Genomic DNA, 144179 nt, shown 5'->3' on the forward strand with positions numbered 1-144179 from the left:
TTCGTTCTCATCTATGCGTGTTACCCAGGTGTTACACGTATGGGTGAGAAAAAGATTGCATGGGTTATTAGTTTTTAAGTTTTCCTTTAGCGGCTGTCATTGTGCTAGTGATTGCACGGTGTACAGTGCACCTGTGTGTGCGTGGTAGGTGGTGCATTGTACATCGTTCGTGATTTATATAATACCGCGTATTTTTGAAAAAGTTATTAAAATAAAAATAACTTATAAAGTCACGCGTGCGATACGAATTTTTTTTTTTTTTTTAATAATCGTTTTGCATAGTAGAGTCACCCGCATTTATTTGTAGAAACATACACGTATATAACTAGTATGCACATATACTAGTGTATACTTGTATTTTTGCAGTAGTTTTATTTGCAATAATCACTAGCCTTGGCAGACGATTACAGCAACTGGTACGTAACCTTTTAGAATATAAGTTTAGAAAACGCGGTTGAACTAGGGTGACGGAGGTGCCCCGGGGCATGCTCTCTAGTGTAGGCTTTTGCACCCTGGTGGTATGTGTGAGAACCGTGGAGTGAGTGGGTGGGTATGCGTGTATTCTCTGAGTGAATGTGAAACTTTAATTTTAAATATGTAGGACCCCGGAAAAGCACATGGTACACTTGCACTTTAATAGTGCAAATCCCATCTCCGGGTTTTTTTATATAGAATTGTCACAAAATTTTATCTTTTTATTCTATCATGCTTAACTCGTAAATTTATTTTGTGACAATTCTATCATTTTTAATATGTATCATGATTCAAAGATATTTGCAACCATTTGAAAGATTCATTTTTACTTCGATTCTATCTCGAACGAGATATAATCGAAATTAAATTCGCAAAATCTTTGATGAATTTGATACTTAGTTTTAAGTATAACAGGTTTAACACTTCGCACTATCGCGATTTAGTCTTTGAAATGTTTGATATAATTCAATTTAAATTAAATAAAAATATATTGCAAAAAAATGCATTGCATGTTTAGTATCATTTTTATTTTTATTCGTTTTTATTATAAGATAGTAATAGTGCGAAGTGTCATGGATTAGCTTAATTAACTGCTCGGACATTCGATTAAATGTGCTCGTGTAACATGTGCACAGTCGATGAACTCTAAGTTCATCGATTGTCCACGAGCTAGGATAGCTAACGGTAAACGCGAATTTATTTTGTAATAATTATTGAACAGAGCTATAACGAACATCGGAATTATTTTGCAAAATGGTATGTATGATAGACAAATAAATGAAATTATTTCATAGGTATTGTAATATGAAATGTATTTCATTTATATTAGTTTTATAAGCAGTTGAGAGTAATTGAGTGAAAATGTCTTAAAGTCGTTTCAAAATTGTAGGACAATAATCTGGCATGTTACAACGGTATGGTATTAGAATAGAATCGATAATTTACATGGTTAATAATATTCCTTTCGACGAAGAGATATCTCTCGATCAAAAGGTAATAATTATTTTCGATGTAAAAAAAAGCTCAGGATGTTTTACTAATCACATTTTTATTTTCAGGGTTGTGTTAGGGTTGGTTAGGTCGGGTTTTTTATTCATTTCATAATTTAGAATCAGGGACGATTCTAATTCTATATCATTGATCGTTGTAACATGCTAAATTATGAGAATACTTTTTGGGAACGATTGATGTTTTTGGTCAATGATTCTTTTCATGCTCGCACGTAGGGAATGTCCGACAGTAGGCATCAAGAAAGAAGAGGCAAAATGCCGAAGAGGCCCCCACTTAATTGTGGCTCAAGAGGGCAACTACAGACTCAACGAGTTATTTGCAAATTCAACAACATGGTTGAATTTTTGCGAATAGCTCGTTGGTCATTTGATATTTTGATTGTTTTATTATTTTGCTCGTCAATAATTTATAGTGGTTTTTTAAGAATGGAAGTAATTAATATAGTTTTCTTTCTGTTATAGGTGAACATCGTTGGAATTACCATCATTAACTACCAGAGATTTTTATTGCCAAAAATAAATCGAGTATTTGATAAATTTGATTTTATAGAGTACAATCCCATTTAGAATCCCCCCTCACTTTAATATCATATCATTTTTTCATTTCCAATTACCCCATACCTTTCATTTTTCATTCTTCATTTCATTCCATTCTTAGAAACTAATTATTTTATAGTATTTTTTAATATATCTTTTTTTCTAGGTATTAGAAACATAATTTTCATTTTATTTTATTTCACAATATGATTAATTGTAATGCACTTGTAAGTGCATCGGGTTTTTCATCGGGAACTTGCCCTTTGATACTATTCATTGCATCTTTTTAGACCTCCAAAATAATATTTTGTTTTTCTTTTTCAGGTTCGTTTTGAGTTTCTTTTTTCAGTGGGTAGCGGGTAGATCTTTCTTTGGTTTCTTCACAAAGAAAGGTCTACTTCAGGGATGCGAACCTGCCCTACGCGAGCCATGATTTTCTCCTACTTCCAATAATTGGGAGAAAATTATGTCCTTACCTTGAATTTCACCCCACCAACCATCACTTCTTCCCTACTTCTTTATTTTTCTTTTTTTTTAGGTTTCTTCTTGTTCTAGGTTTCTTATAATATTGGAGTATTCAAGAGGAGACGGATATGGACCAGAAGAGGACTGAGTTATGGAAAACAAGTTGTATTTTAATTTATTTATTACTTATTTTATTCACAGGATGAATTGTAAAGACGATGCAATATTCCATCCAAGAATAATAGGAAGCAGATAAGAAGAGGACTATAATTATAATAAAGGGTAATATAAAATAATTACTTGCAAAAATAATTAAAGTATTTTAATTCTTTTTATTTTATTCTTTCTAGCAACGTATATGTATGATAGTTATTTTTAATGTATCCTCTATTCTTCTACAGGTATCATCTAATATCTTCTTTTCTTTTTTTACAGGTACCTTCTTATATTATATATATTTATTTTTATTAAACTATTTTTCAGGTAGATACAAAATTATTAAATATAGAATATTCATAACTTGTATTTTTCTTATGTACATATATTGAAATTATTCTAGGGTGTGTTAGTTTTAAGTAACATCAATTATTCTATTGAATTTCTTTTCAGATTACACTCCTTGTTTATCATTTTGTATTTTTTAGTATTGAAATTTTTCTCTGGTATTTTCGATAATAATTTTAACGATTTTTCGGATGGTACTCTTTATGGTGGGGCCTAAGAGTTAGATTCATTCCTTTGAATTATATTCGGATGTGAGCATCTTTAGGATGCACATCCCTCGTGGGTCTTCAGAAGCGGTTACCTCCTCGTGGTTAGACCCGGGCAATGGTATTTTACTTTCGGTATAATGTTTAACATATTTTTTTTTATGTGTTAAACATTCCATTGAAAGTAAAATCCAGCCAAAGACCGCTTACAATAAACGTTATAATTGTAATTAGTTTCTATGAAATTTTTCCAATTATTAAATTTTTTTTTTTTTTATTCCTTTCCTTGATTCCTTTTCATGCAAAACATTTCTAGAAACTTATTACTTTATAATGTTTTCTTTTTTTTTTTTTATTAATGATTTCTATCTTTTTACAGGTACTACAAGTATTTTACAAGTACCAAACTCAAATATAAGAATTGTTTTAATTTAATTTTTATTTTTATAATGTTTGCAGAAAAAGGTTGACAATAATTAAGAACAAAATGTATTTAACAAAGTTTTATTGAAAAATGTTTTTGTTAGCCAATGAAATTTTAGAAGAGACGATATTTCTTTAAAACATTAGACGCCACGTCAGTCATCGGTGACTGACACTAGACTATCCGTCTAGGCCCCGTCCGTCACGGATGACTGTCACGTTTAACTATTTTTTAATACAAAGTAACGCCTGTGGCCTGATGGAAATTTCCCTAAGAGTTAACTAGACACGCAAGGTGTTGCTACAAGAAAATGTTTTTGTTAATAAACAATCGTAAATATGGATTACACGATCAAGGCAATATTTACAATTCTCAATATTCAAGTATAATTTTTCTGCTCTTCGTAGATAATAAACATTGAGTTTTGCAAGTTCTTCACTAACAAACATTATAACATCCATCAAATTAGCTGCATTCAATAATTCAAGATTCCTCTTTAATTCTTCATTTCTCAAACCTTTTAGATAAGCTTTTAAACCAATATATTCCAATCTTTCAAATTCATAGTTAAAAAATTTATTTGGTAGAAATTCTTGGTGAGTTATTTCATAAATTACTTGTATTAATGAAATTGTTTTAATCTTAATCCCTAAATACCAAATTGTTATTTTATTTTTTGTTTAAGTTCCAGTATGTGTTCTATCAATTCGTCAATCATTTCCTCGACAATCCTTGGACTGTTGCCCTCTAATAGTATATTTGGATAGGAGGGGATAGGGATATCTTCGATGTTTGAAAATTCTTCGAGAGCAGCATTTGACATCGCCATTGTAAAATGTATAAATATATTATTAAATCCTTTTTTTTATCCTTCTTTTTTTTCTTTTTCTTCTTCTTTCTTTGCTTTCCACAAAACTAAACGAAACAACAATTAATCGTTGCCTTTCGGTATCAAATATTATTTAAACAAATGACATGACTTTGTCTAAGTTAATTTAAAAAGCAAATATCAAATATTTGATTACAAGAAATTGAATAAGAACTTGTAAGAACTAAAACTTGTTCTCCTTTTTTATTACTAACTGGGTAAGAACATTTTAGTTGGAGAGTATGAAGGAGCCCTAAATACCTTCTCCCTTCTCCCCGAAATAGAAAAGTAGAAAAAGAACTGACTATTGTAGAAATCTTAGGATTATTAGACAATGGTTTCGTTGAGAGGTGGTGGTAAAGAATTACGGACTTTGAATACAGTTTTATTGGGATTATACAAGGATTCTTTAGAGAAGAATTTTGAAAGATTATTTTTATATAATTAATAATACTATTACAATTACATATTACTATACAATTAATTTGATATAATTAAATAGTAATTGAATAATAATTGAATAATATTTAAAAAATGAACATATTATGATTGTTACATGATATTATCGTAGTTAAAAAGAAATTAGTGTGAGTTTTATCTTTATTTTTAATGGTGTATATATACGCACAGTTATTAATATAAAATAAAAAATTATTACGCATTCCTATTATTATTATTATTATTATTATTATTATTATTATTATTATTATTATTATTATTATTATTATTATTATTATTATTATTATTATTATTATTATTATTATTATTATTATTATTATAATCTTATATTAAACATAATTAACTAATATAAAAATACATATTATATATATATAATTATTTGAAGTGTTCAACAATGCAAAATTGAAATGGTTTAAGACCTGCTAAGGGACAATCGTAAATATGGATTGCATGACCAGTGCAATAAGATCATTCATCATTAGTATCATTAGTAGGTCTTAATGTTCTTGCTCTCGCTAGATGATACTGATTAAGTCTCTCATATTCTAGTCTAACAAATTCTATAGCTTTTTTTAAAGTTTTCGGATCATTTAGTCTAAGATTCATCTTTAATTCTGTATTGCTCAAACCGTTTATATAAGCTTGTATCATACGAACTTCCATTACTTTAATTGCACCTGTCGCAAGTTCAGATGGAAAAATTACTATAAAAAATGCGAACATTTTAAACATGGTTTTTTTACATTTATCTCCAAACACAACATGATGATCATTTCTTTGTTTTACTTTTATTTTTAGGACCGCTGTAAATATGTTCATAAGCCCTACGACACTCCATGGACCGTTGTCATGTAATCGTTTAGCTGCAAGTTTGTAAAGCTTATCTCTAATTTCGAAAAATACTTCTAAAAATTCTTTCACGTCTAATAATCCTCCAAGAAGATCTTCTCCCACTGTACATCCTTCCAGAATAGTTTCAAGATCCGGAAAAACTTCTAGAGGATTAAGCGAACTCGCCATTGTCAAATTTTGGTATTTGTTATTAATTCCTTTTTTTTTATCCTTCTTCTTTTTTTCTTCTTCTTCCTTTGTTTTCCACAAAATTCAACGAAACAACAATTAATCGTTGCCTTTCGGTATCAAATATTATTTAAACAAATGACATGATTTTGTTTAAATTTATTTAAAGAACAAATATCAAATATTGAATACACAAAATTGACTAAGAACTGGTAAGAACTTAAACTTCTTCTTCATTTATATTACTAACTGGGTAAGAATATTTCAGTTGAAGATGTTTAAAGTTCCATAGTCGAGGAAATAATAAATAGTAACTATACTGTTCCCTTCGAAGACGCCTTAAATACCTTCTCCCTTCTTCTCGAAAAAAAAAAAGTAGGAAATGAACTGACCTGACCAATTGTAGAAATCTTAGGATTATTGGACAATGGTTTTGTTATGAGGTGGTGGGAAAGAATCTCGGATATTGAATGCTGTTTTGTTAGGAATGGTCAAGAATTGATCAAGCATATTTGGTTAGAATTGGATAGGTCAGTGTGACCCTTCTGGGGCTTGACGTAGGTCAGTATGTGTGTGTGTGTGTGTGTTTAGTATATCTGTATATATGTACTCATTTTCTTTTGTGATAACTTTCTAAAACATTTTCATAGAAGGATTCCTAAAAATTGATGGATCAGGTAAACGTTTTTAACAAATTTTATTTGTTGGAACAGATTAGAGTGGGAAAAGGTAAAATATTCTATGAATCAAAGTGTATTCTTTTTGTATTTACTGGTGTATTCTTTTTTCCTCTATATTCTTTTTATTGTTATATAATAATAATAGTAATAATATTAATAATAATTAATTATTATCTGCAATTATAATTTTTTTACAAAAAAAAAATGAGCAGCAGGGTAACCCCATACAGTGCACTAAAATAAATGAAATAGAATAAAATAAAGTAGAATACAATAATATAAAATAACTGAAGTATTATAATTGTTTTTTCAGGTAGCATCTAATATCTTCTTATTTTCTACAGGTAGCATTTAATATCTATTTTTTTCTACAGGTACTGTCTATTATTATATATATTTATTTTTATTATATTTTATTTTAGATAAATGAAAAATTATTAAATATAAAATATTTAAAACTTGTAATTTACATATGTGCATATATTGAAATTCTTCTAAGGTGTGTTAGTTTTCCATGGAATCATCGATGGTATTGGAATTCCATTCAGGGTTGAGTTCTTTGTTTGTCATTTTATATTTTTGGGTATTCAAACTTTCTCTCTGATATGATCTTTTTCTCTGGTTGGGATTTTTTGAATGGTACTCTCAAGGTGGGACCTTAGAGCTAGATTCTTTCCTTTGTATTATTTTCGGATGGTCTGCATTTTTAGGATACACATCCCTCTTGGGTCTTCAGAAGCGGTTACCTCCTCGTGGATAGACCTCGGCAATGGTATTTTACTTTCGGTAAAATTTTTAACATATTTTGAAGTGAAAACTTCTTTAGAATGGGAGTGATCCGAAAAGTAAATAAACGGAAACGGAGCTATGTAACGAGGCTATGAAACGGCTGCCATACTAAATAATGAGAGAAAAAGAGACAAACATAGGATTTAGGCAGCGAGGGAATGAGACGGAATATAGCTATACAGTTTTTCCTATTCTCGGTCTCCTCTTTATGCTATGCTTCGTAGTTATTGCTCTTGGTTGTATATGTGTGTGTTGAGTGCGACTGCATACTACAAAGCGTAAACACACATATTCTTTCGATACTCGAAATGTTTGTAGGTAGGAGCGATAGAAGGGTAAAAGAATAAACAGAGGATAAGCACGTAGGTATGTGACAAAAGTATAAGGTCCCATCGAACCGACGGTCGACATAAGCAAAGAAGGTGCATGGTATGTTTTTTTTTACCAAACGTGTCATTTCTTTTCTATTTAAAAATGTTTCAATTTTATTGAAAAATTAATATTAAATTATTTATTTCGTAAATATTATTCTTATTAATGATTATGAAATATATAGATAAAAATAATTGTATTGTCTGCAAAATTTTACAAAAAAAAAAATTGATTATAAAATACATGAGAGAAAAAGAATTAGACAACATTGTAGAATACTTTTTTTATAAATATCCAAAGACATGTTTTTTAATTATAATGTTTGCGCATTTAGGAAATTTATACTAATTTTTCAATAAAATAGAAAAGTTCGTAAATACAAGAAACTCGATTACGAGGCTTTTTAAAGAGGCTTGTTTACGAGACTCTTCTACGAGGCCTAATTAAGGGGTTACCCCTACTTGCAACTTTTAAAAAATCGATTTTTTTTTTTTTTCATTTTTTTGAAGTAGTAATATCTGAAAATATATCCTGAAAGTTTGAAGTCGATCCGAACAAAATTAACTGAGATGTGAGCCTTGAAAGAGAAGGCTCGGTTTTGTAAACAACCGACTAGTCTCGCATCTGGCGCGCTCGACCCTCTCATCGTTCCAGTCTATTGTTATATGAAAAAGGTTGTACACCTGAGTTCAGAACGTTCATGTAATAGACTAGAATTGGTTTTGAAACGAATTTTCGTTGCCTTTTATGGTGTAAATTCGTCAGTGTAGCTCGAAAGTTCGACTATATCAAACGTATTTATTTCCATCGTTATCAACATTATAAGCGCTGTTTTTATTTTTTTACATTAAAAATGGATCGAAAAAAGGGTTCGCGAGAATTGAGAGGTAGTGAAAATTTACGGAAATCTCGACCAAAAAAAGGAAGAGTGTTTTTAATCCGAAATTGGCCGAAACGGAAAGTACAAGTTTCAGTACGTCTGCAAAGAAACTAAAAGATAATATTGATATGACGGTATCTCAGGATCCTACTATCAAATATCGCATTTTGCACTTTTTTGTTGTGTTTGCTGCTATTTCAAATTTTGTGAAGTGTAAAACGTGTGATGGAAATATTAAATTTGACACTGCTAATTCAAGAGGACTAGGTTTCAAAGTCGTTGTGAAATGTGATTCATGTGCAGATAATTATATACCATCTTCTCCTTTTGTGGCTCATTCGTATCACTACTTTTCGGAAAAAACCTCACTACTTTTCGGAAAAAACCTCACTACTTTTCGGAAAAAACCTCTCGACTTCATTAAATAGCTTCTAATCAATTTATATCTCTTTTTATCCTTTTTACTTATTCTAGACAAGCATAATTTTAATAGATTACTTTTGTATCATTTTTTTTAATTTTCTATTCAGATTATTTGCAATATGTTGTTGTGAATTGTTATTTATGTGTCTCTTGTCTGAATATTAACGCCAGTTTCATGAAAATCTGCAGTGATAAATTATTAGGGAAATTTCAAAGAGTTCGACGTATGGCGTTTGTGCATTTCTTGTATGCAGTGAGCTGTTTAGTTAGCATACATTTTTTAGTTACCAGAAGCAATTTCTTCGAATTGAGAACTTGTCTACTGTTTAATATGTTGTGTATTATATGTTAATATAACGTAAAATATATTTTGAAAGTGGTAACAATATTATAATAATAATATTTAAAAAATTACAACCCAACATTTATCCTACACCTGGTATTCTGCATTTGTCTCATTCTTTCGAAACTTAGCTTTTCGAAGGGTTTACTTCTAACATGTGTGATCTGCCCACATGATATTTTTTTATCCTTCTTCTTTTTCTTTGTCTTCTTCTTTCTGTCCTTTCCACAATATTCAACGAAACAACAATTAATCGTTGCCTTTCAGTATCAAATATTATTTAAACAATTGATATGATTTTGTTTACATTGATTTAAAAAACAAATATATCAAATATTTGGATACACGAAATTGAATAAGAACTTGTAAGAAATAAAAACTTGTTCTCCTTTTTTATTACTAACCGGGTAAGAACATTTTATTTGGAGAGTATGAAGGAGCCCTAAATACCTTCTCCCTTCTCCCCGAAATAGAAAAGTAGAAAAAGAACTGACTATTGTAGAAATCTTAGGATTATTGGACAATGGTTTTGTTATGAGGTGGTGGTAAAGAATTTCGGACTTTGAATACAGTTTTATTGGGATTAGTCAAGGATTCTTTAGAGAAGAATTTTGAAAGATTATTTTTATATAATTAATAATACTATTACAATTACATATTACTATACAATTAATTTGATATAATTAAATAGTAATTGAATAATAATTGAATAATATTTAAAAAATGAACATATTATGATTGTTACATGATATTATCGCAGTTAAAAAGAAATTAGTGAGTGTTTTATCTTTATTTTTAATGGTGTATATATACGCACAGTTATTAATATAAAATAAAAAATTATTACGCATTCCTATTATTATTATTATTATTATTATTATAATCTTATATTAAACACAATTAATTAATATAAAAAACTGTTTATTTTTTTTAATATAATTAGAATATTTTTATTATATTTTTTTGTTTTGTTTTTTTAATTAAACATTACGAAGAATTTTTATAGTATATTATAATATATATATATATAATTATTAGAAGTGTTCAACAGTGCAAAATTGAAATGGTTTACGACCTGCTAAGGGACAATCGTAAATATGGATTGCATGACCAGTGCAATAAAAACATTCATCATTAGTATCATTAGTAGGTCTTCATGTTCTTGCTCTCGCTAGATGATACTGATTAAGTCTCTCATATTCTAGTTTAACAAATCTTATAGCTTTTTTTAAAGTTTTCGGATCTTCTAAACTAAGACTCTTCCTTAATTCTGTATTGCTCAAACCGTTTATATAAGCTTCTATAATACGAACGTTTATTATTTTAATTGCACTTACTACAAATTTAAGTGGAAATTTTCTCAGAAAATATCTGAATGTATTTAACAAGAATTCTTTACATTTATTACCAAATGTAACAGGATCATCATTTCCTTGTCTTAAATTTTTTATGGTTTCTGTAAATGTGGCCATAACACTATCGATACTCAATCGACCGTTATACTCTAATGGTACATGTAAAAGTACATCAAGGTGGTTGTCTGTAGTCATTAAAAGTGCATCAACATAAACTCTAGCGTCTGGAAAACCTTCAAAGATTTCTTCTATCCCAGGATATTCTTCAAGATTATTAGGAAGATCAGCAAAAACTTCGAGATTTGCATTTGACATCGCCATTGTAAAATATGTCATTAAGTCCTTTTTTTTAATCCTTCTTCTTTTTTCTTCTTCTTCCTATGTTTTCTACAAAATTCAACGAAACAACAATTAATCGTTGCCTTTCGGTATCAAATATTATTTAAACAAATCACATGATTTTGATTAAATTTATTTTAAAAAACAAATATCAAATATTGAATACACAAAAATTGACTAAGAACTGGTAAGAACTTAAACTTCTTCTTCATTTATATTACTAACCGGGTACGAATATTTTAGTTGGAGATGTTGAAAGTTCAATAGTCGAGGAAATAATAAAGACTGACTATACTGTTCCCTTCGAAGACGCCTTAAATACTTTCTCCCTTCTTTTTGAAATAAAAAAGTAGAAAGTGAACTGACCTGACCAATTGTAGAAATCTTAGGATTATTGGACAATGGTTTTGTTATGAGGTGGTGGGAAAGAATCTCGGATATTGAATGCTGTTTTGTTAGGATTGGTCAAGAATTGATCAAGCATATTTGGTTAGAATTGGATAGGTCAGTGTGACCCTTCTGGGGCTTGACGTAGGTCAGTGTGTGTGTGTGTGTGTGTGTTTAGTATATCTGTATATATGTACTCATTTTCTTTTGTGATAACTTTCTAAAACATTTTCATAGAAGGATTCCTAAAAATTGATGGATCAGGTAAACGTTTTTAACAAATTTTATTTGTTGGAATAGATTAGAGTGGGGAAAGGTAAAATATTCTATGAATCAAAGTGTATTCTTTTTGTATTTGCTGGTGTATTCTTTTTTCCTCTATATTCTTTTTATTGTCATAATAATAATAATAATAATAATAATAATAATAATAATAATAATAATAATAATAATAATAATAATAATAATAATAATAATAATAATAATAATAATAATAATAATAATAATAATAATAATAATAATAATAATAATAATAAATTATTATCTGCAATTATAATTTTTTTACAAAAAAAAATGAGCAGCAGGGTAACCCCATACAGTGCACTAAAATAAATGAAATAGAATAAAATAAAGTAGAATACAATAATATAAAATAACTGAAGTATTATAATTGTTTTTTCAGGTAGCATCTAATATCTTCTTATTTTCTACAGGTAGCATTTAATATCTTTTTTTTTCTACAGGTACTGTCTATTATTATATATATTTATTTTTATTATATTTTATTTTAGATAAATTAAAAATTATTAAGTATTAAATATTTAAAACTTGTAATTTACGTATGTGCATATATTAAAATTCTTCTAAGGTGTGTTAGTTTTCCATGGAATCATCGATCGTATTGGAATTCCATTCAGGGTTGAATTCTTCGTTTGTCATTTTATATTTTTGGGTATTCAAACTTTTTCTCTGAAATGATCTTTTTTTCTGGTTGGGATTTTTTTGAATGGTACTCTCAAGGTGGGACCTTAGAGCTAGATTCTTTCCTTTGTATTATATTCGAATGGTTTGCATTTTTAGGATGCACATCCCTCTTGGGTCTTCAGAAACGGTTACCTCCTCGTGGATAGACCTCGGCAATGGTATTTTACTTTCGGTAAAATTTTTAACATATTTTGAAGTGAAAACTTCTTTAGAATGGGAGTGATCCGAAAAGTAAATAAACGGAAACGGAGCTATGTAACGAAGCTATGAAACGGCTGCCATACTAAATAATGAGAGAAAAAGAGACAAACATAGGATTTAGGCTGCGAGGGAATGAGACGGAATATAGCTATACACTTTTTCCTATTCTCGGTCTCCTCTTTATGCTATGCTTCGTAGTTATCGCTCCTGGTTGTATATGTGTGTGTTGAGTGCGACTGCATACTACAAAGCGTAAACACACATATTCTTTCGATACTCGAAATGTTTGTAGGTAGGAGCGATAGAAGGGTAAAAGAATAAACAGAGGATAAGCACGTAGGTATGCGACAAAAGTATAAGGTCCAAACGAACCGACGGTCGACATAAGCAAAGAAGGTGCATGGTATGTTTTTTTTACCAAACGTGTCATTTCTTTTCTATTTAAAAATGTTTCAATTTTATTGAAAAATTAATATTAAATTATTTATTTCGTAAATATTATTCTTATTAATGATTATGAAATATATAGATGAAAATAATTGTATTGTCTGCAAAATTTTACAAAAAAAAAATTGATTATAAGATACATGAGAGAAAAAGAATTAGACAACATTGTAGAATACTTTTTTTATAAATATCCAAAGACATGTTTTTTAATTATAATGTTTGCGCATTTAGGAAATTTATACTAATTTTTCAATAAAATAGAAAAGTTCGTAAATACAAGAAACTCGATTACGAGGCTTTTTAAAGAGGCTTGTTTACGAGACTCTTCTACGAGGCCTAATTAAGGGGTTACCCCTACTTGCAACTTTTAAAAAATCGATTTTTTTTTTTTTTTTTCATTTTTTTGAAGTAGTAATATTTGAAAATATATCCTGAAAGTTTGAAGTCGATCCGAACAAAATTAACTGAGATGTGAGCCTTGAAAGAGAAGGCTCCGTTTTGTAAACAACCGGCTAGTCTCGCATCTGGCGCGCTCGACCCTCTCTCCGTTTCAGTCTATTGTTATATGAAAAAGGTTGTATACCTGAGTTCATAGCGTTCATGTAAAAGACTAGAATTGGTTTTGAAACGAATTTTCGTTGCCTTTTATGGTGTAAATTCGTCAGTGTAGCCCGAAAGTTCGACTATATCAAACGTATTTATTTCCATCGTTATCAATATTATAAGCGCTGTTTTTATTTTTTTTACATTAAAAATGGATCGAAAAAAGGGTTTGCGAGAATTGAGAAGTAGTGAAAATTTACGGAAATCTCGACCAACAAAAAGGAAGAGTGTTTTTAATCTGAAATTGGCCGGAATATTGGTGAATTGGAATATTGATATGACGGTATCTCAGGATCCTACTATCGAATATCGCATTTTGCACTTTTTTGTTGTGTTTGCTGCTATTTCAAATTTTGTGAAGTGTAAAACGTGTGATGGAAATATTGAATTTGACACTGCTAATTCAAGAGGACTAGGTTTCAAAGTCGTTGTGAAATGTGATTCATGTGCAGATAATTATATACCATCTTCTCCTTTTGTGGCTCATTCGTATCACTACTTTTCGGAAAAAACCTCACTACTTTTCAGAAAAAACCTCACTACTTTTCGGAAAAAACCTTTCGACTTCATTAAATAGCTTCTAATCAATTTATATCTCTCTTTATCCTTTTTACTTATTCTAACAAGCATAATTCTAATAGATTACTTTTGTATCATTTTTTTAAATTTTCTATTCAAATTATTTGCAATATGTTGTTGTGAATTGTTATTTATGTGTCTCTTATCTGAATATTAACGCCAGTTTCATGAAAATCTGCAGTGATAAATTATTAGGGAAGTTTCAAAGAGTTCGACGTAAGGCGTTTGTGCATTTCTTGTATGCAGAGAGGTGTTTAGTTAGCATACATTTTTTAGTTACCAGAAGCAATTTCTTCCAATTGAGAACTTGTCTACTGTTTAATATGTTGTGTATTATATGTTAATATAACGTAAAATATATTTTGAAAGTGGTAACAATATTATAATAATAATATTTAAAAAATTACAACCCAACATTTATCCTACACCTGGTATTCTGCATTTGTCTCATTCTTTCGAAACTTAGCTTTTCGAAGGGTTTACTTCAAACATGTGTGATCTGCCCACATGATATTTTTTATCCTTCTTTTTTTTCTTTGTCTTCTTCTTTCTGTGCTTTCCACAATATTCAACAAAACAACAATTAATTGTTGCCTTTCAGTATCAAATATTATTTAAACAGTTGATATGATTTTGTTTACATTGATTTAAAAAACAAATATATCAAATATTTGAATACACGAAATTGAATAAGAACTTGTAAGAACTAAAACTTGTTCTTCTTTTTTATTACTAACCGGGTAAGAACATTTTAGTTGGAAAGTATAAAGGAGCCCTAAATACCTTCTCCCTTCTCCCCGAAATAGAAAAGTAGAAAAAGAACTGACTATTGTAGAAATCTTAGGATTATTGGACAATGGTTTTGTTATGAGGTGGTGGGAAAGAATCTCGGATATTGAATACAGTTTTATTGGGATTAGTCAAGGATTCTTTAGAGAAGAATTTTGAAAGATTATTTTTATATAATTAATAATACTATTACAATTACATATTACTATACAATTAATTTGATATAATTAAATAGTAATTGAATAATAATTGAATAATATTTAAAAAATGAACATATTATGACTGTCACATGATATTATCGTAGTTAAAAAGAAATTAGTGAGAGTTTTATCTTTGTTTTTAATGGTGTATACATACGCACAGTTATTAATATAAAATAAAAAATTATTACGTATTCTCATTATTATTATTATTATAATCTTATATTAAACACAATTAATTAATATAAAAAACTGTTTATTTTTTTTAATATAATTAGAATATTTTTATTATATTTTTTTGTTTTGTTTTTTTAATTAAACCTTACGAAGAATTTTTATAGTATATTATAATATATATATATATAATTATTAGAAGTGTTTAACAGTGCAAAATTGAAATGGTTTAAGACCTGCTAAGGGACAATCGTAAATATGGATTGCATGACCAGTGCAATAAGAACATTCATCATTAGTAGGCCTTAATATTCTTCTTCTCGGTAGATAATAGTGATTGAGTCTCTCATATTCTAGTTTAACAAATTCTATAGCTTTTTGTAAAGTTTTCGGATCTTCTAATCTAAGATTCCTCTTTAATTCTCTATTCCTCAAACCTGTTATATAAGCTTTTACAATATGAACGTTTATTATTTTAATTGCACTTACTACAAATTTACGTGGAAAAGTTCTCAGAAAATATCTGAATGTATTGAACAAGAACTCTTTACATTCATTGCCAAATTCTACAGGATGATCATTTCCTTGTCCTATATTTTTTAGGGTTTCTGTATATGTGGCCATAACACTATTGATACTCAATCGACCGTTATCCTCTAATGGTGCATGTGAAAGTACATCAAGGTGGTTGTCTGTAGTGATTAAAAGTGCATAAACATAAACTGTAGCGTCTGGAAAACCTTCAAAGATTTCTTTTATCCCAGGATATTCTTCAAGATAATTAGGAAGATCAGCAAAAACTTCGAGATGTGCATTTGACATCGCCATTGTAAAATATGTTATTAAGTCCTTTTTTTTATCCTTCTTCTTTTTTCTTCTTCTTCCTATGTTTTCTACAAAATTCAACGAAACAACAATTAATCGTTGCCTTTCGGTATCAAATATTATTTAAACAAATCACATGATTTTGATTAAATTTATTTAAAAAACAAATATCAAATATTGAATACACAAAAATTGACTAAGAACTGGTAAGAACTTAAACTTCTTTTTCATTTTTATTACTAACTGGATATGAATATTTTAGTTGAAGATGTTTAAAGTTCCATAGTCGAGGAAATAATAAAGACTGACTATACTGTTCCCTTTAAAGACGCCCTAAATACCTTCTCCCTTCTCCTCGAAGTAGAAAAAAGAAAATGACCTGACCAATTGTAGAAATCTTAGGATTATTGGACAATGGTTTTGTTATGAGGTGGTGGGAAAGAATCTCGGATATTGAATGCTTTTTTGTTAGGATTGGTCAAGCAATAATTTATTATCTGCATTTATAATTTTTTTACAAAAAAATGAGCAGCAGGGTAACCCCATACAGTGCACTAAAATAAATGAAATAGAATAAAATAAAGTAGAATACAATAATATAAAATAACTGAAGTATTATAATTGTTTTTTCAGGTAGCATCTAATATCTTCTTATTTTCTACAGGTAGCATTTAATATCTTTTTTTTTCTACAGGTACTGTCTATTATTATATATATTTATTTTTATTATATTTTATTTTAGATAAATTACAAATTATTAAGTATAAAATATTTAAAACTTGTAATTTACATATGTGCATATATTGAAATTCTTCTAAGGTGTGTTAGTTTTTCATGGAATCATCGATGGTATTGGAATTCCATTCAGGGTTGAATTCTTCGTTTGTCATTTTATATTTTTGGGTATTCAAACTTGTTCTCTGATATGATCTTTTTCTCTGGTGGGGATTTTTTGAATGGTACTCTTAAGGTGGGGCCTTAGAGCTAGATTCTTTCCTTTGTATTATATTCGGATGGTTTGCATTTTTAGGATGCACATCCCTCTTGGGTCTTCAGAAGCGGTTACTTCCTCGTGGTTAGACCTGGTCAATGGTATTCTACTTTCGGTATAATTTTTAATATATATTTTTTGTATGTGTTAAACATTCCATTGAAAGTAAAAACTAGCAAAAGACCGCTTATCATTAATATTATAATAATAATTAGTTTCTTTTATTTTCTTAATTAATATAATATTATTAGGTCGAGTCATAAATTACTTCCATTTTTTATAAAACAAAAGATGGTGTTTCTGCGACTGATAAGTGGAAGAAACCTTTCATGAAGTTTTTTTTGCACTCTTTGCAATTGTTGAACTTATCTATTGGATTTTGCTCCAATATTACTTTTAAAAGGTTCATTAAAGTCAGAAATACGTCCCACACTCGGTTCATGTTATAAGATCGTATTTCCAGAGCGGAATTTTACAAACCAGTTTCTGACTACCCTATCAGTTATCAGTTCTGCACTGTATACGCTGCATAATTTTTCAGTTGCCACCTTAGTGCTATTGCTATATTGCCTTGTTTCAATTCCGAAAGCATTACATGTCGAATATGCACTTTTTACTATTTATTTCAGTGGTTAAGAAAAACGGTTAAATGTAACATTGACTACATAAAAAAGTTGATAGAAGACTAACTGAATCCTCATCTATATAGTGATATCGAAAATCCGTTTTTTTCGGTGACTTATAGTAGGTAAATACGAAAAATATATTCTACATAGCCGCATCGGAACTTACTTATGACTCGACCTAATATTATTTATATAATAATATAATTATATTATGATATTATATTGTTATTGTTGTAATAAAATTATATAATATTATTATAATATTTTATATTACTTTTGTTGTTGTTTTCTAAATATTTGAAATTTGCATTAAAACACTCTCGAAAACTTTTAATTACCATTATTTTATTGATCCAAATAATAAAATAAAATATACAAATTAATTAATTATATTTATCATACTGTGTTTTATTCTTTTTTAAGGTATCCCTTATATAGGAATAAACCTAATATGAAGTGGTCCAGATGGAGACAAAGTTAATTCTCCACTTATCTTAACATCATCGAGTTCGTCAACCGGTTCCAAATGAAAATTATGTATAATATATGCTATTAATACTTTCATTTCATGCATTGCAAATTTTTGACCTATTAAATAACAAAACGATTAATAACGATAAATTCGATAGTTTTTTTCTTTTTTTGTATGTAACATTTACCAATACAGTTTCTCATTCCTGCACTAAACGGAATGTACGAGTATGGATGACGTTCTTTCACATTTTCTGGTAAAAATCTGTCTGGATCAAAAATATCCGGATTTGGCCAATATATTGGGTTTTTGTGTATGTTACATATACTCACTAAACAATTTGTTCCAGCTGGAATTACGTAATTACCTATCAAAATAATTAACAATGTTATTCGTGTTATTTGATATTTAAAAAAAAAAATGTAACACACACACACACACATATGAAGTAATATTACATACTCAGTTGTAAATCCTGATCTAAATAACGTGCTATAGTATGTACACTTGAATATAAACGAAGTGATTCTTTTATACATCTGTCCAAATATGAAAAATCTTTAAGTATCGTAGTCGTCAATTTACAATCATCTTGTTGCATAATCGTATTCACTTCATGTCTTATATTTTCCTATAATTAAATCAATTCACATGATTAATAAATAAATTGATATATATATATTTAAAATACATCTCTCGTTTGATCTATATATTTTTTTTTTGAATTAAACATATGTTTTACCTGAACATTTCTGTGTTTTGCAAAAAGACTCAATGCAAAGCACAATGCCATGGCTGTAGTATCGTGACCCTGTACAAATATTTGTATCATTTATTCATTATCATTATAAATGTGAAATGATAATTCTATTTAAATTTACCGCGAATGTAAAAGTATCAACTTCTTCGCGAATTCCATCATAATCAATTTGTTTATCGTCTAAATAAGAAGCTAAAAGTAGATCTAACAAACAAAGTTTTCCTTTAGATCCTGTTCCTGTAATTCAATTTGTTATTGAATTTTTTTAACATCGATATTAATTTATATAATAAAAATTGAATAATACTTTTATTATTATCATCCTTTAATTCTTCAAGAATTTCTTCATTTTCTTCATTAGTTTGATTTAATTTGAACTTTTGTAAATGTATCCAATTCGTTTGTTCGTGAAAACGTTTTCTTTCTGCAATTATCTAAAATAAATGTAATAATCATTTTTTTTTTGTTCGTTCAAATCTATAGATTTTTGGCAAAAGAAAAAAAAAAGTCAATGACATACAGTTTTGGAAAAACCATGCAACGTTTTCAACAATTTCTTTTCCAATCGACCTGTTTTTGATAAAGCGAATAAAATATCCCAATGGTACCAAGGTCTAGAAAATCTGATAAAAAGATAATTGTTTCATTTAAATAAATTCTTCTGATTATAATATGAGTTAAATTTTAATTATTAATATTACCTATATGCTGTAATTTTTCCATAAGCATGAACAGCATTACGATATTCAAATTCAAGTTGATCCTTTTCTTTTAATGAAATACCCAATATCGTTTCTATCAATAAAATTTGTGTTAATTAATTTTTTTTTTTATTGTTTTTAAAGATATACAAATTTGTAATAATGTAATTTCACTTTACCACATATTATATTTAAAGAATGTTTCGTAATAAGTTCTAACAAATCTTTAACGACAAAACCATCTTTGTTTTGTGCTTGTTCTTTTAATGATCTTACGAGAAATTCAGCTTCCTCGTTAAATGAAACGAGAAAATGTTTCATGATATTTACATGAAAGACAGGCGATAACATTTTTCGTCGTTTTTGCCATTTTTTATCTGTTTAGTAAAAAAATTCATTATTATTCGAATATTTATATAATTTTTCAATCAAATTTGTTACCTCCATTAGTTGTAAGCAATCCAGTAGATAGCCAACTCTGCATATGTTTGTATGGCATATATTTTGTTGTAAGTTCTTTATTTGTCATGAATATCTACAATCGTAACAAAATATTTATCTTTTTTTCATTTAAAAGATTGAACTGTGAACTTTTAATTTAATAATCCTTACCAACCTTAATATCTTCCGGATGAAGTAAAATTACAGATGAGAACAAAAAGGACCATATTTTATATATAGGATAAAATTCATCACCAATTTTCCAATATTGCTTTAATATTTCATCTAAAAAGTAAGAATAAAGAAAAAAAGATTCTACATTAGAACTGGTATAAATTATTAATAAAAATTAAACGAATAAAAATAAATAAAATTTACGAATAAAAATTAATTATAAATAATTTACCATTGGGAACTCGCATATGATGTATATTTCCAATTATGGGATATGCTTTTGGTCCTGGAATTTTATTAAGAAGTCTTCCTTCCCTTCTATATTTTATATAACAGTGTAATATAAATAATAATAAAACAAAACTTGTCAAAATCGTGAGAAACATTTTATCTGTAAAAAAAAAAAAAAATGTAAAAGTGATTTAATAGGTTTATCGTATTATATAATCATATGTATATAGATATCAAACCTTGAATTGCGAGAAACTATCTATTAAGAGTCTATTATACAAGACGAGTGTGGGATGGTATATGAATCACTTAAGTAATCTGAATTGCTTGTATTGCTGAAATTATTTGTATTATAAGATAGAAAGCTCCGGTTATCGTTTTGATACAGTTCAAATGAAGAACTCACGTAGTTTAGAATAGCGTTATTATTCTATTTGTCACTTGGATTATCTTCCTCTGCAAATACACGACTTTCAAATTTCACGACTTGTAAACGAATGGTACTGCTTTCGGCGTAGTAATATATTATCTCACATATATATATATGTATATATATATATATATTGAATCACACAACTACCTATATATATAGATCATTTACTACAGTATAGTACATATATATACTATAGCATTCTTTTTTCCTTTTTAATGAAATTATATATAAAACAGATATAATATAATTAATGTGCATTAGAGATCCTGTAGGAGGGATGCGCCATTCATATTCAGCTCATATGCCATTGGCTGAAAATTTTGGGGGACCGCTTGAATTTATAATAATTTTTTCGTGTAACCTATTCTATTTTAATATAAATTTTTAATTATCATTAAATATAGTTCATTTTTTTTTCTGTATTTGATGCAATTCATTATTTCATAATTATTTCAATGTTTGAATCATTCGCGCGCAAAATCGAGTTCCGGTCCCCCAGCAATGTACATGGCGCATCCCTCCTATAGGATCCCTAATGTGCATTAATAATTGATCTTGTGTGTCAACTTTTAAAACCAATCAATCAATCAATCAGAATGATACGATTTGGTAGTTGATTTCTCGGTCAATTAAATTTTTCATATTGGGATGCAAAAACCAGTATGTTATGTAAGATTGAAATTATTAAAATAATAACTCATAAGAATTTTGGTTTTTTCTTTTTTTTAATTTTTAAATTTTTCGCGGCTATGCGATGAACTACTTTACCGTCAAATGAGAACTTGAACAAAAATTCATGATTTATACAAAATCTAAATTTATTACTTTAAATTTTGTTAATGCATATATTCATAAATATTTTAAATATCAATTTTTTTTTATCAAATATATACTTTAAATAACTATAAATAATTTTTATTTTATTTAATCTTATTTGAAAAAAGTATTTCAATTGATGGATATCTATTAACAGGTGTCGCCACTTACCTTACTACACTTTTTAACTTTCTAACGAGAGATTTAAAAAGCAATCAGTAATCTTTATGGAAGCATGTGTTTGACAATTTTCTTTTCCTTTAAAATAATTTGTTAATAAAAACTGTGAAATTGATCGGTTTAGTAGATTTTTATTGTAATATATAGAAAATATAAATCATACATTTAGTGAAATTTCGTTATATATGGGTATTAATGATAGATCATAAAAAAATAAATAAAGATAATTATCGTCGATGTGATGCAATAAGATGGAACATTTTCTTTTGTAAATAAATTGATCAGAGAATATATTGATTTGAGATTTTAATCAATTTAATTGAATAATAAATGAACTACATATTACTAGGTATGTATATATGCATATATTTACACATATATATACTTTTATGTATATATATTTGTACATACACGCTGTGAATTAGTTTTATCTGAAGAGGTTATAAATGATTAAGAGTGATTTATTTGTGTGATTATTAGGGTACAGTATTTGTTTTTTAAGAGTAACGTAAATCACGTGATAATTCATTGAACTTGAAGTGAATTAACTTAAGTTTTATTTAAAAACTATGAACTTTAGTTTCTATGTAAATGATATATTTTTAACAAACCATTAACAAAATAATTCTATTTACAGATTATAATGATTGAGAAATATGCTAAAATTTGTCATACATTAATTTTATTTATATTTATTATATATCATTTATTTATAATAATTATTAAATATTTGATAACGTTTTACCCGCCAAAAACTTTGCTAGCAATCCTCGTGCTTCTTATTTTGAAAAAGTTTTTATCATTCGAGGATGGCAGCACTCAGCTGATAATCATAACCTCAATTTTAAGCAGCAATTTAACATTATTATCGAATAGTTTTTTAAATGGTAGAAAAAGAATTTTGTGAGAAAACTTATTTTTGTTATCATATGTGATTTAATTGCGCAAATAGATTATTTTATCTTGTTGTTGATTCATTCATATACACATAATGTTATATTGTGTTTGACGTTTTTCATCTTAACTTGTTTTACTACATCTTACAATGATGTTAATTTATAAATGGAATGAATTAAATAGATAATAGAAATGTACATAAAAAAGAGGTTAATTCGTTAAATACACATTCCAACAAATTTATTCCATTCTTAGAAAATTATAAATAATAACATGTGAATCTTATGAAAAAAAAAAAAAATGGTAAAGACAAATAACAAAAGAAAGTCTATTATACTAGCAACTTTTAAAAAGTCTGCTAAGACGAACAGAATAAATAATAAAAAATGATAGCAATAATGATACTTAAAATGTCAGTGAGAAGAAAGAAAAAGATTATCTGGGGTAAATCTGAAACACTTCTTAAATAAATAAATTTTTCAATAATGTGTAATAATAATTACAAGCATTGTAATTATATTTATTAATTAATTAAATGATTTTTATGATACTACATATATATATACATACAAAAAGAGAGATTTATCTAGTTAAAGATTATGAAAAAATATTGTTATTCAATGCTATTTTTTTTATTTATCGATTGCCATATACTTAACAGTCGTGATAAGAGTTGTTGATTTAAGAACAAAAAGTAATTATAAAATTAGTTATAAATCGGTCACACATAATAAGACATTGAAGAAAGATAATAAGTAACACATGTATCATATTAACAAGTCAACTTGATAATTTTCATTTAAATGGACGAGAAGAATGTGAATGTAAGAATATGTAATTGGAGAACTGTTAAACTATTTTTTTAAAACAGCTATATTTGCAGAATTGGATATGTACGTCTGTATGTGAATCTTTGATACAATATTTTGCTTTAGGTGCATAAATAAATGGAAGAATGAACATGGAAGACATAGAATTCAAAGTAAGAATTTATATTTTTCCTTTTTATTTTTTATTTTAATAATAAAATAATTTAATAATAATAATCTCCACATATTTTGTGTTTAGAATTAAATTATTAATTTCAATGTTGTATATATATATATATATATTTTAATCAAAATATTATCTTTTGTAGAATTTATTAGAGATAAAAATGAAGTAGAGATAAAATTGTTATGAAATCAATATATTGAGCAAGTTTCATAGATGAATACAAATTCAAAGGAAATAAAACAAACAAACAAATTTTCTCAGGTTCTTTAAATTGAAATCAAAATTTTACAGATGGTGTCGACGAATTGTAAGACAAGTTGCAAATTTTTCACTAAATATTTCCAATGGATAAGATTAATATCGGTGGAACCAACAATGTGGCTTTATATGATGGCTTTTATGATAACTTCGGTAGTGGAACAAGATTTTTTTATATACAAAGCTTGCAGAGTAGATCACAATTTATCAGCAGAGATATGTGCAGATTTAAAGTCTAACAAAACTTTAAAAACTGAAGTTCAAGTGAGTTATTATTTCCAAAAAAAAAGAAAAAAAAATACAAATATATTATTAATTAATTAAATTATATCATTTTTTTCTTTTAGATAACTGTATCGGAATTTCATCAATGGAACAATATTGCTGGTCACGTAGTACCGATCATTTTAGCATTGTTTTTTGGAAATTGGAGTGACAGACACGGTAGAAAATTACCATTGATTATAGGATTGATCGGTAAATTTCTATATTCTTTTATGGTGATCGTTAATTCGTTTATTAGTTCTTGGAATTTAAACATGGTGATATATACCGCGAGTTTACCATCGGCAATGCTTGGAGGAGACGTTGTTATATTTGCCAGTTGTTTTTCATACATATCGGATATAACAACAGTTACAAAAAGGACTCTAAGGATCACTATACTCGATATTATTTATCTTAGTACTATGCCTACCGGTAAGATTAAATTAAAAATTGTTTTATTTGATTTGATTTTGTTTCCTTGTAAAAAACAATATTTTTGTTATATTATTTTAATCTACTTTTTTTTTAGGTGTAGCTTTGGGTTCTTATCTATTCACAAATGTCGTAAATTCATCTCATGGAATAATGTTTACAATAAATGCTACTCTACTCGTGATTGCTATTATCTATTCTTTTCTAAATCTTGAATGGCAAACCCAACAAAGGCAAGAAATATCGAACAATAATCCTTTCACAGATTTCTTTGACAAAAAGCATGTAGAAGAAACAATTAAAACGTTAACGAGAAGAAGAGAAAATCATGGAAGAGCTTATCTTTGGATTTTATTATTAGCAATGACTTTTTACACTTTCCAAAGAGATGAAAAACCTATGAGCTATCTTTATACACAACTAAAGTTTAAATGGGATGTTACAGACTTTAGTAAATTTAAAACATTTTTATCTACACTTTTTGTAATAGGTTAGTCATATAAATTCTAATAATAATTAATATTTATTAATTCTTTGGTTTTTCAAAGAATCTTAATGAAAAACATATCATTTATTTCTAGCTATGCTTATTGGTGTTCCTACGATGAGTAAATTAATTGGAATGAGGGATACTTTAATCGTTGCAGTTGGTGCTATAGCACATGCAAGTGGCAGAGTTATTTTTGCTTTAGCTACTATACCACAATTATTTTATGTTGGTATGTGATATTTATAATGTTTTTATATTTGAACAATTTATTAGATTGACTTTTTTTCTTTTTAAGGAGCGGCTGTGGCAGCTTTAGGACCTATCGTTGCACCAGTATTAAGATCAATGACTTCTAAGCTTGTTCCTATAGAAGAAAGAGGTATTTATAATTGTAATATATATTTTATTAATATGCAATCAAATATTTGTAATTGAAAACATATGATTTAGGTAAAGTATTCGCTATGTTATCTGTTTGCGATAATGCTGTACCTCTCTTCAGTGGTATTTTATATTCTCAACTTTATAATTTAACAATTAACACAGTTCCTAGTTCCATTTATTGGTTAACATTTACTACTCAAATTATGGTCCTTTTATTGATCTCGTAAGTAACATTTATAATCGCGTTTCTCTTTCATTTAAAATAATCATTATATTACTAACTTTTTCTTTTTTCATTTTTATATAGTATTATACATTTTACATCTAAAATTGAACATGTACAAGAAGGAAATGATGAAGAAGAGACTATTGAAAGTTATTTAGAAGCTGATAGATCTCCTAATGATGTATCGAATCATAACATTCATTTACAATAAGTATTTCTTTTATGTAATAGAAATTTTTTAATTTTTCATTGACGTCTCGATTAATATAGTCGGAAAATCATATTATTTTTATATATACAAAATGAAATGTAAATTGTACAAAAACTACAAGTCTTCTCTTTGTATTTTCATTAAACTGTAATAGTTGACTTGTTGAATAATAAATATGTATAATTTTTTAATAAGAAAATCACGTTGAATTACAGAATATATATATATTTTTTTTTTTTTAGCAATTATACTGCCATGTATTAATTAATATAACGATATTAAATAAAAAATTACAATAAACAAAATATTCCAGATGAATGGAAAATTTCTTAATAAATTTCATATATATAACTAATTTACCACATTATGTTAGTATGTATGCGTGTGATATTTAATTTAATCGTAAAATGTGAATCATCGATTTCAAATGTTTTCAAACATAATAATGATTGGGATGAATCAGATGAAGAAAAAAAAATCCTTTAACGTAAATGTCGTAACAAAAAAAAAAACACAACACACATATGTCATGAATGAATATTAAATAGTTTCAAGATAAAAAAAGGACAATCAGATATTAGCGATAATTCAAAGTACGATGATTTATTTGGAAATTTGACTTTGTTTGTTTTTTTTTTTTTTTTTCAACACACGTCCATTACCATCAACGATTTTATGAAAAATTTATTTTGGTTTACCTGCCGAAAGTAAAATAAAGATGTCCATTTGTATACATCATGCGTCTCATATAATTCAAGTATGTCAAGGTATCATCAATATTTTATTGTTTCGATATTATTCTTTAGATTGCCAAATTTTGACGATAACAAATAAGAAAAATATTATTTTTTAATAATTATTATTATACTTGTTATTTAATATTCATCAAATTTACTTTACTCTGGTACTTTACTTTACTTATTATTATTATTATTATTATTCAAGTTATTATAAATAATTCAAAATAAAATGTTAAGTTTTTAATAATTTTTTTGGGGGGGTTTTAAATGAATATATAAAATAATAATTATATATATATATATATATATAATTTATATTACATATATTATATAATATTATATATAATTTGTAATAATATTTTGTATTATAAAGTAAAGAAAAATTTCTTTAAAATTAAATATCAAATAAAATGTTGATATTACAAACAAAATGTAAAGCAAAGTTAATAAAAAAATAATGTTCGATAAGTAAATACATTTTGGTAATCTTCATCGTAGCACATTTTCATATTCAATTGACGTATCGAAATGCGCGTGTTGCATAAATGATATTTTTTCACAAGAACATATACGATTTAACAATAATTCATTTGTATTTTTTATTATTAAATGTTTAATAAGTAATTTTAAAAAGAAATATGAAAGAAAAATAATAAAAACATTTGTCTAATTTTTCTCTCTTTTTATATATATATATATATATATATATATATATGTATAAATGCTTTTAAATAAAAAAAAATAAAATAAAATAAAAAAAGAAGAAAAAAATTGAAGAATTTGTTCAACGTTTGCTTTTACTTAGAAAAGTTTCTTTCCTAGAAGAACAAACAAAAAATTACCATGCTAATAAAAAATTAATACATTATTCAAGTTGCATCTTCTTCTATCGTATATCATCGAGGAATTTTAAACTCGATATAAAATACACTTTAACGATATGTATAATTACATTTTTGTTTGTTTCATTACGTGTGTGATAAAATATATTGCAATTTGAATTAATACAAATAAGGGATATATATATTATCAAATATTATCATTTTATTTTCTATAAAATATCATAAATGATCTGAATGATATATTTTTGGTCTAAGAGTGAAAAAAAAACAAGTATATAGAACAAATTGTAAAAGAGAAAATGACAAGCAGTGAAAGTCGATGACTTTTCAACGCACACGACGAACACCTATGTATAATTGTCTCAAGAAAGAAAAAGAATAATCAAAACTTAAATATCTATTACGTGTTTCTATAAGAAGAATATAAGAATGTTGTTTTTCTATTTAAACACACTGTCTGACGAGTTTTTTGTTTATTTTATTATTTAAAGAATTTATATATATATGTCTGGGTACTGTATTACCAGTTACCATAAGTGGAAAGCGTATAGAAGTGAAGTGAGATAGAGAAAGTTAATTTGTACGTATGGCGAGTATTTTTTACAGTTGATTAAATATACAACTAAATTATTTAAATTATATTATTATAATTACACTATACTGTATAATATAAATACTATATAATACTATTTAATATTTATTAAATTATATTATTAATAAATTATATTATATATTATAATTTGTATTATATATACTATACTGTACTATATTATATATATAATATAAATACTATATATAATACTATATAATATATATTTTTATATACTATAAATTATTTATTCGAATATAAAATTTATTAATTAAATTATAAATATATTAGATAAACATTAATATAATATATTTTAATAAACGATATAAGAAAAGCAATATTGTTAAAATTTTGCATGAATTAAATTCATTTATTATTTTATTTATTAAATATAAATATATATATATATATATATATGTGAGAATTAATTGATGTATTGTTAAATAAATTGTTCTTTGTTAACGTATCAAAATACATACCACGGAACGCATCAAGTGAGAGTTGAGTTAACGAATGGCTAAAACATTCTTTTAAGATTTCACTGAGAAAGTTTTTATCTATTACCGTTCTAACGATTCTAACGATTTTATCTTGTACTCTGTTGAACTCTCCGTCAACTTTTAAACCAGTAACAGCAAGGAAGCCATAACAGTTTATCTCAAATCTCAAAAATTTCCACCATATATATTTTATTTGAAACCATTTCTATCATCTAATCGTTCGTAAAAATAACAACAAAATAAAAAACCAATTTTAAATAAATATTACAAATAACTGTTAGATAATATATATTTAATGTTATTATTAAAATATAATTTACGAATATCAAAGTTTTTGTAATTTTGTATTTTGTTTTTTTTTTATTTTTTTATTTTTAACATTAACATTCAAATTATTCAAACTAAATGTACACAATTTCGTATCCTTGTGAGTCGATTAAAGCTTCCTGCATAACTTGACCTAATTAAACTATTAGTTTCTTGTAGGATATTAACGTTATGTGATGAATCAACAAGTTTAAGGCTTACTCGATTACAAATTAGAATTTAAATCATACGAGTTTTGCAACTCGTGCAATATATAGAATTCGTTTTTATCCTAATTACAACTTGTACTTCATAAATCTGAAAATTATGCGTAATCGATCGTTATTCGTAAAACTGATTAGAAATTAGAATAATTGCAACGATTAATGGTAATGAGTAATATTAAATTAATTTCAACAACAACAAAATGATAACATTTATTTCAATATATGGTGATAAAAGGAAGAGGGTTTTTTTTTTTTATTTTTTACTTGGAATTCAACGTAACACGGTTCTAGCTTTGAGTTTGTCTTCTGAAAACAAAAGAGGACGATGCAAATAGATTTTACGCAACAACGAGATTAAATTGTGTAAAAATACAATGGATTTCCGTAATGGTCAACACAGTTCTCTCAATTTTCCATTGATATTTTTTATTTTTTTTTTTTTTATTGTTTTCCTTTCTCACATTGTTTTCATTTATCTTTGATTTGTCATTAAAAAAAAAAAAAAAAAAAATACAAACCAAAACAATTATTATTATATTATATATTTTGTAATACATTATATTAGTGTGTATATTAGTTTAAAAAAATTGAAAAGAAAAAAATTGTAATTGTTTTTATTATATTTTAATAGAACAATATTAAATTTATAATATTGGATGGTTACAAAGATTAAAAAAAAAGTAAAAATTACTATTTTAAAAATTTGTGTTTGAAACCAAATGTATAATCAAATAATAATAATATTATATTATAAATTATATTATTAATATATATAATATTATAATATAATTATAATATTGTAATATAATATAATATAATATTATTATAATATTGTAATATAATATATTATATATATATAATATTAATAATATAATTATATATTATAATTATAATATATATATAAATCAGAGTTTTTGTAATTTTGCATTTTGTTTTTTATTTTTTGTTTGTATATATATTGTATACAATATATAATATTATCAATATAATTATATATAAATAATAAAAGAAATAATATATAAAACCAATTAATAAAAATACTAATTTAAATTTAATTCCAGATTTTGTTACAAACACAAATACACACACCATCAATACAAGTTGTGTGGGCTTAACGTTATAAAAAAAATCTAAAAATTAATAAAGAATAAAATACAATATTGATAAAACAATTTTACCATTTTTAATCTATAATGTATCCATTTATCTTATTATCTATCTATGTAATTATCTAAACATCATAATTCTTATTTATAAGATTGGCTCACATGCAGTTTGACTGCTATTAATATCTCGTTTTGCTTTCATCAAGCGTACTATACTATAAACAATATATATATATATATATATATATATATATATGCGACCCATAACTACCTCTACGTAATTTCGAGCGGGAGACAAAATAACGAGACAGTAAGAACGTTTACAGAGATCGGCAACGAACGCAGTATCGAATTGGAAACTTTCGAGAGAACATCATATGCGTTTGCCATCGTAACACGTTACACCAATCACGAGTACTTGTAATACTAAGCAAGGTCTTTTCATACTATACTTTTTGTTTGTTTTGTTATTACATCTCATTCTAACCGATCTTTATATAAATACATGTACTAATACACACGTTTTTCAATTGATATCTTTGATTCACACGTTATCGATTTTATAAAAATATTTTTTATATCATTTTGATCTCATTTCATTTCATTTCATTGTGATAATAATAAAAAGGAAAAGAGTATTGGAGTTTTTGGGATCATAATAAACGTGAGATTTTACGTTTGATTATAATCAAAAGTGACAACGAATATTGTTATAGTTATCATGCGATCAAAAATGATTGGAAGATTATTTATAATATTTCCATTATTGATATGGATAATTGCGGATCAAACCCTAGGACAACCAAACGAATCTGTGCCTTCGATTATTTTAGGTGGCATTGAAAATGTTGCTTCTAGTGCTACCAATTTTCGTAAGTTCTTATTTATCTTATTTTATTTCTAATTATTATCTATATATACATATATAATTTTATAATATTATTTTTAATAATATTATAATATATGAGCCGTTCACATACACACAGTGTACACATCGATGAACTCCACTTTTTAAAAAATTTTAAATTTAAGTGTTAAAGCACTTTGTATAGTCATAACTTTTTATATTTATAATAACTTTCCTGAATAATAAAGATTAACACCATTAAATGGCAAAATTATTTTGGCCATTGAATAATAAGTAATACAACAATATACATTAATTCATCGCATTTCTCAACTTTTTGTTTTATGGAGTTAATCGATATGTGTGCACTAAACGGCTTATATATTGTATTATATTATTTTATTTTAATATATTTATATATTTTATATTTTTATTTATTATATATATAATAATATTATTATTTTATAAATTATATATTATATATTTAATAATATTATATATAGTACATTATTTTATTTTATAATATATTTATATATATATTTTATATTTTATATTATATTATTTTAATAATATATATATATATATATATATATATATATATATAATAATAATAATAATAATATTATCTTATAAATTATATATATATATTTTTTTTTGTTATTATTATAAATAAAATGTTCTTTGAACTATTTGGAATGCAGAAAATAGTAAATAATCTTATATATATATATTTACTCTATATAAAAGTTACGTAGTCACATTTATCTGATAGTTCGATACCTACACATTTACTATTACTGTGTTGTACAGTAAAACTAGTTTTAACTACCGATAAGTAGATAAAATAATTTTCAATAGTATTTTGAGATATATAAATCATTGAAATAAGAAATTTCTAAAATTAATTTTTAATACGTATAAATTTCATTTAATTTTCTCTCTCTCTCTCTATATATATTATAAATAGTAAAAAAAATTAATGGCAATTATTGTTATTGATCTTAAAATTATACTTTTCTTTCGTATGATATAATAATAAGTAATAAATGCGTATAAAAGTTGGAATGTCAAGCATGTATTTAATTTTTTTTAAAATTTTTCTTTGTTTTTTAAGTTGACAGTTATATTATAATAGTAAAAAAAGTCATTCGATAACAATTATTTATTATTCATAAAAATATTGAACTTTTATCCCTTTATATCTATCTTGACTTCTTTAATGATAAAAAATAATTACGTGTGTAGAATAAAAAAAGAAATGGAAGATTCTTATTAACACACGTACATATCTATCGATTACTCATACCATTTTCTTTTTTTTTTTCTTTTTTTTTTTTTTACACTGTTATATTATAAATTATACTTCCTACAAACGTTAATAGTTTTTTTTTATTTGTTTGTTAAAACGTACATGTGATTGGTCAGTTTTTTCATATCACGTTCGTGTTAGAGATAAATTAGTCATTCATAAACGATTAGAAAATTATTCATCTGTAATTCTCAGAATGGTTTTTAATGAAGTTGAAAATGATAAAGAAAAAATGTTTTAATCAATTTAAAAAGGAATCCAGGATCAAAAGTGGTTTGATTTGACCACGTGGAAACACCCCATGCATATATATATAAATATATGTATATATAATATATATTATATATTATACATATAGATTTTGATTTATTATTTTTAGTCAAAGATAACGACCCAAATAGTCGAGTCAAAGGTGCAACTATCTGTTGCAGTAACCAGAGTCGTGAAACGACAGAAAGACCTGTTGCATCGCGTGACTGATACCGCTACGGATTACAGTATGTTACGTGTATTATGATTGAAAAAAAAAAAAAAAAAAAGGACGGCTTATAAAATAATCCCAACCCACCCCTACCCACCAACCACTTTTATACAAACAGAAATACGTGCTGAATAAAACGATCAGCTTTGTGTGTGAGTGGGTGTTTGCGCATGTAATTTGCGTAATTTTGCTTTCATCCATTTTTTTTTTTTTTTTTTTTATTTAAATTGAATGAAAATAACAAATCAAAAAAGAAAAAAAAATTCAAAGTTTTTGGGTTAAAAAGAATCATTGATAATTATTGCAAAATAATTCAAATAAAAATGAAAATATCACGTGTGCAGATCACACGTGTTAGAAGTAAAATGGCATGGGTTATTATTTAAAATTTGATCTTTACAAAAGTTCAATGAGTCTACGAAGAAATTAGTCAATGATCCAAGGACTTGCATTTTGAAAAAATATTCAATGAATCTACAAAGAAATTAGTCAATGATCGAAGAACTTGCGTTTTTCAAAAAAATTTCAATGAGTCTACGAAGAAATTCGTCAATGATCGAGGACTTGTGCATTTTGAACAAAATTTCAATGAATCTACAAAGAAATTCGTCAATGATCAATAAACATTGACTGAACTTTTTGTAGACTCGTGCATTGACGAATTTCTTCGTAGTTCATTGATTCTCTTAAATTGAACAAATTTTTTTTCGTACATTTGTGCATTGACTGAACTTTTAGTAGATTCATGTGCATTGATTAAATTTTTCGTAGACTCGTAAATTGAAATAAGAAACAAATTGCATACTGTCTTCTATCTCATTCTCTCTTAGGCTGAATCCATGGAATTTTGTTCACTTTTTTACAAATCACCACCCCCCATTCTAAAGAATTTTACTTCAAACTTCAACTTGAAGAGTACACTTCAAAAACACCTGGAAACAAAATGATACCATCACAATTGTTAGAAATTATTTTCTCTATTATATACATTAAACAATTTAACTTGCAATTGAATTGTTTGTTAATAATTTGAAAAGTTAAATCATTCAATTATTATATCCATGTTAGATAATTATTTTGCAATAAGTCAATGCAATTGATCACGCAAAATTGCATGTTGGTAAGTGGCATTTTTCGCAGCAGTAGCCTCTTTTTTTTTATTGTAACCGTTCAAGTAGATAATTTTTGTAGATTTCGTAAGGGAATAAAAAATAAACGATTAAATAAAATAATAAGTAACAACAAAGGTATAATTTACAAATATCGATCTATCGAACATATCAATCAAGATATGTTACAAACTAATTAAGTAAACAAATCACGTGACATTTGGTTGTATATTTTGTACATACAAAATCACATAATTCATTTTCACATTCATATTTATTAAAATAAATTAATAAAAATCAATATGTAACAATTGATTTTTATTTATATTTTTTATTAACATAATAATTAATATTACATTTATTATTACATTTATATTATTTATACATATTATTACATACACACAATATTATTTATACACATAATATTTATATATATATATTAATAATATTGTATTACAATATTGCAATATATATAATAATATATATTACAATATTATACTTATATTACAATATTTTATAATATTATAATATTGTAATATAATAATATTATAATATTACACTAATAATTACAATAATTATTACAATATTAATATTACAATATTAATTATGTTATAGGGTTGACATTATATTATCATAACTCGCTTATTAACAACGCTTAATATAGCAGCCATTTTATTTGCTTTCAAATACAATCAAATTATAATTGTATAATTTAAACAATTTTGCGGGTTTTTATGCAATAATATAATTATTTAACATTTACTATTTATTATTTATTATTTATAATTTTTTTTTATTTATTAATTTTTGTTCTTGCTTTTATTTTAGTCGTCAGTGCAGTTGAAAGTCCAAGAAATTTATTGATCAATGCAACCAGAGCAACAACAGGAATTAGTGAGCAATATAATAATAATAATAATAATAATATTAATAATAATAATATTACAAATTCGAACTTAAATTGAGTAATACGCATTAATATTTCGAAGGACAGTCGACAGTGCAGCATCCAAAGGATTAGAATTTAAACTTCGAAGATTTATTGAGAAGTTTCGTTCACGAATGCGTTATGGTATACCGGAATTGGATATACCACCGCTAGAACCATTTCATCTCGATGAAGTTCGCTTCGACACTGATAATCCGCAAATTGGAAAGTAAGCAAAACATTTTTTTTTTTATCTTAAAATGAATTTCAGAGTCATATTATATCTATGTGTATAATTACGAGTTGTTACTTTCTAAAATATCTTTGCAACTAAACTCAAACATTCATATTATGCAACGTAAAATACGGGTACATATATTATACTTTTATTTTTTTTTAGTAATAAATTAAAGTTCGTAGTAATAAAAAAAAAAAAAGATCAATCGATATTATCTAACTAAAAGAAAAGAAGAAAAAAATAGAAATAAAAAGAAAATCACATTAGCATAATTATTCATTTAGTTGATGATTTAATGGAAGATGCACATATTGTGTGTGTGTGTGTTTTTTTTTTTTTTTTTACTAGTAATTCAAAGTATAATTAAAGTTTTAATTTGTAATAAAAGATTTTTAATTTTATATTATATATTTATTTTTTGATAATATTAATAATAAAATATATAATATAATAAGTAATATGTATATAATTAATATATAATTAAAAATATAATAATAATAAAATATATAATATAAAAATAATATAATAAATATATAATTGAAAATATAATAATAATAAAAAATACTAAAAATAGTAATTATATAATTTACATTATATTAATATAATATAATGTAAAAAATTTAATAATATTTAATAATAATAAATAATAATATATGTATATAAAGTAATAGTAATAAATAATTATTATAATATATTATAATTTAATTATTAAAATAATTATATAAATTAATAATTTAAAAATGTATATATATATAGTTATAAATTAATGTAAGTTAATAATTTTAAGTTAATTTTTCAAAATAAAATACATTAACATTTATTATAATAATTTTACAACTACTACTATAACAAATTAAAGAATTTTGTTTTCCCTCTTAAATTAATTGAACTAAAATATTATTGTAACGATTATTAAACAAAAATGAAATTCTATTACGTTAATGTTTTTTAGTATTTTAAATAATGTATTTTTATTTTGCAGTGTTAGTGCAGTTGTCAACGATTTAACCATTTATGGATTATCATCATTTTTGATTGAAAGTGCAAAACTATCACTGATTGGTCCAACAATTTCAGTAAATCTTCTATTTCCGGAACTTTATGCAACCGGTAATTACAACGTATCCGGTATACTCGGTAACATGTTTACGTTGTTTGGTTCTGGTCCATTCAATGCAACGATTTATGAGTTTCGTCTTAAAGTGACAGTAGTTGTTGGATTTTCAAGGGGTTTGTATATCAAGGATCTCGATCTTGATTTTACTCTGTCATCGGTTTTGTTCAACATAGAAAATTTTATGGGTGGCGATGAAATTGGCAAACTTATGAACCAGGTAAGATTTGTTTTTTTTTTTTGTTTTTTTTTAATTTTCACTTACATTAGACCACTTTTAAAATTATGGACACAGACACACACACACACACGCACACACACTGTATATTAGGTCTATCGGAAAATTCTGTCTGTTCAGACAAACATTAGTTCAATTTTTCGTCACTAGGGGTTATGCCCCGTTTCCTAAAATGGAATATACAAATTGCCAACATGTTGCAATGCAAGAATTTAAAAGTAATTCAATTAATAAATTGTTCAAATTATGAATAATTTATTATTTTATTTTTATTTTAAAAAAATTTCTTAGTAGACCTAATATATTAAAGGGATCGAAAAGTAATGGTCGTTACTACGCATGTCAAATTATTTCTAATATTTTAAATCAGAAAAACCGATTTTTATCGTTACGATATTAAAAATTTTGCTTACCAAATAGAAAAAGGTTGTTAATAATGTGAATTAATTAATTTAATTATTGATTAATAATAAAAACTTATTTGAACAATTATATTCGTTTGTATTTTGAGGTTAAAAAGCGACATTACTTTATGGTCTAGATAATTTATATACTTGTGTATGCTGGAATCATTTTTATGGCTTTTTTTTCTTGATATTTTGTTATTTTGATTGTTTTGGTTTGATTTTTAGGTCTTTCAAGAACTGACTCCGCAAATAGTAGAAATTATTAAGCCAGACATACTACCAGGAATCAAAAGTTACGTTATTAACAAAGTCAACGAAACGATTCGACATTTGACCATGAGAGACTTGATTCATATTCTCTTGGGAGAAAACGAAATTCGTGATATTGCTGATCTAATCATACCATGATATTAAATTAAATATGTCACACGTTTTTTTCCCCACTTCCTTTTTCCCCTAGTTTCCCCTAATTTCTTTTTCTGAAAGAACTTTTATTTCTTCTCTCTCCTTTTTTTGTTCTTTTCTTGTTCTTTTCATTACTTCATCCTACTGTTTTTGTTTAATTATCTTATATATATTTTTTATTTTGTTAACTATCAAGATTTTTTATTCTCAATTTTTGTGAAAATTCATTTGTCACACTTTCGAATAGGAAAAAGAAGAAAAAATACAAATAAATGTAGATAAATTTGCATAAATAATAATAAATAGATTGTTTTTAAATGCGTCATCTAACAATAATTGATAGTTATCGATTATTATTAGCATAATAATTTTTATTTTTTTAGAATCTCAGGAAATGATCGACTAGTTTTATGTCGACTTAAAAGGTGTGGTTTTATTATTTTGATTTTTTTTTTTTTGGTTTGGCTTTTGTATTTTATTTTCTTTTTTTCTTATTCGTTGTGAGTCAAGAAAAACAAGTATTAATTACAAAAAAATATGTCAAAAAATGATATAATTATAATTTTTATACTGAAAGATCTATAAATTGTGTTTAAAAAAAAAAAACAAAAAGTTTTATTATTTTTGTTTGGTTTTGTAATTGTTCAAGTGAAACATCTACAAATTGTATTTAACCAGTTTTAAGTGTGGCGATCTCTGTACAGAGCGCGCTCTGGTGTGTGTCGCGATAATCAAGCGATGACGGATATAGTCGTCAAACACGGAGTAAGTGGCGCTATTGAAATATTGGATATAGGGACCCTATAGGAGGGACACGCCATACACATTGCTAGGCTGAAAATTTGGGGGGACAGCTTCCGTTGCATCGAAGCTGTTGCGTTGAATAATTCGCGCGCAATCACGTGACTACACGAGTTCCTGTCCCCCAGCAATGCGTATGGCGCGTCCCTCCTAAAGGGTCCCTAATTGGATCAAAATTACGACTTTATTTTAGACAAAGAACAATTTTGTTAGTAATGTACACACAGTCTCTTAATATGAACATATATTTATACATAAAAAACGGAAAACTTAGAGAAAAAATCCGAATATTTAAAAAAGTTAAAAATTTAAACTGTTGCTGTCGTGTGATATATTCACGAAAACAAGGAACAACACGTAGTTGCACTTTGCATGTCGGAAACCAATATCGCGATTCTTTTCTAATCTTTTTGAAGTGAAAACTTCTGTAGAATAGGGAGTGATTTGAAAAGAAATGGGTGGTTCAGACAACGAACCGGTAGATGGCGAGGCAACGGAGCCTGTATACGGATAGGCAACGGAGCGACGGGCCGCTATGCAAGGGCCACGATTTTTATTGCTTGAATTTGGAAAAGTGTACTTTTTATCAACTATTCCACTCAGAGACCATACCGGTGACCTTTATTATATATGGCAATAATATTATAATAAATAAATCCTACAATTATCTTACTCTTGAAACTTAGATTTTTGAAGGTTTCACTTCTAACACGTGTGATCTGCACACATGTTTTTTTTTTTTTTTTATAACAAACTTTTAACTTTTTTTTCGTTGTGTTGTTGTTATTAACAATGGCAATTTTTTTTTTTTTTTAACTATCTTTTGAAATGATCTATCTATCTCACGTGCAATTTCTCTTGAGATTATACAATCGAGTCTAACGAGATACGGTTGTCACAAGCAAACACAAGTTTGTTGCTCAATCGATAAATACATATACACACACACACACACACACACATGTGTATTTTAATCATTCACGAATGTAGTGGTTAAACGATTCGTGATTTATTTACAATTCTAACTAAGATAAAATAAATAACATAAATAGACAAGTATTATCTTACATTAGCGTTAAAAATCTTTCATATCTTACAATTAGTTTGTAGATAAATAAAATTAATACGAATAATATGATCTTAAGATAATCAAATACTTATTTCGAGTAAATCTTTGATAAAAAAAATATATATCGATTATTATTAAATATCATTTATTTGCTTCTTCTATAAATAAACACGTACGTACACAAACACAAAAATTCATTCACTGTACACTTGTGTTCAACGTGTAATTGAGAAATAATATAAAATTACAGAAACATCTTGATTAAGTATGAATGTGCAGAAAATTTATTAAATTTATTATATGTGCCAATAATTATGAAAGTGATCTAAATCATGTAACTTTTGTTTCGAGATATTTCAAGATTTCTATTTGAACACACTATATGAATTCTATGTAATATTGAGAAAAAAAAAACAAACATTATCTAACGATTCATCTTTGACAATATCGTGAACATTTACATTGAATTTATTTAATTTAAAATAATATGGCGCGTAATAACTAATAAACTTATTTATTTTTTAATTTTAACTTATGTTAGACCACTTTCATAATTATGGGTACATATTTTTTTTTTTTTAATTTTTCAATAAAAAAAAAAAAGAAAGAAATAAAGATGAGAGAATCCAATAAATTTGTTGCGCGTGAAAATTGTCAATTTGATTTGCATACATTTGAGATTGTTCGAACGTGTAAATTGCACAGATTTATGCGAATAGAAAGGAAAAAAAAATGAAGTAGAATAAAATGAAACGGGGACAATAAAATAGATTGACAAAAATGTGAAATTAATTACGATAGTCGATTGTAAGATTTTTTCATTGGAATGTTCTTGAAAATCGAGAAATGTTGTATATATATATATATATATTATATTAAAATAATTTTTGTTTTAATTTTTTAATTTAAATCAAATTTAATTAATTTAATTTTTAATTTATAAATTTAAAATTATTTTCTTTTAATTTAAAACTTAATTTCTTTTATAATTTAGAAATTTAAAATTATTTAATTTTATTTAAAAATTAATTTCTTTTAATTTAAAAATTCAAAATTATTTAATTTGTATGAAAAATTAATTTCTTTTAATTTAAAAATTCCAAATTATTTAATTTAAATATAATTTTTTAATTTAAAAATTAATTAGTTTAATTTTTAATATCATTGTACAATATTATATAACGAACATTTAAATATATATATAATAATATTAAATCAAATATAAATAATATAAATAATTAAATAAATATAATTAAATGAGAAATATAATAAAAAATCGAATATACATAAAATAAAATAAAATTAAATTAAATTAAATTTTTATTTATCAATAATTCGAGTAATTTAATCGTCGTATTAAATAACGTTCTTTAAACGAGAAAAGAACAATTGCTATTATTATTATCATTATTATTATAATTATTATTTTTATTGAATAATAAAAAAAGAAAATTGAAATCGTTATCTAGATAGAAAAGTAAATTTTTTTTACATTGAGAACAGCTTTTATCCATTTTTCTTTATCAACGTTTTACTCTTTGCGAATAATTTGAACTTATTGTTAAATCCTTTTTCCATCGAAGATTTGATCATCTCATTTCTCTCTCTCTCTCTCTCTCTTTGTCTCTTTTTTATTCTCTTTTTCACACTCTCATATTCTCGTTATTTCATTCTTTCACTTGAGTTCAATTTACCTTTTCAAATATTTTCCAAGTATCAGAGATATTTGAAGTGAGAAACGTTTGATTATTCCTATTATAATACTTACAGTTTAAAATTGAGAATTTCATATTTAATGGCATAATAGAATACTTTCTATATTATTTTATTTTATTTTATTATTATTATTATTACAATATGCAATAATCAATAGAAATATATATATATGTTGGATAAAATTGAAAGAGAAATTTAAAGGAAAGGTTTACTTAAAAAGGTTGAAAGAATAACAGAAGGATGATTGATAATCAAAAAAAAAAAAAAAAAAAAAAAAAGAATGAAAGAGAAAGAGTGTGATCAACAAGAATGAAAAAATACGATAAAATGTTAAAAATTTGTATTAATAAAAAGTACATTAATTTATTAAAATTTATCATTACGATAATCAAACATTAATATATTCTAATATTAAAAAATAATAAATATTTAATTAATCACGAATTAGTTGATATATCATTTTAAAAATAAAAAGAAGAAAGAAGAAATAGAGTTACACTATTTTCCAAATTTAATTTAAATAAATAATAATTTAATTATAATTAATAAATAATACAAAATATAATAAATATATTAATAAATTATTTTTATATTAATAAATTATTAAAATATAAAAAAATATATTAATAATAAATATATATTAATATAGTTTTAAGTAACAATAGAAAAAAATCATAAAGAAAAAAGTCATATGACATAACAAACGTCAACTTTTTATGACCTTACTTTTTTTGAAAATGCATCGATGCACCCGCAAGATGCAGTTGCACTTTTTTTTTTAAATGGAACTTAATATTTTTTTTTTTACACTAATCGATTCCATTTTTTATTCTACGTTAAAAAGTATTAAGTGAAGGTCATCGAAATGTCAATAGTTTATGCGATATTTGATGTTTTATATCAGCAATGTACAAGGTGAATCTTTTAACGGGGACGGGTAATAACTTTTCTTTAAATAACAATAGAAAAAAATCATAAAGAAAAAAGTCATATATATATATGACACAACAAACGTCAACTTTTTTTTATGACCTTACTTTTTTTGAAAATGCATCGATGCACCCGATAGATGCAGTTGCACTTTTTTTTCAAATAGAATTTTATATTTTTTTTAACACTATTCAATTCCTTTTTTATTCCACGTTAAAAAGTATTAAGTGAAGGTCATCGAAATGTCAATAGTTTATGAGATATTTGATGTTTTATATCAGCAATGTATTGTAATTAATTAACTTTTATTCTGACCCAAAAAAAAAAATGTATAAAATGTACATTATAAATAAAAAAAAAAAAAAAAACAAATAATATTTTTTTCTCATCTTCGTTAAACATGTAGATGATTTTTTTTTTTGTTCAATCCACCTAAGTGTGTATATATTAAATAATTTATATATATATATATATTACGGAGATATCAAAAATTTGTTGACATAAAAATTGGTTTATTATCGAAATCGTTTGTTTTTGTTTTTGTATTTTTTTTTTTTGAGAAAAAAATATTTGGAAAAAAAGTGTAGTACTAAAAAATGGGGGGAAAGAATATAATAAGGAGAAAGATAAAGAGAAAGATAGATAGATATAGTGAAGAAGAAGGATGCTAGGTTGGAAAACGAACGGACATGCGTAAGATTGAACGATATATACCATCCGTGGAAGTCAGTATCGTTTAAACTTCGCACGACGACGGTCGCGTATATGGTATTTACCTTTCGTTTAATACTAATTCACATATTATCGGTGACCATTCTTTAAAAACAAAAATTACGTTATTTCTTATCAAATTATGTTTTCTCATACCCCTCAATCGATACATTCAATTTAAATTAATAATTCATAATTAAATGATAAAAAATAAAACAATATTAAAGTAACGAAAGTATTGAAAACTAACAAAGTAAATTGTAAAAAGTAAACGTAAAAATAAAAATTAAAAAAAATATATAAAATAAAAAATTTTGTATAAGGAAATGGTTAAAACTAAAAAAGTAAAATTAAAAGATAAAAATTAAAAAAAAAAAATTAAAATAAAGAATTGTATAAGGAAAATGTTAAAACTAACAAAGTAAACAGTAAAAAGTAAAATTAAACGATTAAAAAAATTAAAAAGTGAATGAGGAAAAAGTAAAACGTTATAAACGTAAAAATAAAAATAAAAAATAAACAGAAGAAAAAGAAAAAGAAGAAGAAGATAATCAAAAAAAAATTCATCTTAAATCGTGTTAATTTTTTTTTTTCCAAAAAGTATTTTCTAAGAAAAATAGAAGAAGAAAAAAAATACCAAAAATTTCTTTAAAATTTGCATTTTACGCGCTCTCGTTTAAATCACCTCGTTTGATTTCTAAATAAATAAAAAAAAAAAAAAACAAATAGAAATAAAACAAACTAAAAGAAATACTACGTACACATAGAAACTTACACGTAGAAAATAAAATAAAAAAAAAGAGAGAGTGTGTTTGTGTATGTGTGTATAAAAAAAAATGTTTCTATGAGAAAGAGAGAAAGAGAGAGAGAGAGAGAAAGGAACATAAATAAAAAGCAAAAAAAAAAAAAAGTCAAATTAAAATTAAAATATAAAAGTAAAACTAAAATATTTCCAACGTTAAATTTATTTTCCTATAAATCAACCAATCAGAGGGTAATCTGGCGGATAAACTTCTACTTCTTCTTTTTCTTCGATACTTATCAGAATTTATAAATGAACGAGACTCATCGTACACTTTAGTTCAGTAAAATACTTCACGTGTATTAAAACGTTCGTGTATTTTCTTAATTCCGTGACTTATATATATGTGTGTGTGAGAACGTAAATAATATTTATACGTAAATACATTTACATATACTCACCACACATACATATACATGTATATATATATTTAAAAACTACGTATGATAAATAACATTTGATAGATATATATATGTATATATATAACATAAACACATAAAATATTAAATATAACACATAAAAGCTTTTATATATAAAAATGTAAAAATTTATTGACAGAGTTATATATATATATATATAAATTCCTGTTACATTGATAGATCATATCTTTATCGTGAAAGATCGTATTGACGATTATGACAATGTCAATGATGCTTCACTTTCAATAATGACGTCTCACTAAAACCGTAAGTAGTTATTTTATATATATATATATATATAGATATATTTATATGTGTGTGTTATGTCATATAGTTTTAATTAAATCATCGATAATTGTCAATGTCATTCTTTGTATTAATTATTATCTTATTCCTTATGATCGTAATATTATATTTATAGAATACAGATGCAATTTATAATCTCAAAATCTCTTTTTAATCTTACAAAACAAATATCGTTGTTGTTATAATGATCGATAAATATCACTGTATATATTATCTTTACTTATTTACAATACTCCCAGTTAGATTTTATTTATGTGATAACAAAATGTTTTCTCTTTAACAGATTAATCATTTTTTTTTATTTTTGGTCAATTTATTTATTATTATTAGGTTATTTTTGTTTATTTATGAATCATACAAAATTTCATTTATTTCTATTTCTATCTTATTTATTTGTTTACAATACTCAAGTTAGATTTTATTTATGTGATAATAAATGTTTTCTCTTTAACAGATTAATAATTTTTTTATTTTTGGTCAATTTATTTATTATTAAGTTACTTTTGTTTATTTATGAATCATACAAAATTTCATTTATTTCTATTTCTATCTCATTTATTTATTTACAATACTTCGGTTAGATCTTATTTATGTAATAACAAATGTTTTCTTTAACAGATTATCATTTTTTTGGTGTTTTTTTTTCTTTTTCATTAATTTATTATTAAGTTATTTTTGTTCATTATATTCATCGTACAAAATTTCATTTACCTCTATTTCTATCTCATTTATTTTCCTGTAAAGATGTTTAAGTAAAAATTAGTAGTATTAGGTGTTTCTTTTTCCAATTAAAAATTCGTGATAAAATGGTAATCCTCAAAAAAAAAAAAAGGAAAAAAAAGGAAAAAGGATTTTTTAATTTTATAGATCGAATGTATAATTATTCATGATAATATTCGTGTTTTATGTCACAGTTCAAAGTACTTTTAATAATTAAATTTTTAATATTCAATGATAATAATTTTTAATTAGAAAAAAAAATGATTCTATATATTTTATTTATTTTAATTAATAATATAAATAATATAATCTTGTATATTGAAAAAGTATTATAATATATCCGAATAACATATATAAATAAACAACATTTAATATTTATTTTTATATTAAAAATTGTGATAGTAGTAGTAGATAAAAATTAGGTCAAATCAATAACTATTAAATAATTTTAAAAATATATTTTTTACTAATAAATAAATACAAAAAATAATAATTTATTTGTGCATCATATTTGATACACTTATTTTAATAATTATTTTTCCAAAAATTTATGTTAAAAATTGTGATAGTACCAATTTAGTTCAAATCAATAACTATTAAATAATTTAAAAAATATTAGTAAATAAATAATAAATTCGTGTATCATGTTTGATATACTAATTTCAATAATTATTTTTCAAAAAAGAAAAACAATATGATTAGAAGTGTAGTTTAAAAGTTTGTTAAATTTGAAAAGTTTGTCAAATTTCAATAATTATTTTCCAAAAAAAAAAAAAAAAAAGTAAATAATTAGAAGTATAGTTTTAAAGTTTGTTAAAATGTAAAAAGAATTAAAAGTTTATTTTTACTTTCTGATAATTGTTTTTTTTTTGTTTGTTTTTTTTTTGTTTAAAAGGATAACATAGTAGTTAGATGACGATATAAGAATGAAATAAAAGGTTATGTTAAAACAACTTGTTGATCTGCCTACGCGCCTTTGACGTCATCCATCCCATCGTATAAATTTCGTAGTACGTTATGCGATACTATTAAAATACTAAACTAATGTTCATACGTTGTTTTGTTTATTCCGCTTATATGGTTCCGGTTACTTCAACTCATTCTCACTTTTGTTGAAGGACACGAACGACATAATGGTAATGACTCGGAACATGGTCATACGCATTAACTTGATTAAACATTCTTATTAGTTTTATGTGTGTGTATGTGTGTTATTTTGTCCTAAACAAACACATAAACATTATCCCATACATGTGCAATCTTACATACGTGGATATATTTCAACAAAAAAAAAAAAGAAAAAAAGATAAAAAGAAATATTTTTTTTTTAACAAACATGGCGAATTGTGTGATTTGTAATATTTCAACATGATTGTACATATATATGAAAGAAATAAAATGATATAAAATATCGTATTTGTATTTAATATCGTCGTGAAACAAATGGAGGAAAATTATATGAATTAATTAATTATTTCAAATAAATTCGATAATATGTAATTTAAATAAAAGATCGTGAATATAATTTTATAATTAATTAAATTTAAACCATATACTTTCAAAGTATATATATATATATATATATATATATATATATATAATAACATGGTAAATTAATAAATTAAGCAAATTCCATTATTATTATTATTACTATTTAATATGGTGTTAAATGCATAACCTATAATTCGAAGAAGCAAAAAAAAGAAAGAATATGGTTCACTGAATTGCGTATCATTGAATAAAAGAATTATAATAATATTTATCCAAATATTAATATAATAATAAAAGAAACATTAATTGCTTTCTTTTTTATTTCGAATATTTTCTTTTTTTGTATTTTATTTTTATTTTTGACGTAGAATACACATACTATGCAAATGTAATGTGGGTGAACATTTATTTTATAGGCAGACACACACACAACATAGTACGGACAATAACAATTGTAGGATAACGTTTTGATACGTTTCAATCGTAATAACAGTTTTAAACCGTACGAATCGTTTTAAACGTTTGCAATAGGATGTAAAAAAAAAAGAGACAAAATATTTGTCTTTGGATTTTGTCGTAGTCGTCGTCGTAGTCGTCTCACTGACGAAATGAAAAAATCGTAAAAATCGTAAAAATCGTCTCTCTCTCTCTCTCTCTCTCGTTGAATTATTTGGTTTTTTTTCTCTCTTTTTCTTATTTGCACTAGCTTGAAAATTTACATTTGACGAATATAACGTAAAATTTGAAGATAAAAAAAAAGAACACTAAAAAAGAGATTAATTGTAATTATAATTATTATCATAGAGAGATAAAATGGAGGATCAGACAAATATTCTTTATGCTAATATTTTTATCGTATTATAACAAACAAAAAATAGAATTACAAGATTAGCTTATCAAATTGAAAACATGGAGAAGAGGGAAGAATTTCTCGTGTGTTGACAAATCTACGATGTCACGAAAAGAAAAAAGAAAATAAATAAATAAAGGTATAATTAATTTTCTTCAAATTATCTTTTTGAAACTTTTGCTACACACTGTGTGTAGTACGTTTTGTGTTTAATAGAAATCAATATTTTTATTTATTATTATTATATTATTTATTCGATAAAAAAATTTCACGATTATCATTATAATTTATTTTGTTAATGATAGTTATTTTAATAGTTATTAATTTATTAATTATATTATACTTGATTAGTATAGGACTGGGGTCGGCAACCTGCGGCTCGCGAGCCACATGCGGCTCTTTGGATTTGAAGCTGCTCTTTTTAATTAAAAGAGTTTAGTAAAAAAAAAAACATTTAAAAATCGTTCTGAATCGATTAACGAGGATTAGGCACCGATGAATAAATAGATTAGTTTTTTTTTTTTTTTTATCAAAAAACTTTATTTATGCGAGTACTATTTATTGTTGGCAAGACAAAATTTGGTGGCTTTTTAAAACATTGAAATTTTGCAAATTGTAATTTTTGGCTCTTCCGACTCAAAAGGTTGCCGTCCCCTGGTTGTCCTATAGCAATAGAACAAAATAATTACACTTGTCATAATTACAATTACAATTATTACAATTGTCCTAATTAATTAGGACAAAATAACACATACACATATTAGATTTGATTTAAATTATAAATAATATTATATTTTAATAATTAATATATTATAATATCTATTATATAATATTTAATATTTATAATATTTATTATAACTTATTAGAACAGTTATTTTTTGTTTCTTATTTGTTTTTTTTTGTTTTTTAATTTTTAATTATTTTGCTAAGAGCAAAATTAGAAAAAGACAAATGTAAAAAGAGATGAGAGATAAATAATATTTTTTAGTTGTTTTTATTGTTTTTCACGAATATAAAAATGTCCTCACATCTGAAATGCATTTTAAGAAGCTTTTACAAAGATTAAAATCCCCCCATCGCAAATGCCAAACATTGAATAATGAAACAACGAGACGTAACTTTGATTATGTTTTTTTCTTTTCATTTAAATGAAAAGTTAAAAAAAAGTCAACTTAAAAAAAAAAATACACAAATTAATAGCAAACTTGATAATTTGATTCAAACGATGAATCCTAATTAACTGTTAGACAATGGTTAACAACTGATCAGTAAAATCTTTGAATATATGTATATAAATATTTAATTATGCGTGTTTCACGTGTTTCATTTACATGATTACAATCTTAATTTAGTCAATTGAATACGATAGGTATTTTTAAATATAATATATAATGCATTATAGGGTTGCATTAAATAATAATTAAATAAATTTAAGGATTACTAGTTTTAGGTTTTCTTTAAATAAATGATTAATATATAATATATATATATATATAATATATTAATTATTTATTATTTTTTTATTATATTAATTTTATATTAATTATTAATTATTATATTATTAATTATATATATTATTACTTATATATATATAATTATAATTAATATATTAATTAATATAATTGATATACAACATAATTACATATAAAGATAATTAATAAATAAATAAAATTATAATATATATAATTACAATATATTAATTATATTATAATATTAATCATAATATTAATAAATAAAATAATAATATAATAATAATTATTTATTATTATTAATTAAAATTAAATTTAATTCTAATATTAATTATATATATATATATATATGGTTTGAAGAAAGTAGGAAGGGTTCTTTAAAGACGTAATTCTTGAAAAAGTATGATTAGTTTAAAAAAAAAAAAAAAAACAATTTAATCTTTCGTTCGACAACTACACCAACACATTTTATCTTACCTAACACGATCTTTTTTCTTACAGATTCTCATTAATCGATTGTAATAAAGATCAAGATCGATCTAATCTTACATAAGTTAAACTTCTTTCACTCTCCTTTCCATCGATCTTCATTAGTGAAATAATCGATAAGGATAACGTAATATACGTTTTCAATAAGTTTTTCTTCTTCTTCTTCTTCTTTTTTTTTTCTTCTACTTCCTCCATTACTTTTTCTTTTTCTTTTATACTGACATAGATATTGCAAGCTTCAAAAAAAATACTAACGAGAGTTTCAAGATATATATATATATATATATATATATATATATATATATATATATATATATATATTTATGTATTGCGAAAAGGGTAAGAAAAATCTATTTATTTATTTTATTATTTTTCTAATGCTTTTAACCTTTTTTTCTATGACATAATAACATTTTACTCAAGAAAACATTAACTTTTAAGTGATTTTTCTTAAAAGAAATCCCATAAAATAAAAGTAACAAAATAAAATTAATAAAAAGAAGGAAAGAAAGAATAAAACGTAATTAAGTGTTTAATTTTATAAATATTAAAATATTTTATATAAATATATATTATTAAATATATATTTAAATATTATAAAATATTAAAATAATTATAAAAATATTTATTTATATTTTTATATTATATGTATTTTAATCTTTGACTATATTAGATAGTTTATTGAGTTCGTTATTGCAAATTAAATTATTAATATTTCACAAATTGTTTATTTATTTAAAATATTTTCAAATTTATACTTAATAAAATATTCATTTATGTGTATATATATATATGTTGACCATGGAAATGAAAGTATTCATTCTTTATGATTTTAAAATTTGATAAAAGAATTGTTAATATCATATAAATATAAATTTCACTTCGTTAATAACTAAAAACACATATTTGATTTAATAATAATGAAAATTTTCATATAAATGATAAGAACAATGTTTTTTTATTCTTTTTGTTATTTTTCTTTTAGGTTAAGTTTTTTATCTTCAATTCTAAAATGTCAGAATTTATTGGTTTTGTTATATATTTAGTTACATATACTATTTCATTTTTTATTATTTTTTTTTATTTTCAATCAATAATTTAGTTTATATAATAATTTTAATACAAATATCTAATACTCTTTAGCTTGTTGATAGAATAGTATAGCTCGGGGATATTTTCCCCATAGGAATATACCTTCATTAGTTCAATTTACTATAGATAGTAGAATGTTACTAGTAAAGTGAAATTAATTGCTTACTTTTAGATCGTTAGAATGTTTTTCTTTTCTTTTTTTTTCTCACCCTTTTTTTCCCCCTAGTGTATCAACTCTTAGAATAGATGTGGGTGTAGATATAAATTATATGCCTTGATTATTTGAAATGGTTTTTTTTTTCTTGAAAAACAAAAACCAAAATACATTACTGATTTTCTCAAAACGAGATATTAAAATAAAATTCGAACGTAATAAATAAAATCCATCAAATAAAAAGAATTTTAAATGCATTGATAAATAAAATTATTAGGTCGAGTCATAAATAACTTTCGTTTTTTATGAGACAAAGAATGGCGTTTCTGCGACTGATGAGTGCAAGACACCTTTCATGGAGTTTTTTTTTTTTTGCACTCTTTGCAATTGTTCAACGTATCTATTGAATTTTGCTCTCCAATATTACCTTTAAAAGGTTCATCAAAGTCGGAAATACGTCCTGCACTTGGTGTTCATCTTTTAAGATCGTATCTCCAGAACGGAATTTTACAAACCAGTTTCTAACTGCCCTATCAGTTATCAGTCCTGCACTGTATACGCTGCATATTTTTTCACTTGCCACTTTAGTGCTATTGTCTTGTTTAAATTCTTCAAGCATTACATGTCGAATATGCACTTTTTACTATCCATTTGAGTGGTTAAGAAAAACGGTTAAATGTAACATTGACTGCATAAAAAAGTTAACAGAAGATTAACCGAATCCTCATCTATATAGTGATATCGAAAATTCGTTTGTTTCGGTGACTTATGGTAAATAAATACGAATAATAGATTCTACATAGCCGCATCTGAAGTTACTTATGACTCGACCTAATAAATCCAAAACGTTGTATTATCTGTTTGTTTATCTTTTTTATTATTTATGTAATTGTTTCGCTCGACAAAATATTTGTATGGAATTTAATTTAATTTTCGATGCTTACGTTTATCCAAGTTGATTGAAATATGACATAAACTGAGTTAACAATATGTTTACATTTTTATTACTTTATTATTATTATTATTATTATTATTATTATTATTATTATTATTATTATATAATAAGTATGGTTAATCAAAAAAAAAAAAAAAGAAAAAGAAAGAAAAAGATAAAGATAAATATAAAAAGATAATTAAATGATAAATGAATTTTTCCTTTTCATTTAGTGCGATATCATTTTATTAATACCTAGAATATTTAACAGAGATTCTCATAATACTAATAGGAAATTCTATGAAATATTATATACCAAGAAAAGACATTGGTAAGGGCAATAATAATATCGTGTTAAAATAAAAACACCGCACCTTTGTTATCCTTCTCTCTCGTGGCTATTAATTAAGAGATGACACTTCATGAAGCAAATCAATTAGCACTGGTCAACGATGTTACTACACGTTCAAGGACACCTTTTTTTTCTTCCTTTAACTCTTTCAAACGAAAACTATAACATTTAAGTTTCTTTCATTTTTCCATATTATTACATTATACTAATTTATATTTTATTTTATTTTATTATTATACATTTAGATTTAATTTAATGTAATAAATTTGAATTACACAATTTAGTATTAATTATTTATATATAATATATTAACATATAATTATTTAATTATAATTTGATAGTATTTAAATATTATTTTATCAAGTAAAATATTATATAAATTTAATAATAAATTAATATATAATTTATATTATTAATTTAATATTTAATATTAATTTATTATATTATTTATATATTTAATATTTAATAAATATATATATATATATATATATATATATATATATATATATATATATATATATATATATATATATGTATATTTCATTTAATGGGAATGTATTTTTATTTTATTAATTAATTAAACGAATTCGAAAATAATTTAAATCGATAAGTTTTGTTCGATCTTAAATGATAAAATTAAAAAGAGACGTCATCTCTTTTAATTAACGTCGTGTTTGTTTCCTTTCAAACTCTTTTTCTTTCTCTCTCTCACTCTTTTTCTCTATTTCTCCCTTACACGCATCTTCTTCTTCTCTCTCTTTTAACGATGACATCCTGCTAAGCATAGTTTACGAGAATACATTAAATAACATCCTAGTAGCATAAAACACGTATAATCCTAGGATGATATCAACAAACACGTTGAAATTTCTATTAAAAGAAATCATAAATGCAAATTCATCCTTAGTAGATTATTCTATTTCACTTGATTAATATTTAAATAATAATTCATTGATTATTAATATTGTTTAATAATATATTTACGAAAATAATTACTCATAAATGACCGATGATTGAAAAAAAAAAAACGTTCATTGAAATAATAAAACAAAAATTATTAACAAAATATATTGTTAATTCAAATTTTAATATTAAATTAAATTTATTAATATTTTAATATATAAATTAATATTTATATATTTTATTATATTATATATTATTATATTATTATTATTATTATTATATTATATTTTGTAAACATATCAAATTGATAGATGTAAAAATACTGCTGAAACATTACGCGTAAACAGTTCTTTTTACAGACCGGTGAAAAACCGAGTCAATCCATTTTGTTTATAAGTGCTAAACGAGGAGACATTAATTATTGAAAAAATTAGTGATGTTGAAAAAATAGTTGATGTACTTCTAACTGAAATGAAACTTACTATAATGTTCATTTTTTAATATTCATTTACATTGTTAGCAATAAATAAAGATTAATACAAACTAACTAGTGGTTATTGGTTCAGTTATGCTCTTTACTGTAAATATTAATATATTCACGAAATATTTTTAGTTTCAAAAATTAAATTAAACGTTGTTTTTCTTTCTTTTTTATTTTTTGTTTTCACTTTTTTATTTTTCTTTCATTAAAGTGTGTGTTACGAGAAAGATGGTTACTTTATTGATTGACACCATCGTAATACGAGGTCAACCTTATTACCCTTAAACAATCGAAAGATAAATATCTGAAGGAAAGGAAGGAAGAACAGAACTGTAATAAAGACAGGAAACATATATAAACACTACAGTATATACTGTATATATATATTAGGTGGTTCGGAAAGTCGTTTCGTTTTTCTTTTATAAAAATGAAGATGATTTTTGTTTCGAGGTTAAACCTAATCCTTTCAAGTGATCATAAATAGTTGAATTTGATAAATCTAACCTCTCATCGATCTCATGTGTTACTATTTGTCGGTTTGCATCAACTAATGCCATTATTTCGTCAGCAAAAAACGAAACGACTTTTCAAACCACCTAATATATAAATTCATACAATAAATATACATATATATAAGTATACTTATACAAATGTATGAATACGTAGCACAAGTTTCAATATGACTGTTTATTTGTGATCCATGCCTTTCCCATATGGGGAAAGGAGGAATGGGAGAAGAAAAATATAACATAGAATTTTAAAGTCATGGTGTTATTTTTAAGTCATCGTTCAAACATCAAAACGATATTTATAACGATAAAATAAAAATGCACAAATACCTTGGGAAAAATATTGTTACGTCTCTTTTTCTTACTGTCCTTGTTTGTAGTTTTTTTATTTATTTATTTATTTATTTATTTATATCTTTCACTTTTTTATCATTATTATTATTATTATTATTATATATAAATTAAAAAATATTTTCTTGTAATCTTTAAGAAGTATCTTTAATGAAATGCCAAGTTATTAACAGATATTGAATTTGCAGAAAAAGGTGATAAATAAAAGATAAAAATCATTTTTTAAAAGAACCTTAATGGGTGAGGATAAAAAAAAGTGTCTATTGGATACCATCTAATCCGATAAACATTAATTTCTCTACCTTTTCTTTTTTTATTTTTATTTATGTTTATTTATAATATATCTTCCATTCATATTTTTTTATTTTTTTTGTTACTTTCTCTCTAATAGAATTAATACATACTCGTCGTAATTCTCAGAAAAATATCGATGATACAATTGTGAAACAAAAAAATGCTTTTCTTTTTTATATAAACAAACAAACAAATGAATTTAATTATTTAAAAAGAAAAATATTACAAAGATTGATTATTTGTTTTCTATTTTTTTTTGTTTTATTTCTTGTTTTTTTTTTTTTTTTTTCATTTTACTTGTTTTCAAACATCGAAATAATTTGGATGATAGAACAGATATAAACATTATCCCTTACTAAAAATAAATCTTATCCTTATCTAGCTAGGGATTTACAACAAGTGGATTCGTGAAGCCACCGATGCACATTTCTAGGCTTTCGTTATACTATTTCATTTGAAACAGGTCACGTATCACATGAATATATATATTTACCTAAGTAAGGATACATATGTGCATACATACATACATACATACATTTATGTATGTCTTTATTTCCAAGTCCAAGTTCAATTTATTGCATTTCAACCGTGACACTTTCAATTGAAATTCCAGTTAAATTCACTTAAGTTTTCCTTTTTTACGGTTCACCGTTATTATCATTACTTTATCTATCGATGCCAATTTCCATACCAACGTTTATGGTAATTCCCTCTTATTATTTTTTTTATGTGAATCTTTATCATTTTTATTTAGAATCCTTTTTTATAGGATTTTCATAGAATTTATCAGAAGTTATTAAATGTAATAGTTAAAAGTTAATAATTTTATAAAGAATATTTTTTCTGTATAGTTTCACAACTGATTGAAAATAAAAAGAAAGAAAAAAATAAAACAAGATTACCATCCCTTGGATAAAAAGTCTAAGAAAAAAATTAATTAAAAATTATAAAATTCATTTTACGTTAGAAACTTTTAACTGGAGATACTATGTCGTTTAAATATTAATCAACTATACGTAATTGTATTTAATTATTTTCAAAAAAAAAAGAAAAATAATAATACGTATATTAATAGAGATTTGTTTCTTTATTAATTATTTAACGCAACTACTTGTGAATTAAATTTTGTATTAAAAATAAAATATATTGTGAAAAATAAATAATATAATAATATATGATATAATTTATTGAATTTATTAAATATTATAATAATATAATAATATTATTTATTTTTTATAATAAATATTATTTATATTATAAATAAATTATCAATATATATTAGATATTATAAATTAAATAATAATATATACAATGAAAAGAATTAATTATAAATATAAATTATGAATATTAAATTAAATAATAAAATATAAATAAAGAAAAATAAATTATAAGTAAAAAAATTAAAAAATATAAAATTTAAATATATAAATATTATATTATAATTAAATTATAAATATAAATTATAAATTATAAATTAATTAATAAAATATACGATGAAAAAAATAAATTATAAATGTAAATTATAAATAAATATTATAAAAAAATAAATATTATATTATATAATAAAATGATAAATAAATTATAAATTACAAATGATAAATATTATTTCATTTTTAATAAATAATATTATCAAATATATTTGATAATTGAAATTGAAATATATTTTGATGTGTTCAAAAAAAAAAAAAATTTTAAAACACATATAAACATATTACACGTTTTATTATTGGTGTCCTAAGATATTTTTATACCAACGATAGTAATTTGAACGTTTAAAACGCAAACCACACTCTCTCTCTCTCACGAGGTTCTCGAGAACTCTTGAGACAGTGGGGGTGGTTCTCTTTGGTCTATTTAAATCATGAATCGCATGTCGTAGGTCAAATGGGTTTTACGTTTGCAAGCAAATGAAATTTAAAGTAAGAGAAACTTCACTTTTGTTTCCTATACAAATAACTAAATTCACTTTATTTCTTTTTATTCTTCTTCTTCTTCTTCTTCTTTTCTAGTATCCTTTGATTCATTTCATCTTACGTTTTAATAACCAACACGATTTAAAACAACGTTAAACGATTATTATTACTTAATATTATTTATTAATTAAATTATTTTTTTCTCTTTTTTTGTTTTTTTTTAAATTCATTCGAATATTTTCAATCGAATAAATTGGTACGAATTTTATTTTTTTTGTGAATGCTTGTTTCTTTTTTTATTGATTCATTTCATCTTACGTTTTAATAACCAACACGATTTAAAACAACGTTAAACGATTATTATTACTTAATATTATTTATTAATTAAATTATTTTTTTCTCTTTTTTTGTTTTTTTTTAAATTCATTCGAATATTTTCAATCGAATAAATTGGTACGAATTTTATTTTTTTTGTGTATGCTTGTTTCTTTTTTTTATTGATTCATTTCATCTTACGTTTTAATATCCAACACGATTTAAAACAACGTTAAACGATTATTATTACTTAATATTATTTATTAATTAAATTATTTTATATTTTCTTTTTTCTTTTTTGTTTCTTTTTGAAATTCATTCGAATATTTTCAATCGAATAAATTCGTTCGAATTTTATTTTATTTTTGTGTATACTTGTTCCTTTCTTTTTTATTATTTTGTAATATTATATCTATATATATATATTTATTTTTTTATTATTATTCTTTTTACTCGTTATTTAATTTATCGATATAAAAAGATAATTCAACATTTTCCATAGAAACTAATATAAGAAAAAAAATATATATATATTTGCATAAAAAAAAAAATAAAATGAATTTGAATGTAAATATAAAAAAAAAATTGACAAGTAAAACATTTTTGTTACTTTATTTTAAACAAATAATATATATATATATAAGTTATTTGTAATATTGTTATGTAACTTCCAAATGTAAACCCCCCACTATATATATATAATAGAGTCTCTAATATTGTGTTTAATAAATTTGATAAATTGATAAATGAAAACCCTATGGGAAATATCTAGCTAATGATCTTACTCAATCGATTAATCGAAACTATATAAATTTTGCTAATCGATAACAAGGGTGGAGATACTAATGTAAGATTAATGAACAAACAAACATTAGGGGTGTGACGATTGACGACAATGTTCTCATTTGCCAAATTGAGATTTGAGATTGTTTTTTTTTTTCTTTTTTCGACAAAAAAAGGTGTGGCATAATTGAACGTGATCATCACGTGAGATAACTGGTGAGATCACTGATATCATAAAAAAAAATGTAATAAAAATTCGAAATTTTCATGATTTTCATTTAGAAATATAAAACTACCATTGATAATACGTGTATTTATAAAGTTTACGAGAGAATTATGAATAAAAAATACAAAACGTGCTTTATTAAATAATATTCAATATGAAATAAAATACATTTTAAATGTGTACAATCATAGAAATCGTTTATTTCAAAACGATAATAATAATAATACAAATAATAATAATAATAATAATTGCGCGAATGAAATTCGAAAAGAAGAATCCCAACACTTCATATGTTGTAATAAAAGTTCATTTTGTTAACTATTAAATTATACAAAAAATATTTTAATTAATCGAATTATCTTTACAATCTTTTTATTTAAATAAAATCGTATTAAATACGAACAAAAAAATTTCTTTACTTTCATAATAATAAAAATACACTTTCAACAAAAAATCTTCTTCATTTTGTAATAAAAATCTTACACATACATCGTGCGAAAGGATTATTGTTAATAATTAATAGAAATGATATAACACAATTAATGATAAATGCATTAAACAAATTTCATTTCTAAATCGTAGAAAATAATACATTTGATCTATAATATAAAAAAAAAAAGAAAAAAAAAAACCAAAAAAAAATAATTTACATGAATCATTTAAATTGATAACATAATTTCTATGGAAAATTAATCGCATGAGTAGATATATTTGCATTTGTGTGTTGGATATCAGGTAATATTATTTAATTGGAACGAATCGATACGATGATGACTCTCTCTCTCTCTCTCTCTCTCTCTCTCTCTCTCTCTGTCTCTCAGTCATGTGGAACTATGATTAAATTAATTATTAAAAGATCCATTTACAATTGGTCGAAAATAATTAATCGTAATGGGTTATTAACGCGAAATTACTCCAATGATTTGGTTTAATGTTTAATCGATGAAATTCTATTCCAGAATCAACAGGAAGTGAATTATCCATTATACGAAGAAGGAAACAAAAAGAGAAGGAGTCAGAGAGTGAGAGAGAAAGTGAGAAGAAGTATTCGTGTTTCTAAACGATATGGAAGTAGGAGTAAGTAATTGTTCATTAAATTACATTCCCTTAATATTAAATTATATATTATATTTATAATTAATAAATATATATATATATATATTATTTAGAATATTGTAATATAACATATTTTTTTTATATAATTTTGTTTATATTATTTTTTGTTTAAATTAATATATATTATTTATATTACTATAATATGAAATAATTTTCCTATATTACTTTTTTTTATATTATTTTTTTTAAATTAATATATATTCTATATTATTAATATAATATTTATATAAATATTTTTAGAATTTTTTTCGCATTTATACGTCCTATATCTGTTATTCTACAAATTCTCGCAAAACATATCGAATACATTTTTTTATCGTATCGATAATATATATCGAATGTGAAACTACAATATATAGATAATAATAATGCTCGAAGATATATATACAATAAAAAAAAATATACAACAACAACAACAACAGAAAATAGGAATGAGATAAAATGAGCATTGATTTGTTGAGAGAGAGAGAGAGAGAGAGAGAGAGAGAGAGAGATGGGGTGGAAAACAAAAATAAATAGAAGAAAATTGTAATATATATTTTTCATTTGTTTTTTTTTTGTCTCCTTTTTTTATTTTTTGCCCTTCTTGCTTGAGGCGTGGTTTCCATAAACGTAAAAGAAATTCTTTTTTCTCTATCTCTCTCTCTCTTTCTTTCTCTCCCTCTCTTTCTCTCTCTCTCTCTCTCTCTCTCTCTCACTCATCACATGACCCTTTTTTGCTATCATGATATTCTATTTGCTTCGGAATAAAATGAAGTGTATCGAGTAGTGACATCAAAGTTATCAAAGTGATAACAAAAATGTTCCCAGATAAAAATAATATTTTACGGGGGAAAAGAAAACTGAAGGAAGGGAGAAAGGGGAAAAAAAATGAGAAGAAGAAGAAGTAAAAAAATTAAAAAAAATAAATAAATAAATAAACCTATCTGCTGTACCTCCTCTTAGGTTTACAATGTTAGCATTGTTAATAAAATCTCATAAGAAAAAGTATGTTTTATTAATCATACATATAATATATATATTCGTTTAATATGTATTATTATATGTAATATATAATATTATTATTATTATATATATAATACATATTCGTTTAAATGGAATCTAATCATAACGTTATATGGGATGTTCCCATAGAATCGATCCTCTCTTCAATTTTTATTATTTTTTTCCATCTTCTTCTTCTTCTTTTCGATATTTTTTACATTTGTTTGTTTGAGTAATTAAATTTTTTAAAATACATATAATTTTTTTTTATAATAATTAAATTATATTAATTATATTTTATATTTAGTTTTAATTTATTTTTATATATTATATAATAATTAAATTTTAATCTAAATCATATATAAACATTTATTATAGTTTTTTTTTTTTTATTTTATTAACAGTAACTCGACTTTATCATAGTACTAATTCATTTTAATGAAATACAAATTAATATAGAAACAATATTTATTAGTATATGTATACATTTAGAAAAAAAATTAAATTTAATTATAGTATAAAATTAATTGAATTAAATGGGAAAAAAAAAATTGTATAATCCTTCAAATGTTATCTCATTTTTATTTTCTGACATTATATTTCGACTAATGTACTTTAATTATTTATTTTTTTTTTTTTTTATCTTTTTGTTTTGTATAATCTTCTTTACGAACAATAAGTTTGTAAAATATGAGTTTTCCATAAAAAGAAAAAAGAAAAAAAAGATAACATACCAGGTGTTATTTTTATAGAAAAAAAAAAAATTGAGAACAAAATACTTTATGTATTTTTATAGAACAAAAAATGCGTATGTAGAATCATATTGGATAACGATAATTACTTTTATTAGATTTAAACGTTTCAAAATCAAATAGTCGATAATATTTTTTTTTTATTTTTCTCTTGTTTTCTATTTTATTGATAACAAACATGTAGTTCTCCAAATCGTGTTGAAGTATCACGATATTCGTTTAAAAGGAATCTAATCAAATGAAATAACAGGTTATATGGGATGTTCCCATGGGATCGATCCTCCCTTCAACTTTTATTATCTTTTTTTTTTCCTTCTTCTTCTTCTTCTTCATCTTCTTTTCGTTTGTTTGTTTGTTTGTTTGTTTGATTAATTAAAAAGAAAAAATAGAAAAAAAAATAGAACTGATATTGACTCCCTCCTACTCTTTTTCTACGTTGCAAGTTTGCAAATCGATTAATAGGATATACGATCACGTCGGTTGGATCGTAAAAATCACCATATATTTCGCAAGGGATCAAAATACCGGAAGTACGAGCCCGAGGATTTGATTTATAAGTACATTTTCACAGAAATTTCTATCCCCACCTTCTAATATCCGTCACGAGGGGAAAACGAAATTAGTTTTATGACTTTGCAAACATAACTATGCATAAATATTAACGTGATCGCATACGCATATATATATATATATATGGTAAATGCTTGATCCTGTGTGTATGAAATCTTTTGATAACTATAGCTTCTTTCTTTCATATATATATATATAATGTATACACATGTGTATTTAATAGTTACTTACACACCAATCATTTTTAAATTACATATACTATCATTAATTTTAATATATATATTTATGTAATACTTTAATGCTTAAAATATATATATATATATATATATATATATATATATATATATATATATAATTTAATATATATTAGATTATATATTAATTAAATTATATTAATATTTATATATTTATTAATATAATAAATTATAATTTTGTTGTATTTATATTATAAGATAAATAAATTAAATATAATATTATTAATAGTAATAATAAAATTAATAAATTAAAATATAAATAAATAATATATATATAAATTGTTATATAATATAATATAATATAATATATTAATTAATTAATATGAAATTATATATAATATTTTTAAAATAACAATATTTTATATATATATATATATATATATATATATATATATATATATTATAATATAATATAAATAAATTAAATATAATATAATTAATAAAAATAATAAAATTAATAAATTCAAATATAAATAAATAATATATATAAATTATAATTTAATTATATATATGTATATGATTACATACTTAATACTTATTAAATACATATATTAAATACTTAATACTTTAATACTTTATAATATACTTTTTATAATATATATATATGTATGTAGAACTTTCATGTAATATTTATTACAATAATAAGTAATTTTTTTTAAGTTTGTTTTTTAACACATTTAATAATTGAGAACGTTATTGCGTAATAATATTGCAATAGGGCAAGAAAATGACGCACAAGTAATCCAACAAGTTTATTTTAAGTGTACGACCTAGAATAATCATCATCTTTACCATCATCATCATCATCGTCATCATCATCATCATCATCATAGCTACTTCGTTTAACAATAGATCTAGTAATGAAACTGAATAAGGTAAATTGAGGGATGTTTTCTATTGTGTAGTTCATTTACTCTCTTTAAAGAAAGAATTAAAAAGAAATGGGGTGTGAGATATATGGTTGTGGTCGCAGTAAGAGGAGAAATAATAAGAAAAAAAAAGCTTAAAAAGAAAGAAAGAAAGAAAGATAGATAGAAAAGAGAAACTTAACATTAGGAAAGGGTCGTGTGTTCATTTTAAAAATTCTTCTTTTGATATTATGTAAGCTGGACACGTAGGCACACGTTCTTCCGTAGCTCGTTTCATTTGAACGCGATGTGCATTTGCAACTTTTACTATAAATATTCACAGGTTTATTTTTATTTTTATTTGCATTTTCAGATTTGCACAATTTTTTTTTGTATATATATATATATATATTTAATTAAATAATATTATTCTAAAAACGTAATAATTATTAACGTAGTTCTGAAAAGATGATGAAATTATATAATCAAATTTAATATCAAAGTTATGAATATATATTATATAAATTTTTAATAAAAATAAATATAATTTAAATAAATAATTAAAATATATATATAAAATTAAATAAATAAAATATATATATAATTATTATATTTATAATAATTATATTATATATTATTATATTATAATATAATATTAATATTATTAATATATTATAATATAATATATATTATTTATAATAAATATATTATATAAATAAAATTAAAATAAATATAATAGAATTAAAATAAAAATATTAAAATATATAATTAATATAATATAAATATATTATAAATATTTTATAAAAAATATATATTTATAATATTGTATATGTTTATAATATTATTATGTTATTATGTTATATTATGTTATTATATTATTATTTTATTATTAAATTTATAATATTGTGTATGTAATATAATATATATATATAATATTAAATAATATAATATATAATATTAAATATATTATTATTATTACATTTATTTATTTATAGAAGGGAATGAGTTTGACTCATCAAGAGGAAACACGTGAAGCACAAAGAAGACTTTGTCATCATGGAAATATCACAAAGAACGGTATATATATATAAAATATAATATTAATTTTCAATTTTAATCGTTTAATTTTCTATACGATTAACTTTGAAAATAATTCTGAAAAACAAAAAACAATGTCTACAAATTAAATTCTCTTTTGTAATACTTCGAAATATACTACTACTACCTCTGATCATTTTAAGTGTTCATCGTTAAAATTGTTATTTTCTTCTTTTTTTTTTTTCAATGTTTCTCAAAGTGTTTTTTAAGTATTTCAAGTTGATAGGTTTAATACACTTTTGAAAACTATACGTGTATCAACTTGAAACACTTAAAAAACACTTTGAGAAACATCGACAAAGTACTAATATTAATACACTTGAAATAATCTAAAGGGTCGTAAGATTTTTTTTTTTTGTTCATTTTTATATTAAATGTTTACTTCCTCTCTTATATTAAAATAAAATCGATATAATTATTTCATAGATTTTATTTCATTAGGATGGTGTCCAATGATATGGGATACGATACTTTGTTGGCCTTCAACCCCACCAGGAGAATTAGCATCCCTCTATTGTCCTGATTACATCGCAGGATTCGATTCTCAGGTATTAATAAATTATATTTCTTCTTTTTATTTTTAAATATTACAAATATAAAATTTCTAAAAATTGATTCAATATTATTAATTTTGATCACATTTCAATCCATTCGAGACCACATTTTTCAAACACAGTTTCCAGGGAGCCATTTCTTTTTTTTTATTATATTACCAATTTTACAATAACTAAATTTTGTTTTTCAATACTTTAAAGATACCATTTATACATAATTGATAATAGTTAATATATAATATTTAATTGTAAATATATAAATTAATTATTATTAGTAGTAGTAGATTTTTTGTTTTTTTTTTATTATATATTTTAATTATTATTTATTTTATTTTAATATATTATAATATATGAAAAAATATAATATAATATAATATTAAATATATGTAAATATATAAATTAATTTTTTATTATATTTTTATTTTGTTGTTATTATATTTTTGTAATTTGGGTCACGAATGGATAAAGAAAAATTTAATTAAAAAAAGAAATATGTAATAAATCAATTGTTTCAAATTAAATAGAATTGTTCTAAATAAAAAACTTGTGTAATACATTTATATGCAATAGTCAAATGCAACGAGACAATGCATGCCTAATGGCGAATGGTTTTGGAGATTCGACACCAACAGCACTTGGGGCAATTATTCGCAATGCTATCCTACACCACTAGTCACAATTGTAATGAACATAACCGGTGTTCATTCGAACAATATCACTCTTATCAAGGTAAACGAACCATTATTATACGAATTCAAATGAAACTTAAACGAAAATTGAAAACTAAAAAGCCTTTATGGTAGTTATTAATATATTTCATAACATAATATAAAGATGGATTCATAAACCACAAATATAAATGAAATATTCTCTTATGTACATACATACGTTCTCTTATTTTATTTTGATTTTAGTCAGTAAAATTAGATATGTGAAACGTGTCTCTGTCTGTACTGTCCTTACAGAAGTATCTTCCCATACTGAAAACTATTTCTAAAGTTGGATATACGGTATCCTTCTTCACCCTGGTTATTGCATTTTTCATTCTTGCTATTATTAAGTAAGTAGAATTTTTTTTTTTTAATAAATATGTTATTTATATAATAATTATTATATAAATATATTAACTTAAATAAGACTTAAATATTAATTTATATAATAATAAATATTATATTATAAATTTTACATTTATATTAAAACTATATATTATTATATATATATATGATATTATATACATTATATTAATATATATATTAAAAATACATATGTATATATATTTTTTTAATAAATATGTAATTTATATAATAATTATAGATATTATATGCAAAATAAATTTATCTTCTTTTCTAATTTTTTTTTTGCATTTATTTGTCTTTTTTCTTTTAATAGGAAATTGAGATGTCCAAGAAATATGTTACACATGCACACATTTTTCTCATTCATGATGCGAGCATTTATGGCACTCTTAAAAGATACCCTATTCTTAAGTGGAATTGGTCTTGCTTCGGACATCATAATTAAAAACAATGAAAAATATTGGATATTCGATGAAACAGAAACCAATTGGCATTGCAAACTGTTCACCAGTTTTTGGCAATATTTTATATTAGCCAATTACTTTTGGATCCTTATGGAAGGACTTTATCTTCATAATTTAGTATTCTTAGCATTATTCGCTGATGCTAATTCAAACATAATTGCTTATGTTTGTTTAGGATGGGGTTAGTACGATTAACTTATTATTAATTTAATTTTTATCTTTTGATACTTAACAAAATAGAAAAATTATTGTATTATTTATGTGCAGGATTACCAGCAATATTTGTAACTGGTTGGGTTATATCAAGAACTATACTTGAAGATACTTTGTGTTGGACAACTAATGAAAATCCATATTTATTTTTATGGATTCGAATACCAACGATGCTTTCCATATTAGTAAGTTCAAACAATATAAAAATTATGAAATTATTCAAACAATACAATGAATTTTAATGATTGATCTTTCTTGTGTTATTTTTCTTGTTTTCTTTTTTTTTTTTCAGATTAATTTCGTTCTTTTTGTCAACATCGTACGAGTATTATTGTCCAAATTAAAATGCACCGTATCAGAAGAAACCCAAAGATATAAGTAAGAGTCAACAAAAAAATAAATTAAATTATTAATAAAATTAATAATAATAATAATAATAATAATAATAATAATAATAATAATAATAATTTTAATGAAATATACACAGACGATGGGCAAGAAGTACTCTGGTTCTGGTACCACTTTTTGGAGTACATTATACAGTTTTTTTAGGTATGTCATACAGTATGGGAATCGATGAAAAGGTTGAAATTATCTGGCTATTTTGCGATCAATCTTTCGCTTCTTTTCAGGTAAAATTTTTCAAATATTTCAAATATTATCTATCACATTCTTTCATTATTTGAGGGCCATTTTAATCTTTATTTTATTTCTTTTTTTGTACAAATGAAATATTCTACTAATTTTTTATGCACGAATTAATTCCTCATATATTACTTTGAATAAAATTCACAATTGAAAAATGATTAGTTCGCTTATATATATATTTGTGGAAAACATATTACTTTTTATTTTTTATTAAAAAAAAAAAAATTAATAAAACGTGTCAAAGAGAAAAAAAGGATCAATAATAGTTCAAGGTAACTTCTACATATTCACGATAATATTTTTTGTTTTTTTTTCTTCCCCAAGCGCAATTTAATGCACGTGCGTATTCTTATAAAAAAAAGAAACAAAAGAAGAAAAAAAATGATCGTGACGCAATATTCGAGGATAATAACAATTATTGGGTCCACCCCTATACACAGGGGGTAAAGTGTTATGCAATAAAAATGATATTTTCTCATTCTCTTTTATAGGGTTTTTTCGTAGCAGTCCTTTATTGTTTTATGAACAGAGAAGTTAGAGCAGAAGTTTCAAGGGCATTGAGAAATTACAGATGTCCACGTTTTCGTTATGATTCAAGGAAAGGTCCACGTTCAAGTAGTGTATGTAGTTGCAACACTACAAAATTAGGAAGGAAACGTGATAAAAGACCAAAATGGTTGGCAAAACAATGGCCTTGTTTCTATCATGATCGCGAGGGTCATCGTTCAACGCACTCGATGGCGAGTACACAAGGTGTCTTTTTAATCCTACCGAGCTGACGTGCGAAGAAAAATCCCACGCAGCCCAGTCAAACTTTTCTACAATTTTATTTCACTATTTAAATGTTCGTAGTTGTATCTTTGCATTCATTGGGTTGCCCAAAATTAAAGAAAACAATCTTCTTTCCGATTTATAAATGGTGGGGTGAGAATCATAATGAATCAAAATCATAAAAGGTGTTTCCTTATATCAAATATTATGAAAATAATTGTATATCTGGTTTAAAAAAAAAAAAGGAAGATATTAAATCAGGATAAGAATTTACTAAAGGAATTTAATCAAATTCATTTTATTTCCGCGTTTATTAAATTCTCCTTTGCAGAAATATGCTCGGTCAAATCGATGTTATCTCATTTGATTATACTTAAATAATAAAATATATTATTGCATGATTTTACGTAGATATCGCAACGCGAGGAGGTAGTTTAGCTAGCAGCAGAGGATACATGGACATCGTTGGAAATGGATCCAACGTGGTATCGATGGATAATAATCATAAAAACATTATGAATCATACTTCACCCCTTTGTAGTAAATACACGGATCAATCTTTACTTTCATTTACCTCAAACGTGAGTAATATTAAACATTTGAATTGATCATATTTCTAACGTTGATAAATATAAATCATTTAAACAGATAATTTATTTTCTTAGGTGTCCGAATATTCCACAAATGCGGACAAAATTTGTGAACGGCATAGATGGAGTGATTCAGAATGTTGTCAGCTTGCATATGAATTACATAATCTTCAACATCAAACGTATCACTGACAAACAGTATGAAATTTGTATGCGTTAAGAATAATATTTGAAAGAAACACGTTTATTAATTTCCATCTGATCTCGCGAAGTACGTTTTTAATGTAAAATATAATATCTATGTTACGTTCCTCGGTAATAAATTGATTTTGTAATGAGAGTATGATTCCGTCGGATTTATTGTAATGAAAAGATAAAAGAAAAAGAAAATATTATTAAAAATTAATATTATCAATTGAATTAACAAATATTATTCGATCTATAGAAATATTTTGAAAAATCAAAAAGGAAATATATTCTTATGCTTGAACAAAATATATAACACATTATTTATAAATATTTAAAATAAAAAAAAAGGATATATTAATCTTAAAACAAAAACAAAAATAACGTATGTGTGTTGTGAATCGAACTGCGAACAAATTTATCGGTATGATGATATACCTAAAAAAAAAGTACGTGTTCCTAATTAATAATTTAATGTCGTCAATTTGTACCGTCATTGATTAATATTTATTCTTATCTAAATTTGTAATATTCGTTGAAATATAAATGTATTCACCTTATATTAGAAAAGTACGCGAATCTTTCGCTACTGCCAATTAAGTACACAGTAAATGTCGTCAATTACCTCTTATAAGGAATATTATTCTTATTATCATAAAAATAAAAATATAAAACACACACATTTTTATGATAAATTTAAATTACTGAAACTAATAAATTTCTATTGTCAACAAATAATACGATTTATATAACGAACGATATCATATCAAAGTAAAGCAAACAATTTGTTACATAAGTCAAATCAGAATCAATATCAAATTTGAAACCAATTAAATATTATTTATCAATACTGAATTGCCATTTTTTTTCCAATAATAAATATAAAAAGCTCTCTATAATATTTAATAACTGTATATGTTCAACATAAAAAAAAAAGAAAAAAAAAAGAAAAATAAAATAAACATACATATAAGATTAAATTATTATGGTAAACGTTATTATGTATATATTGCAATAAAATTGAAAAATTATGTATATTTACATTTATTTGTTTTATATTAATTATTAATTAATATTTTAATACAACAATTTATGGATAAGTAACTATATTCATAACCAGTTACATAATTATGTAATCATGGTCATGTATAAGAAAAAAAAAATTATTTTACATCATTTAAATACTTATCGTATTTAGTCTTACTGATTATTATACTATTAACAATTTGTTCAACTGAATGAGTTTGTCCAAAATAATCAACAAATAAGCCTTCTGGATCAAGTAAATATATGATGATAGTGTGGTCAACCTAGACACCAAAAATATTACTTGTCAAATAATTATTTGAATAATATGTAATATGATCAGAAAATATAATTTACTAACAATGTAATCATTATCCACATCTTTAGGCCCGTTACTGTAATATACTCTATAAGCTTTACAAACTTTAGCAATTTGTTCAGGAGTACCAGAAAGGCCAAGAATTTTAGGTGAAAATTCTTTTATGTAATTTCCTACTATGGCTGGAGTGTCTCTTTCAGGATCAACAGATATAAAAATTGGTTGAACTTTCAACTTATATTCACTCTCTGCAATAGAAAAATTCAAACTAACAATGTGACTTATAATCTTAAAGATGAAGTTTTTATAAACGATTATTTTCTATATACCTAATTTATCGATAATCAATGCTAATTTTTCAAGTTCATCTGGGCAAACATCTGGACAATGAGTGAAACCGAAATAAATTAAAACCCATTTTCCTAAGAAATCATCCAATTTGACAGTTTTCCCTTCGCTATTAACCAACTCAAATTTTCCACCGATAGCAGCTTTTCCTAACTGCCGTCTTCTTTCACGGGTCTCTGCCTTTTCTTTTTCTTTTTTTAAATTATACAAAATTCCTAAAAGAACACATCCAAGACCTGCCGTAACCGTCAAAGATTTCCATGTTATTGGAGATACCTTTTTAACTTTTTTTTTATCAAGCTTAGGTGATGCAATCTCTCTATAAACACTTGATCTATTGATCTGTCTAACCTATAAATAAAATATATATTGTTATGTTATATCAATGAAAAATAATATATTGATAATAGATCTAACATACCTGATTAAAAATATTCTTTGGTGATCTATTTAAGCAATTAATAGTTCGCAATATTACTGTGTTCATTTTGTTTACAATATATATATACAAATTATAACCTCAAAAACCACATTTAATACTTTCAATGTATATAAAAATACAAATATAAACGCACGATACAATTAACTTTGTATCTTAGATAATTAAATACTGATTACGAATAGTTTTTATGTATGTATTTACGAATATTTATATGTATTGTAAATAAACTGTGATATTATATTAAAACACCGGTACAAGTTAAAATGAATTTTTGTAAAATGAAAATTTAACAAAACTTTAATTATCAAGTTCTTTGCAAAATATTATCACAAAAAAAGAAGAATTTATGAAATATTTTTTATAACGATTATCTTTCACGTTTTTTTTTTCATTTACACCAATACATTCTAATGCTTATGTGATATTTCAAAGGTAAAATCACGATTAGATTACGGCGTTTGCGCAGTAAAATTAATAAATTTTGATTACTTACAATAAAGTTTTTTAATTCGTTAATAACATTTTTTAAATATAATTGCAATTATTAGAACAAAAATGTAGCAATGAAAATATATACTGTAAAAAATAATTATAGATAATATTCAATTAAATATATCATTTATATTACTTCGTCCTGATTGGTCGATATTCACAAATCGTGTATTTTAATTCTTACAATATTGTATTACAGAAATAAACCATAAAATTATTAAGAAATGTAATGACGTATCAAAACATAATGTAACATATAAATTTATTCGTTTAATCCAATCAAAGAACAAAAAGTAATTGATAAAATTATTCAAAATTATTGCAAATCTCTTTTATTGAAGTAAATTTAAGCGACCAATCAAATAAGCCTTTCGCAAAGGCGGCGTATTTGAATCGTTTAACTAATAAAAAGCTTTTTATTCTCTTAAAAAGATGATATTAAAAAAGAACAATATATAAAATGTGTGGGTATGTACGTGTATTAATAGTCATACGAATACTATTATTCGATAGTTAATAATTGTTAATAATGAATAATATAGTCCAGATTTTGTTGTTATTCATATTTACAAATAAATAATTATCAGACAAAAGATATACTCACGTCTAATAATTATTACGAAATTTATTAAAGTATTCAGTTTGAAATAGTTCACCTGTACGAATGAAAATATTTAAATGAGAATTTATTTAATTCGATAGATGTTTTTAACGTTATTAAATAATGGATTTTGATAGCGCTTATATAGGTAATTACTAATTAAAACTCTTTCTATGTTTAATGTATAACTATCGTTTCACACACTTTGCATATAAGAAATATTGACTTGAATACATTTTTATGTGATAAATATTAGAAAAAATATATATATATAAATAATTTAAAAATTTATTTAATAAATTTTCTTTTTTTCAGATCCCTTAGTAGATGGTTGGTTAGAACAACTTCATGAAGCTATAAAAGAAGAAGAAAATATGGTTAGAGCTGAAGATGAATTTTATATGCCATTCATAGGTAAAAAAAAAAGAAGAAACACAGTACAAATATAAAATTTCGTCTTTAAATTAGCATTAAAATAAAAATTATTATTATTATTGTTTTTCAGGGATTCCAGCATCTGTAATAAGTGCTATTTTCAAAATAACATGTCACCTAGAACTAGGAACAGATACTAAATATTTAACAATTCATTTATATGATAAATTTATGTGCAATTATTTTTGGGAAGTATATAAAACAGAAAATGAGGCAACTGAAGCTTCATGGTCTAAAATATGTCAAACAATTTCTCATAAATCCAAACTATATCTTGTATCTTGTCTTCAATTAGCAAGTAAAATGGATTTACATTCTAAAAGTTTAAGTATATCACAGGTATTAAAATAATTTTCAAATTAAATTCATTTCTTTTCTTTATTCTCTATTGAGAGATATTATTTTTGTATATCTGACAGTTAATATGTATTTTACGTTGGATTGATAAAAAAAAGGAATATACAAATAATGTACTTATTAGTTCGGAATTTAAAGTATTTAAAACTATAGGATTTAAAATGCCTTTCTGTACACCGTTACAATGTATCGAAGTTCTTTTAGCAGCGACAGGACTTAGGAATACATTGAATATATATGAAACTTCTATAGAATTATTGGATTTAGCATATTTACAGGTTTGTCTATTAAATGTGTAATTATAAAGAAATGTTATATAACAATATGAAATAACAATATATCTATAATTTTAGCACGAGCAATTATATTCACATGTGCAGTGTCTAGCGCAAGGTCGTATTAGCAAATCTGAAGTCAATAAGAGAAACTTAATGGCTCTTAAAACAAATTCATTATTTCTTGGAGGATGTATCATCTTGTGTGCAACATTTTTTTTATATTTTGATAATAATATAGCAAAAGGAATAGCAGCTAAACTAGCCGATCTAGTAGATACTACCTATACTGATATTTGGGATGTAGCAAATATACTTCTTATATTAGCGATACAGGAATAAATGTGAAAAACATAAAATAGATATATATATATATATATCTATATCTATATATTTCAAATTATAATTGTACAAACATTATTTTAATTTTGAAGTTATCTCATATATATATACTTTGAAATATTTTTCTAAAACATATAACTATCGCTACACATATATATATGTACATAATACTACCGTCATACATATTTTGTTTACAACAACTTTAGTTACAAAAAAAAACAATTGAACATTATTTTTCATAATTTATTAATTAATTTAAAATTTTATTTATGTTTAATTTCTCTACTTAATATCTTATTATTAATAATAATTTAATAAATGGCTTCGTTTGAATCGCAGTTCACTGCTTATGCAAAATATAGTAGACCAAAATCTGATGGTAGAAGAATCTCTTTATCACAAAGCGATAAATGGATGAGACAAGCACAAATATTTGATGATAAAATTACCCAAGCTGATACAGCATTAGCTTTTAATAATTTACAGTAAGCTATTTTCCAATAATTTATAAATATTATAAATTAAATTAAAAAAATATATATATATATATATATATATGTATATTTATCTAGTCGAGAAACACTTCCTATAGAAGAATATAACAAATTCATAGATGATTTTGCAGAATCAAAACGTTTGGATTCTTCTGTAATCCGTGATAAAATGACAAAATGTGGTCCTCCAACTGAAGAACGATCGGTACAATTTAATCTTTTATCATTTATATATATATATTCAAATATATTTTTAATTATAACAATATTTCATTATTATTTTTCAGAGAATTGAATCAGTTATTTTGAAAAAAGTAGAAGATCCGTCCGGATATGTTTAACTTATTAAAATAAGAAAATGTGGGATAAATAAAAGAAGATATTAAAACGAAACATAATTAATATTAATAAGAAAATATGCTAAGAAAATATTTTCATCAAAAAATTTAAGAGAAAATCAAATTTAATAATCGAACCTAATTCAATATTCAAAAATTCTTGTCTACTTAATAAATGACCATATGTTATTGTATTTAAATCCTTATATATATATTATGTATATATGCATATACGTATGGCTGAAAAAAATACCAACACATGGTATTTACAAAAGAAAACAAAAAATATGTCCGCATTTATATTTTTTTGATTTTTTATTTAGCCTTTCAGTGCTATGGCCTTTTTCGTTGTGAAACTATCTTCGATAGTGCGCGTGATCCGCTATTCATTCATACAAATTCATATTATATATATATATATACATATATATCTAACGATAGTATACGCTACTATCGGACAACGTATTTTTACTACTATTGCTAGTACGCTTTTCATTCTACTGCATTCTACTATCCGTCTGGTTGACGTGGTCATATAAAGTATGTCGACGCCTTACTACCGATCGCTACGTGCACTCTCACCTATAGGTACATTACATACTTACACATATAAAAGTTGTAATACTTCTGTTGGTTATATACGCGCGCGCATTAAATGTACTACAGCATACCTACCAACACATATATACAAACACACATACCATGAACCTATTCGATTCTATTCAAGATGGAGAGAAAAGAACGTAGGTCCTTGGTAAGGTGGTTGTAAACACAAAGATACATATCTTACTCTTGTTGAGAGTACTGACTGTTTAACGGAAAATTAAGAAATGGCTAAATCTGTATTAGGTTCGGATACTTTACCAAAAGCTGGTCGTGTTAACGAAGGTATGATAAATAATATTTTATTGTTTTTTATTTCGTTGATCATTTGAGATTAACGTTATATATCTTTAACTGTCACTGTTAACCCATATTAATCTAGTAATGTCACAGTATGTCGGGAGTGGTTGGTGCACGAAGATGGAGCATTGGCTTATAGATTGCAAGATGAAGAAAGTAAGTATTTTTTTTTTGTTTTTTTTTTGTTTTTTTAATAAATTATATTAAAAATGTTTCTTTGTGTATAATTAATTGTTATATATTTTTGTTTAATAGTTAAAGAACATTATACCGGTAATAAGGTGCGCAATGCTCAAGTACGTGAAGATCTTCCAAGAGCAAAGGTAGAACAAGAATTAGAGGCTATGAGATATCAAAGTTATATACAACAGCAGTTAGTAAAATAAATATTTGTTTATGTTAAAATATAATATTGTGGAAATGATGTATAGAAAGTATCGTATTTTTAAGGGAAGAAAGAGATGCTGTCGTGGCAAGACAAATTGCATTGTCATTAGAAAGGGAAGAACATTTAAGAGAAAGAGGAGAACATCATAGGGAAAGGGAAGAGCATCGTAGAGAAAGAGAGTTACAAGAAAAAATGAAATCACAATTAAGACTTGACGATGAAACATTATCGATGAAATTAGAAATTGAACGACGTATTCAAGAAGAAAAGGATGAAGTATATGTTTTTTAATAAATTCAAATTCTTACATACATGTGTGTAGATATTATTTCTTATTTAATAAAATAATTGTTTTATTTATTTAAAAATTAGGAATTGGCAAGAAAGTTACAGGAAGAAGAAGAAAAACGTACCATGAATGATCACGATTCTCCAATTAATGAACAATTATTATTAGATCAAAAAATTGCTATGGAAGCTCAAGATGCTGAATTGGCACGCATGCTTCAAGAAAAAGAACGTGCTAAGGCACGAAAGGCTAGAGAAAGAGCAAGACAAAAAAATTAGAGAAACAACAGATGCAACAGTTGGAACAACATACTTTAATAGATAGACCACATCGACCTGATAAGATTGATTTGAGAAATACTACAAGTAAACATCGAAGACATGACACAAATTATACTCAATATCCAGATCCTGAAGAGATACAAACACTTGACGATCCTATCGAGGAAATACAAGAAGTACCCAACGTAGCTGCTATTATTGATCCAACTTATAATATAAATGAGCATCGAAATACATCAAGTAGTTCAAGTAATACAGTCAGTCCAACATATGCATTACCTACACCACCAGCAGAATTAATGGTAGATAATAATGCACCATGTTATATGCCGATACAAGGACAACGAAGAAATCAAAATCAATCTCCTTCCCAAGCACATGAAGAAAAACACAAAAGACGGGTTAAAGATGGATGTAAGCATCAATGAAACAAAAATTATCGTGCCTATCGTATTTAAATTAACATATATATATATATATATATATATATATATATATATATATATATATATATATATACTCATCTTTTTTGGTATGGAATATTATCAGAGTATTTCTAATAGGGATAATACTTTTTCTATTTCTTAGTAAATTAATCGCGTAACGATAGAAGTACTTACGTGATATATTAACGAATTTTTATAGACATTTTTTTCTAGCAATATTGCACACGATTAATGTAGTTAACTCTACTCCATTGAAAGTAGCTAATATATATATACATTTATAGAAAGTTAAAATATTCTCTACTAACTGTGATGATATCAAAATCATTACTTATTACTAAATTTAAGATACATCTTTGCAAATGATATTGTTACAAAGATTTAGATGCTATTATTGCGATAAAAATAATATACATTTTAAAGTTTCATCAAATATGAAACCATACGTGCCTTTGGAAGAGTACGATTTATAAAATTAATCCATTTTTCATCTATACTAAGAGTTAAAATTTACAATAACACAATCGTACCATTTTCTAACCGATTATCTGCCTTCTCTATTATAAATACATTTTTAATAATAATAAGAAATATTGTCTCATTTTAAAATGATTACTTTACAATCAATATTGTTTCAATGTTTTTGAATTTATAGAAAATTTAAGAACAAAATTAGATATTATAATACAGCAAAGAACAAAAGTAATTTAATTGTGAAAATTATTGAGATATATGCTATATATATATATATATATATAAACAAATACTTTAGCAAATGAAAAAATTTTGATAAGCTCTTTGAGAGAATATTTAAATTACTTTCTTTTTTTATTTTTTTCGTATTTTATATTTATTTTTTCATATATTATAAAAGAATATCATTCAATATGCGTAAAGCATGACACTTAAATTAATAATAGCGAATGTACATAATTATATTTAAGGATTTATGAATATATTCTTAAAAATAGAGTGAAAATAAGAAATAGAAAAAACAAATCCTTTTTTTTTATGCATGATGAACTGAAGTAAGAACTACATTCCTAAAGTTAAATCGATTTTGTTAATTTTATCGTACAACAAATTGTTGTTAATAGGCACATTGAAAAATATTTTTATTACTTTCTTGAATATTTAATCTCACATACAAATTTGCCTTCAGTTTCCATTGAGAGTTGTATTCCAACAGGGTTTCAACAATCATTTCGACGAAATTAATAATTATGTATATGACCGAACAGATATATATATATAATACATAAATATATAAATATATATCTATATAGGTTGTAATATTATTATATATAAAGCTTATTTATATATATTAGTAAGTTATTAAAAAAAAAAAAAAAACAAATTAGATTGACAATCAGAGCAAAGTTAATGAAAATTAATATTTCATATATATATATATATATCTTTCCACTATCTTTTATATAAAGAAAAGATGACAAATTCCAAATGAAAGTTTTGATTATAAAGAAGAAGAAGAAAAAAAAAATAAGAAATTTGTGAAATATCAAAAATGAAATGCAGTGTTTCAAACTATCTATTCAAATGATCTTTGTACTAATTCGATATACTTGAATCTCAGTGATTGTAAAAATCAATTTTTCTCTCTCTTTTTTTTTTTTTTTTTAATTATCAGCGACATGTAGTAAATGATAAAATGACACTGCCAAAGATGAGACCATTAATGTTGGCTTTTATACCAGATGATAATAATTATTTAGATTTACTAAAATAGTATGATGCTCAAATAAGGAGAAGGTCTTTTTATTTAAACCTTATATGCGTAAGGTTTAACAATAAAGATATTTAGGTACAAAATATAATGTACAACATATATAAACTTTTTTTTTTTTTTTAGAGGGATTTTGAACATCATACGTATTTGCGAACATTAATATTAATATAATCGTTCATTAAACAAACTTTTATTATAGATCTTTCTCAAAGGCCTAAAAAAAAAGATTTCATTCTCTATTATTTTCTTTCTCTTTCTCTTTATATTATATATTATATATATATATATATTAAATTATAATTAAAATAAATATAGGACGTAAGTTTGTTTTTTTATTTCTTTTTTTTTTTTTGTTTCTTTTTAATATTTGTATTACCACTGGTGATTGGAAATTTATTTTTTTTTTTAATAGTATCATGTATTATTATAATATATTTTTTATATATTTTTATTATTTCAATACACTTATACACACACATGCGTGTACTTACGTACATACCACACACACAACACACACACACACACACATACCAAACGTATATTAATAAATTATTTACAGAGTTATTTTACAAGATTTTGTGAAAATTGTGTATGAAGTTGAAAAGAAGCGTCTCGTACGGCTTAAATAAAATCTATATTATCAAACTAAATTATATATATATATATTTGTAGTACATAGATATTGATATTAATATAAAAAAAAAGATTTAACAAGTTTTATCTAAATTCACAAAGTGATGACCATTACCATTCTGACGATAGTAATTAACTTATAGCATAATAGAAATGAATTTACTTTAATTTTAGAGATTAATAGTACATCATCGTACTTGAAAATAATAACAAAATGTAGTTTTTCCAAATGGTCCCTCTATGCTACTACAATATCATCTACCATTTGTACCTTTTAAAGTAATATATAATTTGAATAGTTTATTATATACCATCTCATTGATTGTTCTTTTTAAAATCATTATATAACGTTTAATGATTTTAAAAATCATTAAACATAGATCGTATGTGTACATAAATATATATATATAAAAGAACAGTTTTTATTCATACAATTTGAAGAAACAAAAATGTTTTGTATAGATGAAACATATATATATTTATCAGATAATAAAAAAGAATATATAAAAAAGAAGACTTTATTAAATTTAAATAATAATTAATAAACTAAAGTTATTCATTTAGTTTAGATTATATTTTTTAAATGTATTCATCATCACAAAACTGAAAAATCAACAAATAGTTTCAAATCAATTTTCAGAATTAAACATCGTATGAATTTTGTTGTTGTTTATCTTTTAGTTTTCATTTTCTTTAACAATTATATATATATATATATTTTCTATCTCTAATCCGATTTGAATTATTTTCTTTGTTCGTAGTCAAATTAACAAACCGATGCTTCAATCAAATGTGATAGTTTTAAAGCAATTTTTTTTTTTTTTTTTTTTTATACAAGAACAATAATACTGATTTTTTTTCAGTAGTTTAACAGTTAACGTTAATGAGATAAATTAAAACAGTATTTATTTTGTTTACAAGATCGAGATAAGAGAAAATATGTACATATTAATTATAAAGTGGTGTACAAAAAAAAATTTGATAACTCTGGAGGCATATTTTGTTTAGAATTACAATAAATATACAAAATCACATCATGTGTGAATTATACTGTATATATATATATATAGAAAGAGAGATTAAAAAAAAAAAAAAAAACCAATGAATGGGGATTGTAATTAACAGGTCTATGGAAATATATTACTGTTAGGAAATACAACTGTAAGGTCTAGTGTTTTATTTATTTGTGAGAATAAAAACTGTTCTTTTTTTTATTATTATTATTATTATCAACAATTCATTTATGTTTTTCTTTTTTTTTTCATTTTCTTTAGATTCGTCTGTTTTTATTTATTCATTTATTTACTTATTTATGGTTTTAATTTAATTGCAGGATAATGTTCTTTTTCTTTTGGAAGATTTGACTGGAGTATTTTTTGTAACTTTTGAATCCATTTGACTTTCAGTTTCCATTGATTCTTCTATAATTGCATCTTCCATGATACTTGACTTACGAATACCACGAGTTCTCCTTTTTACATCTAACGATGAAGAATCAACACTAGTTGCCCTTCTTGTTCTAATATTAGATAAAGTTTCCTTGCTTTCATTTAAATTCTGAGGAGAATTTAAAATCATTTCCATTTCCTCTGGTATAGGTTGAATCGACGAACGTCGACTACGTGTGTTTGCTGCTGGACTACTTGAAATGTCTTCAACAATCTTAGATATTGAATTTCTTCTTCTCCTAGTTTGTAATGTAGGAGTTAATGATCCTTCTGGAATGTCAGGAGTCATAGATTTTTCTTTCTGAGTTATTTTTATTGTTGACTCCTTAGGCACCGAATTACCACGTTTTCGTTTTGGTTGAACATCCGTTAATACCTCCTGTTCATTATTAGATTGTGTTATTAACGATGTGGACGAACTTCTAGTTAATCTACCCCTTACTGGTTTTTCTTTTTCTTTCTCTTTTTCTACTTCTTCTTTCTCTTCTTTTTCCTCCTTCTTCAATAATTTTCTTTCTGTTAATTTCGACATATTGAGATTTGCATTAATCTCATCAGCCGTTTTAGAAATCGATGTTGATCTTGTTCTCCTTGGTATTGGTGTTGAAACATGAGTTAATTCTTTTTGAACGGAAGAAGCACGACGTGTAACTCTCCTAGTTAATTCTTTATCTTTTACAGTTTCATCAGATTCTTTGTCAATTTTAGTAATAGGAAAAATATCTTTAGCGAGAGATGAACTTCTTCGAGTTCTTCGTGTCACAGGTGTAGTTATTAACGTATTATTCTCTGTATCATCTAATTTTTCTTTACTTTTATATTCATCTACACTTTTTATAGAAATAGTTTCTTTCTTAATTTTCGAAGAAGAATTGATTCTTTTAGATCTGGTCGTCATCCTTGAAGAAATACTTTCTTCTAATATAGTAGTCTCTTCTTTACTTTCTGTTGATATTTTATTCAATTTAATTGTACAAGAAGTAATATTATTTTCTTTCTGTAGTTCAATTTCAGATACATTTCGACGAGTTGAGATAACTTGTTGTGATGATAATTCATTTGAAATCGAATCATTGCTAGAATCTTCGACGTTCTTTAATTCATTAATTTTATCTATTTTCAAGTTTCTTTTATTTGTTCTAACAGTAACATTGTCTCGAATATCTTTTTTATTATTATATTCTTTGACATCATTACTATTATTTGATCCATCTTCAGTGATGTTAGAAACATCTGAGAAATGTAATACAGATTGTGGATTAATATTAGTAGGACGATCTGTTTCTGAATCAATATTATCTTTGTTATCATCTTCTGGTGATGGTTCATAAACTAATACTATTTTGCTACCATCATTTGATGACTCATCATCGGTGATATCAAATTCATTTATTACACTTGGCAAATTTGGTGAAAGAAGGCCATTACTAGATTTATTATTTTTTTCAATAGAATCATTTTTAACATTAGAATCAACTGTATTAATTTCTCGTTCAGGAGAATTAGGTAAACTTTTATATTCATGTTCACTTTCTTCGTTACAACTATCCTCATTAATTTCTTCTTTATCATAATCGTTAGATATTTTATTTCTTTCATTTTTATTTAATGATTCAATAGGTTGTTCTTCTTCCTTATTTAATAACGTCAATTCTTCGTTATTATCATCATCATCTAAGAGTTTAACAGGTTTATTTTTGACCAATGGAGTAGATGAAACAGCATTTTTATAATAATGTGATATATTAGGTGTATTTGATTGATTTAATGAATTAGTTTCATCGATTTCTTTGAATGATGCATTATCATCGATACTGCTACTAGGAGAAAGAATCATAGTAGAATACATAGTAGCTGATAATGAACTATGTAATCTAGTAGAAGATATTTTATTCGTTTCTGTGGAATGCGTGAGCGCATCTTTTGATGTATTTAATAAGTTTGAAGAAGTACCGGATGAATTGGTTGCAGTTGTATTTGTAGTATTTTTTCCAGTTAAATAACTTCGTCTAAGTCTTGGTCTTGGTCGTGGATAACAATTACTTTTATCGTTAAGACTATCATCCGATAAAAGTTTAGTAGTTTCATTGTGTGGTTTATCACTAGTATTTGGACTTTGAAATAATTCAGTATCTTTTTCAAATGTATCTGATTTTTGTAATGACATTTCTTCTGGAATCTTTTCTTCTATTTCTTCGGGTTGTTCTTCAATTACATTTTCATGATTAATATTCTGTACAGGACTATTTATGCTGAATCGTATTTGTCTATTGATTTTCTTTTGTTTCTCTAATGGTGTAACAGGTATATTTGTTTCAACAGATTGTGTAATAGAAAGATTAGGAGATGTCGAATTTTGGATTAATTGACGTATTTTTAAGATTGAATGTGGTGTCTCTATACAAGTCTTTTTATTATTCTCAACATTACTTTTTCGTTTGACTAATGGTGTATCGAATGTAACAGTTAAATTAGGAGAACTTGAAGTATTTGCTGTATCTGCGTCATTCGATAATTTTCTACGTTTTGTTCCTTCTGAAAATTCATTATTATCATTTTCATATATCTCGTCCAAAGTACGTTTTCTACGATTTTTATATGCCACCGTTGGAAATAAGACACAGCTTATATTTATATTACTCTCATTGGTTTTTAATGATGCACACGGAGCTGTGATAAATGGTATTCGACATTTGCCACTTGGGAATGATGTTTCTTTGGCCTTTTTAATGACTGTTTCATAAATGCTTTGTTGTTTATTAATACATTTGTAATGAGACATAGGTCTAGGATATTTAGATTCTAAATCTGTTTCAAAAGTTGTTTTAGTTATACCACTAGATAATTGTTTTATTACTGATGGCAACGTTGAATCATATGCTTTAAGCATTGCAGCAGATGTTGAAAGCATATTTTTTGGGACGTTATTTTTAAATTGACTTAAGAGAAGTTTATTATTTAATTCTGAATAACGACAACGTTGTAAATAATAAAGCGTTTTCATGTCATCCGATTTATTATTCTCTTGTAAAAATTTGACAAAAATTTCTTCTTCCTCTGGTTCCAATGCAAGGTGTAAGATATCGCCAAGTTTATTGTATGATTTGCAAGCTTCGAAAAAGCACGTTAATAATTGTGCATAGTGTGACGGTGGTCTGCAGTGAAAGGCTGATTGAACTAAGCCATGTTGAACAGATAAATTTACTATTGCACTTTGATCACTGGTTGATAATATAGGTGGCTTTCTAATTCTCAAATACATTAAAGCTAATTTTTGTTGATCATTTCTTACCAATGTACGTAATATATGTTCGTGATGCCAACTTTTAACATCAGAATCAGAAACCAATTGTCCAGTCATCATATTCAAAAATCCTTTATAATCATCATGATCGAGTAACCAAAATGCTTGTGTTAATTTAATTAAACTTGGACTCATTTTAAATGCTGAAGGATACTTTATCAATTGATCTACTCCAGGATAAGATTCGTGCAAAAGCATAACCAAATCCATTAAAAGATATATCACAATTTGATGTTTACATTCAGTTTCATTTATCTCTGCTTGATAACAATCAGTGAGATAACTTCTTAATAACGATTGCAATGATGGAGGAGGATAATAACCACTGACATTTACATCTCCACTCTCTCTTTCCCATTGTGATTTTAAAATAGGACATTCCTTATTAATTAACATATCAATAAACAATCCTTCATGTTCCTGTACATAATTTGTATTATTTTTAATTGCATCTCTTTTTTCATTATAAATTGACATCAATTTTTCATAAGGATAAGGAATTCGAAATGATAATGAAAGTGGTAATTGTCTTTCCTCATCTAAATCTTGTATTTCTGGTAATAAACCGACGTCATAAAACCAAAGTAATACCTGAAGATAAATGGATACACGTCTTAGTGCTCTTCTTTGTTTTATCATATCATCCGTTTCAAGTGTCAATTTTCCAACAACATTTGACAAGCATTCTAATTGTTGAGAACAAAATCGTAAAGTTTTCATTTCTGCTTCGCCAATGCTACTATCCGATTGATCAAATAATGGAATGCAAAGACGATCTGCCATTATTTTGATAGACGATGCACGTTGAACACCCCATTTTATAAATGATGGGTAAAGAAACGAGGCACTACCATCGGACCATTCCATTGCACATTTGACTAAAAATGAAGTCCAACGTTGTTCAAGACATAGAGAAAGTAATACTTCTCTTTGTGAATTTTCGTCGTTAATAAATGAAAGTTCTGTATTAAATGGCACCAGCCCAACAGAAAGGCACTTATGAAATAATTCCTTAGGTTGTAACAATATGACAGGTCCTGTAATTGCCATCTTACGTAAAAGTTCCGTCTGAATACCGCGTGTCAACCAAGTCATTAATCTCATCGTACTAAGTTCTGCCCATTCAAATGATAAAGAATTTGGATAATATAATTCTTCCGTTGGACATGGTCTATTATTTGGAAATTCTCGTAATGTAGAAGGTATGTAACTCGTGCTAAGTAGTTTATCGCCTGCACATTGTGCTTGAAATCTTGTACAATACATTGATAATATACTGTTTGGATTTTTACAATCATAAATAGTTTGAGGCATTTGTTCTTTGTACCACTGATTTAGATCAAATAATAGTAATCTATCGTTTGAAGCAATAAGCAACAAATTGTCTTCACCTCGTTTTATATTAGAATCTGCTTGATCTGGATTAACTTCTCTTTCAATAGGTGATAAACTAATAATCTTATCTTCTTTTTCTAATTCAAATTCAAACCTAAGACAAGGTTCTGTTTCCAAGTTGAAATAAAGGTTTGTACCTTTTTCACAATATTTACGTTCGAAAAGGAGAGCATACATTCGAAGAATCGGTGGCATTTTTAAAGTTTCATCTTCATATACAACCCATAAATAATAAAATGGTCTAGGGTCATCCGTAGGTTCTAATAATGACAAATGAGTTATAGTCATGTTTTCATCGAGTGGTCGACTAATCCATGCTATAGAACCATTCTTTTGCCAAATCATTATTCTTCCCAAACATCCAGATATTATACATCCAATTTTTGCAGAATAAATAATCATAGATGTTAATTCTTCTTGCATCAATGGATATGATTCAAATTCTATTCTGTTAAAACCAATATATTTTTCAATATCTGTAAAAATTTCAAAATATACTTCTTAATATTCAATTGAATGTTTATAAAATATCAAATAAATATAATTAATACATACTATTATTCAATAAATTATATGCCATATGCTTTTCTTTACTAGACAAACTTTTATTTCTATCACAATTTTGTTCAAAGGAAAAATCTAATTCTGCCGGTGATGTTTCATCCATACAATTATTAGAATTTGGATCATCCCAGGAAGATCTTTGTAAATCTATCATTATGTGTTGAAGATTGCGTAAAACTACACAAGCTATGCCATCCATATTACAAAAAATATTATCCGTTCTTTTATCATTTAATTCTTCCCATTCGGTGCCACCTGATACGACACAAACTCGTTCAATCCCAGTAGGTGTCTAAATGATAATAATTTGAATTTATTTTTCTTTTCAATTAAAAAGTTTCATATATAAATTCTATTATAAATTCATAATACTTACTCGTATAGCTCTTAATACACGTGACGTATTGCAATCGAATATGCATAATAATCCGGATGAATCTTTCATTTTGTTTGCACCATTGTCTAAGCCAACCAAAAGTAATGGTAGGTGTCCTGGTTGTGTAGGAAATTCAGATACACATGTAATCCTTTCACTAAATGTCCAGCAACAATTAATGTTTTCTCCAAATTTAACATTAAAAACTATTAAATGGCAATCATTGCTCATCCATGCGTATGTCGTTCCATTTAAAAATCCTCCCAAAGAATTATTGGTTGTATCGTAATCTTGTATATGTACAGACGATCCATATTCATCATCAGAATTTTTCAATCTATCCGATATTAATTTTCGTAGATCACTTACTCTCAAAGTCTAGAATTATTATTACACAAACATTTATAAGAATAATTAAATGCACTTAGAAATATGACAATAATATAATTCATTATATATTTTAATATATATATATATTCAATCATAACAATAATTACTTTTTAAATCTGAATTTGATCATTATAAATACATTCATAAGAATAGTTTTGTATTACACAAAGGATATATAGAAATATGACAATATAAGTTTATTATATTTTTCATTAATCATAATCATAATAATAATAATAATAATAATAATAATAATAATATATATATAATAATTAAATTTACCTCGCAATTGACTTCTTCAAGTTCCATCATACTTCTTGCAAATTATCAAGGTAATATTTGATCAACATTTATATTTATATATAAACTTTTAAGACAACGTAAGGTTATGCACGCGCCGAATTACTTTAATTTACTTACATATATATCCAAACAATAATTAAACATGTACGACGAGCGTGTGAAAAAAAATCTATTATTAATCGGTTCGTTAATGTAACAATGTAATTTAGAAATACATATCGAAATCAGTACTGTCTCATACGCATTTCTGTACTCGTGCTAACATTTTATAATGGCGGTTATAGCTGAGAAATGCGCTAAAAGTGTTGCCAACTTTATAATTTAATTTATGCATTAATAACGGATTAAAAAGAATCATAGGAAAATATTGTTATTTGAAATTTATTATATCTATATAAAAATGTTGAATTTTTTTTTTATACAATTAATTTATCAATTTAAATTTAATTTTTTTTTATTTGGATTTTCTTATATTCTATAGTTTATTTATTTTGAAAAGTTTTCAATTGGTATGCACTATTTGAAGAATATGATTGGTCTAAAAATATTTCTTCCTTTTAAAATCATTCGTCATAGATATTGTTTTTAATTACGTACTTTAAAGCGCCAAATTACAAATTACTTAAATAGGATTCGAATAAAATTATAATAAAACATATAATAATGAATATTTTTGAAAAATAAATAAAAAAAATGTTTTATCATTAGATGGTAACTCGAAGTTTCGATCATTCGGGTAAGTTATCGACCATTCACGGTGTACAAATCGAAGGAATAATAAAAAAAAAATAATAATAATAAATATTTTGAAAATGAATATAAATATAAATAATTAAATATATAAATAAATATATATAAAAAAAATCAGTCGGTAAATATTTATCAATCGAGAGTATACCTATTATAGGTAAATATTATTTTGTAGAAAATAATTTGGAGATTTCTGAAATATTGATTTGTTTGCATTTACAATAGAGAGAAAGATTCATCGACGTAGGAATTTAACGATAGTTCATGGTAACCATAGAAACAACATAACTATAAAATCGACAAAACGAGATTACGATGCATACCTAATATACTCATTTTATATACGTTTCTCCATATACACTGTGTGCCAGCTAGCACGTGCAACTTAATAACGTTTCGTGCATTTAAAACAAAAGTTTAATAAAGATAAAACATACAATTAAATAATTAAAATATAATTAATTTACTTGTAAGTAATTAAAAAAAAAAAAAAAGAATTATCATGATGGACATGGAAATGAACGCGGATTTAGGAGTAAGCAAATTTTCATTTTTAAATATTCGCTCCAAAAATAATTTCAAATATATATCGATCGAATCGATCGATATCTCGAAGTAGATAAGAAAGATCGTCAGTCATTTGTTTTGAATTTTACTTCAATATAATTGTGTAACTTTAATTGCATTTTTATTTTGTAAATCACGATGGCGAAAGAATTCGAAACGAAGACGAAAGAGAAAGAGGAAAAAGAGATTATAAAGAGAAGAAAAAAATTCTATGTTAATATACAATTGAAAACAAATATATCGTTTTTTATTGTTAACCTAACCGCGCAACTCGAGCGGTAAGCACAATTTTTAAAACGAAGTTTTGAAATTCTCGTTACAAATCAACTTCGTTAAAAGAAAGAAATTACATTTGTAATAAATTAATAAATAATGAACAAAATGATTGACTATATAAAATATTTAAAAGTAATTTGAATTGCAATGAATTTTGGTGTTACTTTAAAAATCGGTAATATTCAATTTTTATTATGTAGTGAGATACAATTTTGAAGTGAAGGTTTAATGGGATGGGTTTGTGAATAAAATCAATCTATGGTATACCGCGTCAATGCGCGGCTAGGTGATAATATGTGATCGAGTAAAGTTTTTTACGAAGTACTTTTTCACGATAACTTTTACGATCCTTTCAGGATGATGGAAGCGAGACTAGTCAATCATCTTCTGAGGGTAGTTCAGCTAGTAGCACGTTTTGTAACTTGGAAAATGATTATGCGAGGGTAAGCAATTGATCGCCACTAAATATATAATATTTCTTTTTAATTATATTCTTTATTTTTATGCACTCAAATAATATTTTATATATCATAAAGTATTAAATATATACCATATATCAATTATATTAACACTAGATATACCACCATTTTCAGTATACCACCATTTTCTACCACACTAGTCAAAATGACTGGTGTATTACAAAAAAATGCGTTTTGAGGCTGCCAGTATTTATTTACTCTTAAAAAATAACAAAATTGTTTAACAATAATAATTTTAATAGATAAATGGATTTGTAGACATTTTTAAATAACAAAACGATTAATTATTTAAAGAACACAAATGTTACATGAAATAGAAGTTTTGAATTAAAATGGCTCGACCAGTCAAAATGACTGGTCTGGTATATCTAGTGTTAAATATATATTAAATATTAAATATTAAATATATATTACATACCAATTATATATACCATAGAGTATTAATATTATTTTTATAATATTAATATCAATATTATATTGCATATTGTTTTATAAATGAAAGTTTTAGTTTAACCCGAATATTAGGGTTTAAAAATTTTCAAGTCACTTATATACAAATTATATTATATTTATATTTATAATTAAATATATATTGATTTTAATAATTAAATAAATAATACATACTTTTTTGTACAGATCATGAAAGAAATGAAAACTAATGATGCTTTAGCAGCATTCGAAGACGATTATAGAAGACTTTACGAGTTTTTGTACAAATCTCATAAGAATGAAAAAGAACTTACGGAAAAATGTTCTTCCTTAACGGTAAACTTCTTTGAATATATGTATATATACATAATAAAAAAGAAAGATTGATGAAGCTATTGGAAAGCTAACGATGATACATATATACATACTTATATACTATATATATATATATATATATATGTAATTTATTAGAACCAGATCGTAGAGAATGCTAAAAAAATAAACGAATTGACGATCAAAGTTGAGACCGATACTACCGAAATTACAAGACTCAAAGAAGAAATTGAAAAAGCATTGAAATTAGCTGATGCTGCTCATACTCGTGAACAAAATGCGCAAGAAGTTATCGACAACTTAAGATTGAATATAACAAAATTAACTCATGAAATAGAAGTTAAGAATAAACAACTTGCCGGTGAAGAAGAGTAAGTTGTAAATTTAAATGATTCAAATTATTAATCGTTGTGTTTATACTCGATTTGATATATTAAATCATTTGTAGTTTATTTCAATAATTCAATCGTAATATAAATCGAATTTTTTTTTATTTACATTATTCTCTCTCTCTCTCTCTTTTGAGAAATTATGACATCGTCTGTGTATTATAATTAATATTGGGATATAAATAATATTCTGGATCGTATATATTATTAAAAAACGGAATTTTTTCTTTTAATTTATTTTTATTTTTGTTTATTATGTATTAAATATAGGTCAGTGGTCAATGAACACTAAGGTAATTAATATTCCTTGTTATACGTTGGCTTTTCCTATCCCATTGGTAGGGCTACATATAATGAGTAACAATGAGAAACGGGTTGTACCGATTTTATTGAAAGTATTTTTCATTAAATTCGTCTCGCGTGCACACAAGTAAAACCCGAGGGAAACGTGCGCCGGTTTCCAAAAAAAAAAAAAAAGTACAAAAAAAGTCTACAAATAAAATTCGCTTTGGTTATACAGGGTGAACTGTTGGAAAATTGTTCTATGTAAATATTTGCTACGTTATTTATGGATACAGTATGTAAAACTAAATTACAAATATTTACAAAAAAGAATTGTTATTTATTGGTACAAATATTTTTCAATATTTTGATCTGATTAGACAAAGATTTAGATGATTTTATTTAAATGTTTCACTCTGTATATTATATATTGTATATATATAGAGATGTATACATAGACACAAATGAAAAACCAACGTAGAGAACCAACGAGAATATTCAATTATCACGTACTCGGTGTGTGTGTGTTCTTTTTTTTTTTACTTTGAGTATACTTTTTCTTGACTGATAGTAATAAAAATTGTAGATCAGGAGTAAGCCAACAAAGGGAAGGCTTATTGAGAGAAAGAGAAAAATTATTAGGCGAAGTGGTAACATTGAAAGAGAGATTAAAAAATATGTCACAATATACAAATGAACTTGAAAATAAAAATATTACGGCAGAAGAAAAAATCATTGAAATGCAAGAAATGTTAGATATACGTACGAGTGAGGTTTCAAGAGAAAAAAGGGCTAAGGAAAGATTGGAAGATGATTTTCAACAATGTGAGGAAGAACTTGTTATAAAAAACGAAGAGTTTCACGTAAGTTTAAATCATTTTTTAATTGAATTAACTTTGATTAATATCAATTTCATTTCAATTATACAGACCATTAACGAAGTATTGAGAAGTGCAACGGATAACATTAAAAAATTGGAGAACAAATTAAAGGAACAAAAGGTTTCATTTGATAAAACGCAAAAGGAATTGAACAGATTATCGATAAAAAATTTAAATCTTCAAGCGGATTTGGAAAATGCCAATGTACAAATTGATATATTGGACAAAGAAATTGCCGACAAGGAAAAACAATATAGATTACTTAAGAATGAACTTAATAAGTAATGTCAAAAAAAAAAAACAAAAAAAAAAAAGAAACATTTTATTAATACGTTGATTTTTAATTATCGAATTTTATTTTCATTGTAGAGCTAATGAAAGAAGTATGAAATATAAATCGGACAAGGATATATTGGAGAAAAGATTTTTGAAAATTGATAATGAAAGAAGTAGACTTGAACAAGAATTGAAACAAGCAATAACTAATGTAAAGAACGTTGATTATGAGATGGGATTACTTCAAAAACAGCATTTCGAGGATAAGCAACTGTCCGAGTCATTGATGCGAGATAAGAGTATCTTTGCAAGGACTATTGAAAATTTGAAGGAGTACATTAAAAGTGTTGATCACGAAATGGCGGTAGTCAGTGCAAGCAAGAAGAAATTAGAATACGAGCTTAATAATGGTGTATATAGGGAAAATGAATTAAAAAGGAAAATAGAAATTATTGAAAAGGAGAGAGTTAAATGTAATTTTGAAATACGAAAACTTTCTCAACGAGTAAGTTGAATGCATATTTATGTGTATATATCTCTCTTTTATTATTTAATTTAATGGCGGGAAGGAAAGGGAAATGGAGGGAGATAGTATAATGTCACGAAATGCTTGAAAAATAAGATTTTCAAATTTAATTCCTTTACTACTACTGTTACGATGTCCACACATACAAGTTATTATTCTTTAATTTATAACTACATAACTACGAAAATGTTCAGATTTCTAAATAAAATAGTTTTGTTATTTTATTTTTCTTTCTTTTTTTTTATATTTTTATATGAGAAGTATTTTTGTAAATATATTTTTATTTCATTTGTAATTTAATTCTTCGTATTTTTGAGCATACCAAAAATAAAATATTATAAAATAAAATATATTTTCACACAGAGAAAGAAGAGATTTTTGTTTGAAAAATATCTTTTTTGTTGCTAATAAATTGAAAATATATATATATAAAAAAAAAGTAATAATCCCATTTTAATTATGAAATTTTAATGAAAACATTATTTTTCATAAAAGTAATAATAATCTCAGAACTTTACTTTTATATAACATAACTTTCTATTGGATTTCTCAATTATTCGTTAATAGTATATCGAACCTATAAACATATATACAAATATACATACACACACATACATTTTAGTTTATTAATTTATATTTTATAATAATATTTTATAACGTTATTTGTCTATAGAAAATATTTATTATATATTCGACGGTTAAACGATCATTAAAAGAACTTTTTCCGATCTAATTATCGTGCAATTATCTGTTTTAACAATAGCCCGGATGACCTCGTAAAAAAGTAATAAAGTTGAACGTTAATTATTCATTACGATATCCCCCCTCAGGAAAGCGGGGGGGGGGGAGGAGGGGGTAAAAAGAAAAAAATAAACACGAGAAAATATTGAGGACATGAATTACATGAAAATATAGGTAAAAATTAATTTCAATGGACAATGGTTCTAATTGAATAAAATTATAGAGAATGATTTTGTTCAAATCATAAAAAAGGAAAATAATTTTTAACATTGCATACATTCATTTTCAATCATCACAAAATTATTATACATATCTGAATATTGTTTTTTTTTTTTTTCTAATCAATTATCATTTTTAAAATTTTAATTGAAACATTAATTTATATCTTATTTAATAATAAGATTTACTTAATAGAATTATTTTAATCCTATTATAAAGATAATTATTTTATCATTTGTAATTTCTTTGTTTTTTTTTATTTTTTTTTTTATTTGATAATGTAATATATTCTACACCTTAATAGCTTAATTAAACGCTTCATGGAAGATGCTTGTACGCTTAAAATCTGGAATAATAGAGTTTGTATGTGTGCATTCATGTTACGATGTAAACGCATATAATCTTCTTGGATATGTAGCAAGCATGAAATGAATGAATATGGAAAGTTCAGTAAGATCGATAAAATGCATCACTGATATGTACAATACGAACACGAATACGGTGATATGTTGAAATCTTGAAAATTGTTATATAACACACACACACACACACATATATATATATATATATACTATATTACGTAACACGATTCTTTTGACATATTTGTAAAAAAAAAAAACATTATAATTTAATGTAATTTTTAAATATCTTTATATCACCCCCACTTTCATCCCTTTTGGGTATGACAAATGGCAAGAGAAGGGTGTTGGATGTTGCTTAAGAATTGCATGAAATAAAAAATGTTTGTTTTTATGTTAATTTTTTTGTTCAAAGGTCAAGTTGTGAGTGATCATCTCTTTCAAAAGAAAATTAAAAACTTATAATTAAATGTTTAAGGATAGATTATTATTAATTTTAAATAATATAAATATATATATAATAGGTATATTATTTAAAAATAATTTTTTCTGTATGTAGATCGACGATTACATAAGCGAAATTAAGCTGAAGCAAGTAGAAATCATGGACTATAAGAAACGACTAGATGAGTCCGAGGCAAAGTACCGTCAGCAGCAGAACTTATTTGAGGTCGTTCGTAGTGAGAGGAATGCTTGTAGTAAAAGCTTATTGGAAGCTCAGGAGGATGTTCAGGAACTTAAGAGCAAGTTACAAATCATGACTCAACAAATTGAACAATTGAAAGAGGATATTGCAACGAAGGAGGCTGACTTGATTAAGAAAGAATTTGGTTAGTTTAATTGATTACTTTATTGAATATTTCAAAAAACTACAAGAGAAAGAAAAGAAAAATATAAAATAAAATTGGCCAATAGATTAATGTGTTCAAATTTTAATATAAAATATTTATTATTTTTTGAATTAAGAGAGAAATTTTTATTTCATTTGGATATAAAATACACTACGGTGTTGTATTAGTAATATTATATGATATTATAATTATATTATTATATTATATCTATATTATATTATTATATTATTATTATATTATATATAATATTAATTAATTATTAAGAAGAAGATAAAAGAAAAAAGATACTATTATTATAATTTAATATTAGTTAATATTAAATTATAAATGAATATAAGAAACATATTTGGAAGTATATCAATTGATTATAAATATTTCAGTACTTGGAAGAATCGAAAGAGAGAAGGAAAAATTAAAGATAGATCTACAATCAGCTCGTAAGGATATTTCAGATTTGAGACGTGAAATTGAAGAAATGAAAGAAGAGGAGAAACGTCTTAGACAGACGATTTTAAAAGCGGATAGAGACATAGCTCGTCATAAGAAAGATATCGACAATGTCATGAACGAAAGAGATATTCTTGGTACTCAGCTGGTTAGACGAAATGACGAGCTCTGTTTGCAATATAACAGGATCAAGATATTGAACGGTACATTGCAACGTGGCAAGCAACAATATAACGAACGTCTTGAAGATATCAGATTGCTCAAGTTAGAAGTTAACAAGCTCAGAACTGAGAAAGTTTTACTGACCAAAAGCATAGAAAATACTTCGGATATGCGTCATGAGATTTTTCACTTGAACAGAGATCTTACTAAAGAAAGATTAAAGGTCATGGCATTGGAAGAAGAAGTTCAAACACCGTTGAATATTCATCGTTGGCGAAAACTTCAAGTGATCAATTTGATTTCTTCTTTTTTTTTCTTTCCCTCATCCCTCACTTCTTATTCCCCTATTTGATTTATTTGAAAAGTTCGCTTTATCGACTTACGTATCAATTGCTAAAATATGAAATTGAACATAAAACAATGTTTCAAATGATGTCATAAATGAATAACGAAGATTTCTTTTCTCTTTTTTTTTTTTTTTTTTTTAAATTCCGACTATTAAATATGCAATTTTTTGACATTTCTTTTTCTCTATTTTATTTTGTTGTAACCTTCACGTGAAAAACTTGGATTAAATTCTTTATTTCAATACATATATGCATAAAACTGAACTTTGTTGGTTCTATACATGCATCTACTATGTTTGTACTTTTCAGTAAATGAATATTAAAAAAAAAAAAAAAAACAAACAAATATAAGAATTACGATATATTCTTTATTTAAATGTTAATTAATTCTATAAATATTTTGTTTTAGTTCTCTGATCCACCGGCTTATGAAATGTTGAACAAGATTCAATTTCTACAAAAGAGAGTTATCAAAATGTCAGCTTTGATAATTGATAAAGAAAAAAGAATACAAGATACGGAAAAATTATATATGAATCTTCGTGAGATTTTGGTCAAACAACCAGGACCACAAATAACTATGGCCTTGAATAAAACTCAAAAAGCATTGAGAAAAAGAGGAAATAAAATGAAGGTACGATGATACATTTTTATTTCAAATATTTCATTCGAATTTTAATTATTTATTGAATTATTTTTTTCTTCCTTTTTTTTTTGTAATATTGGATTGATTCGGGTCAATATTTAAAAATAAATGTTAAAAATGTTAAAAGTGATGAATAATTTTTTACGAGTAAATTCTAAAAAAAAAAAAAGAAAAAATCTTCAACCGATTTTATTTGAAATACCGCGGTTAATGTATTTGAAAATATTGACAAATTAAATATTAATATTTAAAAAAAGGAATTATTTTATTTTACAATCACAAACATAGTGTAAAAATATTTACAAATATCAATCGTCAATTTGATAATATTTATTTATTTTTTTTTTTGATTTAACTCAGTGCCTGGTATCCGAATTGAACATGTATCAAGTTGAAATAAACGAATACAAATTCGATGTCGAACGGATGAGTAAAGAGATGTGCGAGTTGAAGATGAAATATTACGCACAGAAAAGGAAATTACAAAAGGAGAAGGAAACAAGATCGAAGTCCTTGACAGAATCAATACTACCAGCTGTACTACCGATAAAACAAAAGAAATTCTTTGGTGGTGGTTTCAATATGACAACTCCTACGCCACGAACAAATTTTATCTTGGATTCTGCATAGAAAAATCATTTTCAATGTTTACGTATGTATTATTAATAATTTATTAATATACCCTGTGTTATTTTTATTCAAGAAAGAATCATAGTACGAATTTATTATTATTATTATTATTATTATTTTTTTTTTCTTCGATTACTGGATGCCTTTCTTTTTTATAAATGTATAAACTTTTATTAACATAAAAAGAGATGTACATTTTTATATAGATTTTCTTTTTTAATATAAGATAATTGAATTGTTCATAAAATTGTTACTTTTTATTTATTTGATATATGTGTATATTATCTTAAAAAGGTAATTAATATTTTATTGATCTTAACATTTTTAGGTAACATTGAAAAATATTAATTTTTTAATTTAACATTATTTATTTATATTTATTATAGTTAGCTGTTTTTATATATTTTTTAAGCTTTAACTTTGTTAAAAAAATATATAATTAATTATAGTTTAAAGCTTAAATTATAATATTATATATTATATATATATATATTAGAAATTATATAGGAAACTGAAGATTAGTGAATTCTCTCCTTTAAAATAAAGACAAAAGCTTTCTCGTTGATGCGTGTGTTCATGAATTATCGAGATCGACGGTTCTAATACGTGTAGTCTAAAAGCAACAGAGAGAAATAGAAAGAGAAGAAGCCAAATACAGGAAGATTAATACCAACGGTAATTCCCTGATGTGGAAAACGGTTTCTCCTGTTCGTGGCTTTGATACACAACCGAAATACATCGAGAGAATGTACGAAACAAAACCATGAGTAGTAATTTGATACCACAACTATTTTTCTTCCAACGAAACGAAAATTATTCTCTACGATGAAACAATAATATTTTTAAAAAGAATAACAAAAAGAAAACATAATTCTTCAAAATATATATATAACACGTTTATTATATTAAAATATAAAACTATGATAAAAATTTAATATCAACAATTAATATTATTTGTAATTTAAACGACGATAAAAATATTAATTTTTAAACAAAAAAATATTTCTAAACAAATTGTTAAGAATTATTTTCAAAATAAATTTAAATCAAAATAATAATATGCAGATGAATGAATTATTGATAGAACTTTATCACGCGAATAGAATCAAATTAAAACATTAAGCATAAGCTTCGAGATATTAAGCTTGTCTTTTAATTAAAGATTAAAACGGAAATAGCTTGTATTTCTCATATTCACCTTGACTATTAATCAACGTTATTCTTAAACGTGCCGATCATGGACTCATGCCGGAAGGCGAAACAATTATCGTGATCGGGAAGTAGTTTATTGCTCGTTTAGCCCTTAATTGGTTCATGCATATGCATACGTGATGGTCTTCTCTTGTTGGTTGCATCGTCTAATTCTTCTTTCTATATAGATAAGATTAGTAATTGTTGTTCTATTAAAATAATATATTAGGTGGACTGGAAAGTAATGTTACTTTTTAACCTCAAAATTTAAACAAAACAGTTTTTATTATTAATCAATAATTAAATTCATTAACTAAATTAATTAATCACCTTTTTCTATCTGATATGCTATTAAATTTTTAATATCGTAACGATAAAAATTATCAATCGGTTTTTTGATTTAAAAATATTCGAAATAATTTGACATGCGTAGTAACGGCCATTACTTTTTGGTCTCCCTAATATAACGAGACAAATCTTATATTTAAAGTATATATTTTTATTTCAATTGTTTAATATATATATTATATTATTATTATATAATTTCAATATATCATATTATTATTTTAAATTAATTTGAATTCTCATTTAATTTTTATACTATGAATTTATCAATAATTTGACATGCGTAGTAACGGCCATTACTTTTTGGTTTCCCTAATACAACGAGACAAATCTTATATTTAAAGTATATATTTTTATTTCAATTGTTTAATATATTATATATTATATTATTATATAATTTCAATATATTAAATTATTAATTTAAAATAATTTTAATTTCATTAAATTTTTATATTATGAATTATTTTTTAATATTATGAATTATATCACGAATGTTTTTTTTTGTTTTAATTTTTCTTTTCTGTGCTGATCCTAGCTTTAGTACGATATTTAAATTGATAAAAAAGGATGGGGATAGTGTTTTAGTACTTTATGGGACTTTAAAACGATGATAGAAGAGTTATTCGCTTTTTAAAACGATTTATGTGATCTCTCTCTTTCTCTCTCTCTCTCTCTCTCGTTTTTTTTACTCCCCACCATTTCTTCGTATTACGAAAACCATTCGATGACCGTTTATTGACATAAAATTCATTGAAAATATTTATTCGATAAATCCCCACTATCCGAGGTGTGTTCTTTTTTCTCTCATTCGTTTGGTTGGTTCATTTGTTTATTTTTTTATTTTTTTGTTTTTGTATTTTCATTCCAACTAAAATTTTGTTCACAAATCGTTTTGATTGCATCGATTGCAACACGAAACCCAGACGAAATTTGAAAAAATAATATAATAGTTTATATTTTTGTTGTTGGTTGTTTTTGTATTAATCGATATTACGAATATTCTCGTGAATTAACAATTGTTTAAATTAATATCATTATTTATATTCTTTTGTTCGAAATTTTTCAAATGTATTTTTCAAATGCATACGATTAAACTTATTTCACTATTTTTTTTTTTTTTTTTTATTCTCTTTCTACTTTTCATTTCATCGTAATAGAATCTAGAGAGACATTTTGACTACGTTCGAGGATATAATTCACACATACGAGTATACGTATATATATATATATATGCACACATGAAAGGAAAAAAAATTGAAAAGAGAGTTTGAGAGAGTATGTGAAAGAGAAAGAGATCATTTTAAAAGCAAGTCTCTTTCATATCTCGTTGCTAAACTGGTACACTCGTAGTTCGTGCAAATGTTGATTCAGCAAACTAGGTGGTAGAGTAACTGCACCTGTTGATAAAACTGTTGACGACAATGAATTTGACTGCAACATTTAATCTTTGTTTTATATACAATCCTCTACAATTATAAGAATAAAGAAAAAAATTCAAAGAAATATAATAGACAAAGAAACATAGACAATTAGATAATAACAGAAAAGGATAGGACAATGATTTCCAAAATTGGGATACGTGTTAATTGTTTAAAATATTAATTTAAACAAAATATTGCTTATATGAGAATACAAATTCTATAAATGTATAAATAATTAATTTTTTCAGATTGTTTCTAATAGAAGAATATTAATTCAATTATATATTTATATATTATATATTTATTATATTATATATATTATATTATTATAATTATATTATATATATATTATATATTTTTATATTATATTTTTTACTTATTATTTAATATTATTATTATTATATATATAACAATATATAATAATTAATAAATAATTTAAATATAATATAATTGTATTAAATATTATATATTTTTTATTTATTAGTTAATATATTTTAATTAATATTTATATAATATATATAAAATATTTATATTATATTATATTATATTTATTAATATTATATTACGAATGAAAAGAATTTATTATAAAAAAAAATATATAGAAAAATATCGATTGAACAAACATCCAAAATCTAAATTAATTTTACACAAAACACAGTGATACTCGAATTAAAATTTCATTCAAAAGATTCTTTACATATATAAATGAAATTTTGTTCATTTAAATATTAGGGTTCATTAGTTTGATTAAAATTAATTGTCCAATAAATAACCAAAATGAAAATTTGCTTGGGAACTTTTGTTAGGATGGGGTTGAAGTGTTGTTACTCATTGGTCGAACGTCATTGGTCGAAACAATGGTTAAACGTATAAAGCTATACTAACGGCGTTTACCTATTATAGGTCTCATTGTTAGATCATCTGGCGAATTTGCTTTCATTGTTCTACGTTAAATCAAAGCAAAAAGATAAACCAAAGACTTGCCTTGCCATTACTGCAGCTGCTGTTGCTGTTGTTGTTGCTGCTGCTGCTACTACTACTGTGCTGTTATTTGTTTACACTTTGAGTGTATATATATGAAATTGTATTGAACAAAGATGGGCATCGTGCCATCGAATATGTACTCTTCATCCCTTAAATCAAACCCTTCTATACATATATATACACATATATATATTTATATATGTATCATAGTATCTTGGTTTCATTCTATTTCACTATGATATATGTTTCATACATATCTGTTACACATATTTTCCTAAGGTATCCGGAAAGAAGAACTTTTGCTGTCCTATAAACTCATTTTTAGTGATTTATATATCTAATACTGACATGAGGAACGATTAGAACAATAGATTGTTCTTCTTTTTACACTTCTTTACTTTAATAAATCTTTTGTTTGTATAAATGTTTATTTTATACGTGCTAGTTTTATTAGACATTTTTTTTTTGTTACTAGAGGAATATTGTCAGTAAGTTTCTTTTTTTTATTTAATTCTTTTTTTTTTTTCATGCATACGTTTATCAGTCAAGTTGAAGAGAGAAAATTAGAATTAGGATATAATGGCGAATATTGTATTGATTTAAATATTAAATATATTTTTGTTGATTTAATATTATAATAGTATATTAAAATATACTCTCTGTTATTTTCTGTTTGTATCTCTCTCTCTCTCTCTCTCTCTCAGTCTAATTATAATTTCCTCTTATGCTTAATAAATGTATCTCGAAAATTAATGAATACAATTATGTATTTCTCGTATTTATGAATTATTCACGAAAAATAATCCCAGATTTGATAAAGCGAAGAATAATTCTTACTCTTTACTATACGGCAATCACAGTTATGTATTATTTGAAAAAAAAAAAGAAAATGGAAGAAAAATCGATTAATTCGAATAGACGTGTTAGAAAATTGCAGGATTTAATACAAAAAAAAAAAAAAAGAAAAAAATCCATTTTACGGTTGACCGCGAATGATCAGAAACGAATTCGATTCCGATTTTTTAATTTACTAATCCTATCTCTCTCTCTCTCTCTCTCTCTCGCTGTCTCTTTCTCTCTATTTTTTTTTCTCATTTTTTGTCGTTAGTATCTTTATTTAAAATAATAAACAGTTTTTTAGTATTTAATTTATTATTATTATATTTATTTATATTATTATTATTATTATTATTATTATTATTATTATTATTATTATTATTATTATTATTATTATTATATTTGTTTTATTATTATTAATTTTCTTTTTAAGCTTCATATAAAATATTTTAATATATTAATATATTTATATTTATTATATTATTATTATAGACAATAAAATTATTATATAATATTATATATTTATATATTTATATTTGTCGAGTAATTTATTAAAAAAAAATCATAATAAAGTTACTTTAATATATAATATATTAAAAATAAGTAATTATTGGAAAATAACAAGGTTTATAATTTTATATTTTAATTATAATATTTAACACACACACACATAATATTTTATATTAAATAATATAATTATTATATTAATTAAATATGTTAGAAAATAATAAGGTTTATAATATATATGTATAATATATAATATTTAATACAATATTATGTTAAATAATATAATTATTATAATAATTAAAAATAATAAATTTACAAGATAATTATAACCTTTATTTTATATTACAACCGATCAATATTATTATTTCATAATTTATTTCACGAATGAACGGATTTCACACTTTAAGAGGGCCTTCTACTCTGCAATTTAAAAACATTTTTTTTTTTTTTTACATTTTTCGAATGTATATATATGTAGAAATATTGTGTTAAAATTTCAAAAAGATCCGATGTCTCTAACTACATTTTTGGTGCCTGAACGTAACTACCTCGGACCGCTTTCCTGAGCGTTCGGCGCGCACGGACACTCTTATCTTGTTCAATCCCTTTCTCTTTCAATGTTTATTCAAGCAGTTTTTTTTATTGTAATCTGTATAATCCTTCGTATTGTCAGGTATATTTTTCGGGGGATTAGACATAGAGAAATATATAACTGTTTGAAAATGATGATATATAGATTATTAAATTATGATGATGTTAATGGGCTAATAATTTAAATAATACGTGGCCCATTGCTGGGCCCACTAATCGGAAATGATCAACTACCATTAATCGGCCGATGATCAACTACCATTAATCGGCCAATGATCAACTACCATTAATGGGCCGATAATAAATTTTATTAATGGGCCGATAATAAATGCTGGTAATGGGCCGATAATAAATGCCGGTAATGGGCCGATAATAAATGCCGGTAATGGGCCGATAATAAATGCCGGTAATGGGTCGATAATAAATGCCGGTAATGGGCCGATAATAAATGCCGGTAATGGGCCGATAATAAATGCCGGTAATGGGTCGATAATAAATGCCGGTAATGGGCCGATAATAAATGCCGGTAATGGGCCGATAATAAATGCCGGTAATGGGCCGATACTAAATGCCGGTAATGGGCCGATACTAAATGCCGGTAATGGGCCGATACTAAATGCCGGTAATGGGCCGATACTAAATGCCGGTAATGGGCCGATACTAAATGCCGGTAATGGGCCGATACTAAATGCCGGTAATGGGCCGATACTAAATGCCGGTAATGGGCCGATACTAAATGCCGGTAATGGGCCGATACTAAATGCCGGTAATGGGCCGATAATAAATGCCGGTAATGGGCCGATAATAAATGCCGGTAATGGGCCGATAATAAATGCCGGTAATGGGCCGATACTAAATGCCGGTAATGGGCCGATACTAAATGCCGGTAATGGGCCGATACTAAATGCCGGTAATGGGCCGATACTAAATGCCGGTAATGGGCCGATACTAAATGCCGGTAATGGGCCGATACTAAATGCCGGTAATGGGCCGATAATAAATGCCGGTAATGGGCCGATAATAAATTTTATTAATGGGCCGATAATAAATGCCGGTAATGGGCCGATAATAAATGCCGGTAATGGGCCGATAATAAATTTTATTAATGGGCCGATAATAAATGCCGGTAATGGGCCGATAATAAATGCCGGTAATGGGCTGATAATAAATGCTGGTAATGGGCCGATAATAAATGCCGGTAATGGGCCGATAATAAATGCCGGTAATGGGCCGATAATAAATGCCGGTAATGGGCCGATAATAAATTTTATTAATGGGCCGATAATAAATGCCGGTAATGGGCCGATAATAAATGCCGGTAATGGGCCGATAATAAATGCCATTAATGGGCCGTTAATAAATTTTATTAATGGGCCGATAATAAATTTTATTAATGGGCCGATAATAAATGCCATTAATGGGCCGGGGTTATCATTTGGATATTCAGCCCTCTATGGGCCATTAGAAAACGTCAATGATCGGCCGTTAGTTGTCATTCTTTGCCCGGCGATTGGCCATCCAAGGTCCTGTTTTCAATCTTTGTAAGGGGAATTATTAATATTCCTCGACTTGAACAAAAAAAAAATAAATAAATAAAAGAATAACTTCACCCCAACTTTTAACCTTTACCAACCCCTACCCCAACTTCTTCTTCATATTCTTCTTCTTCCTCTTCCTTTTCCGCGTTGTGTTTACACTTCCCTTATTATTTTCATTTCAATTCTCATTCTAATATCTTCGACAAGGAAACATTTTTATTTCATAAAAAGAAAAAGAAATGAGAAATGTTTAATTGATCATTGAAGTTGAATTTTATAAAATAACAGATTCCTATGTTCTCAACCCTTTTCAAAGTTTGTTTGCATTTTAATTTATTTTCATTTCAACTTGTTCGTACACTTTCGACGGAGACTGTATCTTTTTCTTTACAAATAGAAAGGGATCATAATATCTCACGATTCTTATAAAAAAAAAAAAAGATAATAATAATTACCATACGTGTTCCATCGATTGGTGTAAGTACCTCAAAACTAAGGCACTGAAGCAAAAATACAAGCATCCTCCGGCACTTTCTAAAGATGTACAGAAAGTACTAAAGCCTATTTATGAGGATCTGACTAAGACAGAACTCCTGGAAAGATGTTTAGGTGGACATACGCAGAATAATAATGAAAGCTTTAATAACTGCGTATGGAACATGGCACCTAAACACCTGTTTAACGGCAAAAAAGTTGTTGAAATTGCGTGCAAAGTTTTAGCATGTATCTTTAACGAAGGATTTCAAACAGTGATGAAGATAATGGAAACGATGGGCATGAAACTTGGGCCAGGAGCGATCGACTTTGCTAAAAGACGCGACGACCGACGTATCGAATCTGCGAACCGTCGAAGCTCTGAGTGCTCAAAAGATGCCAGATCAAAGTGGAAGAAGGCAAGACTGGAAGAAATTGAAGAATATGAACAAGAAGAAGGTCTATTGTACGGTCCAGGCATCGCAGATTAAGTTTAGGTAAGAATTTTTCACGATTTTGAGTAGAAAAAAAAAACTTTAAACGCGTTTATCTCGAAACTATGTTTTGAAATACTAGCTCCATCGTATCTCACGAACCAGTAAACCGATTCTTATAAAATTTAATCCACATATTCTACACATGAGCTGTAACAAAGTGACGGAGAGTTTTTTCTTATATTTTAATTTTTACTATTTATTTTTAGTCAAAAACAATAAAAAAAAGGTCAAATTTACGTTTTTTTTGTAATTTGTCCACCATTTTTTTATTTATTGATAAAATTTTTATATAAAACTGTCACTTTGTAGCTGAAGTCATACAGAATATAAAACCATTTTACTTTTATGTTTCAGGTAAGCCATTCTCAAGTTCTGATGGAGCTACCAAAGCACTAAAGTTTGAAGGTGTTTTTTTATACTACTGTTTTTGCAATAAAAAATTAATTAAAATGAAAAAATAAAAATTCATTTATATAGTTTAAGACTCAATTTAACAAACCCAACAACTTTTAGATCGATATCTTTTATAGTTTTCTTGGAAAAAATTCGCGAAAATAGCCTTTTTTTTAGGTGCTCAGAGTAGAAGGTCCCCTTAAAGCTAACTACACTTACTCCTACACTTTGATGGTGTAGGAAAAGGGGAGGGGAGGGGAGGGGAGGGGAAGGGAGGGGGTAAGTTGGTTTATATAATGGGGATTTAAATATTAAACCTTATTATATTTCTATATTTGTACATTTTCTTTCTGAAAACCGACAGATATGTATGGAATGAAATATATATAAGTTGTAGAAAGAGATAAAGATATAGGAAACTACAGAGAGAGAGAAAGAGAAGGAAAGATTGAGAGAGAGAGAAAGAGAAAGAGAAAGAGAAAGAGAAAGAGAAAGAGAAAGAGAAAGAGAGACTGAGAGAGAGAGAAAGATCAAAAGCGTTTCTTCCTTTCTGTATACAAGCTGTGCGGCATTTTAAACTCGTCTAAAGCACGAAACTCACTGAATACGTTAGCAAGGTCAGTTCCGTATGAAATGCAAAATACAGAAAGTGAGAGAAATAGAAATAGAAAGAGAATGGGAGAGAGAGAGAGAGAGAGAGAGAGAGAGAGAGGGAAAGAAAACTTGTTCACGAAGATTCAGGAAGATTCTTAACTCGTACTATGACTTCCTTCTACGTAAGCTATTATTCTGAACAATTTTCTCATGCTTTTACAGTACTAAGAATATACTACGAATGGAAGAATACAAGGGGAAAGTCCAAATGTTTTAGTTCGATGGGTAGGGGTTGTTAACATCGAAATCATTTAAGAACAATTACTTAAAACTACGAACATTTCTTTGTTCGACATTTAAATTCGTTGAAATAATATAAACTGTAATGGGTGTTGAATTATAATAAATGTTGAAATTAAATTAATCAATTATATGTATAGAATAACAATTGTTATTATTTATTCATTTGATAAAGGATAAACGAGTAAAAATTAAATTAATGTATAGATAGATAAATGAAATAATTAATGATTATGATAATGTTCTATAGATGACATTGATCGATTGAATTTATCAAATATAATATTTGATAAATATTCTGTTTGTGTAATTAAAATAAAAAAACGATACATCGGTCTCTTTATTGATCAACCTAAATCTTCAAAAATTAGTTCGAAGGTGTAGGGTGTTTTATTTGACCTAATTTGTACCTATTTTACCAAAAAAAAAATACTTTCTTTTGAGTTTGATCAATTAAAATAAAATCCAGAATTTGATTGGTCTTCCTTCTCTTCCCAAATCTTCGAAAATTAACTTCAAGGTTTTATTTAATGAAAAGAAAAATTTTATTTTAAGAAGAAAAAAAAAGTTACTAAAAAGTTTCCTAAGTTTATACGTTAGTTTGATTTTTTTTTTCCTTTTTTTTTTTGAGAAATGATTCATAAGCAGATTTGATTTTGCTATTTTTACCGATATTATTTTACCGATAAGTTTTTCTTTCTTTACTTTCAATCCCCCATCGATAAGAAATGGGAAAAGATAGGGGAATATAGATTTGAAATAGATCCATATTCTCGTTTCTAGTTCTAGTTTCTCGTTCGCGGTTTACGTACAATTGGAAAAGTTATTTAAGATTGAGCCGAATCGTTTTTCCCTTATACGTCTCTCGATCAAATTTCTATCAAAGTAAAACTATATAAACTTTCATTTTCCATTCATCGTTTGTTACATTTCTTTCTTTCTTTCTTTTTTTTTTTTTTTTTTTATTTCATAACATAGAAAGAAGAATAAAAAGATAAATAAGAAGACTGAGAAATTGATTCGTTCGATTTTATTCGAATCGAAGATAGAAAATTATTCTTGTGAAAACTTAATATTAATTCTCTTTTTTTTTATAATTAAAAATAAAATCGTGTTATTTCAACTTTTTATTCATAATTTATTACAATAATCCTTAAATAATAATAATAATAAAAATATTATTTATATATATATATAAAATCTTAAATGATAGATAAGATACTTTTTATTTGAATATAAAATAGTAATAGTGTTACTTTTGACCACATAGATGAAAATTTAGTATTAATCATCTTTCTTGATAAAGTTATCATAATATTCTCTATCTTTTACAATTTTAAATAAAATCGTGTTATTTCAACTCTTTATTCGAATATAAAATAGTATGGTGTTATTTTTGTGATCACATAGATTATTTTAATATTTAATTATTTTGAATTATTATTTTAATTTTATTTTTAATTATTTTTTCTTCTCTCACATAGATTTTGATTTCTTTTTTTTTTTTATTTTTTTTTTTTTATTACAACCTATCTCTCTACTCTTCTATTTTCGAGTACGTGTTTGTGATTTTTTTTCTCTCCTTTTTTTTTTTTTTTACGTGTTCAATTAAAAGCAGTGTTCGAGGATTATTTGCTTCGACTACTCTGGATGACTATAGGGAACAACTTAACTACTGTCCGATCACTATCTCAATTACTATTCTTATTCTATCTTTTATCTCTTTCTCTCTCTCTCTCTCTCTCTCTCTCTATATATATATATATATATATATATATATATATATATATTAGGGTGGGTCAAAAAAATCAATTATTTTTTTTTTTCAAGTGCCACGGAAAAATGGGTTGCTAGACACCTTAAAACAATTCTCACCAAATATGAGCTCTTAATTTTAATAGGAAGATCCTCCTTTTTTTTCAGTCTAATAGATTAAAATTCATACTTCATTATTTATTGATTGTACAGAAAAATGTTCCTAACAAATTTTGTAGGAAATTTAATGCTCTACAAAAAAGGTATCTTATATTTTTTCCGTAAACCTCACCATTTGAATGATATTGAAGATTTAAATCTGATGATTTTTAGACAAATTTCATTTTTGCTTATGAATTTTATAACTCGACAACAAAATGACTATTAAAAAGTGCACAATACAAATTTTTGTAGGAAATTAACTGCTCTATAAAAATGGTGTCTTATATTTCGGCGATTAAATTAAGCGTTCAAAAGATATTCATCATCAAACTTTCATGTGTACTGATTTCTGTCTCTATATATCTTATATAATATATAAAATATATATATATATATATCTATTTCTGTTACTTTATTTCTTAATTTGATCATTTTCACTCTTTCTTTTACTCTCTCTTTCTCTCTCTCTCTCTTTCTTTCCATATTTATTTCTCTTTCTTTCTATTTATCCAATCCATCTTATCTGTTTATTATTTTACTCATTCTCTCTCTCTCACTCTCTCAAGTTTTATCAGAGAGTCTCTACATTAATCTTTGCCAAGTGGATAGACTAACGTCGTCGTGCAATTTCGCGTTTAAGTCGTCGCGAGAAATTGCGAAGGACCGAACGAACGAACGAACGAACGAACGAATTGCTACGACTACAACTACTACCACGACTACAACTATCACGACGACTACGAAGAAGACTACGACGACGACGACGACGACGCGAAATTTGCGCTACGAAGAGTTTCTCCACTTTGCTAATTATTCCCTCTGATTCGATTGTCTTGCACGGAAAATAAATTGGAATAAACTGGGAATAGAAACCGAGTTAAGAACTGACGTTCTCCCACTAACGAAAGAGAGACAGACACAGAAAAACATAGATAGATAGATAGATAAATAGAAAAAGTATCAGAGAGACAGAGATAGACAGAAAGTATGAGAAAGAAAGAGAAAGACAGAAAGTATGAAAAAGAAAGATAAAGACAGAAAGTATAAGAGAGAAAGACATAAAGTATAAGAGAGAAACAGAAAGACAGAAAGTAAGAGAGAGATAGAGAGAGAGAGAAAGCAAGAGAGAGAGAGATAGAGAGAGTTGGATTTGCAGCTCGTTTCTCTCTCTCTCTCTCTCTCTCTCTTTCACTTTTTCTCTCTTTCTCTCTCTCTCTCTTACTTTTTCTCTCTTATTCTCTCTGTTACTTTTTCTCTCTTTCTCTCTTTCTCTTACTTTTTCTCTCTTTCTCTCTCTCTTACTTTTCCTGTCACTATCTTTCTATTTTTTTCTCTCTCTTTCTTTTTCTCTCTTACTCTCTATCTCTCTCTCTCTCTCTCTTTCTCTTTCTCTCTCATACTTTCTGTTTTTTTTCTCTGTCTTTTTTTGTGACTTTTTTTTTTTTTGAACTCACAGCACGTTTATCGTTGGAAAATTGTGAGCTTGGTTACAGGGACTACTCGTTGCTGTATTGCTGTTAGTGTTGTTGGTTGCTCTGCTACTGGGTCTGGTGCAGCTGATGCTTGTGCCGCTGTTATGGGTGAGTTGGTAGATGGGTGGGTTTGCGATAGCGAATTGGTGTCGGCAATCAGGAAAAACTGCTCTCGAGTTAATGAGACGAAGTACGGAGAAAGACCGTACGAATAAATCCTAGTCCATCTAAGCGTTTATCCTAGTTTTTTTTTCTTCTTCTTCTTTTTTCAATAACTATTATATTGTATTTTATTTTATTATTGTTATTATATATATATGAGTAGTTTATTTGGAAACTGGCTCAAGTATTATTACATTTTTTTTCTCTTTTTTTTGTTATTATTTACAATGTGAATTATTAGGTCGTCTTGAAAATTTCTTTCTGTTTTTTTTTCTTTTTGGTGATAAGTTAAACAATCATAAATTGTGGAAATAAATTATAGAAAAGAAAACGAAAATAAATTACACGGGTAATATGCTTTTTTTTCGTTTGTATTTTACGTTATTTTATTAAACAATATCGATTCTATTCTATTTTATTCTATTACTATTATATATTAAAATTATATAATGTTTTATAACAATAATTTATATATAAATTATATTAATTAATACTTATTATCAATATTAAATTATAATGAATAATATTAATTATATTTATGCATATTAAAATATTAAATTAATATTTATTATTAATATAAAATTATATAATATATTAAATTTATATATAATTGAATATTAATACAAAATATTATAATATCAAATATCTTTGTCTTCTTAATCGGCCGATGATCAACTACCATTAATCGGCCGATGATAACTGCAATTAATGGGCCGATGATAACTGCCATTAATGGGCCGATGATAACTACCATTAATGGGCTGATGATAACTACCATTAATGGGCCGATAAAAAATTTTATTAATGGGCCGATAATAAATTTTATTAATGGGCCGATAATAAATGCCGGTAATGGGCCGATAATAAATTTTATTAATGGGCCGATAATAAATTTTATTAATGGGCCGATAATAAATGCCGGTAATGGGTCGATAATAAATGCCGGTAATGGGCCGATAATAAATGCCGGTAATGGGCCGATAATAAATGCCGGTAATGGGCCGATAATAAATGCCGGTAATGGGCCGATAATAAATGCCGGTAATGGGCTGATACTAAATGCCGGTAATGGGCCGATACTAAATGCCGGTAATGGGCCGATACTAAATGCCGGTAATGGGCCGATAATAAATGCCGGTAATGGGCCGATAATAACTGCCGGTAATGGGCCGATAATAAATGCCGGTAATGGGCCGATAATAAATGCCGGTAATGGGCCGATAATAAATGCCGGTAATGGGCCGATAATAAATGCCGGTAATGGGCCGATAATAAATTTTATTAATGGGCCGATAATAAATTTTATTAATGGGCCGATAATAAATTTTATTAATGGGCCGATAATAAATTTTATTAATGGGCCGATAATAAATGCCGGTAATGGGCCGATAATAAATGCCGGTAATGGGCCGATAATAACTGCCGGTAATGGGCCGATAATAAATGCCGGTAATGGGCCGATAATAGATGCCGGTAATGGGCCGATAATAAATGCCGGTAATGGGCCGATAATAAATTTTATTAATGGGCCGATAATAAATGCCGGTAATGGGCCGATAATAAATGCCGGTAATGGGCCGATAATAAATGCCGGTAATGGGCCGATAATAAATGCCGGTAATGGGCCGATAATAAATGCCGGTAATGGGCCGATAATAAATTTTATTAATGGGCCGATAATAAATGCCGGTAATGGGCCGATAATAAATGCCGGTAATGGGCCGATAATAACTGCCGTTAATGGGCCGATAATAAATGCCGGTAATGGGCCGATAATAAATGCCGGTAATGGGCAATATTATTTTATTGGGAATTATTTGTTTATTAACAAAGAGTCATGATTATTTCCCTTAGTTCGATAAGATTCTAACAGATGGCGGTATAAAGTAATTCGTTGATTTCAAAACGTGTGTATCGGACTGATTGTAAGCCACAGCAACGCGTGGCGGGGCACCCCTAGTTATATATATAATTAAATTATTCAACCTAAAAAATATTGTGCTCTTTTTAATTAGAATTATTTAAAAAAAAAGAAAGAAAAAACTTTAGGAACCATCAAATAGTTAATTGTCATTTAAAAATATGTCGCTGAAATAACAATAATAATAAAAAAAAGAAACAGTGTTCTCTATAACATTAAAAATAAATCGAATTGGCTAAATTACAAATATCTTTTATTTTTTCTTCATTAGTTGTATATTTTTCTTTCTTTCTTTCATTCGTTTATTTTGTTTTTTTTTCTTTATCTCCTTTTCGGTGTACTTAGTTTCTACACCACTGTCATTCTTCATGTTTGTTTTCTTTGACCTAGACCATTACCCTTCGCGATTCGTCTTAGTTTTCCTTTCTCTTTGTTTACCTAACTCTCTGTTTTTTTCTTTCTCTTTCTTTTCTGATCATATTATTTTCTTTTTTTCTTCTCTTACCTCTTTGCAATGTCTTCTGTGTCTTTTAGCTAATGTATAAGAGTGTATGTGTGTGTGTGTGTGTGTGTGTGTGTGTACCATTACTCGTGAACTTTTTAACGTAATAAATATCCATTTATTATTATTTTAGTAATATTTTTCTTTCATTTTAACGCCTTGTTTTACGTTAATATTATTTTTTACCTTTTACCATTGATATGATTTAAAAAAAAAAAAATGAAAAAAAGTAAGACAGAATTCGATTAATCACAATTTAATGTACAGGTATAGCTTTATTCGAAAAGAAAAGATTTTTATCAAACGTAAAGGTGTTTCTAATAACTTTAATATCAATTATAATAATTATTTATTATCAAATATATTTTGTTTATATTTTTATTTTAATGATTTTTAACTAAAGCTCAGCAAAACAAAATAAAACTACGATTTATTAACCATAGGTGGTAATTAAATGTGAAGATTTACGATTAAACGATTATTGTTAATAATATTTGTCAATTTATTTGTTGTTGTTGTAAAATTATTCGTAAAAATAATAAAATAACATTTATTATAGAAATAAAATAAAACCAATGAACAATTTATAATTAAATACAATTATTTTCTAATATTAACACTTTAATGGCCGCTCACACAATATGTGTGTGATAGCCGGAACACATTGGCTGTTCTTTTATTTATAACTTTATATATATATATGTAAAATTATATATAAAATTAAATTTGTTATTTTTTGTTTTATGTTAATTTTTTCGTAAATGACAATAAAGTTTGTTTTAAATTATTTCTTGAAAAATATTACTAGGCCCTTAATGACGTTTAACTGCGTACACGTGCGGCCATTAAAGTGTTAATAATAGTTATAGAATAAATAGTTAGTTTTAATTAAAATTATATGTGTGTATAAAAAAAAAAGAATAAGGAGAAATAATATAATTTCCAATTAGAAATTAGAAGATGGAAATTTAAGGAAAACAACAAAGAGACTGTGATAATGAAAGCCTTTCTCTCTCTCTCCTTTGATAATAGAACAACGTAGAACAGTTTGTTGCATTTCCAGAATATCGAAGAGCATCTTGACTTGGTTGCATAGACTTCTATAACGCATTGCTCACTTCCTATACTGTGTGCATCACTAAGGAATTGGGAGCTAGAGTTGGGAGGATGAGGGTGAGGGTGAGGGTGAGGGTGAGGGTGAAGATGGTGAAGCAATCTCGATAAACAGTAAGACCTTTCGATAAGATAATTACAAAGGACTTGCTAGTATTCGATACCCTTCTGTATGGTACTTTGGAAATCGATCTTAGTTTCAACTTGCAAGCTTTAATTTAACTCGAGAAGATGAGAATCGTTCGTTGCGTGACGAAAAACATTTTACGTGATGTCTTTACCAACTAACGATAGGACATCTTCATTAATATTATCGTCAACTATCATTCTAACACAATCTCTTTAACGCGACATTTAAACATTTTTATCTTAAACAAAAAAATAAACAAGATATTTTGCGTTAATTATTATTATTATTTTTTTTTTATCTCAGTTCTATAAGTTTATCTTTAAATTTAATATCTCATAATATTTTTGAATATAATTATAATATAATCGTAAAATATTTATCTATCAATCATGAACATTACAATTCTTATGCAAATTTTATTTATATCTAATCAAAAAGTAATTGTTATATTATTGAAAGTTTTATATTATTATTTAATATAATAATATAAAAATATATTAATTAAAATAATATAATTATATTATTTATTATATAATATATATATTATTATTTAATACAATAATATAAAAATATATTTGATATAATAATATAAATATAATTATATTTTATATTCTTATATTATAATTATTTATTTAATTTTATATTATATATTTATATATTTATATTTATTTATAATATTATATTTATAATATTTATACATATTTAATATTTTTTTATTTTAATTTTCATTTATTTTGTATTTAAATTTACTTTATTACAAATTTATAATAACATAATTGTATAAAATTCATTATTACTATTTAGACTACATTATTAGCAATTAAAGATATTTTTGGTTCCTATTGTTCATTCATAATAATTAATTATAAAACAAAAAATACGAATTTATAATTAATACAATATTACATGTAAACACATTGATTTTGTAATCATTTTTATCTTTGATAAAATCTTTGATGATTCGAAGATCTAAAATAGATCATTTGTTATTATACCACTTACTCGTTATCTATCGTATTTCGTTTTGTCTACTAACATTAACTTTTACAAACTACAAGTATATAAAGTTCGTAAACTCGGTAGATTCACCCTCCCAGTTCCCACCCCTTATTCAGTTACGATATACCTAACTATTACTGTTGTTACTATTACTATACTATACGCTTTCGCACGCTTTTATCGATCATTTGTCAAGTGCATCCTTAACCCCGTTTTAACAAAGTTGCAAAGCGATTTTCATGCAAATATATATATATATATATATTTTTGTCATTGTCATAGGTGTTATGGACGTTAATAATATCCAAGAAGATAAATCATAAGAGTTGGAATACAAAACAAATCGTTAGATATCAATTATTTATATTTTAATGATACATTCACATATATACATATATGTGTATGGGACATTTCATGTCAAATCAACAACTTTTGAGCCCGACCTCTCACTTTCGATTTTGCTAAAACTTTTTTATTATTTTTAACATCATTTTAAAAAAACATTTTGAGAATTTTTTACAGATTTTTTTGACCCAACCTAAAAAAAGTTATGTCAATACGTTCATATTAGAATAGTTTCATTTATTAGATATTTATGAACTTTTCAGGAGGTTTCAAAAGCCCCTAACAGTTAGAAAAAAAATATAAAAAAAATATCATGTGGGCAGATCACACGTGTTAGAAGTGAAACCTTCGAAAAACAAAGTTTCGAAAGAATGAGACGAATGCAGAATATCTCTGGTGTAGGATAATTGTAGGGTTTATTTGTTATAATATTATTATTATTATTATAATATTGTTACCACCTTCAAAAATTATTTGACGTTTTATTAACATGTAATACATAACATATTACACAGTAGGCAAGTTCTCAATTCGAAGAAATGAGAAAAGTTGCTTCAGGTAACTAAAAAATGTGCTAACTAAAAACCTCTCTGCACGCAACAAATGCAAAACCGCATTACCTCGAACTCTTTAAAATTTCCCTAGTATTTTCTTTCAGCAGATTTTCATGAAACTGGCGATAATATTCGGTCGTAAGACACTTAAATAACAATTCACAACATCCAATTGCAAGTAATCTTAATAAAAAATAAAAAAGAATGTTAAAAAAGTGATCTATTAGGATTATGTATGTCTAAAATGATTCAAAAGGATAAAAAGCGATATATATTGATTAGAAGCTATTTAATGAAGTCTGTTTCATCAAACATGAAGTTTAATGAAGTTTAATGAAGGTTTTTTCGAAAAGTAGTGAGGTTTTTCCGAAAAGTAGTGAGTTCTTATCCGATAAGTCCGTAGGGTCTTTCCGATAAGTCCGTAGGGTCTTTCCGATAAGTCCGTAGGGTGTGTTTAATGAGGCCTCGTAGAAGAGTCTCGTAAACAAGCCTCGTTAAAAAGCTTCGTAAACGTGTTTCTTCTATTTAAAAACTTTTCTATTTTATTGAAAAATTAGTATTAATTTCCTAAATACCCAAACATTATAATTTAAGAACATGTCATTGGATATTTATGAGAAAAATATTCTAGAATGTTGTCTATTTCTTTTTCTCCGATGTATCTGATAATGATTTTTTTTTTTGTAAATTATTGCATACAATACAATTATTATATTCTATATATTTTATAATTGGTAATTATAATATTTGCGAAATAAATAATTGAATTTTAATATTTCAATAAAATAAAAACATTTTTAAATAGAAAATAAATGACACGTTTGGTAAAATAAAAACAGACCACGCACCTTCTTTTTCTATTTCGACCGTCGGTTGGTTTGGACCTAATACTTTGTAGTATGCAGTCGCACATAAACACACACATATACAACCAGGAATGATAACTACGAAGCATTGCATAAAGAGGAGACCGAGAATAGGAAAAACTGTATAGCTATGTTCCTTCTCATTCTCTCGCTGGCTCAATCCTATATGTTTGTCTCTTTTTCACTCATTATTTAGTATAGCAGCCGTTTCATAGCTCCGTTTCCGTTTATTTATTTTTCAGATCACTCCCATTCTAAAGAAGTTTTCACTTCAAAAAAAGATATACAGCGAGTTTCAAGTCTTTATTTAAATTTTAAACTATAATGTGTAAAAAGTTACAAGTTTTCTTACTAAATAAGACGTGATTTTTGAAATTGAATAATCAATTATTTATTTAAACTATAAAATAATTGCTCTAAAAATTTGAAATTCTGTATTGGGATTTCTAGCACTTGAATACGCTATCTGGTGGCTAAATTCAAAATAAGAGTAAATAGGTCGAATTCCTACGCCAAGTGGGATTTCTAGCACTTGAATACGCTATCTGGTGACTAAATTCAAAATTAGAGTAGATAGGTCGAATTGTTACGCCACGTGGGATTTCTAGCACTTGAATACGCTATCTGGTGGCTAAATTCAAGATAAGAGTAGATAGGTCGAATTGCTACGCCACGCCCCTGCCAGAGATCCCAATACTTTGTTCTTTTACAGTTATCTATAACTACAGAGAATTTTTGACAGATTTTTGACTATTATAATTCTGGAGTTACAGCTACATGAACAAATTACGTTGGTCTTAAATCCTAAAACAGATATGTTAATAAATTCAATATTTTATTAACAAATATATTTCTTTTTTAACCAGTTAAGATAAACCAGAAATAATTATAGAAAAAGAGGTAGTGGGAGAGAGATAAAGATATGGATTTGATTCGAAAAGTTTAAAGCAAATCTAACAACGTATGTGTGAAATTACATCCAGGATTTCTAAAGGACACAAGTTCCTGTCGTTGGACATTGTAAAGATAAATTTGAATCTTAGAATTGTCAAGCAAGAGAGAGAGAGAGAGAGAAAGAAAGAGAGAGAGAATGAGACAGTGAGAGAGAATGAGAGAGTGAGAGTGTGAGAAATAGGATGCAGATAGGAGAAACTTTCAACGAAATTCGTGGAACGATTATCACGTGACTACCTCAGTTTCCGATTCAGATATTTCTCTCTCTCTCTCTCTCTATCTCTCCCTATAACTGGAACGATCTCGTTTCATTGATCGTACAACGTTAGTCGATAGAATTTCCTGTTAATCTTGACGGACACTTGCGGTCGTAGAATGTGTGTCATCATTGTTAATTTCGCATGATCAAAATAATATTAATATTATAAGATTATTTTCTTTTCTTTTATTTATCGTTGTTGTATTTTTGAAACAATTTACAAAGGAATAGATAATAGGAAATATGTAATCTTGTGTAGTTGTATTATGTTGACTTGAAAGTAATATATCGATTTTTAACCTCAAAATTCAAACAAATCAATTTTTCAAAACAAGTTTGTTTTAATTATTAATCAATAATTAAATTAATTAACTAAATTAATTAATCAACTATCCTTTTATCTGGTATGTAAATTTTTAATATCGTAATGATAAAAATCATCACAAACGGTTTTTTTTTTAAATTAAAAATATTAGAAATAATTTGACATGCGTAGTAACGACCATTACTTTTCGGTACCCCTAATATATGAATCTCTATAAAATCCCTAATATTTTGTTGAACAAAGTTGTTTGTAAGTTTATTAACATAATTCGTAACTATTATATTATTTTAATTAAATGTATAAATATATTTAAATAATTTACATTATTTCAATGAAATTCCTAAATGAAAATAATAAATAAGAATTTAACGTTTAAATCAAATTTTGATATAAACAAAATTACATATTTCGATAAATTAATAGAAATATTGTCAGATTTGACATAATTAATTATATATATATATATTTTTTTAACTCACAAATATGTAAACTTTGAATTTTTCTTTTAACAAAACAACAGAAAATGGATTATGCATGAAATTTCATATGCAATCTAAAAAGTGGAAGAAAATTTTGTAGATTCAAAAGTTATTCCTTTATGATATTTTCCATGATGATATATATATATACATATAGTTTTTGATATTAATAATGAAAAAAAAAAAAAAAGAAATAAATAAAGACGTTATTTCTCTTAGCACGTAAAAAGTTTTCTCAGGTATGTTTCTTTAGGCTACCTGTGTAATATTGTAGAAACATATAAATTTTTCTTTTTATTACGTATAATAAAGAAGATATCGGGGGGTTGGTTTCAAAATTTTCTAGGAAACTCAGTAGTTGCCACTTTTATTATACACGTACTATATATATATATTTTTTGTTTTGATCATCTAAAATAAAAATATGAAAATAAAAAAAAAGTATAAACGAAATATTGTGTAGGGTTTCAGAATTTTATCCAAAAAGCTCAACTACTATTATTATATATATATATATGTATATATAGAGTTTTGTTTTTGTTTTGATGGTCAAAATAAAAAGAAAAAAAAAAAAAAGTATATTGGAAAGTGTTTCGAATTTTCTAGGAAACTCATATCACCTGTTATCTTATATAATATATTATATATTATATTTGTTATATATATATATATATATATATATATATATATATATATATATATATATATATATATATATATATATATGAATGTAAAAAAAAAAAGAAAAAAATAAGAAAAATACGTGGAAAGAAATCGAAGAAAACTAAACTAAAACTTTTTGGAGAACTATCACGTTTCTGTCATTCTCTTTCTCTTTCTATATCTGTGTCTCTTTCTTTCTGTGTCTCTCTTTCTTTCTCTTTCTCTTTCTCTCTTTCTCTTTCTCTTTTTTTCTTTCTTTCTTTCTTATTTTACGAAGGATTCAGAAAAGTTATTTCAACTGGTAAGACATAGAACAGGAGGAGGCTTTGAACGTCGTAGAAATTGAAGCCTTCGGGTTTTCGTAAGCTCACGAAGGTGTGAGTACTGAAATATAACTTTATAATTTCATTTCTGGTTCAATCGATTGAGCTTTAAGATTTTTTTTATTTTTTTATTTTACGTTTGAAATATCCTAACATGATATTACACTTTTCATCAAGATTCTTTTTTTGTTTCGGATCTTCTATTGAAAATTTTTACCAATTATTGTACATGATATACTCTATTTTTCTTTATATATATACTAAATATATAGATATATATTTATAAATAATTATTAATTAATTTTATATTTATTTATATAAAATTAATAAATTTTAAATTACAATATTAACATTATAATATTACATTTATAATATTAAATTAAATTTAATATTTCATACACTAGGTATATAAATATATATATATATAAAATTAATTAATAATTATTTATTATTTATTATTTATTTTTCTTTGTTTTTTTCTCGTTTTGTTTTATTTATCCGTCAATATTTATATTTCTTTACGAGTACGTGTGTAGGTGTGTATTTATGAAGATGAATTTATTAAATGAAAGATTATGATGATTAATTAAATATGAGACGATATTAATGATTATTTATTGATGATTTATTAAAAGAAAAAAAAAGATAAATTGTTCATGGGAATATATCAAAATTGGTGTATACGATCAATGAAATATTATTTGCATTACCATAAATGAAAATGAGAATCTTCCTTATTATCTATTTTAAATTAATATTTGATTTTCTGTTGTTCAAAGAACAAACTAAAAATGAGACAAATTATTATTAGCTTACACAATGTACAAAATTTATTAAATTGATTTTTTTTTTTTAATTCTCTTTAAGAAGATTGTTTTAAAATGAAAATATAAAAATGTCATAGCATCTGTTTTTGAAGTTAATAAAAAAAATAAAAAAAGAGAAGGGAGATGAATATTTATTTGTACGTGTGCACGTGCATGTGCATGTGCATGTACATGTGCATAAACGAGTGTTAGTGTGTGCATAGAAAAAATAGTGTTGCAGAGTAGAATCTTGAAGGTTCAACGGTGGTGCACACGGTTTCACAAGGTTCGTCAATATTTGTCTTTAATATGAGAAGACTCACGTAGTGGAAAGAGTAAAGTTATGGTCAGACGGCAAACGAAAGACACGATAGGATTTACTTGTTTTAAAAGTAACTGTTCTATTGTGATAGAAAATAATTCTATCCAATAAAAGATATTTCATATTTATTATCATTATTATTACTTATTTATTTATTTATTTTTATTTAACTATCCATTATAAATCAATTTTTGTTAATCGTTTTTTTCTTCTTCTTTTAAATTTGATCTTTTAATTTAATTAATTTTGTCATTTTGTCAAATTTGATACAACAACAAAATGTACGTTATCGTATATTAAATTTTGATTAATATTAAATATAATTATTATTAATTATTTTTATATATAAAATTTTATATTATTTTTAATATTAATTTATCATTTTTATATTATTATTATTATTATATATTTATATATTATTTATATTATATTATTATTTAATATTCTTTTATATATAAATATAATATTAAAAGATAAAATGTTTATTATTATTATTATTATTATTATTATATATTTTACAATAAATATTAATTAAATAATTTTTTAAAATAATATTTGATATCTTTTCAATGTAGATCGTAAAAGATAAAACATAAATAATTATTTGAATATTTGTGAGAAACATTTTGTCACGTTAAATCTGCTATCATTAGCACGTTAACTTTTTTTTACGATACATGTTCGCAGAGTATGGCAGATTTTGTGACATTAGCACACGTAATTTACATAGAGAGATATTTTTGCGACCTGAAAATATATATCGTCGATTTAATTACCTAATTTATAATCTTTCGTTTAATCATTTCGTAAAATAATTAATTATTACAACGATAACACAGAAATTTATTTCATATCTTTGGAATAATATTTATTTATTTTATATAACAAAATAATACGAGAAATTTGGAGAATTTATTGTTAGCGTTATGATATAACAAATGTATTACTACGAGATGAATTTTATTATTTATTTTTCTCTTGTTTATGCATTTTTTTTTTTTTTTTTTTAAAGAATTTCCATATAAAAAATGTAAGCCAAGAATTTCAACGGCACTTGTTGCACCGAATTCTCCGCATTTAACGTTTACGAAAAGCGGATTATTTTATCGTAGAATTTATTTATTTATTTATTTTTTTTTTTTTTTAAAGGAATACGATAAATTGATCATCCTTTCAATTTGATAAATACATTACATTTTTTTACTCTTTCTTTTTCTTTTTTTTTTTTATTAATTTCTATTAAGTCACGAATAACTTGGTTGCATCGAACATTTTTTACCTTTCTAATATAATAAACAATATCATAGTTCATCAAGATATTTTTGCCAAACTTATTCTACAAGCTATTTGATTTTCAGTGCATTCAGTAAATATGTCTAAGTGTACCCATTTATGGTACACGTAGCTTGATGATCAAGTTTAACATTAGAACTACCAACAGTTGAGACGTAGCTGCACTACCAAAACCAATCAAAATGATTTGTCTTTAAAAAAATGTAAAAGTAGAACATTTGTATATTTATTGATTTATTATTATTTTACAAAAGGAACTCCATATTCTGAGATTTTAAAAACTATATAATAACAATAATTACAATAATGAAGAATATTTGGTATCAAAATATTCTAGATACCAAATAAAGTCAAAGACTAACCAGTAAAAATAACTGGTGTGGTAGTTCTAGTTGTTAACGTGTTAATAAAAAATATAATACAAAATTAAGAAAGAAATATTTTTAATATATTTGTTAAGGAATAATAAATAAACATTTTCGTATAAACCAATAATATTTCATTTTACTTTTGGTTGACAGCAAGTAGAAAAATACAATCGGTATCGAATGTCTTTTTCAGAAGGAGAATAATAGCAAGAGAAGAGACAATATATATATATATATATATATATATATATATATTCATATATGTAGAAAAAGAGAAATATTGAACCAATGCCAAATAGATAGGGTTTTTATAAGATTCGACGCTGATCGTTTTCCAAGAAAAAGCCAAAGACGATGATCGTGCTGACGTTTGATATAGGATAGACACATCTCATTTTATTTCACACGATAAAAGGAAAAAACTAGTACTAGAGAGAGAGAGAGAGAGATAGAATGAATGATAAGTAAAAAAATTTGATATACTTACAAACAAAGTATATACTATACTATACTATATCGTACTATTGTACTATCGTACTATTGTACTATATACTATCGTACTATATACTATACACCATACACTATATACTATCGTACTATACACTATATACTATATACCATCGTACTATCTACTATACACTATCGTACTATACACTATACACTATCTACTATACACTATCGTACTATACACTATACACTATATACCATCGTACTATCTACTATACACTATACACTATATACTATCGTACTATACACTATACACTATATACCATCGTACTATCTACTATACACTATACACTATATACTATCGTACTATATACTATACATTATACACTATATACTATCGTACTATACACTATACACTATATACTATCATACTATATACTATCATACTATATACTATCATACTATATACTATACACTATACATTATATACTATACACTATACACTTTACACTAAATATTTTTTTATATTATACTATATAGTATACTATTTAAACATACACTATATATATATATACTACATCCATATATGTATAATAAATATGAAAATAGAAATAAATTTGAAAATGAATATTAAAGTTCTTGTTGTGTTTTTAAAATGCAAAATTATCAAAGAAAAAATTATTGGAGACGTATGAAATGAAAAATTAATAGTGTGTGAGAGAGAGAGAGAGAGAGAGAGAGAGAGAGAGATACAAATGTATTACTTCAAAGCATTGTATTTATATAAAAAAAAAAAATGAAACAAAATATACAATAGAAAAGTGGTTAAGATATACAGGAAAAATAAGGTAATACATTTTTTATGAGACTTAATTAAAGTATAACGAAAAATTAAAGCGTATGAAATGAGAAAATAGTGGATATTGAGATTGAAGAAGAAAAAGAGAGAGATAGAGAGAGAGAGAGAGAGAGAGAGAGAGAGAGAGAGAGAGAGGGAAATTGAAATTACGTATAGCTAATTGCATAAAATATATGAATGAAAAAAAGAAAAAAGAAAAAAACAATTAAAAGCATGTAGGAGGATTGGAAATCGTTAGACAAAATGAAATTAAAAAATAAAAAAATAAAAAAAAAAATAAAAAAGGAAAAAAATGGAAATAGATTTTAATCGATACACGATGATTTATTGAAAAGAAAAAGATATTAAAAAAAAATTAGTAAATAAAATAAGACGGGGGAAAAATAATATATATATATATATATATATATATATATATATATATATATATGATAAAATTGGATCATGTTGAATTTTAAATAGAAAATTTTAATTAATATTAAAAGTGATAAAATAAAAAAAAAAAAATTCAAATAGATGATAAATAAGAAGGGGAAGAGGATAAAATAAGATAATAATAAAAATAAGATAATAAAATAATAAGAGGAGGATAAAAAACAAATTGCATATTATGATATAATTAAAATCTGTAAATAAATTTGAATGATCATATTTTTATGATCGACGATTAATTTCAAACAAAAATCTGAACTGAATTGAGATGAAATATGAATAAACATAAAAAGAGATGACGACGTGAGAGAGAAGTCGTGTTGGATTATAGGAAATAATTGTTTCGTCATCGTCACGCGACAGACGCATACACAACTCTGCGGTGTGTTCTCACAATAAATCGCGAAGTCTAATTGCGGTCTTTCTGTACCACCATTTAATATCGAATCAAATATCGAATCACGTATAAAAGTGATTGAATTTGTTTTAGAATTTTCGAGTAACTCATTTTCAAACGTATTTTCGTATTTTCGTTAATTATCTTTTTACAGATTAATTTGTAATCTCTAACAATATGTATACACATATGTATAAGTTATAAATATATATATATATATATATATGTAGATGGTAGCAATTATTTATATAACAGTGTATTAAAGGAAAATATATTATTACAAAATATCCTAATAGCACGAAATATTGAAAAATATTGAATTGTGTGTATTTAATATTAAAAAGACATTAAATTTTAATATTTTTCAATAATTTATGCTGCTAGGGTACATAATTTATAAATATTAGATATAATAATATATTAGAAAATATATAATTTACAAATTATTTCGATACTACAATTACTATTTAATAAATAGGAAAGTTAAAGGTAAATGAAAATAAAAGCAAATGAAAGTTATAACAATTTTTCATAATTGTTAGTTTCATTTACATTTTTATCTTAATATTATAATATAATAATTACAAGATAAAATTTAAGAGTTGTATTAGTAATATTAGATTGGCAACTAAATGATTGCTGATTTAAAAATGCCATCCTATTGACAAAATCAGCAATAATTTAGTTGCAAACCCAATAGAATATAAATAAATAATAAAATCATTTTATTGTTTTCAATTTTCTGATTTAGTCCTACTGTTATTATTATCTGTATACACCTATATATATATATATGCGTATAGGTGTGTACGTGTGTTTATATATATAATATATGTAATAATATAAATGAAATTATAAGCAAATCGAATATTATTGGTTTATAATCGTGATCGATCATATCGATCAACAGATATTTCCTGTGATTGGTATACGATTAATGTAATGTGTACAATCACGCAACAATGGCCGCCGGTTTACCCAGTATATACATGCGGATATCTCTTCCGGCTATCGTGTTCGGCATCTATTCCACACAATTTCGGAATTTCATTTACACGGATACCAATGCGAGAATCGAACATACCTTACGATCTTTTTCAAACAGAATATTTATTAATAATGTATAATTTAATTATTAAATTTACGTTAACAAATTATTTTTTTTTTTTATATTATTTCTATTCGATTACGAGAGATCCAAATAAAACAATGCTGTTTATTGAATTATTTGTTGAATTATTATTTTTTAAATATATTTTTGTTTTATTAAGAGGGTATAATTTAATTATTAAATTGATGGTAACAAATTATTTTTTTTTATATTATTTCTATTCGCAATACCCGGTTACGAGAGATCAAAATAAAACAATGCGATTTATTGAATTATTATTATTATTTTTTTTAATAGGTATACTTTTGTATTATTAAAAGGGTTTAATTTAATTATTAAATTGACGTTATTACATTATTTTTTTTATATTATTTCTATTCGCAATACCCGGTTACGAGAGATTAAAATAAAACAATGCTGTTTATTGAATTATTTGTTGAATTATTATTATTATTTTTTTTAAAATATATTTTTGTTTTATTAAGAGGGTATAATTTAATTATTAAATTGACGTTAACAAATTATTTCTTGTATATTATTTCTATTTGCAACACCCGGTTACGAGAGATCAAAATAAAACGAGTGTAAAAACAATGCTGATTATTATTGAATTATTTGCTGAATTATTATTATTTATTTTTAAATATATTTTCGTTTTCCTTATTTTAATCTTTATTGTCACGGTTAAAGAAAAAATTTAAATAATAATGTATAAATGATAAATTTTGTATGATAAATTTTGTATTTGGTTGTATAGTACCTAATCATGATTAATGTATGTTATTTATTTCGAAGTAAATACCGATCCATAAGGGAAAGCATTAGATTTAAGGTAGGCATTAAATATATATATACAGGCCTGTAGCAAACGCTAGTAGTGTAGAATATTATTATATGTTGCGTTTGTATTTAACGTGAATGGTAATTAAGCGAAATGTATAGGCTTATATACATACATATATATAAAGTTAACTTATGCATTAGGAACAGTTTAGATAGTTTTCTCCTTTAAACTTTACATAAGATACTTGATGAAAAGTCTCGAAATCGTAATAATAATAAATAGTAACTTTAAGACATTAATTACACGTGTAATTACTATTATTTTTCAAGTAAAAACTTCTTTAGAATGGGTTATGATGTGAAAAAAGCGAACAAAAATCTATGGGTAAGAGTAATGAAACGATGAAACGGTTATGGTACTAAAAAGAGAAAACGAGACAGACATATGCACATCTATTGGATTTAGCCTAAGAGAGAATGAGATAGAAGACAGTTTGCATTTTTGTTTCTTATTATCTCGGTCTCCACTTTATGTGGTGCTTCGTAGTCCTCACTCTTGATTACTAAGTATTGTATATGTGTATGTTTGTGTGCGACTGCATATTACGAAGCTGCATTCGACTAATTCTTTTAAAAAGGTTTCCCTTCTAACACGTGTGATCTGCACACATGATATTTTGTTTTTTTATTACTATTAATGAATAATTGTAAGATGTTTTTATACATTATCTTTGTTATTTCATTGTTTTGTTTGCTTTTTCTTTCATTCGTTAATAAAATAATCATTCTCAACTTGTTATACGAATTATTTTATGGGAAACAGAATAAACAGAGTTTAGAACAGTTATAGTACAATTTTGTAGACATTGTGGTAACCTACCTTATATAGTAGTACTTGTCAAAATATTGTGTTATAGCTATGAACACCGACGATACTACGATGGTAATTGAGATTGTAAACTCCAGACACCTCTTATGTCAGCATCGTATGGGTTATGTGAACTCTCCGTAAACAACGTTTATCGTCTTAAAAGTGAATTAAAGGGAAACGTTTTATTTACTAGTAAAATAATTTCAAGTTAATCTTATTGTTGACAAATTATTATTGTTTCTTCGTTAACGTTATTTTGTTACTTTTATTTTTTCGAAATATTCAGAATTATTTAATTAAGACGATAAATCACTTGAATACTTAAAAGAAGAGTAATCAAAAATAAAAGAATTAATAATAAAATGTTAATAATTAATAATATCAAAAATTGATTCTAATGTTATCTAAAACCAATATTACCTGTTGCTACTCCATAGCATTTCATTTCTAGAATTCACTTCCTCTTCTCTCCTCTTACCATGAACTCTCACCAAATCCAATCTGCGAAACTCTCTGAATATGAAAAAAAAAAATTGATAAAAAGAAGAAAAGAAAAATCTTTATCCTGTAATATCTAAAAATGAAAATTCTCCGAAGACTTCGACATCCAAATAAATAAGAAAAAAAAAAAAGAAAAGAAGATAACTTCTTTATATACTTACTCGAGTACTCGAAAAAAGAACTAGGTAAGAAAAGATGAGAAAAATATAAGAAGAAGTAGAAGAAGTAGTGATAGTAGAAGTAGCAGTAGTAGTAGTAGTAGTAGTAGTAGTAGTAGTAGTAGTAGTAGTAAAATAAGAAATATAAAGTAAGTAGTAGAAACATAATATAGTACAGTACAGTATACAGTACACTTGAGTAAGAAGAAGTAGAAGAAGAAATAGAAGAAGAAGTGGTGCTAGTAGAAGTAGTAGTAGTAGTAAAAGAAGAAATATAAAGTAAGTAGTAGAACCATAATATAGTATAGTACAGTATATAGTACAGTATAGTACTCATAGTATTCGAATAAGAAGAAATAGAAGAAGAAGAAGTGGTGATATTAGAAATAATAGTAGTAGTAAACGAAGAAATACAAAGTAAGTAGTAGAACCATAAAATATTATAGTACAGTATAGTACAGTATAGTACTCATAGTATTCGAGTAAGAAGAAGAAGAAGAAGAAGTAGAAATAAAAGAAGAAGAAGTGGTGATAGTAGAAGTAATAGTAGTAGTAAAAGAAGAAATATAAAGTAAGTAGTAGAAACCTAATATAGTATAGTACAATACAATACAGTATAGTACTCAAAGTATTTAAGTAAGAAGAAATAGAAGAAGAGTAGGAGGAGGATGGTGTAGGATAGGGCGTTACGAGAACGTTGCGTCATACGTCGTACGGTTTTCCGGATAGGGCAGTAATTTGGCGGCACGGCGCATGCACTGTAAACCGGCTCCGGGTCAACGGCAAGTCCCGTTAGTTGAGTTTAGTCGTGCGACGAACGTCAAAGCGGTACGAGTGATCGAGAGAGAGAGACACGTTCGCGGCGTGTTCAAATTTCTTCCGCGTTGTGTATTACGATCAGCGTGAGTGGAATATTCTTAAAGGGGGTTGGCTGAGGTGGGGGGGGCTAGTGGTGTACCTTCTCTCCCACTTGCTCTCTCTTTCTCTCTCTCTCTCTCACTCATCGTTCACCTAATGTAAGTCCAACCAACCCTACGACTTACCGAACTCCCTCCCCTCCTCTCAATTCCCTACTCACAACCCCCAAACTACCCGGTCGGTACCGCGCGTGCGTGCGTGCGTGCGTTCGCGTTCGCGTTCATTCGTTCGCGTTCGTTCGTTCGTTCGTCGGGTGCTTTCTGACAGGAGGTAACGTTGCTGGAGAGCAACAGGACGAATAAGAGAGAGAAAGAGAGAGAGAGAGAGAGAGAGAGAGTAAGAGAGGGAGAATTAGATATCTATCCATCGGTTCGTGTGAGTGAGAAGCAAAGAAAAAATAAGAGGGAAGGGAAAAAATATCAACTTTTATTTTATTTTTTTTATAAAAAATCAGGAAAGGGGTTAGAAGGATTAACAATTTATTTATAAATATTATCTTTGGAATGTGTTCGTATTAATAATTTTTATTTTTTCTACCCCCCAATTTCTTTTGAAATTAATTCAATATTAACGATTAATATATGTTTGTTTTAAATATATCGGGGGATGATATTATGGTTAAGTGAGATCCTTCTAAAGGGTCTCCTTTGAACGTACGCTTCTCTGTATTGATAGATACATGGATAGTAGATGGATGGATAAATGGATGGATTGATGGACAGATAGAGGAATTATTGTGAACCGGTTTCATGCGTGTCGTCTACTTGGTTAATGTTCACCTCAAGGATCGGTTTTCCACGTTGAGAAGGAAACCGGCAAACGACAAAGGACAATCGTAAACTATAAAGCAAACACCCGATGCTTTGTTTAAAGGTATATTAAATTCATAGCTGGGTGGTAGGGGTTGTTGGGGGGGGTGTTTGATGCTTTGTCGACAAAGTTCGATGGACTTCAATCTCGTGTTCTTACAAACACATCTAAAGGATCATGTTTTTATTTTTTTTTTTTTTGTTATCATTAAGTGACTATTGACGATTGTGATAAATTTCTGTTCTTTTTATTTTTGTTTTTTTTGTTGGTGATATTACCTGTGTGTGTGTTGGTTATGATATAAAAGACTGTAATTAAAGAAGAATAAACCTTTTTATAAGATAAAGAAAGGAAAAGAAGGAAAGAAGAAGAAGAAGAAGGATCGTATATCGATTTTTGCATAAGAAGATTGTGGACTTTGTTTCTGATATCCTGACAAGTTACTTTGGTTGGTTTCTGTTCGAAGGACTACAAAGGAAAGAAGATCCTATTTCTTGCACGTGATATAACTTCCTAAACCGATAAAGGGTGAGTCAGAGAATAAAACATAAACAACATTTTTAAATATCTCATTATCCGATAAAACATTAAAAATAATAATAATAAAAAAAAGTACTCTCTTTAAAATATATATATATATAAAAAAAAATTACTTACGTTCCATCAGGACCACCACCGCCATGATGGATTAGCGTTAAACGCGGTGAAGTTTCTTTTTTTTTCTTTTAGTTCCATTTTTCTTTTGACTAAAATAAAAGTTACCTATAAAAATAAAAACAAATAAAAAAAAATGAGTTGAAAGAAAATACATTGTGTGATCTCGTGTGATGATGATCTATGCATTTATGTGCCATACGAAAACACCTGTTGGTTATCAATTAACCAGAGGGTTTAGAGGGTTAGAAGGGAAAGTTCCGAACGATAATAAATTATATAATATATTTATTTAGATTATATGTTTTAACATAATGAATCGATTTTTATGATTTCTTTTTCTTCTTATTCTTTTTCTTTTTCTTCTTCTTCTTCTCTTTTTATCAATTTTATTTTTATTTCTTTTTTTTTATTGATCAACAATATACCATGGCATTTGTAACCTTTATCCATCTACTTTCCAGATACATACATACATACATATATATACATATATGTACTTGTTTTCTCTTAGTGGATGCATGAAAGACGACGAAAGCAACGTGTAAACTCTCGGTTAATTAACCCTTCCGTTACTACGGACCACTATAGTGGCCCTCCATAAGATGCCACTAGGGTACTACATAAACAATTCAGGTACTCCATAAAATGCCGCGTATTTAGCATACGACGAACATATGCAGTTTAGCACACTATAGTGGCCCTGTATAAGATGCCACTGAGGTACTACTGGCCACCATAGTGGCCCTTCATAAAATACCGCGTATTTAGCATACGACGAACATATGCAGTTTAGCACACTATAGTGGCCTTGCATAAGATGCCACTGAGGTACTGCTGGCCACCATAGTGGCCCTTTTTAAAATGCCGCGTATTTTACATACGACGAACATATGCAAATTAGCACATTATAATGGCCCTTCATAAAAAGCCGTATATTTTACATACGACGAACATATGCAGTTATAGCACACCAAATATCCTATTGTGGACGTGTAATTTTAGTGTTTTGTTTCTTTCAATAAAAAATCGTGTTTAACTACTGGCCACTATAGTGGCCCTATTCCATAAAATACCGCGTATTTTACATATGACTAACATATGCAGTTATAGCACATCAAATATCCTATTGTGGACGTGTAATTTTAATGTTTTGTTTCTTTCAATTAAAAATAGCGTTAATATCAGTAACAAAATTAGTCAAAAATAAAGTGCAATTTCGATGTTTGCACGTATTAGCAGTGGAAAACACGCCTGTAGCGAAAGGGTTAATAGTTTGTAGTTTGTTCTCGCTTTTAAACGATTAAAGTGGTACCAGCTAGAAAGAGAGGATTAAGAAAGAAGAAAGAGAGAGAGAGAGAGAGAGAGAGAGAGAGAGAAAGATAGAAAAGGAATGACAAAAATGTATATTAGAAATAGAAAAAGAAGAAAATATTGAAGTTCATCTCTCCTCTTATCTGTAAAGGAATAGATGACCTATTATTCCCGTTCGATATCGAATATGCGCATATGTGCAGAAAGGAATGAAAAAAAAAAAAAAAGTATCTAGATGATCGTTGATACGTTATACGCCGGTTTATCTCCACTTTTCCACAAACTTCTTATGTGAATTATTCAGCGAATACATCGAAAAAAAAGAGAAGGAAAAAAACCATCTTCTATCCCTTCACCAAAAAAAGAAAAAAGAAATAATGGGTAGAAGTAGAAGTAGTATAGAAGAACGATTAAGAACACGGGATTTTTTTTTTTTCAACGTATAGGTACATTCCTGTGAATATATATATATATATATATGGTAGTCTCTTCCTATCGTTTTCTTCAGGATGATTAATAGGATTTTACGAAAGAATCATTATGCGAATACGTTGAATGTGAAATTCGATTTATGGTTTGAACCGATATCACGAACACGTCAAGGTTTTTTTCCCTTTTTTTTTCTTTTTATTTTTCTCTGAAATATTTTACTTAATATTCTTCTTTTCTTTATTGGGAATTTCGAAGAAAATATTAGTGAGTTTGATTAAATCAAAAAGGAATGATATTTATTATTGGGTAATTTTAAATGGAAAGTTTAATTTGCCAGATTTTCATAATTTTATTTCGTACAAATAATTTATAAACAAAACATATATAATAATAAAATAAAATATACTAAACTATTTAAATATAATATAAATATAATATGAATATATTATATAAATAGTTCTATATAAAAAATTTATATTATATAAATAGTTTACATTATATAATAAATATATATATATATAGGTGATATAAATAGTTTAGTATATTTTATTTTATTATTTTATTTATTTCGTTTTTTCCTTTGATTGAAATAAATTCGAGTTAAAAACAAAATTTTTAATTATCTCATTGTGTTGTTTAATTTACAATTTGAATTTGGTCTCATTTGCATTTATTTTGGATATTTATTTACGTCGTTGATTCAAGAATACGTTTTTAAAGTATTTTATTATTAAAAGGGTATGATTTAACGAGTTAATTTATTTCATGCGCATTGTTCGTGAATAATTTTGGGTACTGAGAGAATTTTGTTACGTGAATTTTCTTTTGTATACGATCATCATCATCAGCATCATTGTTTTGTTTTGTTTTATGTTTATTATAGGTATGTATATATTTATCTTGATATGAATTCTTTTTGTAATTGTTTTTTAATTTCTCACGAATATCGTCTACGTTATATAATCCTTTTATCACGGTCGAGTGGGGTAGTCGATAATACAGTGGTCTGCATATTGCCACTGAATGCAATTTATTAAAGTCGAATGCATTGCTTGCGCTTAATATCGTGCACGTATAAATAATAAAAGCAATGTTCTGCATCAAATTAATTTACCTAGCATTCCACGAAGGGTCAATATTTGCCATCTTTTCATCCCCTCTCTCTCTCTCTCTCTTTCTCTCTTTTTATATCTTTCTTTCCTACTCTTTTATTATTTACTTTAATTCAATATTATGTTTCCTTGAAGTTTAGTTTTCTTTTCTCGTAGATATTTCGATTATTTACGTTGTTGCTTATTTCATTTTTATCTTTTCGAATTTTTTTGTATTTTTCCTTATAAAATATATTTTTATCTTTTAACTTCCCCCACACATACACATATATATTTGAAAATTCTTTATACGTGTAGAAAATAAAAGAAAACAAAAAATTACAACGTGTTAAAAACGTTGAGCGCCATGTCAGTCATTTGTGACTGACACTAGACTTTTCGTGTAGGCTATGTGTCAGTCACAAGTGATTGACACTCAATTATTTTTTTTTTTTTTTTTAAATAGAAAATGTGACCTGTGGCCTGACAAAGAATTTCCCTAAGAATTCGGATGGCGTTCAACGCGTTAAATGCATTTTTCTTTTGGAAAAAAAATTTCTTGTGGTATTAAAAAAAAAGATAAAAATATGTGCATACATAAAAAGAGAGAAAGATAAAGAAAGGGTGACGATTATTAAAACATTGTGATCGTATCTGATCGTATATGTTCGATAATAATGCATGAAAAATTAAAAAAAAAAAAAAAAAGAAAAAATACGTGAGATTGAACGGAAAAGAGTAGAACGATGAAAATGGGAATGAAACGAAAAGATGCGAAAGGATAAAAGGGTGGAATGGAAGGGGTGTGAGGGTGAGGTTAAAACATCGTATCGAAAACAATGGGAGAGATGAGTTTGGAGATGTGAGACTCGCTAATGCCCTAGCTCGATCGATCGTTTTATCCAGCAGCCGTTAGTAAAACCCTTCATCGTTTTCTAAAGTTTTAATCCTTTGCTTATTTTACAAAGAATGAATGAAAGAAAGTAAGTAGAAAGGAAAGAAGGAAGGAAGGAAGGAAGGAAGGAAAGAAAGATAGACAAAAATAAAATATGAAGAACTTTTCATAGTATGTAAAAATACATTTATCGATATTCTATTATCAAATTGTAAATGTATTATTAAAACATGTATTAAATTTAATACGTGTAACATTAGAATAGGTGATAAAACAAAAGGGGGTGGGGGAGGATAATCGAAATGTGTTTTTTATATAGGGTGATTATTTTTGAAAGATTATTATATATGTTTATAAGAGTATATGTAAATGAAAGAATGAGAATGAGTGGGTGTTGTTTATATTTAGAAAAATAAATTCAGATTATTTTAGATTAGATATTGTAGATAATTATTATATAGATGAAAGCATGAAAGATAATGGAGTGGATAATTGAGAGAAAAGGTTTACACGTTGTGTTTTTCGAATGAAAAATAAAAGAAAGGTAAAATATTATAATAATATAAAATTTGGAAGCTTTTGATAAACAGTGTAACAAAAATAATAATATTTAATATATTATAAATAATTTTTATAAATAATTTAATTATTTATAATTTATTATTGTGTAATTTTAGAAATTTTTATAAATAATTTAAATACTAATACTTTATTATAATTTATATATATATATATATATATATATATATATATATATATATATATATATATTTATATTTATATGTGTGTAATAATTTATATTAAAATATAAAATTATATTATATATTATATTATATTATATTATATTATATATATTATATTTATTTATTTATTTTATATATATTTTATAATATATTTTTTTTTATATATATTTATTAAAAATTATTTCTTTATATATTTAAATATTCTTTTTTTTTTTTATTCAACACAAAAGATAAACGAATGGATATGAACAATAGAAAAGGGTTATGGGTTGTGTTTAAAAAAAAAAAAATAAAAAAAAAATATAATAATAATATATTATTGGAAGCTTTTGATAAACAGTGCACCAAAAATAATAACAATATAATATTAAACAAGAAAGAAAATTGCTCTCTTAGATTTTATACAAAATCAAAGTTATCTCGTAATGAAAAAAACCAATTTTTTTTTATATACAATATTACATTTATGCAAGTATTAAAAAAAAAAAAAAAAAAAGATTATGGAAGAAGAGGAACGAAAAGAAAAGAGAAAAGAAATTCTTTGTATCTCGAGAAAATCAAAATGTCACGAAGATGAAAAACTTTTCAAGATTATTATACGTATGTGGGCGTAGGGGTAAGGGGGGTGGAGAAGGGGTTGGTAGAGGCTGTATATAAAAAGAATGCGAAAGATAAAGAAAGAGAAAGAAAGAGAGAAAGAGAGAGAGAAAAAGATAAGTGTTTATATCTCATCCATCATTCCATTGGAACAACCCATAAATCGAATATTTAATACGAAAATCTTTCAAAAATGTTCTTTTTGTGTGTGTTTATCAAATAGAAAATATCAATAAATAGTTGAATATAAAAACAAATAACAAATATTTAAACCCAAAAAATTGATTTCGGTGATTTGGTGAATTGTTCGTATCTTTCTTTCTTTTTTTTTTTTTTTTTATTATTAACCCTTAGAGTGCTATGGACGTATATATGCGTTTGGTAATAATTACCAGAGTAGTCTATCGACGTATATACGTGTTTGTTAATATTATAATGTTAAATAATGTAATGTGTTTATCTTAATTATTTAAATATATATTCACAGAAACAAAAGCTTTTAATTATTAAATATAATTTATTATTAATAAATTATTCTGCTGCTACAAAACATTTTAGTTAAAAGTTGTAATGTTGTCAACATTCAAAGGGTTAATTTTTTTCTAAACAAATATTTCATGAGAAAAATTGATTTTGATGAATTGATGAAATTGTTCGTATGTTCTTCCCCTTTTCTCCTTTTTTTTTTTTTCATATTAATCTTCTATCTCTTTCTCTTTTTATCATCTTTTGTCGTCATCATTGTTATCAAAAAAGGAACGGATAAAAGAAAATATTTATGAAATTTTATACTAGTCTCTCTCTTCACATGAATGGATAAAATTTCATATGGTTTTCTATGGGTTCGATGTAGGATATATATATATGTATGTATGTATGTGTGTATGTATGTATCCTATGTAAAATACATGTTCTCTTCTCTTCGTATCCTTGCATATAAATTGAATATTAATATTGTACCGATCTTTTTCCGAATTTTTTTTTTTTTTTTATTATTATTATTGTTTGTTCCTTTTTTTTTTTTTTACAAAGAAGGGATAAAATGTTACAAATTGTATATTTGTACGTACGATAGAAAATTGGAAAAATTTGAATGCAGTATTTATTTTCTTTTTTAAACAGAAAATACCGATATTTACCAATATACAACATCATAGTTAGATAATCGATGCTGCTTGTGATAGAAAAAAAAAAAAAAAAATTAAAAAAGAAGAGAAAAGAGTGAATAGGTAAATAAATAAAAAAAAAAAAAAAAAAAAAAAAAAAAAGTACATAAGATATTTCCTCGAGCAAATTAGTTAGTCGGGGTTTTAGTGAAATTGAATAATTAACTCGTTCGTTATCGTGTCAGTCATTTGTGATCGACACAACGAATTTTTCTCGATTTTAATTAAAACATTTTCTAGTATCGGTACGCAAAATCTATAATAATGAGAAAATAAAAAACAGGTTAAAAAACGGGTTTGCGATGAGAAGAGTAAGAAAGAAAGAGAATTATTATTGAAAGCTTGTGAAATGTTTTTTTCTGATTAATGTTGTTTGTTTTTTATTCCTTTTTTTTTTTTTGTTATTCTATTCATTTGAATGAATCGTAAATTTTGGAAAATGTTACAACGAATTGTAATGTATAATAATAATAATAATTATTATTATTATTATGATAATTAATTTCTTTGAAAATGTAATGAAGATAAAATAATGAAACGTAATACGAACGATAGAAAAAAAAGACAAGTACAATAATAATCGATGTTTAATAATCTACCTGAGTCACGTGTAATAAAAAGGATATCAATTTTTTTTTTTAATCTTATGTTTTTTCAGTGTTATCACAAGGTGTGTCATTAATTTCTTTCTTTTATCTTTTATTCTTCAATTTTTATTTTTGATATATAGGTTAAGTGAACATATGTATATGTATAATTAGTAAATATGTTACTGTTTTTGTTGTTGTTGTTGTTGTTGTTGTTATTATTATTGTATAAGAATTATTTAAATTGTGTATATTTCAGAAATATAAAAAATATAAATATGTGTGTATGAACTAATATATATATATATATATTATAAATTATATATTATAAATAAATTAAATATTTTATAATTTAAAATAAATGTAATATATTTTTTTATTGAAAATAAATAGAAATTAATATATATTATAATAAATATAAAAATATGTGAATTAATGTATAGTATATATTATATATTATATATTCTAATAAATATAAATATGTAAGTAAAAAGACATAGAAAAAACAATTTTTATTAATAATTTAAAAACTAATTTTTTATTAACCCCTTTGATAGATAATTATTTGTTTATCTTTTTTTTTTCAAATATTTGCAACATAAAAAAAAACAAATTCATATACAACGTTAATTCACATTAAATCAAGTTAATTGACATTGTTAATTATTCAAATCTTAAGTAACTATCATATCAATAATAATAACTAAATCATTATCATTGCAATTCTTGAAATAATAAAAATACATTTTGGTCAATTAAATAAATTATGAATCATCCTATAGGTTGAAAACCATCATCGAAACGATTCAAATCTCTCTCGTTCTATTCGATTCAATTCGATTCGATTTGCATTCGATGATGTATTTTAAAATTGTCGGTTTTGTTGAAACTTTTTGATTAAATTAAAAATAATTACACGTTTTTAATGAAAGAGAGAGAGAGAGAGAGAGAGACAGACAGAAAATTGATAGTTAATTAATTATCGAAAGAAAATGCAATTTGTCACAGTTGTAAACGTATTATACCCAATACACAATACGGTCAAATATTCCCCCTCTCTTCCCTCCCTCCCTCTCTCTCTCTCTCTCTCTCTCTTATTCACTTTGGAATGCTATCGACAGATATTCCCTATTTCGAGTGGCATGCCGAGTCGAGTGTTATTAACCTTCCTTCTGTTAGCAAGTGCTTTCTAATTCAACGTTTAGTCACCCCCCTTTTTTTTTTTTTATTCTATTTGTTATATTGTATTCGATTTTTATCCCTCTCTCTCTCTCTCTCTCTTTCTCTCACCCTTTTCTGCTTTTGTTTTTCGTCGTTGTTGTTCGAATTAACAAGCAACACTTTGCCTGAAGTATTTTGTTTTTTCTTTTTCTTTCGTTTTTCAACTGAAAATGTTCAGTGAATAAGAAAAGTTAGAATGAAAGAAAATAAATAAAAGAAATAAAAATAATTAAACTTAATTTTATTCTTCTGCTTCTATTCTTTTTTCAGGCGGTGGGGGGGGCGGGGTTTCTTTTTGGTTGATTTTACGTATTTCATTTTCCTTCGTTATTTATTTAAATTGCATTGCATTTTCTTCCCTAGGACGACCCCGAATAACACGCACCTGTCTCAAAGTACCGAGAAATGCAAGAACTAACTTCGTTTTACCTTCCTTTCTTTCATTCTATTATTTTCTACTTCTTCTGCTTTTTTTTTTACTGATTCTTCTTTACTTTCTACCTTTGCTTCCTTTCTTTACTTCCTTTGGGACCAAGGAAGTAAAACCCTAGCCCATTCTGTTCCCTTTTCTTTCTAGTAAAATTACTTGAAATCGTTTGCAGCACAACTACGCGACTTCTATCTGTATTGGTACTTTTGACTTTTATGTATTATACTTTTATTATTTTTATCCATTTTATTTTGGTTTCAAGTAAGTTCATAAGAGTTTGAAAATTCGATTAGTAGTAGGATATTTGAAAAAAGTTTTCTCCGTTTCTTCTTCTTTTTTGAGGATATTGTATCAATCGCGTAAGAAGAATGTGATAAGTTTTTTCAAGTGAAAACTACTTTAGAATGGGGAGTGATTTGAAAAAAGCGAACAAAAATCTATAGGTAACGGAAACGAAACGATGAAACGGTTATGGTACTATAAAGAGAAAATGAGACAGACATATGCACATCTATAGGATTTAGCCTAAGAGAGAATGAGATAGAAGACAGTATGCATTTGTTTCTTATTATCTCGGTTTCCTCTTTATGTGGTGTTTCGTAGTCCCCACTCTTGGCTACTAAGTGTTGTATATGTGTGTGTTTGTGTGCGACTTGCATACTACGAAGCGTAGACTCATATTAACTCAATTCCACACATTTAAAAATATAAATTAGTTCTTCGACTGGCCGCTAGACTATCCACGTTTCTCACAAGCAAAGCTGTTTTTCTTGTTTTATAATAAATAAAGCCTACAATTATCTTACACCTGATACTCAGCATTCGACTAATTCTCTCGAAGCGAAGGTTTTAAAAAGGTTTCACTTCTAACACATGATATTTGTTTTATTATTATAAAATATAATATTTAATTATATGAAGCATCTCGTAGTCGTCGTTTACGTAATTAATTACAATCGATCGTTCAATTTTATTTTAGTAATTTTGTTTCAATACCACCTACTACCATTATCACCACCACCTCCTTCGTTGTTGAAAACCGATCAGAATTTTTAAGATTAAAAAAAGAAAAAAAATTTAATTTAACAAAAAATTCGCTATATATATATACGAATTTATTGATAAGAAAAAGTTAATGGAACGAGAGTTTGTCTTAAAAAGATAAATTATTTCAATCCATCAAGCATACATCGATTTATCTATCTATCCATCTATCGATCGAACGTTCGAAAGAAAATCTGCTATCATCGAGAAAATTCGTACCCAATCGAAAACTTATTCTCTCTCTCTCTCTCTCTCTTTCTTTCTCTTTTTCTTTTTCTTTTTATCATGCGTTATACTCGTTCATTTCGATAAGCCGATACTCCAAACGATCTTTTAACGTCACCCACCGTAAAAAGAGTACTAAGGAGTTTTCTTTTCTTTTTTTTTTTTTTTATTAACTTTCGTTAAGTTTATTTTTTAAAAGTTTATTTTCACCTCTAGAGAAGTTGTAATACTTGTTTAAACTAAACAAAAAAAAAAAAAAAGGAAAACAAAACAAAAGAAAAGACCATTAGGATTATCATCCTTATTTGTGAACTTTTTAAATGAATCAAATTCAAATACAAACAAAACTAAGTTTGATTTAACGTCAGTGTTTGTTAAATATATCGTTCAAGATAAATCTTATCAAAATTATATTATAATAATAATAATAATGATTCTTTAATTTTTTATATCATTATCATAACAATAATTTTTAAAGAATTTGAATATTTAATATTGTATAATTATATATACTTTTGTATACGTAAATCTCCCACTTCTTTCATTTCAGTTTGTAGAACAATATATATATGGAAATTTCCCAAATCTCATTACTCCTCCCACTATTTTCACTATTCCCATTACACCCATAAGTATGTTGGTAAATTAACGATAAATAAGTTAACTCCCCTATTAGAATTTATTGTCTTTTAAAGCACAAAAGATACTATAATTAACTTATATATCTATAAATTAATATTTATAATATAAATATTTTATTATATAATATAAATATTATATCATATATATATATATATATAGTTATAGTATAATATAATAATAAATTAAATTATAATATAATATTATATTAGTTTATTTATTATATAATATAATACTAATATAAAATTAATATATTAATTAATATAATATAAATATTATATTAGCAATATCAAACAAAACTTTACAAATACCTTAAACCCCCATCTTTTTATTATCCATAAATAAAATATTATTCTCATTACCTTTTTAATTATACAATAACCTTTGATTTTAATCCAATGAGTTAAAGACAACCACCAAAACAAAAAAGGAAAAAGAAAAAACAAATAAATAGTAATGAGATAAACGTTGGTTATTTTCTCATCGAATTTCATTGATTTTAAGTGAGATAAAAAGAGATGTAGATATACAGAAAGATAAAGAGAGATATATCAAGAGAAAGATAGTAATAGGTGTACAAACATGTGTGGTCAATATAAATACCATACTCTAATCTACGTTTATGGAAAAGCTTGAAGCTTAATCGAGCTTTATCTCGATTAACAACGACTGAACATTTACGATTGATTCATTGGATTGTGAATTGAGTTACTTTAGGATTTATTAACTTCCTACTAATTGGACCAATTTCTCTCTCCCACTCTCTCTCTCTCTCTCTCTCTCTCTCTCTTTTTCTTTCTTTCTTTTTTTTTTTTTATCTCATTTTGTTCAATTACACGCGAAATCGTTATCTATCTCTTTATCTATCCATTATTTCACGTTCGTCTTGAAAAAGTCAAATTGAAAAAGTACAAAGAGAGAGAAAGAGAGAGAGAGAGAGACAGAGAAAGAAGAGAGAGAGAGAGAGAGAGAGAGAGAGAGAGTAGTAACGCGTATTAAAACGATCGATATCGTTCACTGAAATGTTTGTTTGAAAAAGAAAAAAGAAAAAGAAAAAAATAGACGATAGATAAATGTGGAAAAGAGTTTTCTAGCAATCAAGCGGAATTTTTCTGATTACTTTCACGTTTTCTATCAATGAGAATTGTCGTCAACTCATCTTTTTACTTGTAAGATGATGATGATGATGATGATGATCATTGTGTTCTTTTACTAATAAAAAAAAATTTAGTCACTATTTTGTCAAATTTTACTTTTTTAATCTTATTTTTTTTTTTTTGGTTACTGCTTTTTTTCACGTAAATAAAAATCCCTACCGTAAACGTGAAGTTCTTTTCGTATTATTTAGTATGAAGAAAATATTTTAAATCAGAGTTATATACACACCCACGTTTCTTTTTTTTTTTTTTTTTTTTTTGGTAGAATTTGTTGCTGTTATTAAATATTTAATTTTTTTTTTAGTTTTTTCCCTATGAATATGCAAAAATATGATTAGAAAAATGTCGTAAAATGTTGTATATTTAATAACCGTATTTACCATAAAACGCAACAAATATATATGCCAACAAAGATGTTTAGTATTATATATGAATAATTTATTATTTATTAGAAATTATTATAAATACTAATAATAATAATAATTTATAATAATAAATACTATAATATATTAAATTATATTATTTCTAATAAATAATATATAATAATTATCATTTAAATATATATTTAATATTTATATTATTTGAATTATTGATTTATAATTTATTATTTGTTGATTTTTTTTCTGAACATATTACTACAATCATGTGAGATTATTATTTAATTATTTTATTATCAATAATTAATATTTTAATTATATAAGTCACTTCACATGACAGATAAGAGTCAAATGTAATAACATGATCTTATTATATACACGTACGTGATTAAAATAATAAATAGATTATGTTTAACGTGTTTGAACGATCATTAATGTAATGAAATATTATTCGGACATTTGTTGTTCATAAATTCGATAAAAGATAGTCACGTACAATAAGTATGATCTTCGATAAAGAATGACAGGGAGAGACACGTGTGTGGATCACGTAGCACGTAATCTGTCCGGTAAACGAACGAAAATATCCAAGTATCTTCATCTACAGCTTCTTCCTCGACGACACTTCTAAAATATATCTCGTGGGAGTACCTTAAAGCTGATATATCTCGTCTAGTTGTATACCATAAAACCATCTCTCTCTCTCTCTTTTTATTTTATTTTTTAGATTTTTTTTTTTACACGAGATATTACTACAAATTTTAAGATAAGAACGACGAAGAAAAAAGGAACCCACCACACCTTACACTTCCCACCTTAAAAAATTAAATGAGATAAAAATATTATACAGGTACTTAGATACATCATCTTAAATGATGGGTAGATGCATTATCTTAAATGTTGGAAATATTATTGATGGTTCAAAAATAATATGTTTCTTTTTTCTTTTTTTGTTCTGTTAATATACTTGTGTTAATATTGGAATAATATATTTATATATATATTAAAATAAATTTTAAGTATTATAATAATTTTATTATATTTTTATTTTATTTTTTTATCTAAATTTTTATTATATAAAATTTAAAATACTTGTTTATTATATATATAATATAAAATAATATAAAAATACTATATATATAAAATAAATAATACATATATTAGAATAATAAAATTTAAAATATATATAGTAGAAATAATATAAAAATAATTTTTAATAAATAAAAAAAAACTTAATATTAAAATAAATTTTAAATATTATAATAATTTTATTATATTTTTATTTTATTTTTTTATCTAAATTTTTATTATATAAAATTTAAAATACTTTCTTATTTATATATTATTATATGTAATATTTTACGATAAAATAAAAATAAAAAATTTATATAAATTTATATAAAAAAAAAATGATATAAAATATATATATTATAATATAAAATAATATAATGTAATATAAATAATATATATATAATAGAATATAATAAAATATGAAATATATATATATATAATAGAAATAATATAAATCTAATATAAAAATTGTAATTAAAATTGAAAAATAATATTTAATAAACAAAACAAAAAACGATTTTAGTAGCCTCCCACATAAGATGTGTTAATATTTAGAAAAAAAAAGAAATCTTTTTCTATACAATTTTTAATAAACGACATGAGTACGCTAACAAATATGCACTAAAGTACAAATAAAATGTCTAATAAAATTACCTATCTAATTACAACAAAATAAAATAATAAAAATAAATAATCAAATAGTTAATAATAATAATAATAATAATAATAATCAATATAATTGACATAATGTGTGTCTTATTAGTGTACCAATTTGATAATCTCTTATCAACTTTAATAAAAAGAAATATGTCAGTATGAAACTATCCGTTTCTTTTTTTTTTTTTTTTTTTTTTTTTAAAGTAAAATGATTACTAGGTGAGAGATAGAATGTAAAATTTTGTTTAAACCACATTTGACCTCTGGAAGAAACGCATGACATGGAAGCAGAGAATGATAAAGGACGATAACGAGCCGTGATCTCGTCAATTACTTTCATGTCAGTGTGTGATCTATGTATGTATACATAATATCGTACATCAAATTGTGTCGTACAACGTGTTAAAATACTTTCCTAACTCTTTTTTTATTATTTTTAATTTTAATTTTCCTTCTTTTTCTATATATATATATATATATATATTTTTTAATTAAAATAAAAAAGTTGTACTTCAATACGAGAACTAATGGTACACGTAATTACTTCTTTCTATATATATATATATATTTTTTATTCATTAAAAAAGTATGAAATTCTCTCATTTTCTTCTGGCTTTAAGTTTGTAACTATTGGAATTAAAAGAAAAAGAAGAAAGAAGGAAAAAAAAATAAAAGGGAGAGAATGAGAGAACTTGTAGAAAAGAAAAGAAAAGAAAAGAAAGTCTCAGGGATTAGAAAATCTTATTTTCTTTCTCATGGATCTAAAGCTTTAATTTCGTCTTTCTTCTTTATCTCTTTCTCTTCTTCTTCTTCTTCTTTTCTTTCTCTTTTTTCTTTTTCTATTTTTTAGGGGGCTTTTTTTAAATTTCTGTCTTTTTTTTTTTTTTTTTAATCATTCGACACATATAAAACATCATTTTGATTAAGAATTTGAATCACTTTTTTTTACTGTTTCAGTTAAAATATTTTAATACGATGGTTAATTAAATAAAATAGAAAAGAAAAATAGATAGAATTATTGATTTTTTTTTTTTTTTTTTTTTTTGTGTTTCTTTTGATAAAAAACACAATCTGATAGATTGTCAAGTGTGTGGGAGGAAAAAGAAAGGATAGAAAGATGAGAGAGAAAAAGAGAAAGAAAAAGAAACAGACTGACTGACTGACTGACTGACGGACTGTCTGACAGACAGATGAGAGAATGAGATTGAAAACAAAGATAACGAGATAAAGAAAAGAGACAAAGATAGATAGAGCAGATGGATAGAAACAAACGTTAGAGAGAAAACGGTGTAAAATGTAAAATCAAGAAGAAGACAGGTAGACAGTGTAGAAATGGAAAACAAAGAATACAAAGTATACAAAATGTAAATTTACGTGGGTGAACAAAGATATAAATATACCAAATATTACGAGAAAAAAGATATAGAAGGAACCAAAAACAAAAAAAATATTATAAAAAATTATACAAAAATTATAAAACATCAAATATACGAAAGCAGAGAAAAAAAAGTGGGAGGCTACGAAATAAAAAATTACAAATAATGATAAGAGACACACACAGATACATTGAATATTAAGAGAGAAAGAGATAAAGAAGGAACCAAAAAGAAAAATTATAAAAAATTATAAAAAATCAAATATATGAAAGCAGGGAGAAAGATGTGGGGTGGTTATGAAATGCAAAGTACAAAAAATGATAAGAGACACC

The 144179-nt window shown here is 25.3% G+C and overlaps 13 protein-coding genes across 40 annotated transcripts in view; 9 read left to right on the top strand and 4 right to left on the bottom strand.

Annotated features, from left to right (window-relative positions):
* Positions 1–6556: 6556 nt before the first annotated feature.
* LOC149033311 (uncharacterized) lies at positions 6557–18157 on the bottom strand. Its single transcript, XM_089169834.1, has 2 exons — positions 14284–18157; positions 6557–9096 (listed from the first exon to the last, which is right to left on the bottom strand). The coding sequence occupies exon 1, from the start codon at positions 16338–16340 to the stop codon at positions 15708–15710; it is 633 nt and encodes a 210-aa protein (XP_089025960.1). The 5' UTR covers positions 16341–18157; the 3' UTR covers positions 6557–9096; positions 14284–15707.
* Positions 18158–18279: 122 nt separating this feature from the next.
* Positions 18280–21205, bottom strand: LOC107072779 (cytochrome P450 4C1). Its single transcript, XM_089169830.1, has 13 exons — positions 20973–21205; positions 20735–20893; positions 20504–20613; positions 20329–20422; positions 20067–20264; positions 19888–19981; positions 19707–19809; positions 19494–19620; positions 19308–19423; positions 19169–19237; positions 18889–19057; positions 18614–18793; positions 18280–18542 (listed from the first exon to the last, which is right to left on the bottom strand). Exons 2-13 carry the CDS (start codon positions 20886–20888, stop codon positions 18385–18387), a joined length of 1572 nt encoding a protein of 523 aa, XP_089025956.1. The 5' UTR covers positions 20889–20893; positions 20973–21205; the 3' UTR covers positions 18280–18384.
* A 1169-nt stretch (positions 21206–22374) lies between these two features.
* Positions 22375–26522, top strand: LOC107072789 (putative peptidoglycan muropeptide transporter SLC46). 6 transcript variants are annotated; one of them, XM_015332999.2, is made up of 9 exons: positions 22375–22511; positions 23995–24041; positions 24347–24577; positions 24661–25012; positions 25110–25502; positions 25594–25731; positions 25798–25881; positions 25953–26109; positions 26194–26522. In XM_015332999.2, the coding sequence occupies exons 2-9, from the start codon at positions 24015–24017 to the stop codon at positions 26321–26323; spliced, it is 1512 nt and encodes a 503-aa protein (XP_015188485.1). In that variant the 5' UTR covers positions 22375–22511; positions 23995–24014; the 3' UTR covers positions 26324–26522. The 6 variants fall into 6 exon arrangements, with proteins under 6 accessions (XP_015188485.1, XP_089025959.1, XP_015188484.1 ...); XM_015332998.2 differs by lacking the exon at positions 22375–22511 and adding an exon at positions 22604–23883; XM_089169831.1 differs by lacking the exon at positions 22375–22511 and adding an exon at positions 22604–23503.
* Positions 26523–30909: 4387 nt separating this feature from the next.
* Positions 30910–37793, top strand: LOC107072782 (uncharacterized). Of its 4 annotated transcripts, XM_015332982.2 has the most exons (7): positions 30910–31068; positions 31350–31505; positions 33221–33286; positions 35208–35273; positions 35374–35536; positions 36528–36879; positions 37530–37793. In XM_015332982.2, the coding sequence occupies exons 2-7, from the start codon at positions 31355–31357 to the stop codon at positions 37710–37712; spliced, it is 981 nt and encodes a 326-aa protein (XP_015188468.2). In that variant the 5' UTR covers positions 30910–31068; positions 31350–31354; the 3' UTR covers positions 37713–37793. The 4 variants fall into 4 exon arrangements, with proteins under 4 accessions (XP_015188468.2, XP_015188467.2, XP_015188470.2 ...); XM_015332981.2 differs by having other exon boundaries at positions 30953–31505; XM_015332984.2 differs by having other exon boundaries at positions 30954–31505; positions 33169–33286.
* A 5151-nt stretch (positions 37794–42944) lies between these two features.
* On the top strand, positions 42945–68954 carry LOC107072783 (secretin receptor). 7 transcript variants are annotated; one of them, XM_015332985.2, is made up of 14 exons: positions 42945–42993; positions 44338–44424; positions 58749–58866; positions 63309–63390; positions 63853–63959; positions 64536–64694; positions 64931–65025; positions 65355–65686; positions 65773–65903; positions 66011–66096; positions 66206–66350; positions 66858–67119; positions 67549–67718; positions 67803–68954. In XM_015332985.2, the coding sequence occupies exons 3-14, from the start codon at positions 58855–58857 to the stop codon at positions 67917–67919; spliced, it is 1698 nt and encodes a 565-aa protein (XP_015188471.1). In that variant the 5' UTR covers positions 42945–42993; positions 44338–44424; positions 58749–58854; the 3' UTR covers positions 67920–68954. The 7 variants fall into 7 exon arrangements, with proteins under 7 accessions (XP_015188471.1, XP_015188475.1, XP_015188473.1 ...); XM_089169987.1 differs by lacking the exon at positions 42945–42993 and adding an exon at positions 43287–43432; XM_015332986.2 differs by lacking the exon at positions 42945–42993 and adding an exon at positions 43677–44047.
* On the bottom strand, positions 68942–70507 carry Scox (Synthesis of cytochrome c oxidase). The gene is made up of 4 exons (XM_015332990.2): positions 70028–70507; positions 69588–69957; positions 69301–69506; positions 68942–69223 (listed from the first exon to the last, which is right to left on the bottom strand). The coding sequence occupies exons 1-4, from the start codon at positions 70091–70093 to the stop codon at positions 69077–69079; spliced, it is 789 nt and encodes a 262-aa protein (XP_015188476.2). The 5' UTR covers positions 70094–70507; the 3' UTR covers positions 68942–69076.
* Positions 70508–70670: 163 nt separating this feature from the next.
* Positions 70671–72550, top strand: LOC107072786 (cyclin N-terminal domain-containing protein 1). Of its 2 annotated transcripts, none has more exons than XM_015332992.2 (5): positions 70671–71008; positions 71457–71555; positions 71647–71915; positions 71996–72211; positions 72287–72550. In XM_015332992.2, exons 2-5 carry the CDS (start codon positions 71516–71518, stop codon positions 72548–72550), a joined length of 789 nt encoding a protein of 262 aa, XP_015188478.1. In that variant the 5' UTR covers positions 70671–71008; positions 71457–71515. The 2 variants fall into 2 exon arrangements, with proteins under 2 accessions (XP_015188478.1, XP_015188477.1); XM_015332991.2 differs by lacking the exon at positions 70671–71008 and adding an exon at positions 71023–71289.
* Positions 72551–72858: 308 nt separating this feature from the next.
* LOC107072780 (tubulin polymerization-promoting protein homolog) lies at positions 72859–74180 on the top strand. Its single transcript, XM_015332977.2, has 4 exons — positions 72859–73035; positions 73123–73249; positions 73332–73970; positions 74049–74180. Exons 1-3 carry the CDS (start codon positions 72869–72871, stop codon positions 73383–73385), a joined length of 348 nt encoding a protein of 115 aa, XP_015188463.1. The 5' UTR covers positions 72859–72868; the 3' UTR covers positions 73386–73970; positions 74049–74180.
* Positions 74129–75702, top strand: LOC107072787 (uncharacterized). Its single transcript, XM_015332994.2, is given in 6 exon segments — positions 74129–74270; positions 74379–74441; positions 74541–74658; positions 74736–74949; positions 75046–75226; positions 75229–75702. Coding segments are annotated over 6 exon segments (1077 nt in total). The 5' UTR covers positions 74129–74212; the 3' UTR covers positions 75672–75702.
* A 2073-nt stretch (positions 75703–77775) lies between these two features.
* Positions 77776–86120, bottom strand: Elys (AT hook containing transcription factor 1 homolog). 2 transcript variants are annotated; one of them, XM_089169989.1, is made up of 5 exons: positions 85967–86119; positions 85829–85862; positions 85157–85534; positions 84772–85072; positions 77776–84692 (listed from the first exon to the last, which is right to left on the bottom strand). In XM_089169989.1, the coding sequence occupies exons 2-5, from the start codon at positions 85856–85858 to the stop codon at positions 79393–79395; spliced, it is 6009 nt and encodes a 2002-aa protein (XP_089026115.1). In that variant the 5' UTR covers positions 85859–85862; positions 85967–86119; the 3' UTR covers positions 77776–79392. The 2 variants fall into 2 exon arrangements, with proteins under 2 accessions (XP_089026115.1, XP_015188481.2); XM_015332995.2 differs by having other exon boundaries at positions 85829–86120.
* Positions 86121–87104: 984 nt separating this feature from the next.
* LOC107072781 (cilia- and flagella-associated protein 58) lies at positions 87105–95497 on the top strand. The gene is made up of 11 exons (XM_015332980.2): positions 87105–87134; positions 87799–87885; positions 88558–88686; positions 88822–89054; positions 89941–90217; positions 90284–90516; positions 90605–91016; positions 92916–93186; positions 93588–94102; positions 94573–94797; positions 95170–95497. Exons 1-11 carry the CDS (start codon positions 87105–87107, stop codon positions 95437–95439), a joined length of 2682 nt encoding a protein of 893 aa, XP_015188466.2. The 3' UTR covers positions 95440–95497.
* Positions 95498–103454: 7957 nt separating this feature from the next.
* On the top strand, positions 103455–104410 carry LOC149033312 (uncharacterized). Its single transcript, XM_089169772.1, has 2 exons — positions 103455–103824; positions 104179–104410. Exon 1 carries the CDS (start codon positions 103513–103515, stop codon positions 103816–103818), a length of 306 nt encoding a protein of 101 aa, XP_089025898.1. The 5' UTR covers positions 103455–103512; the 3' UTR covers positions 103819–103824; positions 104179–104410.
* Positions 104411–127241: 22831 nt separating this feature from the next.
* Positions 127242–144179, top strand: part of 5-HT7 (5-hydroxytryptamine receptor 7) — a 114379-nt gene continuing 97441 nt past the window's right edge. The window contains exons 1-3 of one of the 12 annotated variants that reach the window (XM_089179835.1): positions 127244–127736; positions 128037–128234; positions 128384–128699. The gene's annotated coding sequence lies outside the window, so the exon portion shown is untranslated. Of the gene's footprint in view, positions 127737–127850; positions 127869–128036; positions 128700–144179 lie in introns of those variants that run through there. The other 11 variants (XM_015333001.2, XM_089179836.1, XM_089179840.1 and 8 more) reach the window with 11 other exon arrangements.

The sequence above is a fragment of the Polistes dominula genome, unplaced genomic scaffold (genome assembly GCF_049000335.1).
Source record: "Polistes dominula isolate Pdom_NZ unplaced genomic scaffold, Pdom_raw_medaka contig_49, whole genome shotgun sequence".
Classification (NCBI taxonomy): domain Eukaryota; kingdom Metazoa; phylum Arthropoda; class Insecta; order Hymenoptera; family Vespidae; genus Polistes; species Polistes dominula.

Excerpts from the sequence above, each read along its gene's own strand:
- Scox (XM_015332990.2), bottom strand. The coding sequence starts at position 70,093 with ATGAACACAGTAATATTGCGAACTATTAATTGCTTAAATAGATCACCA. Across the intron at positions 69,958-70,027 it reads CAAAGAATATTTTTAATCAG|GTTAGACAGATCAATAGATC; the intron begins GTATGTTAGATC and ends TTTTATTTATAG. Across the intron at positions 69,224-69,300 it reads ATGTGGATAATGATTACATT|GTTGACCACACTATCATCAT; the intron begins GTTAGTAAATTA and ends TTTGGTGTCTAG.
- LOC107072783 (XM_015332985.2), top strand. Across the intron at positions 64,695-64,930 it reads ACAATATCACTCTTATCAAG|AAGTATCTTCCCATACTGAA; the intron begins GTAAACGAACCA and ends CTGTCCTTACAG. Across the intron at positions 67,120-67,548 it reads CTCGATGGCGAGTACACAAG|ATATCGCAACGCGAGGAGGT; the intron begins GTGTCTTTTTAA and ends GATTTTACGTAG.
- LOC107072781 (XM_015332980.2), top strand. The coding sequence starts at position 87,105 with ATGGACATGGAAATGAACGCGGATTTAGGA. Across the intron at positions 90,517-90,604 it reads CTTAAGAATGAACTTAATAA|AGCTAATGAAAGAAGTATGA; the intron begins GTAATGTCAAAA and ends TTTTCATTGTAG. Across the intron at positions 91,017-92,915 it reads TACGAAAACTTTCTCAACGA|ATCGACGATTACATAAGCGA; the intron begins GTAAGTTGAATG and ends TTCTGTATGTAG.
- LOC149033312 (XM_089169772.1), top strand. The coding sequence starts at position 103,513 with ATGGCACCTAAACACCTGTTTAACGGCAAAAAAGTTGTTGAAATTGCG.
- LOC107072786 (XM_015332991.2), top strand. The coding sequence starts at position 71,265 with ATGGATTTTGATAGCGCTTATATAG. Across the intron at positions 71,556-71,646 it reads ATTTTATATGCCATTCATAG|GGATTCCAGCATCTGTAATA; the intron begins GTAAAAAAAAAA and ends ATTGTTTTTCAG. Across the intron at positions 71,916-71,995 it reads AAAGTTTAAGTATATCACAG|TTAATATGTATTTTACGTTG; the intron begins GTATTAAAATAA and ends TATATCTGACAG.
- Elys (XM_015332995.2), bottom strand. The coding sequence starts at position 85,858 with ATGATGGAACTTGAAGAAGTCAATTGCGAG. Across the intron at positions 85,535-85,828 it reads TTGAAGAAGTCAATTGCGAG|ACTTTGAGAGTAAGTGATCT; the intron begins GTAAATTTAATT and ends TAATAATTCTAG. Across the intron at positions 85,073-85,156 it reads GTGTATTAAGAGCTATACGA|ACACCTACTGGGATTGAACG; the intron begins GTAAGTATTATG and ends ATTATCATTTAG.
- LOC107072780 (XM_015332977.2), top strand. The coding sequence starts at position 72,869 with ATGGCTTCGTTTGAATCGCAGTTCACTGCTTATGCAAAATATAGTAGA. Across the intron at positions 73,036-73,122 it reads TTAGCTTTTAATAATTTACA|TCGAGAAACACTTCCTATAG; the intron begins GTAAGCTATTTT and ends ATATTTATCTAG. Across the intron at positions 73,250-73,331 it reads CTCCAACTGAAGAACGATCG|AGAATTGAATCAGTTATTTT; the intron begins GTACAATTTAAT and ends ATTATTTTTCAG.
- LOC107072789 (XM_015332999.2), top strand. The coding sequence starts at position 24,015 with ATGAACATGGAAGACATAGAATTCAAA. Across the intron at positions 25,503-25,593 it reads ATCTACACTTTTTGTAATAG|CTATGCTTATTGGTGTTCCT; the intron begins GTTAGTCATATA and ends ATTTATTTCTAG. Across the intron at positions 25,732-25,797 it reads ACCACAATTATTTTATGTTG|GAGCGGCTGTGGCAGCTTTA; the intron begins GTATGTGATATT and ends TTTCTTTTTAAG.
- LOC107072779 (XM_089169830.1), bottom strand. The coding sequence starts at position 20,888 with ATGTTTCTCACGATTTTGACAAGTTTTGTTTTATTATTATTTATATTA. Across the intron at positions 19,621-19,706 it reads TGCATGGTTTTTCCAAAACT|ATAATTGCAGAAAGAAAACG; the intron begins GTATGTCATTGA and ends CATTTATTTTAG. Across the intron at positions 19,424-19,493 it reads AAAGGATGATAATAATAAAA|GAACAGGATCTAAAGGAAAA; the intron begins GTATTATTCAAT and ends ATTGAATTACAG.
- LOC149033311 (XM_089169834.1), bottom strand. The coding sequence starts at position 16,340 with ATGGCGATGTCAAATGCACATCTCGAAGTTTTTGCTGATCTTCCTAAT.
- LOC107072782 (XM_015332982.2), top strand. The coding sequence starts at position 31,355 with ATGCGATCAAAAATGATTGGAAGATTATTTATAATATTTCCATTATTG. Across the intron at positions 35,274-35,373 it reads CAGAGCAACAACAGGAATTA|TCGACAGTGCAGCATCCAAA; the intron begins GTGAGCAATATA and ends TTCGAAGGACAG. Across the intron at positions 36,880-37,529 it reads TTGGCAAACTTATGAACCAG|GTCTTTCAAGAACTGACTCC; the intron begins GTAAGATTTGTT and ends TTTGATTTTTAG.